The 143468-nt window shown below is 33.7% G+C and overlaps 15 protein-coding genes across 23 annotated transcripts; 5 read left to right on the top strand and 10 right to left on the bottom strand.

The window, feature by feature from the left end:
* Positions 1-1700: 1700 nt before the first annotated feature.
* On the bottom strand, positions 1701-5533 carry LOC133288492 (peptide methionine sulfoxide reductase A1-like). Of its 2 annotated transcripts, XM_061486262.1 has the most exons (4): positions 5358-5533; positions 5105-5131; positions 3532-4058; positions 1701-2152 (listed from the first exon to the last, which is right to left on the bottom strand). In XM_061486262.1, exons 2-4 carry the CDS (start codon positions 5121-5123, stop codon positions 1901-1903), a joined length of 798 nt encoding a protein of 265 aa, XP_061342246.1. In that variant the 5' UTR covers positions 5124-5131; positions 5358-5533; the 3' UTR covers positions 1701-1900. The 2 variants fall into 2 exon arrangements, with proteins under 2 accessions (XP_061342246.1, XP_061342245.1); XM_061486261.1 differs by lacking the exons at positions 5105-5131; positions 5358-5533 and having other exon boundaries at positions 3532-4080.
* Positions 5534-23795: 18262 nt separating this feature from the next.
* On the top strand, positions 23796-24255 carry LOC133288449 (uncharacterized). The gene has a single exon (XM_061486203.1). It carries the CDS (start codon positions 23835-23837, stop codon positions 24135-24137), a length of 303 nt encoding a protein of 100 aa, XP_061342187.1. The 5' UTR covers positions 23796-23834; the 3' UTR covers positions 24138-24255.
* Positions 24256-29713: 5458 nt separating this feature from the next.
* On the bottom strand, positions 29714-36974 carry LOC133288501 (OVARIAN TUMOR DOMAIN-containing deubiquitinating enzyme 2). 2 transcript variants are annotated; one of them, XM_061486276.1, is made up of 9 exons: positions 36850-36974; positions 35978-36068; positions 35830-35875; positions 33441-33549; positions 32644-32735; positions 32485-32547; positions 32159-32277; positions 30124-30199; positions 29714-30000 (listed from the first exon to the last, which is right to left on the bottom strand). In XM_061486276.1, exons 2-9 carry the CDS (start codon positions 36040-36042, stop codon positions 29944-29946), a joined length of 627 nt encoding a protein of 208 aa, XP_061342260.1. In that variant the 5' UTR covers positions 36043-36068; positions 36850-36974; the 3' UTR covers positions 29714-29943. The 2 variants fall into 2 exon arrangements, with proteins under 2 accessions (XP_061342260.1, XP_061342261.1); XM_061486277.1 differs by lacking the exon at positions 36850-36974 and adding an exon at positions 36701-36811.
* Positions 36975-38423: 1449 nt separating this feature from the next.
* LOC133288502 (reactive Intermediate Deaminase A, chloroplastic-like) lies at positions 38424-42357 on the bottom strand. Of its 2 annotated transcripts, XM_061486279.1 has the most exons (7): positions 42122-42357; positions 41900-42015; positions 41747-41791; positions 40911-40984; positions 40779-40828; positions 39767-39881; positions 38424-38576 (listed from the first exon to the last, which is right to left on the bottom strand). In XM_061486279.1, the coding sequence occupies exons 1-6, from the start codon at positions 42306-42308 to the stop codon at positions 39787-39789; spliced, it is 567 nt and encodes a 188-aa protein (XP_061342263.1). In that variant the 5' UTR covers positions 42309-42357; the 3' UTR covers positions 38424-38576; positions 39767-39786. The 2 variants fall into 2 exon arrangements, with proteins under 2 accessions (XP_061342263.1, XP_061342262.1); XM_061486278.1 differs by lacking the exon at positions 38424-38576 and having other exon boundaries at positions 39476-39881.
* Positions 42358-43046: 689 nt separating this feature from the next.
* Positions 43047-46766, bottom strand: LOC133288477 (NEP1-interacting protein 1-like). The gene is made up of 7 exons (XM_061486232.1): positions 46758-46766; positions 46612-46671; positions 45937-46195; positions 45434-45585; positions 45211-45294; positions 44934-45098; positions 43047-43187 (listed from the first exon to the last, which is right to left on the bottom strand). Exons 1-7 carry the CDS (start codon positions 46764-46766, stop codon positions 43047-43049), a joined length of 870 nt encoding a protein of 289 aa, XP_061342216.1.
* A 5711-nt stretch (positions 46767-52477) lies between these two features.
* On the top strand, positions 52478-57116 carry LOC133288489 (calcium-dependent protein kinase 2-like). 4 transcript variants are annotated; one of them, XM_061486256.1, is made up of 8 exons: positions 52478-53737; positions 53992-54135; positions 54262-54414; positions 54977-55092; positions 55346-55513; positions 55602-55729; positions 56096-56195; positions 56277-57116. In XM_061486256.1, the coding sequence occupies exons 1-8, from the start codon at positions 53032-53034 to the stop codon at positions 56349-56351; spliced, it is 1590 nt and encodes a 529-aa protein (XP_061342240.1). In that variant the 5' UTR covers positions 52478-53031; the 3' UTR covers positions 56352-57116. The 4 variants fall into 4 exon arrangements, with proteins under 4 accessions (XP_061342240.1, XP_061342241.1, XP_061342242.1 ...); XM_061486257.1 differs by having other exon boundaries at positions 53992-54148; positions 54257-54414; XM_061486258.1 differs by having other exon boundaries at positions 53992-54148; positions 54257-54414; positions 55346-55519.
* A 9027-nt stretch (positions 57117-66143) lies between these two features.
* Positions 66144-67387, bottom strand: LOC133288488 (protein translation factor SUI1 homolog). The gene is made up of 2 exons (XM_061486254.1): positions 67229-67387; positions 66144-66755 (listed from the first exon to the last, which is right to left on the bottom strand). The coding sequence occupies exon 2, from the start codon at positions 66694-66696 to the stop codon at positions 66358-66360; it is 339 nt and encodes a 112-aa protein (XP_061342238.1). The 5' UTR covers positions 66697-66755; positions 67229-67387; the 3' UTR covers positions 66144-66357.
* A 9726-nt stretch (positions 67388-77113) lies between these two features.
* Positions 77114-81144, bottom strand: LOC133288498 (syntaxin-61-like). 2 transcript variants are annotated; one of them, XM_061486273.1, is made up of 7 exons: positions 81015-81144; positions 80493-80603; positions 78995-79112; positions 78650-78843; positions 77931-78021; positions 77679-77744; positions 77114-77525 (listed from the first exon to the last, which is right to left on the bottom strand). In XM_061486273.1, the coding sequence occupies exons 2-7, from the start codon at positions 80558-80560 to the stop codon at positions 77415-77417; spliced, it is 648 nt and encodes a 215-aa protein (XP_061342257.1). In that variant the 5' UTR covers positions 80561-80603; positions 81015-81144; the 3' UTR covers positions 77114-77414. The 2 variants fall into 2 exon arrangements, with proteins under 2 accessions (XP_061342257.1, XP_061342255.1); XM_061486271.1 differs by having other exon boundaries at positions 78995-79108.
* Positions 81145-86230: 5086 nt separating this feature from the next.
* On the top strand, positions 86231-88254 carry LOC133288503 (protein S40-4-like). Of its 2 annotated transcripts, none has more exons than XM_061486281.1 (3): positions 86231-86367; positions 86493-86554; positions 86792-88254. In XM_061486281.1, the coding sequence occupies exon 3, from the start codon at positions 86802-86804 to the stop codon at positions 87411-87413; it is 612 nt and encodes a 203-aa protein (XP_061342265.1). In that variant the 5' UTR covers positions 86231-86367; positions 86493-86554; positions 86792-86801; the 3' UTR covers positions 87414-88254. The 2 variants fall into 2 exon arrangements, with proteins under 2 accessions (XP_061342265.1, XP_061342266.1); XM_061486282.1 differs by having other exon boundaries at positions 86469-86554.
* Positions 88255-94050: 5796 nt separating this feature from the next.
* LOC133288476 (heterodimeric geranylgeranyl pyrophosphate synthase small subunit, chloroplastic-like) lies at positions 94051-95000 on the bottom strand. The gene is made up of 2 exons (XM_061486231.1): positions 94903-95000; positions 94051-94800 (listed from the first exon to the last, which is right to left on the bottom strand). Exons 1-2 carry the CDS (start codon positions 94939-94941, stop codon positions 94051-94053), a joined length of 789 nt encoding a protein of 262 aa, XP_061342215.1. The 5' UTR covers positions 94942-95000.
* An 11306-nt stretch (positions 95001-106306) lies between these two features.
* Positions 106307-111012, top strand: LOC133288506 (uncharacterized). Its single transcript, XM_061486287.1, has 6 exons — positions 106307-106510; positions 107149-107276; positions 107643-107812; positions 108380-108457; positions 109699-109843; positions 110372-111012. Exons 1-6 carry the CDS (start codon positions 106393-106395, stop codon positions 110783-110785), a joined length of 1053 nt encoding a protein of 350 aa, XP_061342271.1. The 5' UTR covers positions 106307-106392; the 3' UTR covers positions 110786-111012.
* Positions 111013-112234: 1222 nt separating this feature from the next.
* LOC133288514 (mitochondrial acidic protein mam33) lies at positions 112235-114472 on the top strand. The gene is made up of 4 exons (XM_061486299.1): positions 112235-112440; positions 112526-112842; positions 113253-113425; positions 114361-114472. Exons 1-4 carry the CDS (start codon positions 112276-112278, stop codon positions 114405-114407), a joined length of 702 nt encoding a protein of 233 aa, XP_061342283.1. The 5' UTR covers positions 112235-112275; the 3' UTR covers positions 114408-114472.
* Positions 114473-120938: 6466 nt separating this feature from the next.
* LOC133288475 (nuclear transcription factor Y subunit B-1-like) lies at positions 120939-122087 on the bottom strand. Its single transcript, XM_061486230.1, has 2 exons — positions 122069-122087; positions 120939-121429 (listed from the first exon to the last, which is right to left on the bottom strand). The coding sequence occupies exons 1-2, from the start codon at positions 122085-122087 to the stop codon at positions 120939-120941; spliced, it is 510 nt and encodes a 169-aa protein (XP_061342214.1).
* An 8172-nt stretch (positions 122088-130259) lies between these two features.
* Positions 130260-131386, bottom strand: LOC133288511 (uncharacterized). The gene is made up of 3 exons (XM_061486295.1): positions 131274-131386; positions 130924-131113; positions 130260-130603 (listed from the first exon to the last, which is right to left on the bottom strand). The coding sequence occupies exons 2-3, from the start codon at positions 131089-131091 to the stop codon at positions 130406-130408; spliced, it is 366 nt and encodes a 121-aa protein (XP_061342279.1). The 5' UTR covers positions 131092-131113; positions 131274-131386; the 3' UTR covers positions 130260-130405.
* Positions 131387-132834: 1448 nt separating this feature from the next.
* On the bottom strand, positions 132835-138833 carry LOC133288497 (uncharacterized). The gene is made up of 9 exons (XM_061486270.1): positions 138214-138833; positions 137600-137645; positions 137352-137430; positions 137189-137234; positions 137004-137102; positions 135710-135778; positions 135281-135614; positions 134993-135138; positions 132835-134901 (listed from the first exon to the last, which is right to left on the bottom strand). Exons 1-9 carry the CDS (start codon positions 138679-138681, stop codon positions 133498-133500), a joined length of 2691 nt encoding a protein of 896 aa, XP_061342254.1. The 5' UTR covers positions 138682-138833; the 3' UTR covers positions 132835-133497.
* Between the last annotated feature and the right edge of the window lie 4635 nt (positions 138834-143468).

Raw genomic sequence — 143468 nt, 5'->3', positions numbered from 1 at the left:
TTGGAGACTGCATTCCCTTAATAAAATAATAATTGTTTTATTCAAAATAATTTTTTTTTTTTGAATACATTCAAAATAATTATTTTGTTCACTAATAAAAATATGGCTACACTGTGAAACAGAGTATTTGATCAAGTGTTTCGCCTTTATAAAAATTTAGTAGGTACTTGTTACTTTAATTGTATAGCAATATAGACTCCAATTTAAACTTCAATGAAATTAATTTCGTCCATTATTATATTATTATGAAAATAGCAATGTGAAAATACTAGTTGGCCTAGGATCAGTGATGGGCGTACGTTTTGTCTACACTCTACATGCTTGGAAATGACAAGAACCCACGTTAGGTGGGGACGTCACATCCATAATCAGCATTGATATGATAAGATAATACAATAAGAAGCTACAAATAAAGCAAGATAATAGAACAATAGACTTTACACATGTTAGGTACTATGCTGACGATATTCGTTTCCTAAAAGCATAATAATTACCAGGGACAATATCCATTTTATTATAATATAATATTGCTTGCTTTGATATTAATTTTATGTTAAAGGTTTGAAAATATAAACTAATAAATTGTCTTTTACATTTCTTAAAAAACATGGGATAAAATTTATGTATTAATATTTAATGGGAAGGATTACGTTTACAACTTTTTTTGTTTACAACTCTTACAACTTCAATTATATTCTCCAGGGAGTACACTACCGGAGAATGTACTACCGGAAAAATATAGTTGAGGTTGTAAGAATTGTAAACAAAAAAAAGTCCATATTTAATAAATATACATATTTCAAAAGCGATCTAATATATGAAAATACTTGCCCCAAAACCTATACTCAAAAAGCCCTTTTGCTTTCTACTCCAAAGTGTGTTTAGCCCGCCTTCCTAAAAATGTTATTTTTATGTCTTGTTTATTTAAATTTTTTTTTTTACTAAAGTTAAAATTATTTAAATTTTTTAAAAAATATTTGGTTTTTGAAAAAAAAATTGACTTTTGACTTTTGATTTTTTTAAAAGTTAAAATTTTTAGCTTTCAAAAAAATAGATTTTTAATTTTTTTTATAATTTACGCTTTTTTTTTAAATCAGACATCCAAACAGACATTTTGAGGACTACTTTTTTTTTTTAAAAAAATAACTTTTGAAGAAAAAAAGGCCATCCAAAAAGTTTTTTTTTTTTTTGGAGAAATGCTTTTTTACAGTGATTTTCTCAACTATGATTTCAATAAAGTAGGCTTTCAATCCCAACTTAATAAGTGGAAAAAAAAATTATACCCAAAAATAAGTGGGGAAAATTAACTTGCAGTTACAAACCATTTCTGAAATTCAGCCCATTTAAAAAGACCATGTGAGGGGTTCAATCAATTTAAAAGCCACAAAGATATGCAAATTCTGAAAACATATTTTCTGATTTCTTTATTGGATTGGTTAATTTTAGTATCAATGCTCTCTTTTTCCCCTATCACAGAAAAGAAGAAAGAGACACAAATTACTTTTGTGTTAAAATTTTATAAATCTTAATGACAGATCCCTCCACAATAAACTTTTCTCTTTCTTTATCACTCTTACTGTTTTATAGAAAACAAATTTTAAGACGGCAAAAAGGGTTGCGGCTTGCGACCAATCAAGAAACAAATGCGTACCAAAGAATGCATTGGAATAGAAACAATTCTTAGGAAGTTGTCAAGACAATACCTCATAACAAAACTATTTATATAAAAGACAATATACAACTCTACAACTGAGTTTATGGTTATGTCCATCTTCAACCTCCAATACAGTGTGCACAAGCTTTGTTAATATATCAACAAATACTTACTAACAAAACTATTGACATTCAACATCTAAAGAACCAGTCACAATGATCCTCCATGGTAACTCACTTTCAACAACTAACCATAGCATCGAATTGGATCATTGCATCCTTTAACAGCAGATTGCTTGAAACCAAATCGGCCACCTTTCTCAAGGTATTGTTGATGGTACTCCTCTGCCCGGTAGAACTTCTTGGCAGGAAGGATCTCAGTAACAATCTTCCTGTTCAACTGCTTCTGTTGTTCTTCCAAAGACTCTCTCGCCGCCTTCTCTTGTTCAGGCGTGTAGTAATATATTCCAGATCTGTACTGTGTTCCCACATCATTCCCCTGTCACAGAAGAACATCAATCTGTCACTAAGTGCTTAAGCCACAGGATGTATATTCTGGCCACTCAAATACCACAACTTGTCATCATATATTCGAAAGTTCATACATGAATGGATTTGGTTATTTGAATGAAAGACAGAATTACAGAAATCAAAGCAGGCATTTTGTAAGGGGGCAAAATAAGAAAGCACTGACTTCAACAGAAAAAGAAAGAAAGGACAATATAAATATGTAATTAAACGAAATAGATAATCCCATATCAAAATGGTTTTCTAGATGCTCATGAGTCATTCCGGAGACCCACAACATACTTGGAAGTCCAACATAATAATTTGTACGCTGCCCAACATATAAAAAACAATTCAAAGCTGAATTTTATTCACAAGGCAGAACCACAGTTGGAACAGAAAAAATTAAAAAAGCAAAAGAGAAGTTGGAACTAGTTCATTTCGCAATAAAAACAAAGCGAAAATTAGCATTTGCAAACTCCTAAATGCAACTGATGTATGGAGTTCCGGATGAGCCATCCAATTCAACCTTATGATAATACTTAGGTTCCGCAGGATGAACACAAGTCCCTCTCCCTATCTATAGTAATGTGGTTCTGGAGCAGGACATGATTTTAAGTCTTCTCTCCCTCTCCCTCTGTATTTCTTTCTATCTATCTATGATTTATGTATCGACAAAAAACTTGTTGATAATTGTATCATGAATTTAAATTGAACAATGGAAAACCAAAAGTTTGGACGTCTCTCCATACTTATTTCCTGTTAAGGAGTATTAGATAAACTTGAAGCAGATGAAAATGCGAAAAAGAGCAATAAAATCATTTCCCTTTTTCAAGACCAGAAGCAAAAAATCAAAAATCTCAGTGCTCAACATCCCCTCCCCCCAACAAAAAAAAACCAAAATGAAAAAGGAAAGAAAGAAAGAAAGAACAAATCATTCAACCAAATACTTTTGACTCAAAACATCGCACCATGTGCAAACAGAAGGGTCAAAACAGCCAAAACAATTATTACCAAGAGACTCCCCAGGAATTTGATTGGACCCAAATTCAGCAAAAGAACATAATTTCCAAAAGAAGACCCGACTAGATATCCAAACATAAATGCACTTTGGCAGATTAATTATGGAATAAGAAAAGCGTAACAAAATGATTAACTCTAGAAGTAATGCATCATTAAATAATTCTAAAGAAACCCAAAGTAACAAAAACCATTTACATTGGCAATCCACACGTCCAGATTATATTACTCAGATCAGCAAAGTCGACATGCCACTTTAGACAATAAAAGAACCCAGTATCAATGAGAAACCAGATTAACTCGATTTAACATGATAGGGTTTATAACACAAACCAAAACTCTATGATATACCTGTCGATTCAGTGTGGTAGGATCATGTCTAGCCCAGAACGCATCAAGCAGACTCTCATAGCCACATTGTTTTGGATCATATTGGATCCTTACAACCTCTGAGTGGCTTGATGTCCCTGAACACACATCCTCATAGCTTGGATTATGTAAAAGCCCCTGGGTGTAACCAACCTCTGTCTTGGTCACCCCAGGCACCCTCTGGAAGGCCAACTCAACACCCCAAAAGCAGCCAGCACCAAACTGGGCAAACTGCTGGCCTGGTGCTGGTATGTCATCATCTGGTCCCTGAGGAATGGACGAATCCATGTTCTCCGGTGCCCTTGTGCTACCAAACCCGAGTCTGTTCAACAAGTTCATGGAAGGCCTGTTGAAAGCAATACGGGGACGACTCTGGGAAAAGAAGCAAGAAGGCTTGACAGAAAATCTAGAAAGTGAGGGCAGGAACTTTGTCTTGGAAGGACTGGAGAAGGAAGAAGAAATGAACACTAGAAGGGAACTGGACGTGGTGGTGCAGCTGCTGCAGGTTGCTGTTAATAGTTTGAGTAACATAAGAGCCCTTTTCTAGACAAAATAATAAATTTAAAAATACAATCCTGTATAAATGAAGGAAAAATATTTTCTTATGTTGCATGAGAATTCAATTCTCATGTTGTGACCCTCTGATTTGCATGCAAAGTTTTTCTTTTCTTTTTCTCTTTTTAATAAACGTGGAGCCCACCACTAGTTGAGTCACAACATGAGAATTCAATTCTGAGAAAATCAAACCCCATAAATGAAAAAAACAAAAGTGCCACCTAATCAAGATGCCAAGAAAACTAAATGACAAATTTAAACAAATAACTGACAGCTTAAAAACAAACATTTAATTTAGACTCATTATCAATATAAAAAAAAGCTTTATATTATCAATGAACCATATGATGCTACATTTAAAAAATGGTAAAAGCCAGAAAACGCTTAGTAGTGAATTATTATAAGGATATGTCACTTGTTTATTGATAGTAGAAATTTTTTTATACTGATCAAAAATCATTTAAATTTTTAAAATAATTAATTCTCTGACAAAAGTGGAAAGCGTGCAGTCTTATATGAATGATGAATCACATACAAACATAAGTACATGTATATAATCACAAAGATAGGAAAATGAGCCTTTGTTATGAATAAATAAGTGATTGATGGTTTAACTATTAGGACTCACTTGGGGGAAGAAAAAAGATATATATATATATATATATATATATATATATATATATTATAAGCTTCTTATTTCATAGATTTTCCCGTCTAGCCAGCAAGACAACAAATGGATATCCTTAGATCCTAGTGGGTCAAAGATTGTGCTAATAAATTTATATTTTCACATGGAGACAGCTGACCTAATATGCAATCTCCTTGCTCCAGGGCTTTACATAAATTGGAATTTGCAACATAATCACTAAAAACTCATAAAATAAAACCAAATAAAAAACAAATTCATATGACCCGTAATTGTCAATGGAAGTGAGTGTAGAAACATTAAGGAAACAAATTCAGCAAAAGAAATAAAAGGAAAATTCAATATCAGCCATACCTGCTCCACAGATTCTCATCTTCAACCCTTCAACAAATTAATCGAATCAATCTCCATACAAAAATAGATAGAATAGCAATAAATACTTAAAGAAAGAAATAGAGAGAAAATCAAGAAAAAATGAAGAAAACCCACGATCTCTTTTTCCTTACAGATTAAAGGGAAAAGGGAAAGGGGAGAAATTGAATTGAGAAACAAGAAACAACATGCAATTGGACAAGGGAAAGAAGAATAGAATGAAGAACATACGTACCCAATTAAAAGTAAGAGTAAGAGTGAGAGAACGAGAGTGAGAGAACGAGAGAGAGAGAGAGAGAGAGAGAGAGAGACAGAGATGGTAAAGGCTTCAATGGTGGATGAGAAGTGAAAAAGAAGATGAGGTTTCGTTCAGTGCAAGAATGTCCTAGTTGTGAACGACGACGCTTTCTCTCTCTGCTGGAATCAACCTCAAAAGACTGAAAGCCCCATAAGGACTAACCACAACCGCCTTAAGAGTGTAGGATATAAGCGTCAATTCGTAATAATAATCACAATTAACACACTTTCTGTATCACTGTTGGCTTGTAGTGCAACACTGTAATGTCTAGAATATTACAAAAATAGTGCATCTAAGGGTGACACGTCATGAAATATCGTGCATATCCATAATCCACAAATACATTTGTTATTCACTTTTCATGGCTTTTTGACCCTTTTGCCCCTCATTAATTAATTAATAATCAATTTGTCCCTCCTCCAGAACTATCCACCATCCTGCCTTCATTTAGTCGATCAAGTTGCACTTTTAATCGACTAAATGGGCAAAATTCAGAAATCAAGAAACACGAATTTTAGTCGACTAAATATTCACCTTAATCGACTACATGTCGAGCACATTTAGTCAACTAAGGCCATTATTTAGTCGACTAAATATCGTTGAAAACCCTATATCCAGACCTCTCTCAGTCTCATTTGCAATATTTTTGAAATCAAAACCCTTCTTTCTCTTGTTTGTCAGCTGTGATCCTTCCAATCACCCTTCCATTTCATCCCACCATCTCTAAAGCATAGTAATTGTGAAATCATTGTCATTTCCCTTATTTTCTGATTTGTTTTCCCCAAATCCGAACCCAAAACCCTAAAATCCGATTCCTACCCCCAAATTCGTGTGAAAGATGAGCTCAAGTCCAAACATGTATGTTACCATGATTTACTATGATGGAAAGCATTATGAAGGCCCCAACGGTGTTCAATTTGAAGGAAAAACGAAAATGTTGAAAATCAAACGGGGCACTACGTACAATGAGCTTAAGGGGAGGATTCACCAAAATTTGGGGCTACAAGGCAGCCAGTGCGTTCAACGGATGATCGTCAGGGTAGAGTCTACAGTTGGTAAGGATGCTATATTCTACATCGGTAATGATATATGTGACGATGAAGATGTGGAATGTGTCATAGATGCAATTGTGGACCGAAAATTTCAAAATTTTATTGAGATATATGTTGAAATAAACTGTGGTCAATCTTCATCTGCACTTATGCATGAAAGAAGTCAAAGTCAAGAAGACAGAGTGGTCGGTTTATCTGCTCCTGCACCTGTCTTAAGTCAGGTAACACTGAGGGAAATAGACGAGGACGAGGATGAGCATGAGGAGGATATGGACAGTGAAGACGATGGTGAACCCGAGAGTGTTATTCCGCTGGGTGACACCTCAGATACGGACGTAGAGGGGAATTTTGACGCTGACACTAGTTCAGGAAACTTGAGTTCCCAGGTGATGCCACCACTCCGTGTTGACCCTGTTAGCCGTGGTAAGATAGTAAATTAAAGTTTTTAAATGAATATTTCCTATTTGTGTTATCAATCGTACTCACGGAAAACTCCTGGAATTTGGACGTAGGTTCCGATATTGAGCCGTTTTGGAACGAAAGCCCACATTATTCCTTTATTAATTGGGCTCACCCTAATGATGAGACGGAGATATTGTATGACAACGATGACTTCCACGGTGGCTGGCATTTAGGGGATCCATTATATTTGTACCAGGAGTTTCGAACTAAATCTGAAATGCAACATGCAGTCAAATTATATTGTATGAAGTCTCATCGTACTGCTGTGGTGGCAAAAAGTGATGACCATAGATTTGTGATGAAGTGTTGACACCATATTGATGGTTGTCCCTGGTACGTGCGAGCTATGTTGCCCAAGAATGGAAATACTTGGGTTGTTAGTAAGTGGGGTAAAGAACACACCTGTCTAAACCAAGGCCTTACCCGGGACCATAGACAGCTAGATTCTGATGTAATATGTGCAGCCATTATAAGTATGTATTACGCGATGTTTGGTTTAGGGTTTATGTTTACGTTATTTTTACGGTATATTTATTGACTGTGTTGACTTTGATTTTTGTATAGGTATGTTAAAAGAAGATCCATCTCTGAAACCAGTTCTTATTCAGGAGAGGGTACAACGTTTGTATGGATACAACATATCTTATAGGAAGCTTGGAAGGCTAAAATGAAGGCCATTGTGAAGTTGTTTGGCGACTGGGATAAATCATATGCCATCTTACCTGGTTGGCTAACCTACATGACACAGATTAATCCTGGTTCTGTGTTCAAGATTGATACGAACGAGTGTTGTGACGAACGACGTGTCTACACCGATAAGGCTGTCTTTCGCATGTTATTTTGGACTTTTCACCAGTGCATTGAGGCTTTCAAATATTGTAAACCCATAATCCAAATTGACGGCACGCACCTGTACAGGAAATACAAAGGTACCCTCTTGATTGCTACGTCACAGGATGGTGATGGATACATTCTGCCTATTGCGTTTGCCATTGTTCCACCGGGTGAGAGATTGGATGATTGGTTGTGGTTTCTTAGCCTGATGCGTTTCCATGTCACACAAAGGCATGGTATATGTCCAATATCCGATCGTCACCCCAGCATCATCAGGGCTGTGAAGGATCACACAGGTTGGCAGCCTCCATATGTGTATCACGTGTTTTGTCTTCATCACATTGGAAGAAACTTTAACACTAAGTTTAGGGACGTGGAACTGAAGAAAACGCTGATGAAACTAGGTAAGCTATTTTCATGAATGTGTACATGTTGTATGTAATGCTGTTTATGTATAACTCATTCAATTTGGGTTCATTTTTTGCAGAATACTTGTGTTCGAAGATTCACTTTGATTTAAGATTTCAAGAATTTGTCGACAGTAACCCCCAAGTAGCCACATGGATAGATCAGATTACCAAAGAGAAATGGTGCAGGTCTTATGATGAGGATGGTCGAAGGTTTGGTCATATGACGACTAACCTATCTGAGTGTATCAATAAGGTCCTACGGGGTGCACGTAATTTTCCAATAACGGCATTGGTCAAGATGACGCAAAGTAGACTTGTAGAGTATTTTGTCAAGAGGCGTGAAAAGATCCAAAAAGCAAAGACCAAAGGATGGAGAATTGCAAAAAAGGTTGAGGACTTCTTACAAAAGAATGATCAGTTAACTGTCAGTCTCCGTGTCCGTGTTTTTGATAGAGACTTGTAGTTGTTTGAAGTTGAGGATGCCTACAATCAGTCTACGCATGATGCCGGCGACATTATGAGGGTTGACTTGCTAAATCGCAAATGTCAATGTGGACGGTTCACAGCTAGACGATTTCCTTGCAGTCATGTGCTAGCAGTGTGCAAGGTTGAAAAATTGAACCACTACGGCTATGTCGATCCTGTGTTCTCAATTACACAAATTAAGAAGGTTTATGCTGCACATTGGTTTCCAATGGGTAATGAGTTGTTGATTCCAGAAATAGATGGTCCAACTATTATCCCAAATGTATCTTTGGTTCGTGCACAAGGGAGACCGAAGTCTACAAGGATACAGAATGAGATGGATTGGGTTGAGTCCCAACCCACAAGCAGTCAAAGTAGATGTAGCACCTGCAAGCAAATTGGTCACAATAAACGTACATGTCCTATGAGGATTAGACAAAGTTGAACCAATCATGTGCATGTATTTAAGGTCTTATGGTAGAGTTCACGTAATTGTGTTATGAATTTTTATGTTACTTTGTGTTACTGTATAACTCATTATGTTATTTGACTTTTCATGCCTATTCAAATTAGTAACATTGGTCCATATTGATAGATTGAAACTCATAACAATTATTAATATGACCCCTAAATGAATTCACCTAGTTTCGGGGAGCGTAAACAAATGTTTTCAATCAATACGTACCCAACAATGCATACAAATGGGGTATTGACTGTTTTGTACCTGAAATTGTGTTCCCCAAGTCATAATATGCTTGTACATTTGACTACAATCAGTTCCATACAAAAAAAATTCGAGGAAATCAGAATGGGGTGTCAAAACCACTGATTTAGTCGAGCAACCTTTACTGGTTTAGTCGACTAAATGAGTAGTCGACTGAACCAGTTCAGGTTGCTCGACTAAATCAGTGGTTTTGGCACCCCATTCTGATTTCCTCGAATTTTTTTTTGTATAGAACCGATTGTAGTCTAATGTACAAGCGTATTATGACTTGGGGAACACAATTTCAGGTACAAAACAGTCAAGGGGCGGTTATAAACCATATATGTACATGTATTGCATAAATCTTGGTTTAGGGTACCCGAAACTTGTGTTCGTCATTTAACTCTCTTATAAGTGACTGTTCTGAATTGCATTGGACATTTTAGACCCTTTGGACTGTGATTAGACCCAAATTGAAAACAAGAATGGAAAAATACCATATTCCTTCATGCGGTAAACAATAAAAATGACATAAATAAGTAAACGGTTCACAACATGATGGGAACATTAAATAGTTCAGCTCCTAAACATAAAAATACATAAACTACAAATGTCAAATAAGAAGACCGGAGTCAATTACATATCAACACACACTACAAACGTAAAGTAAAAAACATAAACCCTAAATCTAATCCTCCTCCTCCTCGGACGTCGTCTCCTCGTCATCCTGGTCGGACACATCAGCCCCCTGCCCTGCAACATCCTCAACCTGTTGTTGTCCTCATCCAAGCTCTAGACGAGCAAGCCTATCTTCAACACCCTTGAACCGTCCTTGTATATGTCTAAACCTTTCATTCCCTTTCTGGATGTGACTCTTCCTCCATTTTTTGTGTTTCAGCGCTATTTTTCCTATTTTCTTCAGCGTGGCGTTTATGCCCTTCATGACATCACGCAATGAAAACCCACCCTCAGGCTCAGCTATCTCCTGCTGGTCACCCTCATCATCATCGTCAGCATCATCCTCCACCTCGGCTCAACCATGTCTGCAAGTGGAGCAACATCAGGAACCTCAACATCAGCCGCGCCTGTGAACTGCCACACTCCTGTTTGTATGTTCTTTGTCATCTTGCACTGCTCCAGTAGACGCTTTCCAAACTTATGATTATACCTTGTGGTCTTCTTCAAGGTGACATTGCCCATGGGAACACCAAAGTGCTCCAATATCCTCTGAACAAGACAAGCAAATGGAAGTGCACCCTTGTGTTTGGCCTTATACATCATCCAACAGATGTAGTGCCTCCAGTTCACCAAAGTACCATGTCGGATAGCCCACATGATGGGAATGTCATGTTCCAACACCCTGGAATGATTGAACGCTCGCGGAAACAGAATGTGGGTGATGACATAGTGTAGTATACGAGATTCCACAGTAAGCAACCCCACCGTATAGGCAATGTGTTGCCCATAGACTCTTCTCTGCTCCTGCACGGGATCACCTCGTGTATATCCTGGAAGTGTGGAGCCGCTATCTGCGTCATATCTCCACCCCGCAGACCCTCGACCTCAGTTCACCCTGTACATAGCTGAGGTTATGGTAGAAGGCCCGTACATGCAGCTCTGAATATGAACACGACAGTTCAGCCAAAACCCTAAGATGTGCTCCCTCTAACCACCTCACAATGTTAAAACCTTCTACTTCAAAAAATGCTGTATCAAGTGAGTTGGCCCCACATATGGGTCAGTTAGCAAAGTCACGGACAAATGAATCATGAACCACGGGGTCATGCTCGAACAAGTATCCGAATGGGAGGTCGACAAGAGCGGGCTCTTCATCTTGTGGCCTTGACGAAGACGGACGGTCTTGTCGTACCTTCTTATGTCTCTCATTTCCCACGTTATCCGATCTTCTATGCCCAGCAATGGGAACAACGGTACCTACAATGCAAGTGGAAACAATATCAATGGACAATAACAATATCAAAAAAATTTAAAATTTAATATAAAAAACTAAACCCTAACCCTAAAATAAAACATAAAACAAACCCTAAATCCAATCAAAAACAGCAACCCAAACCCAAACCCTCAACCCTAACCATAACATAAAAACATGAACCCTACCCCTAAACCCAACCTAAAACAGCAACCCTGACCCTAACCCTAACCCTAACCCTAACCCATCTAACCCTAACCCTAACCTACCACATCAACCCTAGTCAATTACCCTCACATCAAACTCAACACCCTACCCCTAACCTAAAGCCACAAAACCGCAAACAACCTTCTACCATAAACAAGAAATTTAAAAAAACAGAAACCAAAGCATGGAGAAAACAAAAAAAAACCTAAACCTAAAACCAAATGCAAGTCAGAAAATGTTACCTACAATGTCAATTTCGCAAGTTGTGAACCAATGATGCTTCAATCGGACCTTCAAGGGATGAGATTCGGACTTGGTTGAAGAGAGGGGTTCTTGGAGCGAAATTAGTCGACTAGGGTTTGAAAATAACCCCCATTGCGAAATGGGGGGGTTTTAAAAAATCTGGTCCGCGATATTTAGTCGACTAAATAATGGCCTTAGTCGACTAAATGTGCTCGACACGTAGTCGATCAAGGTGAATATTTAGTCGACTAAAATTCGTGTTTCTTGATTTTTGAATTTTGCCCATTTAGTCGATTAAAAGTTCAACTTGATCGACTAAATGGGGGCAGGATGGTGGATAGTTCTGGGGGAGGAGCAAATTGATTATTAATTAATGAGGGGCAAAAGGGTCAAAAAGCCCATTTTTCATACTAACTCTGTTAAATTCAATATGAAGGACTCATCTTGCTTGCTGAATTAAATATTTGTAAGTATTTGATTTATGGGAAATCATTTTCTCATGCGATAGGAGATAGCTTTCTTATGTTGTGAGACATCGAAATTTGTGTAATCCTTTTTGTTTTTTTGTTTTTTTTAACAAGTGGTGGGCCCCACCACTTGTTGTGTCTATGGCATGAGAGATGCAACCTCATGTGACATGAGAAAAGAGAAACCCTTGATTTATTAAATAACATTTATGTTTTAAGATATATTATGTGATAAAATAAAAGTTAAGTAAATTAACAATTTTATAACATTTCATAATTTGGTAAGTTTCAACTTAATCATGAGTTGATAATATTTAATATTATAGTTTATTTGATTTAATTGTAAGTGAAAGATAAGAGAAATACAATCAGTCATTAACAAGATCAAAGATGGGGTAGAAGACACCAAATGGTGGTAGCTCAATTAGTGCATGAGAGCTAAGCAGGTGGGGATAAGAGCATGTGTTTGAATATCCTCAGTATCATATTTGGAAGAAGTTTAAAGCCTTAATCTGGACCCGCCTCGAATCGGATTAGTTGCCAAGCAATAAACCGATTAAAATATTAAAAAAAAAAAAAAAAAAGATTGGGTAGAAGACGAGGGGGTAAGAAGCTATCTATTAGGTTGTTTGATCCATTAGTGTTAAAGTAGTAAAAATTTAACAAAATAGATTGAGCGAATTTTTTTTTTTTTTTTCAGTGGGAAGTAATCAGTGTCATGACCCTTTAATGACATTAATTTTTATTTTTACATTAAATTTGAAAAGATAATAATATGAACCAATCAAATTACACCACGGTGCTATCTAGTGAGAGTCTGGTTAGCTCATGCATTTTTTCTAAAAGGAATTTTTTTAAAAATCCTCCTAGTGGTTTTCTCTTATAATCATTCACCCTTCTGTATTTTTTTAATCAGTCACCTCCCTTATAATTTATTTTTTATTTAAATCTTCCTCTAACCTAGTTAAAAATTAGAAAAGGTTATTTACTTTGCCCTAGTTAACAAAAAAATCTCTTATTATAATTGAACGAGTGTCATATCAAGACAATAGACCGAGTACATATTACATATCAGATATTAATTATAATATTTTTTAAATGGTTTTAAATTATTGTCAATTTGTCATTAAATTAAATTTTGGATTAAACCATAATCACTAAAATTAACCAAAAATGTATCTCGTGATTCTGAAAAATTGATTTTTTAATATTCTATTTTCTAGAAGGATTTTTTTAAAAGTTAAAATTACATGAAAAATATTTTTAACTAAAAAAATTTATTTGTATGTTAAAATTAATTTTTTTATACTTAATTTAAAATTGTTTTTATAAATAAAATGACTAAAAAAAGACTAATAAAAATAAACAATTGAAGCAAGATTTAGTGGTGGAGACATATTTGGATTATGAGAAAAATATTTGACTTTTGATTTTATTTTTTTAGAGGTTACAAATTTTAGCTTCAAAAAAAATAAAATAAGAATTTGATATTTTTGTGATTTTTTTTTTTGAAAGTTGACATCCAAACACTCATTTATAGTGAGATGCATTTTTTTTAAAAAAATAATGTTTTTGGAGAGAGAAAAATATGGGTTGAGTAGGACGATCCATCTCATTTTATTGCAGGTTAATAGGTCTCTTGACCCATCTCATTTTGAACGAGTAGATAAGTCAATTCGACTAATATTAAATTAATAAAATAAAATGTTTACCAAAACAAAAAAAAATAATAAAAATAAATAAATATAGATTGGATGAGATAAGTTGCCTAAATTTGAAGAAAAAAAAATATAACTGATCATTTTGTCCAACCAATCATCAAAATAATTAAAATAAAAAAATTACATAACAAGTCAATTAATCCTGCTCGCCACAACCTGTAGGTTATGTGGAACATATTGAAATAACCCGTCCAAAAAAAAAAAAAGCTAAAAAATACAATTCAACCAGTCATTCTTTGGAATCAAATATTTATCACTAGGCTCTTATACAACCACATGTTATATCAAATATTTATTATTAGGCTAAAAGATATGACTATTAATTAATGTGAAACTCCTTTTATTCAAGCTAGTAAAGGAGGATTAGAGTTCAACTTAACCCTGACCTTATATAGACCTTGCCAAAATAAGATGCTAGCCCACAATCAACAAAACATAATGCCTGTGAACCCGCACGCTCGTTTTTATGCTTTAACAATGGACCTAAGAATAAGCCCACTTTAAACTTTTGAATGAAACTTTAGCTCTTTTCATCACTTGTTATTAAAAAAAGAAAAAATAAAAAACTCTTTGCATGACTCAATATAATATTTGACTATTTTATTTTTGTTTAGTTAATAAAAATGATGGCTAAGCTTGAGAGGACACACAAATCCTAATAATAAAACATATGAATAATATGTACCAAAAAAAAAACAAAAACATATGAATAACAAAAAACCAAAATGTAGAGATTTAATTTAAAAATGACTATTCTTTCTTCATGAATTATTTTATCAAGAGTTTTTTCTTTTTTCTTTTTTTGGCCTTATCACAATATAGGTTTCTTTGTTCAGTCACCTTCTTGATTATTATTTGTTTTCTTTTGTAATTTGTTCATATCTGCTTATTGAACCGCTTTTATTACATATAGTTACATCTTGATATTTCTTCAGAAAACCTGAAACATTTTATTTCACATCCTTACAAATAATAATCGTTAGATCAAAGGTTAGAGCAATGATTCTTATACGAGGTATCAAATTTTTCTTCGACACCGATGTCAAATGATCTTGTTTCATACATACATACATACATACATATATATATATGAGATTTATATTTCTGCAGCTGCTGTACGTGCAACAATCAAATTATTGTCATATATATACTTAAAAGCATTAAATGCGAGAAATCATAACTATACAAAGGATGAAAGCATTAAATGTGAAGAATCATAACCATACACCTATCGTTGCTGTACGTAAAGCGGCTGCAGAAATGATTTTACATATATATATATATATATAGGATAAGCTCTTTTGACTCTGGTATCAAACAAAATATTTGACACTTTATCTAAAAGTCGTTAGATCAATAGTGTTCATGCTTATAAATTAGAGTCGTTAGATCAAGGCAAGATCAACAGCTCTTAGATGAGGTGTCAAACTTTTCTTGACATCGATGTCAAATGATCCTCTTAGGATTCTTTAACACCAAATCTCAACCTTAATTTTTGACAATCTAATGATTATAATTTATTAAAAATCAAAAATTAATTAATAAATGCAACTCGATAAATTATAACAATTAGATTTATGAAATCAATTATTAAGATTTGGTGTTACATTTTTTAATTTAATCTCGATTATATATGGAGTAAAGAAAATCAATTATACTCACACACAAAAAAAAAAATCAATTATGCACCCTTACGATTTTTTAGGGAAACATTTAGTCTCGATTAACAGTTTAACACAAATGCTGACTAAGAGAAGTCTTTAATTGAAACACTGACCAAAATATTACTGTTCACCAACTTTTTTACTTAAATGCCATGCGAACAGTGTTATTTATCAATATGATACGGGGCAAGTTCGCTACCCTGTATAGCGAACTCGGTTTGCTGACGTGTCATATTTTTAATGGATAACAAGTATTAATTTTAAAAAAAAAATAAAAAAAAAATGAAGGTCGCCTACCATGTAGGCGAACTTGGTTAAATTAAGTTGGTGTCCACTAGAAACGTGACACATCAGCAAACCGAGTTCGCTACACCGGGTAACGAACTTGCTCCCGTGACAGATTAGGAAATAACACTATTCGCGTGGCATTTAGGTAAAAAAGTCGATGACCAGTGACATTTTGGTCACTGTTCCTCTTTAATTACTATTCATCAGATATTTATTTTTTTGACATGATTCTCCGGCACAAATTTATTAGGTGGTGTTTGGTTAACGGTTTCTTCAAGCTTTCCTATGCAAATCTCACAAGCAATTCAGAAAGCATGTGTTTGGTTCAACAGATTTACTCCAAATCCCCAGCCATCCCATTTGCATTGCATTTCCAATTTAGTCTTGGAATGATAGCTTTCTTCACTGTTTAGAATGACTTTTGAGAGGTGATTTTATGTGAAAAGCCGGGTAAATCATTTTTGACAATTTCTTCCGGACCATTATACCCTCTTCTTTCTTCTTGTCCAACTCCCATTATATCAGAAATCAGTTTTCCTTAGCTGAGTACGTTGGTTGTGTTCCATCTTTTTTCAGAAGGAGCATTCCCTTCTGTGACGGTAAGTACTAGGTGGTTGAAATTGCTCTTATAGCAAAGTGTGTTAAAATATTTAATATTATTATTATTATTTTATTTTTCATTACTATAGTTTTGTGATACAGTGGTTAAGTGTTGGAAGATGACGGTGACACCTAAGATCTCTGTTGAGGATGGAAACCTTGTTGTCCATGGCAAGACCATATTGACTGGTGTTCCCGACAAAATTGTGTTAGTGTTCCCAACAAAATTGTGCTGAGTGAAGGTGTTGGACCGATTTGGTCTTCAAATGAGGATGGATTTTTGGGTCACCGGTGGTGGTGGCTGAGGAGGTTGGCTGGTGAGGGAGGTTGTGGACGGTGGTTTTGGGGGATGGGGCGGTGGCTGAAATAAAATAAAAACGAGGTTATTTTTGTAAAAACAACTTTTTTTTCCATCTATATTTTTCCTACATCCAAACATAGACTTTATAAAAGTTACTTAATTTTCCCATCAAAATTTTATCCAACCAAACAACTTTTTTTACATTTTCCTACCAAACTCACATTCCAACCATTTTTCTAGTAATCACATTTCCCTATTATTCATAAAAATTTCTCCTCAACCAAACGTCCCCTTAATACTTCGGGTTTTAATACGAATTCAATGTATTGAAAGGCCAAATGTAGATCACTCTGTTCTCTAACCTAAAAAGACTTCTGTTACGAGTTAATTGGGACTCCTGATCCTATTTGTACAAGTAACCGAACTAATTAAATAACAAATTAACCATCTAATAGTAACTACCTACAAACTAATAGTAACTAATTACAATTCATATTAGTCGAATTTGATATATGGAAAAAATATTTGTTCTTTTAAATGATATAAACATTATGTCATTTTAGATTTTTAACCGTTGATTTCTGTCAATTAACGGTTATAATCTATTGGGTCAAATTTAATGGACCAAACTTATTATTAATTAATTAATAATTTTGATCCAATAAATTATAATCGTTGATTGAAAAAAATCAACGATTAAGATCTAAAATGACACAAAATTATATCTTTTTAAGGGACAAATATTCCCCCGATATATTTATGATTATTTCATTAAAAAACAACAACTATGAACAAACAGATAAACCAATACATGCTTGGCAGTCCAACGTATATATCACACTTCTTGTTGATCTTTACAATGTTACTACATATAATACTTTTTTACTTTTATTTCCCAGACGTGGAAAGTTGAAAGATTCAGCTTCAACCCATTGTACCTTGTACGTTATACTTCCAAAGACCGTGTTTGAAATTGTGTACATTTGGCAGTATAATGAGTAATCAAAATCTGCTATATTGAATTTATCAAAAAAAAAACAAAAATCTGCGATATTGAAATGATTGTTCATTTAACGTATTAGAGTTGAACGGATGGATGTGATCATATGTTTGATCATCTTCAGTATTATTTTTGAGAAAAATTTAAAGTCTTAATTTTAGATCCATTTCGAATCAGACTAATCGCGAAGAGATGAATTGATTAAAATATTTTAAAAAAAGAATCTGCTACGGTGATTATTAATCAATAATTAAACAAAGTTGGTAGAAACCAAAGAGAAGAATCCTAATTGTTTTGCCATCGTTTAGTTTAATTATTAGCACAAGCCTTTAGCAAAATGATAAGTGATATGATATTCATTTAAGTTTCGACCCAAAAATTGAGTCTGCAAAAGTTTTCACATGAAGCAAGTGAAAGGAATATTATAGCTTAAGACTGCATAATTAAGACTTGGAACTTAGAAGTCAAGGGTAACATAGTGGTCAACATTCAACAAAATTAAAATATCAAACGAAAGTGTCATAGAAAAGAAGAGCCATATGCAGATGAAGATAGACATGGCGCCCAACACATTTGCATGAATTATTTCCATAAATAGCTGCACGTATCTCATGGATCCAGCATTCACAGTTGAGCAATAATGCTTCAATGTGCTGACGCCACGTGTGCATCTAGTGTCAACCCATCGGGAGACTGTATAAATTAATTAAATTTTTTATAAACCTCTCTCTGATTTTTCTTGAAAATTTTGGTTGTATAAAGTATAAACTATTGAGTTTTCAATGGGTTAGAGGATTTCAGATGGAAGTGACATGTAGCAAAATACCATCACAAGGGGTGGCAAAATGCCAATTTTTCTTTTACTTTTGTGATTTGAAGGCAGGGTATTACATGGCAGACCCAATCAATTTTATTTATGTTTGCACATTTTGAGATAGGGTTCGGAGGCAGTGCCTCCAATTTTTTTTTAAAGAAAGTTTTAAATGTATTAAAAAAATAAATAAATATAAATAAAAAAGAAAAAAAAACTTGAACTTATTACAAAAGTAAAATACATTTTAGGTCCTCAACAAAAATCACGGGACCCAATTTAATTCCTTAGAAAAAATTGACTCGTGATCCCTCTGAATTTCAAAATAGATCCATGTTAATCTTTTTGAGGGACTAATGTAGGTCTTCTTTGAATTTCAGAAGAACTACGATTTCAACTAATCAGATCTATTTTCGAATTCAGAGGGACCGAGAGTGAACTTTTTTTTTAAGATATTAAATTGGGCCTTGTAATTTTAATTTTTGTTAAGGACTAAAAATATACTCTCTCTTTTTTCTTCCAAAAATTTGTGTGTGCACTGCACACATTTGCACCGAAACAGGTTCGCCGATGTATTACATCATGATTAATTTAAATAACTAAAGAGTTCAAAATATAAAAATGATTTAAGTTTTGATCAATCTAACACCAATTGGGTTGGGCTTAACTACACGTGATTAATGATAGAAGATGTTGATGAAGAAAAGGAAATGTATTATGTTGTTGCTCAGATGCTTGGGATCCTGGCGAGATAAGATAGTGTGTTACGAGATGTTTGGACAGTAGTTTAGCTTCTCTGGGTTGAATGATAGCGACTGGGGGTACCTGCGAAGGTACTCCGACGCTCAAATCAATATTTTTCTTAAGGAGGTTCAAGTACTTAAAGAGAGATATCTTACCTGGGCCAACAACCTTTGTTTTTATAGTGCTTGAGTGCTAGGGCCAACAAAACTGGCTCGGCTCGACTTGCCAACCCGCTCCACCTGCCAAACGGAGCGGGGTAGGCTCTTTTTTGGCGGGCATAGGTAGGGCAAGACGGGTCAGTGTAAAATAGGCTCGGATTGGGCGGGCCGTATTTTTCAGCTCACTTTCAAAAGTGGGGCGAGGCGGTCTGATTCATTTTTTGGCGGGGTGGGGTGGGGCTGGGCAGGCTGCCCACTTCTCCACCTATACTAAGAACCGTGTTTATCACCGTCCTTCATAAGGTGGTTTTCATTTTGATCGGTAGAGAGGGGTGACCTCTTTCAGCTAGGGGTGTCAATATGGGTTGACACGACATGAATTCGACACGACACGAATACATCAACACGAACACGACACGAATTTTCATTCGTGTCAAAATCTTCAACACTGACACGACACGAATTTTTTGCGGGTTGACACGACACGACACGAATAACACGCAAAATATGGGACAAAATGGTAATTGACAAAAAAAAATTAAAAAAATAGATCGAAAATAAATAAAAAATTTAAAAAAAAAAAATAATAATTAAAAATAATACGGGTCGACACGAACACGAATTCATAAACACGAACACGACACGAATTTTTTGCGTGTCATTTTTTTCAACACGAACACGACACGAATTTTTTTATGGGTCAACCCGAACACGAATTTTCGTGTCGTGTCGCGGGTCGACCCGCGTGTCAAAACCCATATTGACACCCCTACTTTCAGCTATGTTCAGAGTATATTCTGCAAAGATGATGGTAAGCTGGAGTTGCCAACCTTTTACTGATTCCTGAAAGTGGCCAACTTGCCTGAGTTGCTGATCCCGATAATAATGATTCCTTTCATATTAAATTTGGTTGGCTTGGTGGCCAAGTATATAACGAGATCCATGCTTTTTTTATGTGAGATGGTCTGCCTTTGTGACCATGTCGCATAGGCCCTTTGGGTCTTATTACAATTGGACCTTTATAATAGGTTTGGATCAAGTTTTAAGAAAATAAATAAGGTTTGAGAATTGAGAAGAATAATTATTATATGAGAAAAATGTTTATCCTTTTAAATTACACAACTTATATCTTTTCACTCTTACAGAGAGGTGGGACCCACACCTTTATTTTTTTTTGTCAACTCTCTCTCCTCCTTTATCTATCTCTTTCTCTTTCTTAAAATGACACAACTTTACATCCTTTAAAATGACACACATTTTTCCCTTATTATATTTAAAAAGTTTAAGAATCGCAATAAACATTTTAAGTATAAAATGAAGATTTCAAAAAATATTTTTCAAAATAAATTTTCTTATACTGTCCAACTTTTGAAAAAATTTTATGCCCCCGAATCAAAAACTTTTTTTGAAATTATATTTTTATTGATAGAATAAAGTTGTTTAAATAATTTTTTTTAAATATATGTTTACAAATTAGCCTCATCGATGATAATGTTGTTCTTCTCAATAATGTATTTATATGAGATAAGGGATGTTATATTTATAAATTTTTTGTTTACAAACTCTTATAAACTACACTATGTACTTCCGAAAGAACACTAGGTTACACTATGTTTTCCCTGGAGTACATAGTATAATTTACAAAAATTTTAAAAAAAAATTTGTAAACGGATCATTCCCCATGAGATAAAACTTGTCAGTTATAGTTAGGGGTGTCAATATGGGTTTTGACACGCGGGTCAACCCGCGACACGACACGAAAATTCGTGTTCGGGTTGACCTGTAAAAAAATTCGTGTCGTGTTCGTGTTTAAAAAAATGACACGCAAAAAATTCGTGTCGTGTTCGTGTTTATGAATTCGTGTTCGTGTCGACCCGTATTATTTTTAATTATTATTATTTTATTTTTTTATTATTATTTTTTAATTTTTTATTTATTTTCGATCTATTTTTTTAAATTTTTTTGTCAATTACCGTTTTGTCCCCTATTTTGCGTGTTATTCGTGTCGTGTCGTGTCAACCCGCAAAAAATTCGTGTCGTGTCAGTGTTGAAGATTTTGACACGAATGAAAATTCGTGTCGTGTTCGTGTTGATGTATTCGTGTCGTGTCGAATTCGTGTCGTGTCGAATTCGTGTCGTGTCAACCCATATTGACACCCCTAGTTATAGTTTACCAAAAAGAAAAACTTGTCAGTTATAAATATCCATTAATCACTTATACTTATTTAGGGTTAATAAATGAATGAAATAAGTTGGGGAAAAATATTTTTGCTTTTGTTATAGATTTTTTTTCTTTATCACATTCACTTAAAAATGAGTGGTCTCAATATGAAGAGAAGATACAGAAAAAAATTAGTGAGATTTACTCATTCTTATTTAAGTGTGGCAAAGTAAAAATTTATACAGTAACAACATAAATGTTAAATTTAGAAGTTAATAGCTAATAATGATAGAATGTTATTTTAATAATAAGAAAAAAATATGCATTATTTTAAAGTATGATCCTTTTAAGAGAAAGATAGAGATAAATTATATAGGAAAGAGAGAAAAAAAATCTCATTCTCTTCTCTATAATTTATCTTTTTCTCTTTTTTAAAAGAATATAATTTTATATCCTTTAAAGGGATAAACACTTTTTCTAATAATAATTATCATTTAAAATTATATATTTTGACACACTTTAGACATAGCCCATAGTTTTCATGAACGAGATTTTACATTCAATTTGAAAATTGATATGAAACTAGGTAGCTTATATTAAAAGATTCCTTTCGCTGTCCTTTTCAACATGCTATTCATATTTTTTATTTTTTATTTGGAAATACAACATGCTATTCATTTACGTTATAAAATATGGATAAAATGGAATGTTAGCATGATACGAATTAACTCGGTGCTTTTTAGATAGTCAAATTTAAAGCAAAGTTGCAAACCACGATTGCAAATAGCAATTGGTCATTTTGTTGATTATATGAAGGGTTTATCATCTATTATTTAACATGACCACAAAAAATTTCTTACACACACAACATTTTGTGGGGTCCGCAGCAAAAAAAAAAAAAAAAAACTTCGGCACGCAAAACGAATCTTTATAACATAACATAATCACTTTTCCTACAACATAACTCTTATAAAACCCTTATACGAAACATTCCAAAGGCGTTGAGTTACTTATTTTAATTTTTTTTTTTTCATTTTTCTACGTTGGACCGAAAAAGTAACGACGAGCGAGTCCAATAGTATATTAAAAAAGGGTTTTCATTTTATCCTTTAACATAACACAACAAACTTTCTTACACTCACAACATTTTGTGGGGCCCACACTTTTTAAAACAAAACAATAAATAAAAAATTAAGGCACGCAAAACGAATCTCTATAACATTACACAATCACTTTTCCTACAACATAACTCTTATAAAACCCATTAAAAAATGGGAAACGATGACAAGCCTCATGGATGGAGCATATATAAGCTGCATACATAATTGGGGTTATGAACTTTTGATGATGAAAAAAGTGTGTTTGGGTCTGCCAAACGAGGAAATGCACGTGAAAGCACGATGGCCAAAGAGCACCTTCACTCAAAGATTCCTTTCCCTAATTTGTTTTCACACCTGACATAGCTATTTTGATTTGAAAGAAGTCCTAAGATTCCAGGGATAACCCTTTTCACACCTAAAATCCGCCAACAGATTTCAGCTTTTGTGATCCCACTGTTTTTTGATAAATTTTAGAAAAAAAAATATATGTTTTAAATAAAGATATTAAATTTGAAATTTGACTTCTTATCTGAATTTTATTAAAAAAATACAGATAAAATGAACAAATAAATATGTGGGTCTAACCACTATATATTTATTTCTCTTAAAAGAATTTAAGTTTTTATCCTTTAAAATAACACATATTTTTTCTCTAAATTTTATTGTGAACACAGTATGCCAAAATATGAGATGCAATGTAAAAATTTACTCCGCACCGTTAAATTAATTTATAATATTTTATGATAATTTTTTTCTCTGATATGTAATATATAAAGAAGAAGAAAAAAAAGAAAATCTTTTGCAAAGATTCTGGTTCTTAGAAATGCTGAAGAAGTAACTAAGAACGATGAGAAAAGTATAGATTATTCATTTAAAATGTTTAAAGGTAGATTCCAACCATAGCCCCGTTCACACCTTAACTTCAGGGGCCCACACCTGCCACGTATGAAATCCTACCTGTCATAAATTAGGTTTGACCTTTTCGCATTTTTATATTTCAAGCGTTTTCATTTCCCATCTATATTTCCCACCTCCCTCTCTTTCTTTCTCTCTCTCTTGTTCTGAATCACAAAGCATTCCAAAACCAGAGAGAATGGGCAATTGCATAAGGCACGAATCATCGACCGGACACGCCACCGACGGCGACTACTGGGAGGATTTCCCGGCGGCGGAGGAAGGTGATTCTTTTGGAGCATCGAACAATGTTAAGAAAACAACAACTGAGGTGAAGATAAAGATCTCAAAGAAGCAGTTGGAGGAGATGCTTGGTAAAGTGGAGATGAAGGAGTTGAGGGTAGATCAGGTTTTGGCCCAATTGATGAACCATAGTCATCACTATCACTCACTCCACCGTCCATGGAGGCCTGCTCTTCAGAGCATTCCAGAGATCAATTAAGATCATCTTATCTTAGCTACCTAGATTGATCAAATTGGATGTCTCAGAGAGAGAAGGATGTCTAATTGTATTCTGTAGGAAAATTTAACCAGGGTGGGTGCTTACTTACCGTTTTTGATTTCTTGTACATAAAAAAAAATATGGAGTACCCTTTTGTGTTAGATAACACGAGGCTGGTTATAATTTATCTGTATAAACAACTTTTTAATGAATCTCAGCGCTCAATCCACCACTCGTACGTAGAATTAAGTTATACATTATTTTAATGTATAAAGAAATTCTGTTATATAAATTTATATTATACGATGGTCATACTAAACAATTGAAAATGTCATAACGTATAGTATTAATTTATACTATCAGACCTTATGCATTATACATCACAACAATCGAGGACCGTCTTTACAAATAGTATTATTTTTTTATATTTGTACATAAATCTTTTTAATTTTTTTTGTTTGAAAATTGTTCCAAAGGTATCCCAGCCAAAAGGCAAGTATTAATTCACTCGAATCAGTGAGATCACGCGATTGTGGATAAAGTAAACTTTTTCTATACACACGACCCAAAGATCGAATTCCTGTCACCATATTTAAAGACCTATTTTATATATATTTTCTAAGTTCGAATATGAAGCAAGAATAAAATTACTTTTTTATAACTAAAAAATCACGAATTTAAATCCGCAAAATAATTACAAATAGGCAGGGTAATACAAGATTATTATCATCATCTCCTACGCTCGTCAGAGAGACGTGGTTATAATTTATCTTTTTTCTTTTTTTTTTTAATTTACTTGCTTCTCACTCTCTCGAATTTCAATTTGTTTACCTGATTTCATCATTTTATTGGGTTTCAAATTTTGTAACGAAAGAGGACTTGCAAGTTGGTTACTTGATGATTTTCTGCCACACACAAGCACTACTTTACTGCTCCACCTTCTTGTGGCCAGGTTATCCTTCAAGTTGAATGGCATGAGTGCTTTTGGGATTCTCGCTTTCACAATTTGGGGACTTCAACTGCTTAAAATATTTGCCATTAATAATTTGTAGTTATTAGTCTCTCTAACAGCAGCATTGAAGTTGACATGTTGAATCACCGATATCGATAAGATCGATATATCTTATAGACCAATTTCACTTGGTTACTTTTATAAAAAGGAAACAACTACCGATGTGCATTCGATTTTCTTGTCCAATCGAATTGGAAGAAATAATTATAAAAACTGAATTAATTTATTAGTAAAAATAAGTATCATGTTGTAGGACAATTCTCTTACCATGTTATAGAGATAATAAGTGTAGGGTCCACCATGTTTAAAATAAAAAGAAAAAGAAAAAGAAAAAAATATAACACGATGTATGTGTAGGAAACTTTGCATTTGTCATGCAACATGACAAATGCAAAACCCTAATTTATTAGTTCAGTTTAGAACTGTTAGTTTAGTTCTTCGTAATCATTTTTGAACTTGTTTTAAATTAGTTCATAATTGATTTTATAAATCAATTATGAATCTAAACAAAAATTATAAAAAGATAACGAAAAAAATAGATATAAATGATATTGAAAATTAAAAAAGTAATAAATAATTAAAAATAAAAATACTTAAAAAATACATAAGAGAAAAAACAACAAAACAATAATAAATAAAAAAGATGAGAGTAAATAAATAAATAAGAGAAAAGAAATAGAGAAAAATAAAGAAAATAACTGAAAAAAGAAAAAAAACTAGTTCGGTTCATGAACTGATTTTCAATTCAAGAACTAGTTTTTAAAAACAATTCAGTTTAAGAACTGATTTTTAAAAATTAGTTTTTTAAGTGTAGTGTTTTTTGTGATTCTTTTGCATATCTCTAAAAGTGATTTTTGAACCAGTTCTGAATCCAAATGAAAAGTAAAAACATATTGAGAAAAAATAAAAACATAAATAATACCATAAATTTAAAAAAGAAGAAGCAATAAACAATTAAAAAAATAAAATAAAGTAAAAATAAGAAAATGAAAGAACTAAAGAAAAAAAAGATAAAAGAAGAAATAAAATAAATAAGGAAGAAAATAGAGAGAAAAAATAAAAAAATAAGAGAAAAGGATAAAAAAAAAACAATTCAGTTCATGATTTTTAAACTAGTTTGGTGCTTAAATTGATTTTCAAAATGAGTTCGGTTCATAAACTAGTTCAATTCATGAACTGATTTTTTCAAAAATAATTCAGTTCAAGAACTGGTTTTTAAAAAACAATTCAGTTCAAAAACTAGTTTTTGAAAATCAATTTTTTTTAAATGCAATTAAATTTAAATTTTTTGGTTCTTTTGCATTTCTCTAAAAAAAAAAAAATCATTTTTTTTTATTTCTGACAATTAACTTCGAGCATGTTTCCCAATAGCTCCAAAAAAGCTAACTTTTTTTTTTTAAAAGAAATATTGTAGGAAGAAACATTAATCAGTGTATAAGTGATCAAATGAATCGGTTAATTATATATTATGAAGAAAAAAAAAAAGCGAAGGCCATTGTTTGTTTTGTCAATGGCCTTGTAGCCATCCAATTTCTTTATGAAACACATGATGCGGGGTTGAATGCTAATAAACCTTATTCTTCACAATTTCTAAAAATCTGATATGATTTCAACAAATAATTTAACATATATTGCCTAGTGCCTAGCCTATGTTCCCCACATATGGTTCATATTTGAACAAGCAAACCATTCTTACAATCAATGCTGTGAATATTAGATAGATATGTGCGGAAGACATTCATGCTATAATTGATTGGGTGACAACAGCAGTTCATTGTCAATTTTGAAATTAATTACATTATTAAGTATGCCCAACAATTTGGAAAAAGCTTGTTTTGGAAATTGGAATGCAATTAAGTTTTTTTTTTTTTTTTTTTTTTTTTTTAACTTTTCCATTAATTCATGGATTATTCAACTAATTTGGTCGATTCAGCAAAGCCACAAGGACAATAAAATTTACTTAACACACTATCAATTAAGTTAAAATAACTCCATATTAATTATCAACGTGCTTGATAATGAAATTAAATTATTTTCTCGATTCAAAGCAAAGATAAGAACCATATATTATAAGCATGGGCCCAACTTCATAGCACTGCCACTCACCAGTGCAAGTGCTCTAGCCTACGAATAAATTTTTGGTATTACTGCTGTATCTAGATTCAGTGCATCTCATCAATGAGAACATTACACATCAGAGGAGAGAGAAAAAATCTGACAGAAAAAACAAAATTTTAACTAACATGTAATATTTTTATTGGTGAGCTAGCCTACCAAACATTTGTATTGGTGTCGTTATACTTGTTCTACCTTGATATGGGGTAGGTAAGGATATATACCTATTCAACATCATAAAATTTCCTATATATAAAAAGAATAGTATAAAACATTCCAAATATTACGTGGCAACTAAATCTTTCCATCGTCACTATCGAAATTTGTTTGTTGATCAATCATGAATTAACAATGTGGATAGGCATAACATATCAAATTTATTTTATTCAATGACTTCACAGCACAAAATTCTGCTCCAACCATAAATGTGTGTCTCCTAATCTGCCGGTCGTACTTTGAACTCAATATCTTGCTATTAGCAAAACCAAAATAAAAGCTCCAAATGTCATAATTTTAGATTAAGTTTTAAAATGATCCACTAACACGAGACTTTTAAATTCAAATCTAAACTATACATTTACATAGGTGGAGAATTACTAGACGAGCCAACTCTTCTTAACATCATAATATTTTTATAATATAAAATATGCTTTTGCATATAGTAAATATTTTTAATAGATGAAGGATCTTTTAATTCCGGTATAAAATTTAGAAATCTTACTGCTCATCTCAAATCTCAAGCTATTTATTTTTGTCCCACCACACGGTTATAATTTTTTGAGTTATATCAATTAGTTAATTATTAATTTTAAATAAATTATAGCCGTTAGATGAATGAAAATCAATATTTAAGATATGAGGAGTAAAATCATTTAGTTTTACACTGAAGTCAAAAGATCCATTTGTTAGATAAACGAAAATTAACGATTGAAATGGAAAATAAGACTTAGTCTTACACCAGTCAAAACATCTCTCCTCTTTTTATTTAAGTTTATTTTGACTTATATAATAAAAATGTATGTGAATTAATTTTAATATTTTTTAATTTTATAATAAAATTTTACCTAGATCTTTTTTCCATGAGTATTGCTAAATAATTAAAAATTTAAAACCTATGCAAAACTACTTATTTGGCAGTATTCTAATAATGCTTTTCTTTACTGGCTCATATGATTTTCATGTACTATATTGGCTCATCGGCTTAAAAAAACACACTAAAGCTCACGTACACAATACATCACCCTCTCAATCTCAATATAAGATGACAATATTTCTATTAGTAACAACAACTAAAATTAGACTAGTGAGTGACTAGTGTTTAGTTGATATGATAGCTTACCATCTCGTAATTGCTTTTTAAAATAAAGATGATCAATCGTCATTGTCATCCGTAATGTTTAAATATGTTGCATTTGTCTTCTTGTATCTGCTATAATTATAAATCGACAGATAGGAATCTGTTCAATGGATTCTATTATTGTTTTAGAAAAATGTTTACAAATATGCGTATATAATTAAAAATTCTCAAAAATGAAAAAGGGATAAAAAAAAAATTAAAAGAAATGACAGTATGAGATAAAACTGGTAGAAAGTCATGATAACCTTGTTTCAGTTGTTGTGGTTGTGGCCTTATGGGTCTTTTCTTTCTCTTTTTCTTTTTCGGTACATGGCATTGTGGGTCTTTTAAACAAAATTTAAATAAAAGATATTTACTAAAAATATATATATTTTTCTTATTCTTCTTCAAACTCCTCCATTCAAATATGATGGAATGGGTTCATGTTTTTAAATTAGATCGTGCTGCCATGACCTGGGTTCGGGTGAAAGAACTTGGCTAGTTCCTGTTGATCTCCTTTACTTTTTTCTTCTTGTTAGAAATGAAATGAAATGAAAACGCTCCTATTAAAATTTCTTATAAATCTTTTTTAATATCATATCTTTATTAATAGGATTTGGCTTGATGAAGTACTTGTACGTAATAATCAGTGGTGACAAAATTAGGTGGTTAATTTTTACGAACCAAAAAATTGTTATCGGTCACTTGTACAATCTTATTTTTTTTTTAAACCCATAAATCGTTGCACTTTTACCTTTTAAAAAAAATAATAAATAAAAAAAATTACAATGAATTCAAAACTTTTTTATTGTTTTATCATCAAACAGCCCTAGAAATTTCCTCACAATTTGAAAATCATGATTAACAATCAAGCTTTTCGGCTTGATCAAGCCCTAGTAAATTAGTTTGTGAGGCATTATATAATATCATTAAAAGAAGGGTACGCTTTTATATATAAAATCCAGAACATTAACAATTTGGGTTAAAAATAGCGGCATTAGGTTGCTGCTATTGTACCAAAAATTGAATACAGAAAAACAGTGAAATTAAGTTGACAACAAATCTTTACAGGGAAAATAATATAGATGTTACCCCCCCCCCCCCCCCCCCCCAATAAAATAAAATATATATATAGAAGATTTCTTATTACAACAAATTATTACAAGTTACAACACAACTTGCCACAACAATTCCCAGGCAGATATTATCCACTTTGATCCCCTTGAATAAAAAAAAGAAGAAGAAGTTGACTGTCTGCAACAAAGCAACTATCTTTTACTAGAGATGCTCATTCAAATCAACCGAGACTAACACATGTAAATTTGTATCTCGCAGTGTATCTATCATCTATATTCTTGGAAGTTAACATGACCAGTTGCTTGCGCGTGCTCCATTGCCTCCTGAATATATTCACAGAAAAATCATTACTCAATCATAAGTACTATAAGAGATTAGGCTAATTAAGGTGGGTAAGTAGCACATATAACATTAAGCAAAGCATCAGTTACTGAGTGAGGAGTGACCTTCTGACCAATTACTCCAATTTGGCATACCCCACAGCGCAGAGTGAATCTGGCAGTGTCAGTGTAGCTCCGTTTCCTGAGAAAGTGCAGCCATAATATTAGCATGGGCGTAACATAAGTTACAGGGATCTGGAAGCAGAAATAATTTGAAGAGACCACTAGAAATGATATGCAAATTAAATCAACATCAACAACACCTTTATCCTAAATTAATTGGGGTCGGGGTAGATGAACCTAAATAAAAGATATGAAAGGATTGAAAAAAGATAATATATATATATATATATATATATATATATATATATATATATATATATATATAAAGAAGGGGAAAAGAAGAAAAGGAAACGGACTAAAAAGGGACCATCTGGAACATAGGAAATAACAACGGGTCTAACCCTCCACCATGCTTATAGTTTTTCTCCATTCCGTTCTAAGGTACGCCGTCCGCCAATCTATATCCCACTCCATTAAGTCTTGTTTTACTACCTTCCACCAAGTAAGTTTCGGTCTACCTCTACCTTTCTTTGTGTTGAGCTCTTGGTAACAAACTTTTGCTCTGACTGGAGCATCCAGGGGCCTTCTCATTACGTGCCCAAACCACCTCAATCTATGCTCTCTTATCTTTTTAGCCACTGATAGTACTCTTACTTTTCGTCGAATATCTTCATTTCTTATCTTATCCATCCTCGTATAACCACACATCCACCTTAACATCCTCATCTCTGCTACTCCCATTTTATGCTCATATTGCCTATGTGCTGGCCAACATTCAGCTCCATATAGCATTGCAGGCCTTACTGCTATTCTATAGAATTTTTCTTTTAACTTAAGGGTGATTTGTGGTCACACAAAAACCCAGATTCACTACGCCATTTCATCCACCCTGCTCTAATTCTATGATTTACATCCTCATCAATCTCTTCACCTTTTTGCAAAATGGATCCCAGGTATTTAAAAGCATCTTTATTGGATATCTCTTCACCAAGTAGATGAACGGGATCTTGGTCTACATCTCTTGCTAGAGAAAACTCACACTTCAAATATTCAGTCTTGCTTTGACTTAACGTGAATCCTTTACGGGTGTGTTTAGTATAGGTTTTCATTTGAGTTTGATGGGGAAATGTGGGTGGGTATTGAAAAAGACCATGTTTGGTTCAAGTTTTGGAATAAAAAGACTAGCTAAATAGGAAGCCTAGGCAATTAGATTTGTGTTGTTTTTTTGCTCAAACTAACTATTCACAAATACCACTTTGGGTGTGGTATCTTAGGATAGGTGGGGAAATGATATTTAAGGAAACCAAGTTATTGATGTTGGACTCTCATTTTTAGGTAGTGGTTTGTTTAAAAAATATTGATAATGGGGGTGTTTTGGCCAATTCAACCAATTTTCCCATCACTATTTTACATTCAACCAAACATAGACTTTGCAAATTTACATAAATTTTCCCGGTAATATTTCGGTGAACCAAACATCTTTTTTTAAACTTTTCCATCAAACTCACTTTCTTACTATTTCCCCATTAATTATGTTTCCCTAGTAAAAAAAAATATCTCCTCTACCAAATGCCCCCTACATTCCATCGTGCTTCACCACAATTCAAGTTTTCTATTAACAAGTCTTTGTTCTCAAAGCATAGGTAGACAGTGCACTTTCACTTCAAAAATGTGAATAATTTCACCTGTATGGTTTGACAAAAAAAAGTGAGAAAATGTAAAGGTTTGGCAAATTTTAAGTCTTCAGCTTATCACAGTATAGGTATATAGTCCAACTGCTTAGCATCACATTCCCTGCTTCGTTCTGGTGCTAAATTGTGAAAATAAGTCCGCTGAATGAAACCTTAAATATGCATGCCAAAAAAAAAAAAGAAGAGAAAATAAACCTTATATATGGAAATTCACAACAAAACTGCTCTAAAGAAACCAAAAAATGAAGATTGATGTAATTCAACCATCTAAACATGCTAATCTTCATCTCTTTCCACATATTCAAGCTTCCTTTTAAGATAAAGGTTCAATAAGAATTGAAGGCTACCTCTGTTGATCTCTAACAAAATTAAGAGCAAGCCCCTCAACAGGTCCAATGCTTCTGTTTTTCTGTACAGCAAATATGGTCTGATCAAACTCCTCAGGAGCTCCCTCGGAGGGAGACATCTGACCCGTACAAGGTGTAATCATCAGGCACCATAAAAATGAAAAAAATACATATGAACCTTAATTTTGTATTTGTTTCATGTGTGGGAGATAAATATAAATACCATATACTAGCAATCTCACAATTCACTTCTCAAGCCACAATAAAAATGCATGAAAGAAAACGAATGGGATGATTAGTAATTTCTGGTATATGAAGTTACATACAGCTAATGCATCATAGTGGAGACCATCATAAATCAGCATCACCCTTTCAGAATATTTACTTTCCTGTCAAAAGTATTCACCAAAATAGAGAATGGAAAAAGTCAGTTATAAGAGGTTGACAAAACTTGAAAGCATATAAACTACATCGAAATGGCTAACCTGACCATACAAATCACATCGTGTTGTCTGGATATCATATGCTGCAATTTCACGTCCATAGTAATCTGCTAATATTGAAAGTTCAATTGCACCTTCACAAAGGAATATAGCTTAATTAGCACATGAAACTAAGGAAAAACTAGTAGTGCTTTATTGCTAAATTAGCTACAAGAAAAGTTTGAAATACCTTTTGAAAATGATGCTAAACTCATCAACTACAAAATCTAGACCCATAAAATTTATATCAGAAGGCTAATGTTAGAAACAAAACAACTGAAGTTCTAAGAACTTCCAATTGTGAATGTCTGGATATCCAGATGTTTACATAAAATTTTCTTGATCTTAATTTAATCTTTATGCCTCTTAAAGTTTCAGGAAAATAATCTATTATCATATATACTTTGTTTTATATTTGTGACTGAAAGATTATGGGTTTAAATCTGGGAGAAAACTTCTGTGCAGATATGCAAGGGTAAGGATACGTATAAGAATTACTCACACCCCCACCGTCGCTAGTCGAGGATTAATGGGGAGTGGTTTCACTCATATATACTTTATATTTATGTTAGCAAAATTTATTAAAAGCCAGCAAGTTAAAATTATAGATGCTAAATCAACCTAAATTTTAGCCAGCAAGTTAAATTTTATTAATGAGTTATCTGCACTTGATGTTATACATTCATACACTGACCACAATAGAATACCAAAAGTAGCAGTTCCAACTTGCAAAGCAAAAATTGATAACCATATTTTTATAATTAAAACAGCAATGATTAGGAAGACGTAGGTCAACTAACCTCCCCACTTCTCAGAGTCAAGAATCCAGTTACAATACTCTGCATTTGGCTTCCCAAGAAATGCTTCACAATATTTATCAGGATCACTTGCTACTGTTGCAGCAATAACCTTTAGCATGTCATATTGCAAAACGTTAACTCAAATTATGTAAACAAATGATGTTGATAACATACTCAAAGTGCAAAAATATTAGGCAATACAAAGGGTATAAAAGATCCACTTCACTGATAATTTCATATATGAAAAAAACCAGAAATACATGATTTCATGATGACACGCTTTTAGTTGCAAGTAATTTCATGGACAGCATTGCGTGGTATTAGGGGTGTGCACAGAACCATTTTAAACCAAACTAAATCACACCTAAAAAAACCAAACCATTTAAATTAATTCTTACTGAACTGATTTCTTTCATATATAAAAGTTTGGTTAACTGAACCTTAATCAATTCAGTTCACCAGAATTAACCAAACCATATCTGCCAACCTCAAATTCCAGATTTCACAACTCACGAACCCTAACCCCCTTTCTACTTCCATTTGATGTTGGATTGAAACACAATTTTTAAATCGCAAACCCAGTCTTCGTTCGCAATTTTGGTTTCCCCCTCTATGTTCCAGTGAGTCGAAGAGTTTGCAATCCTATGCGACAAAGCTTACATGCTCTTCTAATTGATTACCATTGGAGAGTTTGGCGAATTCCAGTGAAGATTCCATATCCTAGACTCCTAGTACGAGTTTGATGTGTTCCATTGAAGAGCTTGACAAGTTCCACACACAACAGCATATTCCATGAAGAAGCACATTTCACAGACTCTAACCCCCTTTTGTAATGGTCTTCTTGATTAGGCTTTGATTAATAATTTACAGATTTTTTATAATGAATATGTGTAGTTATCTTTTTCTTCCATACGATCAGGTGCAGTATCCGTTAAAAGATGGATTTGTTGCTGACTGGGATATTGTTGACAGCATATGGGATCATGCATTCAGGTCAATACTGATTATCTAATCTGTCTGTGATCTGTGTTTTGGGATTACTTTATTTTTTTCGTTTGTTTTATTTTATGGTATATGTGGTTAGCATTTCTTAGGTTCTTAGGCAGCTCGTATGATTCCTTTTTTGATTAAAATCCCCTGATGATTCATTTCTAAAGCAATGGTCAAAGAGTAGTTGATCTGTTAGCTGTATCTAATGTACAATAAGACATTAGAAATTCAGGTAGAAGTGGTAGATAATTAATATTTGATAGTAATTAAGATTCTTTTCAAAACACCGATGATCCATAGCATAATGATTCATCAAAGTTTTACTTTTGCATTGGCTGTTGAAGGCCTGACTCAATCCTCCTCTTTTAAGTAAAGATTGGCAATAAAGCATGACAAAAGGACAATTAGCATGCGTAGAGTAGTGATGTTTTGGAGGTGAATATTGAGGATTACCTCATACCATAAGGTGCACATTTTAGGTATTTTGGATATGTCTTACAAAATGAAGGGAAGATTGATGACAAAATATGGACCAGAGTATATCATGGGGCTTTGTGGACTATGGGGGACTTCTGATGGATTGATGACAAAATATGGAGTTTTGCCTGATAAGTTACTTAAGTCCTACATCAGGAATTGAGAACAACCAGAGAAGGTGGAAAACATGCATGCAGAGCCTTATATAAAACATCAATGATCGCCTACTAAAAAAACATCAATGATCATTTATCATTTACAGATGCATCTGAAAAATTCTCCATGTGCTACATGAATAAAAAACAACTAAAAGTCATTGGTTTAGAGTCCAGCAAAACATTTATATCTACACAATTCACTCATCCTTCGCATTTGTAGAAACCATTGAATGATTGAAAATCCAATTGTCAATTTTCCAAAAAAAAAAAATTCCTGAATTTTGATAATATATGTCTACAAGGAATATTTGTCTCACAAATGACAATTACAAAATATCTATAGTTATATTTTGGTTGAAGAAGCTAATTCAAATTGAAACAAAGTAAATTCAATTAAGTTGGATATAACATTTGAATTGCATAGCATAGCACAGTAGCACTACATATGATTAATAGAATAAAAAAATCATCAGAGACAAAATTTCACTGGCCAGAAATGAAGGTTCGGTGGGAGCACAATGAACTCCCCTTATCTGGTTTTCTATTCTAGAACCAAATTGACCCAACACGCAAGGAAATGAAACAGTTGGATGATAGCAAGCACTTAGCATATTTATAGCAAATAAAATATAATACAAGTTAAGCCACTAAGATTGGTCTAGTGGTGAGGGATTTAGGTAGTTTGCATGAGATTATCGGTTCAAACCTCAGTGCTCCCATTATATATAAAAAATAACAACAACAAAAATAATAATACAAGTTACCTGTCTCAACTCAGCAGCTTTGTTTTGGTCATGATCCATAACATATCTGAATTGAGAAAACATAATAAAATGGAGAAAAAACATTACAAGTGGAATCATTAGTAGCAACAATATCGCATGAAAAAAGGGTCTGTAATCCATTGCTTACCCAACTGCATTAAAGAGGCAGCTATTATCCGAGGGAATGACTCTTCTCACAACAATACCTTCCATGATTTAGATTGCAGATAACTAAGAACCTGAAAAAAATCACAATACTTGTTCAAAATAATTTATTTTTCTCAAATCTTTATCCGATATGCAGTAACCACACGATTAACTGAGAAAGAACAAAACCCAGAATTTATTAATACAATTGTTATGGACCCATATCTCATTAATTGACAAGCCCAACAAGAGGCAATCCTATTACGACATCATGACATATGGGCTTGGACCATCATCAGAGGCACTAAAGGTCCAGAATCCATTATCCACGAGTAAAAACTCTATAAATAAGAGGTAAAATACGGTATGCGCTCTCTCTGACTATTTGGCAAAGCCGTTTATTTTCGCACGCACAGATCAACTCTATAAATAAGAGGTAAAATACGGTATGCGCTCTCTCTGACTATTTGGCAAAGCCGTTTATTTTCGCACAGTGATACTCAATATATCTCTTCTATAGATACATTGGAGACGGTACCTAGATCCAATAGCAATATACTAATCCAATGGGCTATACATCTCAACAACAATTAAGTTTGAAATTTTGCTGGAACCCAGCTTCAAAAATGAAAAGAACATCCTGAATTTTCAACCACATGTAGCAAACATTTTAAAAATAAAAAAGAAACGCAAAAACCATGATAAAAAAAGATGAAGGGTTTACAAATAGGAAGAAGGTGGAGCGAGTACAAATGAAGAAGAAAAAGATGCAGAGAATCAGCTGCAGAGCAGAAAGACACAAACAAGAATTTTCAATGAGATATCTAGATCTATGGGTATTGCTTTGAAAGCAAGAATACCAACCAAAGTTACCTTTTTTACACGTTCGAATGCTTCTGTAAGCGGTTGCTTCGACTTGTGCTCGTGCTCTTTATGGGATTTGTTCCTTTGACAAAGCAGATAACATCTTTACATATGTCGTTTTAAAATGTTCTGAGTGATCTTGGATTGATGTCATCATGTCATCACGTAGTTTTCATATAATATATTTTTGGATTTTATTTTAAATATTACAATTTAAATAATAAATGAGATAAGTTATTCTACTTACTTCTTTGCGGTCTACCTTTGTTTACCACTCTCTAATATCGGTAGATCAAATCTAAAGAGGAGAGAGAAAGATAAATGTTAATTAAGGGGTGTATGGATTGAGATTTTAAAGGATTTTAATTAATTTTTTTTGGATAAAAAAAATCTATTGGTATTCGATTAGGATTTTAAAGAACTGAAAAAAAGTCACGTGGTATTCGATTATGATTTTAAAATATTATTTTAGAGTTCGTCCAAATCCGTTGGTATTCAATCAGAATTTTAAACAAAGGAAAAAAAATCTTGTGGTATTCAAAAATCTTATGATTTTAATGGATTTTCTATTGGTGTGGATTTTGTGAGACTTTTTAGTGAGAAATATAAATAGGATGCATCTCTCACAATCTTACCCTAACCCCTATAATTTCTTAAGATTTCTGTATTGCAGTATTTTCTTCTTCGTTTGGTGGGTTGACCCGCTCAAAATCGCTATGGGAAGAGGCTCAAATTACGGAGTGTTCATGGCGAAAAAAGCCAGCCTAAAATAAGTCATCGTAAATGAAACGAGGCTCAAATTAAAAAGCCTCGGCAAGAGAAGTCGGACTTAAAATTAAAGAAGAAAACACCGTCTCGCCAAACTCAAGTCTTCAGGCGTAGGAAGCCATTCCAAAATCAAAGTCACGACAATAAAGTTAGGCTAATTTTAAGAATCCAACTCTGTAAACATGAAAAAGAAAGGGGAATTCAAACTACCAGGTAAAAAAAGGACCAGGAACAAACTCAACAATATACTTCACAACACAAAAAAGGGCTCAAGCCCCCACAAAAGGAAGGCATGTAGAGCGACTTAAGAATGCCAAGAAGATGTCAATTAAGGATGGATCTAGAAGCATCTGAAATGCAAGAAAGCTATTACAGCCCACCAGCATGAACACTCCGTAATATTCTACATGTGTTAACAATCTGTAATATTTTAGTGATTTTATTTTATTTCCCCCCAGTCGCTAGTTTTGTTTTCGATCCACAACTTAGCTGGATCACTACCTGACTATTTGGGGTGAAAGTGGGCTGGGTTGGGTTGAGCTTTATCCCGTAAAGCCCAAGCCTATGCCCAAAAATTTCAATTTGATCTGGCTCGATAGCATAGTATGAGTATAACTGTTAGCCTGGCTTGACACATTTATAAAAAAACAAATGGCCTTGCCTGAGCCATTAGCCTGTTAATTTTTAACTTTCAAGCAGAACATGAATCAACTTCACAAAATTCTCAAATTTTATTATTAAAACAAAAATCACAATTTCAACGTTCAAACAAAATCATGAATTACAACAACTTATCACAATCTGCATTTAAGTCACTTTCAGAAGCAAGATGTCCAAACTAAATAATATATATTTCATCAGATTCAACAAATCAATCCATACTATGTAAATTAAAATAATTGCACGAATCCAACAAATGCATCATGATGCTTGTAGTAAGCCAAAAACTTTTCATTATCTTCTCTCCCCTGCAAATACAATTCCAAGGTTATATAAGTTGGCAAACAATTTGTAAATGTAGAAAAAAAAAAATAAGATTAAAGAACAGAAAGAAAAAAAAAAAAAAAAACCTTTTTACACATTTTGTTTTTTTCTTTAAGCCACACTTTTTACGTAGCCAATCTCTACCATTTTTTAAAGTTTGAAAGGTATTTTCAGCCAATCTAGAATGATATATATCAATAACTCTTCCTCCAGTACTAAATATTAATTCTGATGCTATTATGGAGATTGATACAGATTTTATGTCACTCCCAAAGGTAGAATTGATGGGGGATCGAACCTAAGTCCTTCACCACCTACTCAGCTCACATGCACTAAGTGAACTGTCACCATTTGGTACTACTATGAATAATATTATTTTATTTAATTTAAAATAAATAATATAATATAAACCGGCTTCAGGCTTATAGACCTGACATGTAAAAAAAAACTATAACCTGCTTTCTAAATAGGCTTTTATAAAAATCCGAGCATGTTCTATTTGACTATATGTAATAGACTGAGTCTAGCCTGATATATGCTAGGACGTAGATCAACTCAACCCCACTTTCACCCGTACTGACTATAATATAAGGGAAAACATTTTCTCTAAAGAATTATTTTCTCCAACTACTGATTCTTCAATTTTCATATAATATTTTCTTTTATTTTTTTAATAGATGTAAATCCCATACAAGGTCTCTATAATATGAAAAAAAATTCTCCCACAATATGAAAACATTAAAAACCATAATATAAAAATTCCCAAGACTAGATACGCGGAAACTCAATCTTTGGCGGTGAGGAATTAAAATTAAAGTTACAATTTGGTAGCCAATTAATCTATGGACCGGTAGAGAAATTAAAAAAACAAAATAAAATAAAAATGAAAAACATCTCCCACTTAAACTGATTTAATTTATTTACCAAAAAAAAAAACTGATTTAATTTAAAACAAGCAGAGTTGACTTCACCCATAATTCTTCTTATGCGACAATATTACAAAAGCTACACCCAAGAACATTTTCAATGACCAAGTTTCTTTCACTTTTAAAGGGCATATAATATTGAGTGTCCGAGGAATAGAGTAAATGCAATGACAAGATCAACAGCATCCAAGTGAACAAGCCAAAGTAAAACTCCAATACTAAGACATGTTCCCTCCTGCATTATTAACCTGGCTTTTCTGATGTATGCTTACAGTGCCGCAATGCACTCGATTTCAATCTTGGCATCCAATGGTAAGGCAGCTACTTGATAAGTTGAACGAGCTGGGAAAGGTGAAGCGAAGTCTGAAACCATTTGAACCACGGGTAAATGAAGATTATTCAAATTACTGAAGGCGTTAGTGAAAAATAAAGAATACCAACTAAGGTGGAAAGACTTATCATACAGCATTCACCCTTGGCATATATTTAAGGTAAAACTTAAAAAAAAAAAAAAACCTATAAATTTCCTCCGGAATCACTTAATGACAAGCTAACAGATGAATCTTTATTCTTCCGGACTTAAACTACGGAAAAAGCATAAAGATATTTGTAAAGAATTAATTCGACCCAAGCTTTTGGGGAGGTTACAATAATGATTTTAGATCTCTCTAACACATTCCCTCATGCAAGAGCTTTTTGAACTTGAAGCGAGGACATTGCACAGGCCCATTTTTTTGGTTTACCTTGTACTTACCTAATTCCACTATAAAATGGGACAACTGTGAAAATCGAACTCGTGATCACTTAGTCATTCCAGCTCTGATACCATGTAAAACAACCATCTACCCAATAGCTTAAGCTTTTGGGTGAAGTTACATTAATAATTTTATATCTATAAGAGTTTTCAATCTAAAAGCTGGTCAGTGGTCAGTCATGCTACATGCATGTTACATAACAGGCTAACATGTTCTCAGCCCACATATTAAGCAGGATAAATTTTTACAGCACGATATAAATTATTGTGAAAAGTGAAATTCGTTTGTAATTAGCACAATTTAGCAGTTTGTCAATACGGGGCTTTCATAATCTGCAATATGAAATGGATGGCTAACTATTTTTATTAAAAGATAATAATGAAAAATGTGTAAAAGTTTAGGACACTGCTCAGTTTTCCACCTAAACTAGCTAGTGCAGACTTCGCCTTCTGCGAGAATGTAAACTGTGTCAAGGAAACATTCAAATCACTACTAAAGAACTCACATTTGGCATAGATCTCATTGACTTTCTTGAAGTCCTTCATGTCAGCCAATCTGCAGGAAATAAATGTTCAAAAACTAGTAATCTTGTCAGAATTCAATGATACCCAACTATGGATGAGCGAGGAATTCATACAGAATTGTTGTCTTAACAACTGATGAGTAGCTGGCACCACCAGCTTTAAGGATTTCCCCAATATTTTTTAGAAGCTGCAACGTGTAATTATCTCATATGTAAGAAACAAAATCAAGAAGTGCAGTGCAACATCAAGAACACGTTACTAGCATATGTTAATGGTTTACATGCGTACAACAATGACATTCAAATATTGGTTTTCGGCTTCTGCAGGAAAGAAAAAAAGACGTGCATAAAAATTTATCGGACTAAGCACCACTATTTTATTGGAAATTGCCAAAGTTAACTCCTCTGGCAGCTAAAGTTCAAGCTCCCATCCAAAGGGCAAAATGTTGTTTTCGCTTCTATCACGCTGAGACAGATCGATAATGTTCTCCAGTTAGGTTCACTAGCATCTCTTGATCATTGAAAAGTTATTTTTCTTTTTCCTTGAAGTTTTGGAAGTTAGATACTTTTCTTGAAATAATATACAAGTGCTGGTCCATTTTCACAAATGTTTAGGCGGTGAGCTTTCTAATTCTTAGCAATTATTTTGAATCATTAATAAGAACCTTCATATAAGGGTAGAGGGAAAATTTCCCACTTCAAGATCGTGAAAACTTAAACTTCACAAAAACCACTGAGCATCAGGTGTTAGCCTTTTGTAGAAAGCATAAGCAAATCAAGACCAAGTAAACCAAAACTGAAAACCAAGATTTTAGAACCAAGCAAAGCAACAACTATTGAGTCCTGATTGTTGATATACCAAGATAAAATCAGCATCATCCACGAGTACAGGAAGCAAGAGAAAATAAAGCAATAAATAGCAATCAAAGTTCAAAGTTCTCATTTGGTACCTGTTCTGTTTGATCTTCAACATTATCAGAGATGAACTTCCCCGTCTGCATTAGAGAGCAAAAAACACGTATTAACATTATAAGGGCACGAAATGGAAGAAACAAACACTATAAATGCACATGTATACAAAAATATTGAACTTGTTGGCAAACCTCGGGAACAAGGCCAAGAACACCTGACAGATAAAGAGCGTTGTTGGCTTTGATTGCTTGAGAATATGGCCCCAAAGCCGCAGGGGCTCTTTCTGTTTGAACAGCTTCCTTAATATCTACGAATCAAGGGAGCAGAAAATGATTGACAGCATAGGATTTCGAAAATTCCATGGTTAGAAATTAACAGAAAAACCGTTCCCATAACGAACTCCCTGCACTTACGGGCATCAGAAGAAATGCTCAAGCAAGTGAATGGCAAAGCGCGCTTCGATGATGAAGAGGAACGCCACAAAGAGGTGCCGGCCACCGATAAAAACCCTACTCCGGCGGCCAATGAAGCCCGGTTGCACATTGCACCGCCGTCCATCGCCGGAATTTGAAAGCACCTCGCAGCACACCACGACGCCATCACACTGCCACTCTTACTCTCACTCTGAACACATTACACAACCTCAGTCTTTGTCTTTTGGATTCTGAAATGGTGTTTACTTTTCCAGAATTACCCTTATCCGAGGTACTCATTTACGATTTTGGGCTAATTGGCTCGGACATCTTCGTCATCGTGGGCCAGGCCCAAATAACAGTTTGGGTTTATCGTTTTCTTGATTGATTGAAAATGATGAAAAGAACATAAAGTGATACTGTTGATTAATGTTTACATTCACTGTATTCTAAAACAAAACAAAAATGAATAAAATTGTTTCAAAAAGGTCTTTATTATAAAATGTTGATGAAAAAGAAGAAGTAAAAAATCTGGTGTGCCAACCTATTCTGATAGGCTAGCTGTTTGCGACAAAATTTGTTGTTGAAATATGTGGTAAATGTTGTTAGAAAAAAATGTCCAACCACCTGTTTCCACTGGCTCATGAAAAATAAATACATGATCATGTGCCTCTTTCAAGGGAAATATCATTACAACATATTGAATCTCATTGGTCGAATCAAAATTAAAGCTTTATTTCCTTTCACTGTCAACTTCATACCCTTTTAATTTCATTTACTAGTATCAGCATTTTTTTTTTTTTTTTTTTGTATTCACAATAACTTCATAACTTCGGCATCACGAGGTTAATGCATGGCAATAACTCAACCTACTTTTTTTTTTTTTGTAAACAACTCAACCTACTTTGCAACCACAAAAACGCTACTATTCACGAATGTGGTCTGGAACATAAGTTCTACACATTGGGCATGATCCTTGTTGGATTAACCACTTGTCTATACATTCTAAATGAAAAACGTGGCCACATTTTGGAAGTATCCTGACCAACTCTCCATCCTCAAAATCCTGTAAATCAAAATATAAAGATTTAATATGCGTGTTAAGATATATATATATATATATATATATATATATATATATATATATATATATATATATATACTATATAAGGGTTTCTTGTAAAAAATGATTTAATCAATATGATTATTAAATTATAATAAGTATTGATACTGCACAAAAATTTTATTTGTGTATAAGTTTAGGTCAAATAATGAGTATTTTCACTTGGTTCAATGTCATATGCATGTTAAAATAATGATGGAGCAGGAAAGAATATTATTAGGTTAAAATAAATTTCGATGAGCATAAAATGCATTCATCCTATGAAAATATTATGAGTAAAATACCACTTCGGTTTTAAGAAAATAATAGTCTCAAATTTTTTAAAGCTTATTACCACCATGTTCCTAAAATATTAGTTTTGGTTCGCGAGAAATCATACTAATTTTTTAGTAGTAATTAAATTCTTGAAACCTACGCACCCAGTGTGTGACATATTTGTTTTAGTTTTAGGTTACCAATTTAACATGTTGCGTTGAACCAGCTTAATTAGATCATTTATGAATTGATACTATTAGTTTCATATTAGTCTGTCAGATTGAAATTAATATACGCAGATTCTTAGCCCCCACCAATCAAGCCAATTTATGTTTGATGTGAACTAGTTTGATGCTGTTTGAAGCGTAGATAGAATTAAAGAACCTTTAAGTTAGGATCAAAAACGTGTTTCAAGCTAGTAAAAGAGAATTTTTCTAATCCAAGCTGGAATCATTATCATCTGATGGCCACGTCAACAACTTAACGTGTCACAATTATACTTGTGAACAAAAATGGCCTTAACTTACAGACTAACTAACTTATGAAACTAACATTTTAAGATTTGTTTTGGGTTTTAAGTATGGAAAATATTATTGTTATGCCACCTAAGATAATATCTCTTTCTTACATACCCATTGATTTTCATGTAGTTTAATTTTTAATTTTTAATTTTTTTTAAGTGAGTGAGCCCCACCTATGATTATTTCTATGGTAGGAGACAACATGAGATTAATAAAGCCCTTTAAGTATTCAGGAACTAATAAGGGTTTATTTTTTCTGCAGTTACCGCAGATAAGTTATTTGCAGTAAGTCCAATACGACGTCGTTTGGGGCGAAAATCATAGTGTTTTTGTAATTTTAATTTATTTTAAGGTTATTATAGTCTTTATAATTATAATTTTTTAATATTTTAATATCAAAACGACGTCGTCTTGGAAGTAAATACAGATAACTTATCTGCATTAACTCCAGAAATATCTTTTTTTGAATGTAAAATGAGTGAAATATTTTGAAGACTTAGTATGAAGTTTTAAGAATTCATGTTTCAATATGAAATAAATGAAATTTTGCTGGAACAAGTGATGTTTTACTTATTGAAGCAATAACCCAGGGAAGAAAGTATATACATCCTAGTCACGTCATAGGTTATACATTAAATTTTGGGAAATGTTATATTCACAAATTTTTTATTTATAAATTTTTACAAATTCAACTATGTATTGCTAAAAATAGACCGAGTTAAGAATACATTCCCGAGAATACATAATGTAATTTATAAATAAAAAGTTTTAAAATATAATATACCTCTTAAATTTAACTCTAATTCTATTTAATTCGGAAATGCGTCTATTCATTTATTGGTTACCTAAAACCAACTTTTGTTTACATTCTTTGAACCATGGAAATTTCACAGGGCTCTGAGATATTTCTCACCTGGAAGCAAATTGAGCAGCACGACTTATTGTATAATTTCAACATTTTGCTGGAGTTGAATTGCTGAAAAGGAAGCTTAAGAATGATATTCTGGGGCATCCCTGCGACTCCCTTGATATCAAAAATATCTGATACTTCTCTGTAAATAGTTTCTGGCGTGTTGATCTGAAACAAATGAGTTTCACCAAATGTGATTAGAATTTTGATTCCAATAACTCAAAACATAGTCTACAGAAGATTAATTTTACATTTAGTTAGCTTTTATATTAATACTTACATGCAACTCATAGGCTTGTGCAACAGCTGGACATATCCATTCCATTAAGACTTGTCCATTGAATAAACTGCTCAACAGGGCAACCTGTAATTCAAAACCAAATATTAAACATGCACAATTGGTCTAGCTACTAGCTACTAGGTAGTAGTTACTGGTGAGAAAATGGGTCATTGGAAAAGAAATACAACATTGTATTGCCAAAGTAAGGAACTAGCAGTATTACCTTGGACAATGGCTCATCAACAGCAGAAAAACTCACCAATTCTATGCCTGCAATGGCTCCTATAATTGCTCCTTTGACAGCTCCATCAAGAAAACCAGCTTCGGTGGTCTGGCCTTTGATGGCTCCGGCAATTGTTCCTATTACTGACCCTCCTGTGCCAAGATCAAACATTGCTCATGGCACCATACACAAATTATTTCCAATTACCTTCACAATTAAAGAGGCTAATGCAGTAATGCCAACCACTATTTAATTTTATTCCCTCACTCTTTCTTCACTTTCCTGCTTTCAGTGTTTACCCAGAGCCAACTACTATATAGAGCTTAATCTGACTTGAATGAGTTACAATAACTTTGAGATATAAAGCCAAATGTTTGACATAGACCTTAATTTACATGCCTAAATTATGAGATATACAACGTTATATAGCAATGTTTTTAAAAGCCAATGCAAGAGCCATGTGAATGCTACTAACAAATAGAGAGGGGAGAAATGCGTCATACCTAATGCCAGAATGCAAGTAAATACAGAAAAGAGAACTATCTCCATAGCTTTCATGAATAGCTCAACTACATAACCGCCAATGCTAGCCAAAACCCACAAAGAAAAAACTTCCTTACACCTTGTTACTGCTTCTATCTTTCCAGAAAACCACTTGCTCATAGTTGGAGAAGTGTTGGTAATAGGAATTTCAAATTGAGAGGATAAGAATGCACTAAATGTATTGCTTAGAAATGATGCAGATAGACTACCATTTATAGGCTGAGGGAAGCCATGTTATTTAGTTTTTAAAAAGCTTATCTTTCCAGCAATAGAATCTAAGTAGGCCAGCAAAACTAATATCACTCTCACGCTGCTTACTTTTTTTAGATAATAAAACAATAAAGTGGTACAAGTGTAAAAGTGATACAAGAATTTTGATATGTAAATGTACTGTTTAGAATTTAATGGTTAATAAAAGAATGTTACTGCTTAGATCACTGAAATTTTGAAAGACATAAACTATTCCCCTAGCTCCAAAATCTCATACATTGTAGCATTTTGGGGTCTGCATGATTAGAATAGGTAAAATAAATGGGAACTGCTCTGTATTATGGACATGAAAATAAAACTCTGGACAGGTTTATAACACACAGAAAATGCCAGAAACAAAAGACGCCACAGGGTGATTTAATTACCACCATTTTTTTCTTGTTTTTGTTTTTCAATTTGGCTGCTGGAGTCAATTTGTTGGTTACCTAAAAGGGTATATAAACAATAATTAGTTTTCACTAATGTCATGAAATATAGTCATGTAGATAAATCATGGTGATGCTTAATTCACCGGGTTCATCTAGTTCTCATTGGTCAAATGGGGCCTGAAACCATTGAGTGGATTGATTTTGGTATTCTTCTGTTATTGTCAGTTAAACCAATATAAGAACTTAAAAATTTCATATCACACAAAACTTAACTGAGGTGGTGGTAGGATTGACCATCCTTAGTGCTTGTAGTTCATATTTCTCGCCTTTCCTTGCTATAAAGGAAAGTTTAGATATTAAGGTTCGTGATGGGCTGTTTCAAGAGCTAGGGAAAACAGGAAACTAACTAAAACAAGGTGCTGGAAAGGTGGTTCCTGGTTAGATTGCTTCTGTGGGCTGAGATACAGAGAGTTAGTAGTACATAAATAACAAGTGACTTAATTGCATTAATTGTTGGGTAGATATGCCTTTGATATTTAGTCTCATGGAGCACGTCATGCATCTTGACCTGTAATTATCTTCTTCGTTTTTCTAAATAAATACTCAAAATGGCCGACAACTTAATATATTTGATTTGCAAAATATCTATACAAACAAAAATTTGGTGAGATATGAATAAAACATGATCCTTTGTTTGTTAATATAATAAAGGAATTTAAAAAAAGTAAAAAACTTTTTTTTGGACTTTTTTCTCATTTGTTCACCACAAGTTAAGCTATAAATGGGTTTTTGTCCCTTATTTTTTAAGCTGTGCAACGTGAACTGCACTATATAGTTAGGCACAATAACATGGACTGCAAAAAATTGATGATAAGACAATGTTAATGTGTTTCAAAATCAAAAGGTAGAGAACGGTATTTTTTCCATGCCATTTTTATGAGATGAGTCAGAGTGTGTGCAGAGCTAGTTGTAGCAGTAAGGTGATAGAGTAAATTGTGGTCCCGTTCTACTTTTCTTAGTAATGTCCCTGACGTATATATGTGGTTGTGAAACACAGATGTTTAATTCATCACGCTATTTTAGGATATGGTTTTCGTTTTCCTTTTTTGTGTATGTGTGTGTGTGTGTGGAGGAATTGAGAAGCCGCAACTGCACTCTTCAAAGACATTATCAGAAACAAACGAAAACATTTTCAGCTTGGCGCATCAAATCTAAGAACATGGTTACTTTGCTTCCCAAAATGAGATAAGAAAAATGTTCATATCAATTTTGATTACTTCAAGGTGTTAAAAATGACAGTAAAATTGTGAACAGTTGAATGCAATATGTTTTTGTTACTTATATTATGTAGGAATTAATTTGAGAATCTTAAGAGTTAAAGAATTTCAATATAATATGCATTCTGCTTGTTGATGAAGAATCAATCTTCACTGTATTGTTCGTAAGGAACAAAACCTCAAAATTACAGTCCCAAAAGTTTTTTATAACTATATGATTTCTTGTCACCTTATTTTGCACATATTGTGGGATTACTGAAGCCAAACTTTGCATCACATGAGTCATGTTGAGGCTTCCCTTCAGGTACTCTTATGAACAAGGTATCTTGTCGTATGCCCTAAATGCGCGATCAACTTTGCCTGCTAAAGCTATATTGAAATTATATATGTTACTTATTAATATGTTTTGGGCCTTTTGGCTGAATATTAATATTAATGCATCTGTTTTGGGCCTTTTGGCTGTTTCAATTAGAGATGGAGAATGCATAATTGAAATATCAATTTGTCTTCTTAAGTACTGGTAGACCAGTGATATTTTTGCATGGCCTATCAACTAATTATCAATCTACTTAACGATTATGAATATTTTGACTTAAGATGAAGTCATAAGCCCAATATTATATCAGAGCATCACAGCCACAGGCAATCAGACACCCCCATCTTTAATACGTGGTCCTACTATGCACAACAATATGTCCTTGTGTCACGTTTTTGGTGTGTTAACATGTTTTCACTTGTAATAGCTTAGCACTTCGACTGAAAAGAAATTTTGGAGCGAAGTGAAAGATTCGAAACAAAAAGACATGTATGTGATTAACATGGCTAGCTGATTATGATTTCGTTACATTAGACTGTTCCCCAAATAAAATTAATTAATTGCTTTTGGTGGGGGGTACAATAATATTTTGGATGATGAGCCCTGCTGAACCTTAATCATTAATTGCTGTTATTTTAAGAACCTAACCAGAGCACTCGCTTGGGATATAATATAGTAACAGAAGAGCATCATATCACGTGGTAGATGGGTTGGACTATAAGTTGAAAAACAATGATCCCTTCGATTATCACATGGGGTAATATGTACTGTTAATTGGCAACATCAATCTACTTTCACAACATCTTTTTTTACACCTATCAAGATTAATTTGTTAGTAATGTTATGGCAACTTTATAAAAGTTATTAAAATAAAGTAGCTAGCCCTTTAATTGGTGACTATGTTTACGCCTACCAAACATATCCATTTGGGTTTATATCATGGATAAATTCTGATATCATACGATCTCTTTTATAAAGAGATTTACCTCATAATAAATAAAACCCATAATTTCTCGATTACGTGGAGGCCCACATATGTGAAGCCCATTATGTGGGCCTAGAACACCTGGTTATACTAGTTGTATAAAGACATTGCAGCCTAGGCCACGCTACTCGCCCTCACCAACATAAACACTCTTTTGTTAATTCACTGTTTTAATCACTCATCCAACCAAACCCAGAACAGAACAAAACAAAACAAAAAATGACATCTCGACAAAAATAAAGGTTGCTTTAGCAACTCAACTAGCTAAGCGGACTCAAGAAGGTTAGTATAACTTGAAAGCTATGTTCTTTTATAGCTTCCAAAACTTAAGCAATTGCTTTCATTGTGACAGGAGAGTTAAACAAAGCAAGACCACCCCTGTATTACCCCAAAAACCAGGAAAAAAACATGCCCTTCACCTCATACTATATGTGAAGTTAGTTTCGGTAATTGTTTTTTCGAGAAATGTGTTCCCCGTTTGAGGGCTTTATGTGAAGCGCATATAAAGTAATGGATTTCTCTCTTGTCTTAACCAGAGAAAATTATTTGTAATATCATTATTTACATATTTAATTTAGCGGATTATTTTTTAAAATTATCATTCGATACCATTTGTAATAAAATAACTATCATAATAGTATTTGAAAAATATTATATTTACAAAATTTTTTGTTTATAAACTCTTACAAACTCAATTATGTACTCTCAAAAATAGATTTCGCAAGAAATGTATTACAGGAATGCATAATGTAGTTTGTAAATACAAAATTTGTATATATAACTTACACCATATTATTTTGCTAAGAATTTGAGTAGCGAAACCATAACATAATAGGTGAAAAATATTTCTCCAATGACTAGAGATAAAATTATCTTCAATAAATTCAAAGGGATAGGTTATTCTACCTATCATTTTTTCTGCCTACCTTTGCCTATCATTCTTCAATATCGTTAGATCAGAATCTAAAGAGGAGAGAGAAAGATAAATATTAATTGAGATTCTAATCTAATCATCTTTTAAAGTGGTAGGCAAAGGTAGGCAGAAAAAATTGTAGGTAGAATAACCTATCCCAAATTCAAAATGATATCGTTTTGGGGTTAGAAAATTAAAATGGTAACGATTAATAAAATTATGAAATACATTAGAATTATAAAAATATATTTTTCTCAACTCAAAATAACATCATTTTTGGCTCACTGAAGATAAATTATTAATTATCTACATTGGCTAGAGATCCACGAAACCCAACATAATAATGCTTTTCTATAATATAATAAGGAAAAATGATTTTTCATGTTAAAGGAGGCAACTTTTCTTTCCTACACAAATAAAAAGACGAGTCCCTTGAATATCTTCTTTTTTTGTAAAAGAAAAACACTTCACTACAAAAAGAAAAAGAAAAAGAAAATGAAAAAAGTGATGAGTCAGGGGTTCAAAAATTCTGAATAAATTGAGTAAATTGTGGTTTGTGGTTTAGTTTTAGTTTGTTTGAATATATAAGTCTTTGGTCTAATAGTTTATACATGTATATTTCACATAAAACATTAAAATTGTTAAATTATTATTTTGCTGTTATTTATTTATTCATTATTGCTAAAATATAATGAATTTGATTGGACAATATCTTTGAAATGTATTAAGTTAAATCATAATTATCAGTATCTTAAGATACACGATACGATTTGTATGATAAGATACAATTCATAAGCGCAACAATACATATCATGAGGAGTATCGAAAAAGGATTTATATCGGACGAAATGATAATGCATCATACGATACGATATATACGATACTTAAATTAAGATTTGTAATTTTTAATATATAAATAATAATAATAATTTGATTTATTATTTAAATTAAAAATCTAAAAAATTATTATTAATACAAAAAGAAAATAAAGATTTGATTTGTGATTTAAACTTAAAAATTAATTTAAAAAATCTATATTAATATAGAAAATAATTAAATAAATATTTATTTTAATTATATATTTTTAAATTATTTTTTATTATATTTCAATATCTTATTATTTATACTAATCACGATATAAACAATCGGTCAAACAATACAATCCAAATAAAATATTATTTAAAGTTGTGATTTAGTTTGATATTTAAGAACCTAAGTCATTTTGATCTAATTTACTAAGCAATATGGTATTGTAACAATCAATTAGTATTATTATCAATGTTATTATCAATCAATTTCACCGTTAGATCGATTATATTGATCAAACAGTTATATTTATTTTTATCTTTGTATGATTATGATTCCCCATATTTAATGTGAAAACATTAAATATGAAAAATCATAATCATACGAAGATGAAAATAAATATAAAGTATTAAATATGAAGAATTATAATCATACAAAGATGAAAATAAATATAATTATTAGATCAACATAATTAATCTAATGGTGAAATTGATTGATAGTAACATTAATAATAACACTAATTAATTATTTCAATATCTTCCCCATTTACTAATTATAAAACAATTTGATTTGAAGTGGTCCCTTAAGCAAATGAATTATGCAGATACAGCGAATCCGTGTTATGAAGGAAATTTATTTGAAACACCGGATTTGGGAATTTGACAGAAAATGTATGATTCACTCTCAGAAAAGAAGAAAAATGAAATCAAAACCGTGTGCTAGCCAATGATCGTTAAGGTGCACTTCCTCGTGTACACGTTTTCTACTTTTCTTGTTTGTTTCAGCCCTAATTACTCTCAAAATCGACTTAATACCACGTGTCCACGTTTATTTCTTACGTGTCAGTGGGTCCCACTTTACCGATTGTCATGACATCACCATGATCAATCACAACGTATTTGTTTTTTTCTTAACAAGTTTATCATGATTTCATTTGTGATTAAATGAGTCTTTCACTTGTAGTTTACGCAAATATAAGATAATGATTCAATTTCATGATTCATTTGTAGAATTAAGAATCACCATTACTTTTTAGAAAATTAGAATTTTTGATTAACGAAATCAAGCTCAAGTTTATTTTATATTACCCTTACTTATTTTATAAAGTAATAAGTATTATATTTATTTAAATATAGCCTTAAATATGGATAAGTTCTAAATAACTTCTATTAGTGTTTTTTTTTTTTTTTTTTTTTCTAGTTGTATACGAACAGACAAAATAATAAGAGATGTTACAAGAGAAACATATGCCAAACATGAGCATCTTAGAGTAAATAAAATTTTTACGAACATTAATTAGCTATTTAGGTGGCACCATGTTTCATGAGTGAAGCAATAGAATAATGTCTTGTGATACTAGAAGACGCATCTCTGATTCGGACCTAGAGTCACGAACATAGCAGGTGTCCCTTTAAGAAGGAAGCTTCTCTTTATATTCTTTTCTCTGGATTATTGGTGGCTTTCCTTTATCTTGTTTTCATCGTAAATAACTTCAGAATTTTTAGGTAACGTTGCTTAAATCCAAATCCCATAGTTGACTCGGTTCCTGATTGCTGATTCTGATTGCTGATTCTCACCCACTTTATGGTTTTATCCTTTCCGTTTCAGAATTCAGACTCTTTCTAGTCTCTATTTTTATAAAACCTGATACTTTGATCCATTTCCCCACATACCCTTCTGAATCAAAGTTTCAAACTTTGGCTTTTTCACACTATGTATATTCTTCCCCCTGGCCTCATCTGAATATACAAAGCTTTATACTTTAGTCATCAATCTGCTTAGTCTTCTTGAATTCTCATCTGGGTTCAATCCTTTTTCATATTTTGACTGAATCACTTTCAGGCAGTGTTGTGTTACCTGATAAAAATCTTTTCTTTCCTTCTGTTTTTGTGTCATAATCATGGGTTGTTGTCTGAGTAAAAAAGGATCAGAACCAGAAGACCTTGTTTACAGACATGTTGGGGCTGGTGGTATGCGTAATCATAAGACTCATGAACCTTTTGTCAACCAATCAAAAGCCCCTGATGCAGCAGCACCACCTCAGGCACCATGGAAGCCCACTGTTTTTGCCATGAGCCCAAAACATGTTCAATGGTCAGATACAATTCTTGGGAAACCATTTGAGGATGTTAGGCAGTTCTATACATTGGGGAAAGAATTGGGGAGAGGCCAATTTGGGGTGACTTATTTGTGCACTGAGAATTCAACTGGCTTGCGATATGCTTGCAAGTCCATTTCAAAGAGGAAGCTTGTTAGCAAATCTGATAAGGAGGATATAAAGAGGGAGATTCAAATTATGCAGCATTTGAGTGGACAACCCAACATTGTTGAGTTCAAAGGTGCTTATGAGGATAAGCATTCGGTTCATGTTGTTATGGAGCTATGTGCAGGTGGTGAACTTTTTGATAGGATTATTGCCAAGGGGCACTACAGTGAAAGAGCTGCAGCTTCAATATGTAGACAAATTGTTAATGTTGTTCATATCTGCCATTTTATGGGTGTGATGCATAGGGATCTGAAGCCTGAGAATTTCTTATTGTCCAGTAAGGATGAAAATGCAATTCTCAAGGCCACAGATTTTGGCTTGTCGGTATTCATTGAGGAAGGTAAATTTCTTATTCATTCATGGTCTTTTGTTTTAATATTTAAATTTTTTAATATTTGTGAATTCAAGAATGAAAAGTATGTGAAATGTAGCATAATCTTGAAATTTTAGCGTTGAATAAGCTGCTAAAGTTTTTAGGGAAAAATTGTGTAGTTTTCTTTCCAAAACTAATCAAATTTTGTATAGTTAGTTAGGCAATGTCTTGTCTCTTGATCAGTGAATACTAAACTTTTTATTATTTATTTATTTTTCCAGGAAAGGTGTATCGTGATATAGTTGGCAGTGCCTATTATGTTGCTCCAGAAGTTCTACGTCGTAGATATGGGAAGGAAATAGATATATGGAGTGCAGGAGTTATATTTTATATCTTACTTAGTGGCGTACCTCCATTTTGGGCAGGTAAACTGTCACTTTGATATTTTCATAATAGGATAATCACCTTGTATTGGAGGCTAGCTTCTTCTTTTTTCCCCTCTATTACGTTTTAGGCTTGACTAATTTTTTTTTCATAAAATGTGTCTATAGAGACGGAAAAGGGAATATTTGATGCCATACAGAAAGGTCATATTGATTTTGAAAGTCATCCATGGCCAAGCATATCAAATAGTGCTAAGGACCTTGTTCGTAAGATGCTTATACAGGATCCAAAGAAACGCATTACTTCTGCTCAGGTTCTTGGTAGGTAACTTTTATTGTAATTTCTCCTCATTATACGTGAAATTTATTTAACTTCATCTGAATTGTGTCTGATAGATTGACTTTCCTTCCCACTTGGTCCTTTTATGTGTGTACTTTTATGTGTGTACTTGGGGGAGATTGAGAAGATAAGATATTGGAGGGGTATAGTTTTTTTCCACGCCCAATATATACCAGTTGTTATAGTTAATAGTTCTGCACATAAAACATGAATTCATGGCTTAAAAACTTATAGGTGTGACAACACATACCAATGTTGCATGTGAACATGTTAGTTATTGAGACTTGAGACTTTACAGAGATGATATATTCACAAATCTATTAAGCATGTCAATTGTTTCTTACAGGATATTCTGTATCTGATAGAAAAAGAAATACTATTGAACATGAAGGAAGATAGTAACTAAGTTTCGATGTTTCGATGCAGTGACATGTACCTGTTTCCCATTACTTTTAGGATGATTGTGGCATCCTTAAGAATTTTCTTGGTGAATTTATTGTAATTTCTGTACTAATTGAAACCATGTACTGTATGAATAATCAGAGCACCCATGGATTAAAGAAGATGGAAATGCTTCCGACAAGCCAATAGACAGTGCAGTCCTTTCCAGAATGAAGCAATTCAGAGCAATGAATAAACTAAAGAAACTTGCCCTCAAGGTTAGTCCAGCCACAAGCTGCATGAAGAGACCACAGTGCTTTTTTAAGCTTATTCTGTTAGATGGCATACTTGGTACCTCTGTGCCTATGGATCAACTGCTAAAAATAGAAAAAGCTAATTTTTAAGCCAATGCATGTTTCAGTCAATAACTACACATTGAGAGACATGAAATATTTTCTAGTGTTCTCATTCTAACTCGAATTTATGTAACTTCATTCAAAAGAACTGAGTGGATTTTGAATAATCTTTTAGGTCATTGCTGAAAATCTCTCTGAAGAAGAGATCCAAGGTTTGAAGGCAATGTTTACAAATATTGACACTGACAATAGTGGTACAATCACCTATGAGGAACTGAGGGCAGGATTGCAAAGACTTGGCTCAAAGCTTACTGAAGCTGAAGTGCAGCAGCTTCTGGAAGCTGTAAGCTATTATTGATTTACAAGATTCAACCTCTATTTTTTTTTTCCCTTTTATTCTTCCAAACTTACATTCTTTTGCTTAAATTTAGGCTGATGTTGATGGAGATGGCACAATTGACTACATAGAATTCATCACTGCTACAATGCATAGACACAGATTAGAAAGAGATGAGCATCTTTACAAGGCCTTCCAATATTTTGATAAAGACAACAGTGGGTAAGTCCTATTGGGAATTAGTATTTCTTTTCCAATCTATCACATTATGGAATTAGCTAATATTTTTCCCTGAGTATGCATTCTCAACCTCAGTTGCTTTTAACTTTGAAGTTTCACTATGTTCCTTGTGAATCTTTTGCCTATTGGGTACAACGTCTGAAGTTTGTGTCATGTCTGTCAACCAAGTTTCATGCATATGTTTAAGGTTTTAATAATAAACAAGGATCAATTACCAGAAATCCCATTTCTTCCTACATCAAGAAGCACATTCATTACAAAATCATTAATTGATGAATAGCTCTAACTTGTTTGGATTTCAAGAGTAATGACAAAATCTACCTTGATTTTTGTTTGATTCCATCACAGGTTTATTACAAGAGATGAACTGGAAACAGCCATGAAGGAATATGGTATGGGTGACGAAGATACAATCAAGGAAATTATATCTGAAGTTGATACAGATAATGTAAGCCTATATGTTGTATTGACTTGCTACAAGTTTCATATTCTAGTTCCATAATTAACACTCGTTTTTGTGGTTTCTCAGGATGGTAGAATAAACTATGAAGAATTTTGTGCAATGATGAGGAGTGGAACCCAACAACAAGGCAAGCTATTCTAAATCACACAATGTCACTAGAATGAGTGTCCTGCAGCTAAGACACCCTATTGAAAAGGCGTATACTTGAGTTCTGAGAAGGGCTTCCGAAAGTAAATATACATCATATAGGCATGTAAAGCTTTTAATTTAGATTTGCTTGAGTTAAAATGCTCCACGTGACTTGTTGTCAACTCTCTTACTTCTCTTTTTGGTTTCTTTTTCACTTTAAAGTCTATTTTTGAGTTCTTTTGGACACGAATGAAATATAGACTCACCTAGGAAAGGTGATTTTCGAAGTAGATTATGCAATTTATTAAACTCGAAATCTTCATCTACTATTGTTGATTAAGGTTTGCACTTCTACCGATGAAATGTTTATTGGCTACTGTTAAGGGAAATTTTTGTCGCTTGTTATGAGAACTGAAGTGGATTAGAGGTCAATCATAAAGAAAAGGTTTTGTAGGCTTTCATTTTCTGTTTGCAGCAAACTTGGTGGGACATTCTGTGACAACTAGCATATAACCTTTGGTAGATCTTTCCATATCTGCCTGATGACAAGCACATCAAGTCAAACCAAGTGTTGGATTTATGAACAGTGACAATGCTTCAATGTATGATGGTACTTGTAAAAACTTTGAATTTAAAATTGTGTGTTTGGATACGACATTTTAGCTACATTAAACAGGTTGAAATAAACAAATTCAGTAGCTATCTAATAAATTAAAAAGAAAACTAACTGGTTGAACACTTACGCTAGTCAATTTAGATAATTCTGCCTTTTATCTTAATTATTTTTAATGAAGTATAATTTTTGGTAACGTTAACAGAAAAATTCAAATGGAAACGGTCAATATTGTGGAAAGAGTCGTCATGAATTCATTGAATTGCTCATGCAATGAAGTACTGTTCTCTCTTTGGACCAATTTTTTTACATACATTGAAGAGTAGTAGACTATAGCATTTTGGCTGGTTGCTCGTATAAATATAGGCAAACATTTTCTTATGTTTCAGTTTATATATATCTTCTGCCATAGAGACATTTACATAGTGGGATCCATCACCATTAAAAAAAAAAAAAAAAAAAAAAAAAAAACTTAAAAAAAAAAAAAATTAGTATGGCAACAGGAGATGATTTCTTAGCAAGTGACATGAGAAAATCATCTCCCATAAATACATTTATCTATATTATTTTGGATCTAGCTTAAAACATATACAGTGTAAAAGTGTTAATATGTTTGATCTTCTGCTTGTAAATTTGAAATTTAAATGATAACGATGGCTTGCTCAAGTAGATAATAATAATAATAAAATGAATTTTTTTTTCATGAAAACCGGTTAAATCTATAAATTTGATTCTTTAAAACAATGGCAAAAAAAATTAATTTAATGCTTTTTAATAAAATAATTACGCATTTATTACAGTTTTGAGAATAATTACAGATCTATTACACAATGTGACGCCTCTTTTAGGCGTCACATGAGACGCCCCATTGAGGCGTCTCACCCTAAGGGGAGGAATAAATCTTTGGTACTACTGTTGTACCAAAGATTTAGTGCATCCCACCAATGAAAATATTACATATCAGCTAAAATATTTTTTTTTTCTGTCAAATTTTTTTTCTCTCATCTGATATGTAAGGCTCTCATTCATGGGATGCACTGAATCTAGGTACAGAAGTAGTACCAAAGATTTATTCCAAGGGGAGACGCCCCAATGGGGCGTCATTCATCAGGTGTTGACACGTGTCATTTTTTTTTTCCATAACTTTTGAAAGCCATAACTTTTGACTCGGGTATCCAAATCAGGTAATTCTTTTTTGATTCCACATAACTTTACGAGACCTACGCAATGACATCTCATTTGATATATTTTATTTCTCACAAACATAATTTTAATTTGCAAGAATAGTATTATAAGAGCGGTTAAACCCAGAAGCCTCTGAGTTCTGGGTTTGTGATTTAATATAAAATAAATAAATAAAATTTTGATTTGTGATTTAAATTTTTTCTATAATTTTTTTTTATTATAACAAAAATTTGGTTTGTGATTTAAATTAAAAATAAAAATAAAAATTATTATTAATAAGAAAAACAAAATAAAGATTTGATTTGTGATTTAAACTACAAAATAAATTTGAAAAATCTGTAGAAATAAAGGAAATAATTAAATAAACATTCTAAATCTCTAAGGAAGAAGGATATTATTTTTGAAATTAATGATTAATGCTATAAGCTTCTGGGCTATTATTCGTGGTCTGAAATTAATGATGGCTTATAAATGTTTTTCAAAAATAAAATTACCTAAATTAGGCGTGATTGTCTCTTGATTGAAAACCAATTTAGAGGTGATTGGTGATGTGTCAGGTGTTGACACGTGTTGACAGTGTCACATTTTTAAATTCAGAAGCCTCAGAGTTCTGCGTTTGTGATTTAATATAAAAAATAAATCAAGATTTGATGTGTGATTTAAATTAAAAAAATAATTTTATTTTTATTTTTATTATAAAAAATTGGATTTGTGATTTAAATTAAAAGTAACAATTATTATTAATAAGGAAAACAAAATAAAAATTTGATTTGTTATTTAAACTCAAAAATCAATTTGAAAAATCTGTATTAATAAAGGAAATAATTAAATAAATATTCTAAATCTCTAAGGAAGAAGGATTACCTGATTTAAATTTAAATTATGTTTGTGAGAAATAAAATATATCAAATGAGATGTCATTGCGTAGATCTCGAAAAGTTATGTGGAATCAAAAAAAGAATTACCTGATTTGAATACCCGAGTCAAAAGTTATGGCCTTCAAAAGTTTTATGATTAAATAATTTTTTTTCTTGGAAAAAAAAATAATACGTGTCAACACCTGATAAGTGACGTCCCATTGGGGCGTCTCCGCTTAGGATGAGACGCCTCAATGGGGTGTCACACTCACATGTGACGCCCAAAAAGTGTGTCACATTGTGCAATAGTTCTGTAATTATTTCCAAAGCTGTAATAAATGCGTAATTATTTTATTAAAAAACATTAAACTAATTTTTTTGCCTTAAAACAATAGGAAAAATTACAACTTATTACCCTGTTCTTGGAATTTCAAGTAATCTAGTTACATTGTAGGCTAGTTTTAAGACAAAAATATATCTATATTCCTCGAACTATCATTGACTAGAAAAATATTCATTATTCAACTATTTATGTTGTTTTGGCCATCCCTTTAATGCCTAATAAGCTGGATCCAATATTAGTAGCTCACATCTATGGCATCCCATGATGAGCCATAAAGGTTTAACACAAAGAATTTCTCCTTTTATTTTTTCCTGTACTGATGCCCATTGTACACTAACAATTGGTGCCGCATGCCTAATCTCAAAGATTAGGCATGACTAAGTTAATAACTTTTCCCATTCTCTCTCCCACGTTTGAGAGAGATATCTCCTCTCTAAATACCTCTTTGTCTCATGGAAGTTGTCTCATGGAAGGGGCATCTATCATCCTATGTTCTTATGAGTTTTTACTTTGCAACAGTGTAGAGCCACCATAATCATTTTACACATATTCTCCCCTTTGATATATAGTACATGAGAAGCTTAAACAATATCTTGGTTTCAACCATTCTTATTATGAACATCCCTACATTGATATATTTTACCCTCCATGGAATACATCTATAACATGTAACATTGACGATTTAATACATCAGTTTAACTTAGAAGGAACAAATAAGTCACTTAATTTTATTTATTTTACCCACATTTTATAAATAATGTCACACGAATCCTATATTTTACTACGTTTAAAAAGAAATGCGTATTTCCGCTGCCGGCGCTGCGCTCCATTTAACTATCTCACCACCACTGTTCACCACCCTACCACCATGCGATTCTACTGCTAACCCCAGCCACCACTGCCAAATATTTTTTTTTTTTATTCGTCGTAAACCAATAACATAATTTAAGAGACATAATGTTGAGATATATAGTCCCACATTGGTTGTATGTGTAACTAATGTGAAGTTTATAAGGCCTTGGGCACTCTCACCCTTTGAGCTAGCTTTTGGGGTGGTGTATCCCAAGGTTCTTAACATGGTATCAGAGCCTCGCCGCCCCCCACTTTCTCTTGTGGCGCTTCTTAGCACAGGTAGGCTGGGCCTGTTGCATTGTCCACTCTTCAAGCCCAATGGGCTCTTGTGTGAGGGGGCGTGTTGAGATATATAGTCTCACATTGGTTGTATGTGCAACTAATGTGAAGTTTATAAGGCCTTGGGCACTCTCACCTAGCTTTTGGGGTGGTGTATCCCAAGGTTCTTTACACACAGTGAAACATGTATGTAAAATTAAATTGTAAATTTTTAACGAATCCATGGATAGTAGTATACTGCATGAACGAGTAATGCAGCCAGCCTAATTATATAATATATGAAAATTACATCTCAAGGGGAAAATAAGCTTTGACAACTCGACAAGGTTTATTCAATCAATAGGACAAAAAAACAAAAACAATAATTGAAACAAATAACAGGGAAACAAGCTATTGAAGTGAGCTACAACATTGTTGAAAAAAAAAAAAAAAAAAAAAAAAAAAAAAAAAACCCGACATAGAAATCAAAGGTTGGGTGTGCATGTGGCTTGGTTTTGTATGTGATGTTGGCCAAACGGAATGATTCTTTTTCCAGAGCACATAATAACAGCAAGTACGACCAACATAGTAATGAAGATGAGAACTACAAAGCCGAGACCAACCCACCAGTAGTACTCATCATGTGATGCATCGTTATAGGATTGCTGTACTGTGGTTTCTTGTAGTCTAAGAAGCATTGCTCTTGACATTATAACTTCAAACCTCACTCCAATTTTCGTATGGCGGCGTCTCCTCCTGTTTTTCGCTACATCTCTTTGCTACTATTTTATAAGAAAATATCCTTAATCCTATTGACTATTAGAAGAAAATCCGAAAAATAATAAACATTTCAATCAAATAAAATTTAAAGAGAAGATTTAGCTAATGCTACTCTTTGCCTGGAATTGTAATTTAAAGAGAAGATTTAGCTATTGTTTCCTTTTTCCGTTTATTTTAATTGATATTGATTGATTAAATTGATACTTAAATGGTTGACTGAATGTTCACGTGATACGTGCGACACCAATTTAATTTCTTAATAAAAAAAATGGGAAAAGTATTTCTTTTTTTTTTTAGAAATATTACAATCGATTCATTGATTCGCAATTAATCCGATTCGAGGCGGGTCCAAGATTAAGGCTTTAAACCCCTCCCAAAGGTGGTATTGAGGAGATTCAAACACATGCTCTCACCCCCACCTGCTTAGCTCCCATGCCCTAACTGAGTTACCACCATTTGGTGGAAAAGTATTTTTCATGTAATCCCAAAATAATATTATTTTGGTATTCAGGATCATAGTTATTTGTATTTTGAGATACACGATATGATACGATTTATAAGCCCTACGATACGTATCGTGATGTGTATCAGAAAGGGGTTCATATCAAACGATACGATACGAATACGATACAAAAATTAAATAAAAATCCGTAACTTTTAATATAAAATAAAGAAATAAAGATGTGATTTGCGATTTAAATTAAAAAAAACCTAAAAAAAATATTTTTTGGAAGAGGATGATAGATTAGTTGTCACTAATATATGCTAATAATAATAATAGTGATAATATTAGTCTTAATGACTGATGAGTAAGAGAATAACTGGTTGCACTTTAATTACTTATCTATTTTGCTTATGGGATCTTTCCTGGAATTTGGATTTATATGATATTAATTATATTATATATTTGTAAATTATTTTTTATTATATTTTTATATCTTACTATTCAATACGATTCAGTGTACATGATACAAAAAATAGGCCAAACGATACACGATCGATTCAACAACATTGTTTAGGATTAAAAATAAAGGGTAGCTTACCAAAAAAATAAAAGAAATAAATGGTATTTCAGACCATCATTGAGAGGGGTTTAAAGTCTTAATCCTGGATCCGCTCAAATAGGATTGCTTCTCATAAAGATAACTATGGTTTATCCAAAAATAAATAAATAAAGGGTATTTTATTTATTTTTCTCTTGTATTATGAATTTTACTAAAATATCCTTATTTTTATCTTAAACCCTAAAACGAAGTCGTTCTGGAAATGCAGGAGATAAAATTATCTCCCATGATAAGGAAAAATGTTAATCCCTACAAAAATATCGTAAAAATCAATCATTTTTAAAATTAATTAATATAACACTTTCTTTGGTTAACCAGATTAAAAAAAAGAAAATAACATTTTCAATAATCCCAAAAATGTACTCTTTTTAAATTATTTAATAAATCATGTTTAAAATTAACCAAATTAGCAAGACATAAAAGAATATTTAATTGTAGAGAAAATTAATGGTAAGGACGAGTAAAGATGAATATTTAATTTTATGAAACACAAAAGTTTAAATTATTAGAAAGCATCACACAAAATTCATTTAAAGACGGGGAACATAATATTTCACTTAATAGACAAAAATATTCTGAATAAAAGTAGGAGTCGCCAATATGAATAAATAGCAACTCATTAATAAGTAATATTCATTTGTAAATTTTCCATAATTTCATTTTTTTGAAAGAACTTTATTTGACATTTGTTGGCTTGTTGCTGCTAGTCAATCAATGAAACAAATGACTACTCAATAATAATTAATAACTATTCGCAGTTTTCTTAACTTTACTTGATTCGTTTACATAGGTAACTATTTTTTTTAACGAGACGTAAATTTATTTTGATCTTTTGGAATACAAATAATTATTCTTAACGAGTAATGTAATATATAGGGAAGTTGGTCCTTCCGTGTTAAAAAAGACATGACATGACCATACTAAAGTGTATTAATGATGATAAAAGAGTAGAGAAAAAATATATTAAAATTGATAGTTATTAAACCATAATCATTGATTTACCTATGATTATGATTATCCTACATAACCATTTTGAGAAAAAAATTGATAGTCAATTAGATCGAGTAAAAGTGATTCTTAGATAAACTATAGTAATGGAAACTATCGATTTATTTAAAAGTTAATAATAATGTAAATTTATTTGAATTTAAATTTTGACTGTCTAATATTTTTCAATTCTTAAAAGTTATCGTTAATAACCATAGAGTTGGCCAAATGATGTTAGTTCAGTTGGTAGCAACACGGAGCTGAGTAAGTGGAAAAGAAATGCCTCGGTTCGATCTCCACATGTCACCTTTGGAGGAATTTAAATATTTTCACATCTGACTCGTCCCACACTCCGGATTAGTCCAATAGTCGACTTAAAGAGTCAAAACATATGAGGAGGGAACCAACCCTCCTCAAAGAGGTAATTAGAGTTGAGTTAACTTCAAAAAAAAAATAACCATAGAGATGCATGATGGTTTTTTTGACCCTCTTGCCTTTTTTACAATGAAAATTATCATTATGTCATCGTTTCAAAATATTTCACTCATAAACCCACTAGGGCTAGCCTAGTGGTGGTGGGGTGTGTGTGTTGCAGTTCAATTCCCATGTACTTCAAAAAAAAAAAAAATTCACTCATATGCCCCCCGTTGACCAAGTCATATTCTTGAATATATGACTTTATACTAGAGTATTTTGCGAAAAAATATACATACTCGAGCATATTAAAGAATATTCGAATATTATTTATAATATGAGTTTTGGGAAGCATTATTTACTTGAGTATCCGGGTGGCATACTCGAGTATATGTGACGGTGTTGAGATATATAGTCTCACATTGGTTGTATGTGCAACTAATGTGGAGTTTATAAGGCCTTGGACACTCCCACCCTTTGAGCTAGCTTTTAGGGTGGTGACCTCAAGGTTCTTTACATGGTATCAGAGCCTCGCCGCCCCCCACTTTCTCTTGTGGCGTTTCTTAGCACAGGTAGGTTGGGCCTGTTGCATTGTCCACTCTTTAAGCCCAATGGGCTCTCGTGTGAGGGGGCGTGTTGAGATATATAGTCCCACATTGGTTGTATGTGCAACTAATGTGGAGTTTATAATGCCTTGGACACTCCCACCCTTTGAGCTAGCTTTTAGGGTGGTGACCTCAAGGTTCTTTACAGACGGATTAGGTTTTTTTAAAACCCTCCTTTCAATTCTTCGTGCCCCTTCCTTTTTATCCTTTTCTACAACATTATAATGATCTGGAGAAGAGAGGAGGGAGAAAAGAAGCATTAAATAAGCCTTCATTTCATGTTATTCAGTGAAAAACGAGTGCCAAATTGCTGGGAGTGGACACAATTGAGATTGGAGATGCCAAATTCTTGTGAAAGAAATGAAAGAAGACATAATAATGCCGTTGAGGAGATAGGAAAATAGAAAAGTCCAGGAGTTTTAAGAAAGGGTAGATGCATTACTTGGATGGAGTTGTTAAATTTATTTTTATGTTTTTTCATTTTAACAAGTTGACATCATATATCAAAGTTTTAATTGCTCACATGCGGGAATTTTTTAATATGCTCTAGGATTATCATGGTCCTTCTACTTAAAATTTGACATTTGGACAATTTTTTTTCTCTCTTCTCTCACTTCTCTCCTCAACTTTTTCTTTCTTTTTTTTACTTCAGCTCCACCAAATCTTTTTTGCTCCCGGACCACATAAATATCGCTCGGAGATGCTAAACGTCACGCGTGTAACTCCATATTTCAAAATCTAATTAATGCATCTACCATTTTTGGAGGGTTTATATAATTGATCGAGGGTTTAAATAATGAAAACAATTATTTTGAGCTATATCGATGTGAACTATAATTAAAGATAGAATGATCGATCAACCATTTTTGGTTTGGTTAGTCGATGAGGAATAAACGTTTCATTTGTAGTGAAGTATTTTTTTTTTCAAAGTTGTTTTCTAAGATAAATTGCGTTAGTTTTATATTAGACTTTAATGTTAGACATGAATTTTATTTTTTAATAAATCAATGGCAAACCATAGTTCAAGTTTTACAATTTTTTATTGGTTAAAATTATATTATTTTATATAAATTAAAATATTATTTTTTTATATATTACAAAACATGTTTCTAATATAATTAAATTTAACTCACAAAAAGTATAATGTTTTAAATTAAAAATTTAATATGAAACTATTATTATTATAGTTTTTGTTTAAAAAATAAAAACTACAAGTCAGTTTAAAAAACATTCAATGGCTTATTTGTAACGCTACATTGTACTGGAGTATTTAATGTAATACTCGAGTAAAAACTTCAATCCATTAAATATACTCGAGTATATGAATTTATATATAAGTATGGAGTTTAGTCGGTGATTAAGTGCCTATTTGGATATATTTTTTAAGTTAGAAGTTACTTATAAATATAAGTTAAGCCAAACAGATTTTGAGAAAAAAATTTATAATAAAAAGTTTTTTTTTTATAATGAAGAAAAAAGCTAAAAGTTAAAAGCTCTTAAAAAGAGCTTTTTTTAAGCTTTTATATATTTTTCTTGAATTGTGTGCTTTAAAAAAAATAAAAACTATAAAGATAGAGAGATATAATTTTCTTGAAGTATGAGCTTTTAAGTTACTTTAAGCTAAATTTTTTATGTAATTAACAAACAGCTTATAGTTTGTTTTTGTAAGCTCTTTTTTTCAACTTCGGCTTATAAGTACTTTCTACCTTAAAAAAAATTATCCAAACAAGCTCTAAATTGGAAAGATTGATGTAATATTTAGGGAAAAAATCAAATTTTTTAAATAATTTAAAAACAAGGACATAGTGATAATTTTTATGTTAAAAAACGGCATAAAGCCGTTGAATGATAGTAACAAAATAATACACACAACATGACAACAAGAAACTTATAACATAAAAAACTATATATATGGTGTCTTGCATCCATTCAACCATAACATCCATTGTATTTCAATCATATAAAACGAAAATCACTAAATATTCCAAACTCTTACTTATTTCATAAACACTGTCATCAAACTTTAATTAACACAAGCATATAAAGAACATCAGAGTTGGTCAGAAACCATGAATCTTGACCTGGTCCTTTCTGACAAGGCCAGCTTGAACGAGGAACTGAGAAACGTTCTTGCGCTGATCACCTTGGAGTTGGATAATCTTGCCAAGTTCCTTGTCATGCACAACATTGCCGTTGCAGCAGAACACTTTCTTAAGGTCCTTGAGGATCTTCTCGTAGCTGAACTCTTTCTTCAGCCCTTGCACTGTGGTAAGACTCTTCTTCCCATTCCTCTGTTGTATGCGAACATGCACATACTCTTTGGCCCCAGGAGCATCTGATTCTTTAGCCTCAGCAAATGGGTCGAAAGTGCTGGGAATCTGAACATGCGTATCAACCATGTACTTTGCTTTGTCGAATACTTATAACCAAAACCCAACGCACAAGTTATAATGCAACACTACAACAAAACAACACCAAAAGTCATGCCAATATCAGACTACAAGAAATAAAAAAGCTTCTTGGTTTTAATGAATAATTGTCAAACACCAAACACACCTTTAATTTCCGTCACATCATATAATTCATTTATGAAAAATACTAGTCTCGTGTTGTAAAAGACTAGTATCTTATGTCATAGGCACAAAGTATGTGGAGCCCGCTCTTTTAAAATAAATAAATAAACGAACGGAATCCACATGCTTTGTGTCTATAACATGAGATATTAGTCTTCTACAATACGAGACTAGTATTCCCCTTCATTTATATAAAAAAGCTAGAAAATTTTATTAAAAACATCTATCTTGTGTATGAGACATCAAACTTGGAACATAATCTTTCACTGAACACAAATAAAAGTTTTAAACAAGAATTTTTCAGACAAAGTATGAAACATGAGGTAAGAGAAGATCTCACGTTGGAGGAGAGACAAACCTGAAAGAGAAGAAGGCTTGTAAACAAAGTAGAAGCGATCGAATTGGGAAGAATATGGAAAGTGGGGTGGGGTATATATAGCGGGTGAGGCGGGGTGTGTGTGTGTTTGCGTGAGCAAATTGCATGAAATTTATTTCCTTCCTTACTCATGCAAAACAACTTTTGATACTAATTTAGGCCATGTTACATATATATGTCGAATATTAATTTACATGGATAAAATAAAAAGTTCTTATATAATATATTTTCACAAATTGCAAATGGGTCTAAAACGGTGGTTAATTGAGATATTGATGACGTGCTGAATATAAGGTGCTTTTGGGTGAATGGAGTATCGTATTCTTGAAAGGATTGACAACTTGTGGTAAGGCACCCAAACACCAGATAATTTGTGAGGCGGTAGTGGTAGAGAATGAGGGTAAGAATAATCTTGACTCAAAGTGCTTTTGAGATTATGTTCCTTTTTTTCTCCTATATATCCTTTGCTGACGGCTATAGATAAGAATTTTTTTTTTTATAATTAGTATTCCCAATTTGTATTATTTTATACTTTTTATCTGTAGAATATCAAAAGAGAGGTCAGGACAAAAAGTATTTCTTATCTGATAAGGAAATTTATAAGTTGATTTTTGTTATTTGTGGTTAAAATAGAAAAAGGAGGATCGAAAATGAATAGTTTATGGCTTTTTTGGTGACGTTCTTGCTTTTTATTTTTAAATTTTACTTTATAAAATTATTTTACAGAATAAAAATATAAAAAACTTATTTAATGAGATTTGTTTTGAGAGTTTTTAATGAGATTTGTTTTGAGAGTTTAATGGCGGTGGATTGAAGTGGAAGTAGAGAATTTATGAAGAAAAAAACAAGAAAACAAATTCACCAAAAAAAAAAAAAAAACAAGAAAACTAAAACATGTTATTGATTTTCTATTCCGAAAATAAATTTTCAAAATAATAAGATAAAAATTAGCTAACCTAATAAGTTTTGTTAGCAAGAACAGAAATGAAACAAACCAATTATGCTAGAGAGAGAGAAAGAAATTATGCAAGAAATTTTCCATAGCAAACACCCAATTGGCACTGTTTTGTTTTCTTTTGTTTTTCTCTATCTGATTCTGTTGGGAGTTGTTAGGCAGCCGGCGGCAATCCACTTGCGCCATGCCGTTATCATCGGCCAAAATAGCACGTTTAAGTTGGGTGGCAACTCCCAACACGATTAACAAGTTTGACTTCTATAAAACACTCATAAGAACATTTTAAGTTTTAAATATTATATGCGTAAGTTAAATACAATTATGTCTAACTTACAACTCTCTACATAATATTCTAATTCTAAGTTGTTTTGAATATAAAATGAACTAATCCCAAACACACAAATACAATTAGACCTTGGTACTCACGCAGGCGAGTAACCTGGTAAAAAGGTCGAAATATAACTAATACAAACATGCATGATGAACAACTACTACAACAAAGAAGTAGGGGCGTGCAAAATAACTAAAAAATTGGGTCGAATTATGAACCGAACTGTTTCATAAAATAATCGATTTTTAAAAATTAGTTCACGAACCAAACCGGTTCTTAGAACCGGTTTAAGAACCGAACCGGTTTAATAACCAAACCGTTTCTGAACCGAATCGGTTTTTAGAACCGGTTTAATAACCAAACTGTTTCTGAACCGAATCGAACCATTTTCAAACCGAACCAAATTAATTTTTCATAACTTTATTTTTTAATTTTTTAATTTTTTAACTTTTTTTCTTTTCAAAAGAGGGTTGACCCGAACCGGTTTCAAACCGGATCCGAACGACTTCTTAACTGAACCGAACCAATTTTGAACCGAACTGAACCATTTAAACCAATTCGGTTCGGTTTTTCAAAAAATCCAGTTCGGTTCGACCCATGCACGCCCCTAATTAGGGTTACTATCAATGTTATTACCAATCAATTTCACCGTTAGATTGATTATGTTGATCCAACGATTATATTTATTTTCATCCCAATCAATTTCACCGTTAGATTGATTATGTTGATCCAACGGTTATATTTATTTTCATCTTTGTATGGTTATGATTCCCCATATTTAATACTTTATATTTATTTCGACTTTTGTATGGTTATGATTTTTCATATTTAATACTTTTACATTAAATATGGGGATCATAACCATACAAAGATAGAAAATAAATATAACCGTTAGATCAACATAATCGATCTAACGGTGAAATTGATTGGTAGTAACCCTAATTGGTTGTTATGAGCTTTAATTTTCCTCATTCTATTTTATTTTTCCGTGAGTATTTTTTTCTCCTCCATCTTCATTATCCAAACCTAACCGCAGAGAGCTTTATTCGACACCCATTGTTTGTATCTACATATTGATTCATCTCCTCTTAAACCCTATTAGTTGAGAGAAAAGGTACTGAAAAAATATAACTGAATATTCATCTTCATTCAAGTGAGTAAAAAGTACAAGGGAACGTTCTACTTATAACAAGGAAAAATAACAGAATGCTAAAAAGGTGCTCAGCACATGCATGAGCCAGCCTGGTACCAAAGAGCGCCAGATTAGTTACAACAGCAAAGTTAAAAATAAGAAAATAACAAATAAAGGAAAATACAATATTAATAGCCCCCCTCAAGATGGAGAGTATATGTTTAAAACTCCCATCTTGGACAACAGAGTAGAAAACTTAGAAGGAAGAAGAGGCTTAGTGAATAAATCAGCAAGTTGCTTGGAGGAAGAAACTGGGAAAGTCTTCAAATGACCCTTAAGGATGTGCTCTCGAACGAGGTGACAATCAATTTCAATATGCTTCGTGCGTTCATGGAAAACCGGATTGGCAGCCAGATGAAGAGCAGAAAGATTGTCACAAAAAAGATGAGCAGGTCCATGATGAAGAATACAAAAATCCCGAAGCAGAGAAAACAGCCATAGCAACTCACAGGTGACATGTGCCATTGAACGATACTCGGCCTCTGTAGAAGAACGAGATACAGTTGACTGCTTTTTAGACTTCCAAGAAACAAGGGAATCACCAATGAAGACACAGTAGCCGGAAATGGACCGACGGCTATCCGGGCAAGAAGCCCAATCAGAATCACAAAAAGCATTGAGCTGTATAGAAGAGGTTGAAGAAAAGAACAGGCCTTGTCCAACAGTGAGCTTAATGTAACCAAGTAACCGGTGTGCAGCTTGAAGATGAGGCACACGTGGAGAGGCCATGAACTGACTTAGATGAGTCACGGCATAAGAAAGGTCAGGTCTTGTAATTGTGAGGTAAATCAGTCTTCCAATCAGCCTTCGATAGATGGAAGGATCTGAAAGAAGCTCACCAGTATTGATGGAAAGTTTGAGACCAGCATCCATTGGAGTAGTCCTTGGCTTGCATCCCAGTTGGCCAGAATCCTTAAGAATTTGCAAGGCATAATGACGTTGGCAAACAGAAATGCCTGTTGTATTGCGAGCCACTTCAAGACCCAAAAAATATTTCAAACAACCAAGATTTTTTAATTGGAACCTGCTGTTAAGAAGCTCAGTAACCTGTTGCACTTCATTAGAATTGTTAGAGGCAACTATTATGTCATCTACATAAACTAAAATAGCAGTAAATGAAGTTGATGTAGAATGAACAAATAGAGAGTGATCAGATTGAGACTGAATAAAACCAAGGTCCAGTAAAGTAGAAGAAAACTTCGCAAACCATTGGCGGGAAGCTTGGCGAAGACCATATAAAGATTTATGGAGCCTGCAAACAGCATTGGGAGGCATAGAAGTGAGCTTCGAAGAATAACCAGGAGGAATGGTCATGTAAACCTCCTCAAGCAAATCCCCGTGGAGGAATGCATTATTTACATCAAGCTGAACAAGAGTCCAATTATGGACAGCAGCAAGAGCAAGTAAAACCCGCACAGTCGTCAGTTTTGCAACTGGAGAAAAAGTATCCAAAAAATCCACACCTTCCTGTTGGGTATACCCCTTAGCTACTAAACGAGCCTTATACCTTTCCAAAGAGCCATCCGAATTATATTTCACTTTGTAAACCCAGCGGCAGCCAACAGCATTCATGCCAGGAGGAAGAGAAACTACTGTCCAAGTGTGGTTATGCTCAAGGGCTGATAATTCAGAATTCATAGCAAGCTGCCATTCTGGTAATTGAGAAGCCTCAGAATAAGAAGAGGGTTCAAAGTGACCAGAAATGGAGTTAACAAAAGCTGTATGAGAGGGAGACAGCCGATTGTAAGAAACAGAACCAGAAATGGGATGATTGGTAGAGCAAACATAATCATTAAGATGAGAGGGGGCAGTGTGGGTGCGTTGAGGCCGCAAGGGGGCAGGAGCAGCCTCGGTTGGGGACACTGCAGTAATAGGATGAGGTAAAGCTGGCCAAAAATTGTCAGGGGAAGAAGGCAAAGAAGAATTAATTTTAAAGGGGAAAATGGTCTCAAAAAAGGTAACATCACGAGAGATAAAAACAGTATTGGACTGAAGGTCAAGGAGTTTATAGCCTTTGTAGCCAGGTGGGTAGCCAAGGAAAACAGCGGGTAAGGCACGGGGAGAGAATTTGTGTCTATTTTTGGGAAGTGTAGAGCTGTAACAAAGACAGCCAAATACCCGGAGATGAGTATAGGAAGGGGGTTTATGGCAAAGGAGTTCAAAAGGGGTTTTGAAAGCCAGCAAGGGGGATGGAGTTCTGTTGATAAGATATGCAGCAGTAAGAACGCAATCCTGCCAAAAAGGTAGAGGAACATTGGATTGAAAATGTAAGGAGCGAGCAACATTAAGCAAATGTTGATGCTTTCGCTCAACCACAGAGTTCTGCTGTGGGCGATCCACACATGAGTGGAAAACCTGAATGCCCTTTGAAGAGTAAAAAGAGGGTAAATTGAGCTCAGGGGCATTATCACACCGTATGGACTGAATGGAAAGACCATACTGAGTGTGGATAAGATTGTAGAAGGAAGGAAAAATAGAAGAAAAATCAGATTTTCTTCGAAGAAAATAAATCCAGGTAAACCTAGTTGAATCATCAACTAAGGTTAAAAAATACCTAGAACCTTCAACCGAGTGAGTGGAGAAGGGACCCCAAATATCACAATGCACAAGCATAAACGGAGAAGCAGAGAGTTTGGGGTCTAATAAAAAAGGGAGACGTTTCTGCTTAGCAAGGGGACAAACAGCACAATGATGTGAAACAGGCAAATAATCAGAAAAACCCAAAGCATTTTTCATTGAATTTAAAACAGAAACAGATAAGTGACCCATTCTGGAATGCCATAGAACAGGATCCTTTACAGTAATAGAAGAACATAGGGGAGGGGGAAAAGTAGAAACAGAAGAACACTGGGGATGGGGAACATCAGTTTTGGGAAGAGAGGTACAATCTAAAATATAGAGATCACCGCATCTCTTAGCTATCCCAATCAGCTTGGCCGTAACACGGTCCTGAAGCAAACAAGAAGAAGCACAAAAATTAGCCACAACAGAAGAATCACGAGTTAAAGAAGGAATAGAGAGGAGATTAAACAAAAAAGAGGGTACAAAAAGAACATGCAAAAGAGAAAGAGATGCAGTGAGGGAAATATCCCCAACAGCAGAGACAACAGCAGAAGAGCCATTAGGAAAAGTGACCAGAGAATTAGATGGAGAAGAAGAGACAAAAAAATCTTTGGAGACACAAACGTGATGGGTAGCTCCAGTGTCGAGGACCCAGCACGAAGAAGGAAAAGGAAAAAGGGGCTTACCGCTGAAGCTCGCGACCGATGGAGCGACGGAAGGAGCGACGGAGGACTCAACGGTGGAAGAGGAAGCAGAACTCTGTTGGATGAGGGAGATCAACTGGTTATACTGTGTAGGGGTGAAAGCCAGAGGTGTGTCGGTGGATGAGGGATTAGGGGATTTGGGCTGAGATAGGTGGGGTGCAACAGAATGGGCAAAATGGGCCTGAGGAGAATGGGCCATATGAGGAAAATTGGGCTTCGGGTTCCTGGGCTTGTAGCCAGGAGGGAACCCATGAAGCTTAAAGCACTTCTCCCTTGTGTGTCCAGAGAGATGACAGTAGGTGCAAACGGGCCGTGGACGCCGCTGAGTAGTGATGGCCATGGACGCCGGAGCTTGATCGGCGGTGGTGACAGAACCCATAAAGGGAGTTTCCGGAGCAGCAATAACCGGTAAGGAAACAGAGATCTGGCGTTGACGTTCCTCCTGAATCACCATGGAAAAGACCTTGGCAAGAGATGGCAAAGGATCGATCAACAGGATCTGAGCACGGGCAGCGGAGAAGGAATCATTGAGGCCAATTAGAAATTGAATGACATGATCCTGATCCCTGCGATTGTTCATATCACGAAGAGCGCCACAGGAGCAATGAGGCAGGGGAAGATACTCTTGAAGCTCATCCCAGAAGACCTTCAACTTGCCATAGTAACTATTGATATCAAGAGAACCTTGACATAGAGAAGCAATTTGTTGTTTAAGCTGGAAAATCCGAGGACCATTGGCCTGAGAGTAACGAGTCTTCAGGTCAGCCCACACTTCAAAAGCATTAGAGAAATACAATAGGCTGTCGGAAATATCCTTTGAAACAGAATTCAATATCCAGGAAATCACCATTGAATTACAACGGTTCCAACAAGAAAAAAGGAGATCCGAAGAAGGAGGGCGAGAAAGGGAACCATCAACGAAAATAAGCTTGTTCTTGGCAGTAAGAGCCAGAAGCATGGCACGATTCCAAGAATTATAATTGGAACCGGAAAGAGGGGTGGCGACAAGAATCAAACCAGGATGGTCACCCCCGTGTAAAAAGTAAGGGCTGGAAGAATCCTCCATGGCAGGAGAACTTCCAGAGGAAGAATCCACGGGAGGAGGACGTGCAGCGGTGTTCGAGCCACGAGCCATAGAAAAGGCAAGGGCTAAACAAATTCATCTGATACCATATTAGTTGAGAGAAAAGGTACTGAAAAAATATAACTGAATATTCATCTTCATTCAAGTGAGTAAAAAGTACAAGGGAACGTTCTACTTATAACAAGGAAAAATAACAGAATGCTAAAAAGGTGCTCAGCACATGCATGAGCCAGCCTGGTACCAAAGAGCGCCAGATTAGTTACAACAGCAAAGTTAAAAATAAGAAAATAACAAATAAAGGAAAATACAATATTAATAAACCCCAATCTCCATTATTGGAAGTTGGAACATTTGCTTCTTCCTCCATCATCGGTTCAGTTGAGTCGCAATCCATACATATCTAGATCTAGACCAGACGCAGCCAGCCGACAGCTGCTCGCAAGTCGCATTTTCAACCAGACCTTATTGAGTGCCCACTCTTCATTAATTTCCTGGATCCGCCACTGATGTCTTCGGTATTGGATAAGATACAAACTCTGTCGACCATTGTCACAGACTCTATATATAATTCAAACAATTATGAAGGATTGATTAGGCTACATGAATTAGCTCATGACTTCAAGGTAGCGTAGTCTTTCCCTGCACATTTTTTCTTCCCCTGCGTTCAAAGTTAAATAGAAGGTTGTGGTGGGAAATGTGAGAAAGAGATAAGAATGAAATTTACGAGTTGGAGGTCTTTGTTGTACAAAAGGATTGGACATGACAGATCCATCGGGGGCCAAGCCAAGCAAAGCAATGCCGCTAGCTCCACCTCATCATTCAATTTATCACCTTACTTGAAATCACCATTTTCAACTAATTAACGCTGTCGTTTGCTTTCTTCCAACATTCCGCAATTTCTCCCTCTCACTCCCGCTTCAAATCAAAATTTCAATATATGCCTGCTTTTCTCATTTTCTCAAAAAAGATAGGGAGACCTGCTACACCTCCCTTCGTAAACTTCAATGGTTATTATGGTGCTAGGTGGGAGTCGATCCTTTCACCCTATATTATTTTCTATATTTTCGTTTATTCTTTGGGATTATTGTTTGTTCCCAATGTTATTAAACTCTAACTGTAACAAAATGTTACAAATATACTCGAAAGTAAGAAGTGTTTATCCTTTTAAATAACACAACTTATATCCTTTCATTCTCACAAAGAGAGGTGAGACTCACACCTATATTTTTTTTTGTCAACTCTCTCTCCTCCTTTATCTATCTCTTTCTCTCCATAACATAATTTTACATCCTTTAAAATGACACACATTTTTTCCATACTCAAATATCTGTAACAAAATGATACAAATTTCAAATATTTTAATATAAAAAATAATAAATTACATATCATTGTTTAATAAAAGATCAATCAAACATATAATACTTGTGACACTCGTGCTTCAGGTTTAGTAGACGACATCTCTAACTATAAATCAAATCAAAATTTTCTACATATTGTATAACCAAAATAATATTAGTATTGTCGGTACATGACCTATGTAAGTCAATAAACAACATATCACTCAAATATTTCAAACCACTTGTGTGTGTGTGTGTGAGTAAAAAAAAGAAAACAACAATTGATAAGAATAAACCATTTTTTTTATGAATCAGGCCGAGTTATCGATTTTTACAAAAATTAGACAGGTCACACTAGTTCCATTACATGGCTGATCCAATATGAAAATCGGACTGGTTATATGATCGATTCATCGATTTTCGGATCGATTTGATTTTTATAACATTACTTTGTCCTTTTAAAAGATATAAAGTTGTGTCATTTTAAGTAAGAGAAAGAGATAGACAGTGAAAATTATGGGAGGAGAGAGTGAGAAGTTTTTCTTTTCAATTTAAATTTTAAATAAAAAAGACTAGTTTTAATTAAAATGACAATCCTTCAAAAGGACGAATATTTTTTCCTTATTTTTTCTCACATTTATTTTAATATACTTTCTCATTATTATTAATTTGTACATAAATAATTTAATTTTCTCTTGTATAATTTAATATTACAGGAGAGAATTAATTCCAAGTATAACCTATATAATTCTTTAAGAAACAATTTTCACTTTTTTTTATTCTATACTTTTTTAAAAAAAAAAATTGTTAGGGTAATACAACAGCTATCATGCTATAACAAAATAATATCGAGTTACATTTATCTCAAATATATTCGGATATGAGCGCAATTACAAACTACAAGAAAATAAAAAAATAAAAATAAAAATTTTAAAAATTACGATTTTAAGACAGAATAATTATGATATCATTAGACAGAAAGAAGAATTTAGCCGAGTTCTTTTTATCCAAAAAAAAAAAAAAAACTACTTCAATAGTTTTTTTATTGATAAAAAAATAATTCTTAAATAAATAATTAAAATATACTTATTTATCATTTTAGTCAATGGTTCTAATTTTCTGTTTTACCCCCTAAAATATTCCCTAGCTGCTGAAAAAGACCCACCACATCCTTAGGAGTAATTAAAAACCAAAGTAGTTCGAAACTGATAACAACAAAAACAGTCTTCAATCAATAAACAATATCCGTTTCGAACAACTATATACTCTCCCCAATCGGATATTATGGTGCCGATACCGGGCTTTGCAATATTTGATTAATTACAATTCTGGATATTCCATTTACTATAAAAGTTCTCCAGAAATTTATTAGAAGAATGTTTCCAATAAAAATAGTTTGTTATATACGTGCCAAACTATTCCTCAACTGTCAACGGATTGTTATTAAAACCAATTCAATAATGTATGAACATATTAATCAATAAATTTAATACCTTTTCAAATTATCAAAATTAAGTGATATGATTACACATTATTAAATGAATATATAAAATTCTTTTATACTTATAATACATTAAAATTAAACTCAAAAAAATCTCGTCAAATTAGAAAACACTTCAAAACTATAAATAATAAACTCCCTCATTATTCCAGAATGTGCCAATATTTTAAAAGCAATAAATGACAATAATATCATGGCGCCGTCGTTCTAGAAAGAAAAAAACATCAAACATTACATTACATGCAGGAGAAAATTATTTTGAAAATAATTGAAATCATATTTGCCATCCAACTTGTTCAGAATCAAAATCCTTTTGTGATACTTTTAAGCACATTGCTTCCCTTTTCATCACAATTAGAATTTTCCAATGCCTTCGAGAAACCAAAAAAGGCTTCCATTTGATTAGTAGACATCTCCAATGTCCCATTAATCTAGTATCTTCACAAAAACTTATATCTGTTTTCATGTACAAACAGGGAATCGACAGAGTCCATCTTAATGACTAGGTGAAGAACACCAAGATAAAGAGGAAAATGAACAAGGCCAGCAAACCCAATATCATCATGATCTGGCCCTTTGCGCTAGCCTTCTTCATGACCATTGCTACTTTTTTCTGAAATCATAAACAAAGAGACACGTTTCCACTTTCATAAACCATTATTCAAAGTTTTTTCATATTATATTATTTATTAATGACAGCAATCTTAAAGTCAGATACGTCATGAACTTTTAAATGACAGAATGAAAACTACAAGCAGAAACATACTTGGACAAAATCTAGACGATTAGATGTACTGTCCATCTCAGCACCCAGATCATCTATAATCCTTTCCTGAAGCATCAAGATTTTGACATTTTTAGAATGAGAGATTTCTCAAAGAAACAAAATCAGGCATGAGAACAAAACTTCTATTGAATACATTTCAAGGAAACACATAGCTACACAAATGCTACCTAGTCTCCTACTTTTGGAAGCAAAATAGCAAAAATCATAGAACAAAAAACCTCCCAGATCTACCTGCGCATTTAGCTCTTCATGTATCGTAAGTCCAACACCTCCAATTCTCTGCACGCTTAAACTAAGCTCATCCAACTCCTCATCCTGTTTCCTATCAGCACAAATATATATAATATAAAATCAAAAGTAAAATAGCAACTGGAGCTAGATTGTTTAACAAGAAAGGATATGCATTCCCATAAGGTTCTCTAAACTCTTGAGCACTGTATTTCATGCCTTTACCCGCGGTAAGGCTACCTGCCACTGTCTTTATTCTATTTTTTTCCCAATTTTATTTTTCTTCCACGAGAAAGAAATAGGGAATCCTTCATTTTAGTTCTGATTTCTTATTTAGTAGTAATAGTATATCCAAACAACACTCAAAAAATTAGCAAGGATGATAACATGAAACAAAATCCTTCCACGGACAGCAATTTACTAGTAGAGCAGAACAAGAAATATATGTGCATGTCTCATTCCAGTACAAAGGCGCTCACTTCTGTCTCAGAAAGCAAAGGGGAGGAGGGGACAATATAATTCTATCCACTTAAGAGATAAAACTAACAACAAAGACAATATTTTCCACCTCATATACAGAAAAGTGACCATGTTTGGAGTTCAATCTCATGAAGATGTGCACAACATCAATTAAAAAGAATGAGGATGTGCCTGCGTAGGACAAAAGACAAATACTTAATACAATGCCACATGTAAGAGACAGAAAGGGAGGAAAGAAGTACTTTATAAGAAGCATCTGTCTATCTGATTCTGATTCTATGAAATCATCATTATCGTGGGCACCATAATGGTTGGATGTGTTAGTTTGATGAGAATCAGGAAGCCTCATTAATTCTCTGTGCATCCCATTTACACTAGCATGGTTTGCTGTATTTGAGCCCTTTCCAGCTTCCACTGCTTTCTTAACTGAGCGCACCTAATAATGTACTACAATCATTCAGGAGTACTCTAATATGTGTGATACTAATAAGAAAATAATACTAAAAGAACAACTGTACACTTGGTTGAGAAGAAATTTAACTGTATTCTCCTCAATCTTACTAAAGTTTGGCATACGTTACAGATACCTGGGTGCGAGCACTGCTGGTCCAACTCCTCCTGTTTTCAATCTCCACTGCATCAATGCCATACCAAGAAGGATCTCTAGATGCTACAGCAATTGCTTTGTCCAATTCATCCACCTTTCTATCAAAAAATACATATTCAGCAATATGAATGGGTAATATTGCAGAAGAAAAAACCACAGGCAACAAAGAGAGGATCCACTCAAACAATAGCCTTGCCTTAAGATGTGTGATGAAGAGAGGCTACAGATTCTGAATAGACTAAAAGGAGGCGTTTGGTAGAGGAGATATTTTTTTACTGGGGAAACATAATTAATGGGAAAATGGTAGGAAAGTGAGTTTGATGGAAAAGTTTAAAAAATGATGTTTGGTTCACCAAAATATTACCGGGAAAATTTATGTAAATTTGCAAAGTCTATGTTTGGTTGAAGGTAAAATAGTGATGAGGAAATAGGTTGAATTGACCAAAATACCCCCGTTGTACAAAACAACTGAAGTCCCTCACTTTACAGGCATGCAGGGTCATTTCGGTCATGAAGTTGGCATCCCTTTTTCCACTTCCCCACCTATCCTAAAATACCATATCTGAAGTGGTATTTTAGAATAGTTAATTTCATCCAAAAAACAACTATGAAGTCGTTGCCCAGGCTTCCTATTTGCATGGTCAAATGTGGTCAAATTCATCCAAAACTTATACCAAACGTGATCAAATTCAATTGCCACCCACACTTCCCCATCAAACCCAAACAAAAACCTATACCAAACACATCCTAAGGGTTTACTTGTTGAGTTGAAAGTGACTTTATATCTGATTTCCAATCTCTATCAAAACATTTCCACCTGACTCCATTTTTACTCCCCTCCTTATTTTTCACCTTTCCTAGCACACCCAAATGGAAGGGAGCGAAATCTTTGAAAGATTGAAAAAGAAAAAAAGAAGGAAGGAACCATGCCTAGGGTGGTGTTGTGGTGGTAAATGATGATTTTCCTCACCCTTGGACGTTTAAAAAAAAAAGCATGCGGAAGGAAATGGAGTGATGAATAAAAATAAACGAATATAATACATTTTACATATTTACTATTTATTAATAAGCTATTATACTAACATTATAATTCAACAATGATAATTAGGTGAAAATTACAAATATTTTGTATCTGCTCAATGTTCACTGAGTGAACTATTCTTTTGCTTTTATTACTAAAGAATACCTTGTACTTGGCGTAAATAGAAGCATACTTTGGAGATTATTGGAGGGTTAAAGGCAAAACCCTCATTTTCCTTCCTACCACAAAAAAGTTCCCCAAGGAGGGAAGGTAACTCCCTCCCTCTGACCTAGATTATACTCTAATCCAAAAATACCTTAAGTGTGTCACTAATAATTCCCAGATCCCATTTCATGCAAATGACAGTAACACCATGACTGAAAGAATGAATAAGATTCATTTAAAACAAAAATTTATAGGGCAATTGTCACCGGTTCAGCAAATGCAATGGGTGTACCTGCCATTCAATACTTTCACAAGTAGCAAGGACTTCCTTTGAAAGATGAGATCGCTCGCCAGCATCATGAGCGTTTTCCCAGTGGCGAAAAGTAGATTGCAACTTATCAATCTTATCAGAAAAGGAAAAATAATCAGACAACGAAAGAAATGATGACAACAGTTACGGATCGGAACTCTATTTTCTTCAAAACCAGAATTTGCATTAAAAACATAGCATGATCAGATCTATTGCGTAAGAGATTAAAAGAAGGAGGAGAAATATCCCAATTACTAATAAATACTTAGAAATAAACACACACACACTCACAATAATAATCCTACACTCAAATACTTCGTTTCCAATCTCAGCGATCAGATTCGAGATGGTGAATCACATAAAGTCCCGGATCCACCCATAGAGAAATCACGCGGCAGTTTTAAGTGCAACCCATGATTGTTGAAGAAAAATTACAAATTTTATTTTCCCAATCGGACCGAATAGGAAAACTATGTAATTTGAGGGAAAAAACAAACAACTTACAGATTGTTGAATATCCTCCTTCACAACGTAGAACGGATCTTGAGCTGAGGGCATCTTATTCTTTTCGAATGCTACACACTAAACAGAGGAAATTGGGAAACAGTTACACACACTAGTATCTCTCCTCCCTCTAATTTTCCAACTTAGTTCTTGCCAACAATATATACAGGGTTATTCTTATCATTTCGTGCTTGTTATTCTTATTATCACCTGATTAATTACTGCTATATCAATTTGAAATTAACTGTTAAAATGTACTAAACAAAAATTTAACTGTTAAAAAATTTAAAAAAATTAATTATAGTTGATTTTAAATTAATCTAACAATAATAATAATCAATCATATAATAAAAGTAGTAAAAATAAAATGATAATAAATATAACCTTCTATATATAAGTCGAAGGAAAATAAAAAAGAAGAAAAATCCAAATTAGTTTTTACTCTTATTTAGTAAAAAGGAAAATTGTGTATCATTTTAAATGATATAAAGTTATGTCATTTTAAGTGAGAGAAAAAGATAGATAAAAGAAGAGGGAGAGTGGACAAAAAAATATAAAGGTGTGGGTCCCACCTCTTTCTGAGAATAAAAGAATATAAGTTATGTCATTTAAAAGGATAAACATTTTTTCCTTAATAAAAATGCAAACAAATTAGTTTTTTTATTTAATATTTATATGGTTCGCTTTTTCTACGGTCAATATAGATAAGTTATCTACATTGAGCCCAAAACGACGTCGTTTTGGAATGGGATGAAAATTAAGATATTTTTATAATTATAATTTATTTAAGAGTTATAATAGTATTTCTTATTATAATTTTTTAATCTTTCAATCCAAAACGACGTTATGTTAGGAGTGAATGTAAATAACTTATCTAATTCACTGTGCAGAGACATTAAAGCCATACTTCTAATATTGATTTCAAGAATGAGTTTCGTGTTTTGGAGAGAAATTGAATAAAAACCTATGCCTGAATATTTCATTTTAAGGAAAAACTGAATTAATTTTCAAAATCAAAATTGTTTCTTTACATTGAATTGTTAATAAAAATATTTGAACATTTTTTTACATTTTCAAATTGATTCTAGGATACATAATAACGAAAGGTAACAAGATTGCTTGTTTCTGCTGACAAAGAGCACCTAAAAATTTCCTATGTAGTTGGCTTCTAAATTAGGGAAAGCAAATTTCCTAGCACAATCCATGTCTAACGCCCATGTTAAAGCCACCGAGACAGGGCTGTAAAGAAACACATGCATCTGAGCGAGCAATTTTATTTCCTTGAAAACACTGCTAACAAGAATGTGTCCCTTCTGATAATCATTAGTGAGTATTATACATACAATATTAACCATGATGGGAAAAACAAAATCACGGATAATTAAACTTGAACTTTCTCATGATTCAACTTCTAAAACATATCTGAGGAACATGATGAGTTGTGGATGACATAAGGAAGAATACCACCCTGATTAAAATATTCAATCTTTACCAAACGATAAGTTAACTCTAGAAAATTGAGTAGACGGAATGTGTTCGATCATTTCTAATACCATCTTCAAGAGGGGTTTTAAAGCTTTAATTTCAGAACTCGTTCAGAATCAGACTAGTCGCGAAACGATAAACAGATTAGAATATCTTAAAATATATATATATATATATATATATATATATATATATATATATATATATATATATATATGCAAGATCTACCTGCAAATAAAAGTATCTGACAAAAAAAAAAACACCAACGATATTCAATGACATAAACCTATTAAAATCGACCTCCATAACCCACCAGTCCTCTTCCTCGCAACCACATTCCAATCAATGCAGGTTTTGGTCGCTTCGTCCTTCCACCGTCATCCGGTTCAATTCATTGTTGGACCGGACACGATCCCTCGGCTCAATGCTAAAACCATCTAACTGCCCTACTGCAAACCATTCCCAGCCTTCTAGTTTCTATCAAAGCGCATTATTATGTTTCATACATTTTTTCATTTTACGTGATTGGTTTTGTAATTGAAATGTAATTTTTATTTTTTGTGGTACTAGGCCCCACAGGCTTATGATTGTTTATGCATTTTCTTAGCTAAATGATTGTTTTTGTTTATGTATTAGGACCAGCATTTGCACTGCTGAAATAGTTGTCTTGTCTCGGGAATTTAACTTTAAAATTGAAAATTGTGGATTAAAATAATTGCTTCATTATTCTATTTTTCAATGTGCTCATTTTTATCGTTTTACCTTATTCTTCGTTATTAAAATTTCCGATTTGATGGAACCAAAGAAAAATCCTGATTTAATAATCCTTTGATGTTTTTCTTAAACTGTACACGATCTGAGAAAATAAAATAATTTTCTTTTATGATAAATCACCGAAGCAAAATTTGGTTTTAAAATTACCAGGCATCGAACAATAAAACGAACACGGTACAGTTCGTTTTAGAACTTCAGAGAGGATTCCTGTCCATGACAAATGAGATAATCAATTCAGAATTGATAAATGCTTTGTTCATGCATGTAGTGAAAGAATCTTAACTTTTCTTCGTGCTTTCTATATCCCACACTTGTTCGTTGTTCCATACATAAAATGAAATACATGTCTCAGTCTCACCAATAACAAAAATAAATAAAAAATCCTATAAGTGCTATAAAAAATGATAGTGACTAGTTCAGTTCACCGTGTGTAGATGATTACCGTCCCAGCCAAAATTGACTGCGTTGAAAACAATACACCTGAAACAAATCTAGCCTCCTCGATTCGTATGATTTGACCTATATCTCCATCGTTAATTATGTGAACTTTTGGCCGGTTAATTAATGCGCATGGCAGTTACCTTGCCATCTCCATAAACTTCATTTGTAATGACCTCTCCAGGGGAATTGCATTTATTCTAATTTTGAATACATATGCAATTCTTCATGAATGTATACTTAGAGAAGAATGTTGCCGACACTTTTAACATACATTTTTAATATGAAATTAATCTAATAATTACTAAGCACATGAATCAATTAATAAGGTACTATTTCAACTTAATCAATGATGAAACAGTAAAGAACAACCTGTGATGAAGAAGCAGGAAACACAATCCGAGTATAATTGCTACCTTACTGTGGTCCCAGACCAAGTATAATTGCGAGTATTTAACTGTATAGTGCAAAATTGCACATCTTTCAATAGTATCTACACATTCTGCGATGCACATTAGACAAAAACAATGCACGAAAGAAGGGCTACATGGGTCGAAGTTATTGATCCTTTTTCCTGATTAGGTGACACTGCTGTCAGTTTCAATCATATTACTGTTACATATTTAAAGCTTATGATCATAAAAGAAAAACTTTCCACTTCTAATTACACAAATATAAAATGAAAATCATTCTATACACGACTATTTAATTATGCTTACACATGCACTAATATCAGTTCACTGTACTTTTAAAGTGTTAACCTTGTTTTCCTGGTCCCATGCTACTCACTTTATAGCCGCCGCTCCAATGCTATGCATGACTTAGTTGGAGATTTCAGCTTTTTAGAGAGAAAATTCTGCTCCAAGGGTGGAAATTTTTGCAGATTCCTTACTTAAAAATCACACTAAATAAATCTGAAGAGTAATAAAAGTGTTGATTGGGCTAAGACACCGCAAATTTTCTGACAAAATTCTGTCTTGGTGGCTTGGCATTTGGTGCATGTATTTGCTCAACCTTAGAAACTTCCAGGAAGCATTTCCTTTGATTTTAATTAACACAAGTTTATTTTATTTTTAAGGGGAATATATATGTTATGTAACAGGAAAATAATTTATTTTCCTGCACAAACAGATTTTAGTGGACCCTACAATAAAAGAAAAATAAAAAAACAAAAGAAATATCTACACATTTATCAATGAGTGAGCAGGAAATTTGTTCTATATCATGTTACATAACTTACGTATTTCCCTATTTTTAATAATCGCAGAGCCGTTCTATGGCAGAGCATAGAGTTTTTCATGTGATAATTTTCTTTCTCTTTATTTGATGGTATAATTTATGGGGGTGGGGGGAAGATCTGTTTATACAGTGACAAAGTCACTTAAGGGTAGGGTGGGACTTTGATCCGGGCTAAAATTCAAAAATTAGCCACGTTTTTTAATGATTAAATAACTGTGATTAAGTTTCTAAATAAAATTTAGTGTTATGCTCTCCCTAAAATTTTGTTGGCTTTAACTCAATGAATGGGCTAGTTTTATCATTGCGTTTACAATTTTTTTTTACAAATTATACTAAATATGACTGGTCATACACTCTTGATTAAAGTATGATCAGTCAGACATAATGTAATTTGTAAGAGTTTGTAAATAAAAAATTTATAAAATTATTTTATTAGGTAGTAGTGGTATATCTTCCTTTGATATGCCATTACCATGAAAAGAAAAATTAAAGAACAAAAAGAGAGATGGAGAAAAAACAAAAATGGTTGTGTAACTTGTGTCATGTGTGCATTAATTTTTTACAAAAATTCCTAGCTTTTGTATTCTTATGTTGAAAACTTGGACTCTTTGTCTGTTTCCTTGACAATAGCCAGTCTCTCTCTGTTAGCCGTCCATTCACGAGGGAATGGGCCGAATGGCTGTACCATCATCTCCGCACTCCTCATTTAGAATTTTTAAGCGTATATTGTTATATTTTTCTCTGTTTTGTATATTCATTTTTTATTTTTTTTATCTAGAATTTTGAAATTTTTTACTATTGCAAGGTAAAATAATGGTTATTTACTCATCCATGGTTTGAGATAGTAATCCAATCAATTCTAAATGTTGATATTATATTTTATTAACATCTAATTCTTTTTACATTTTTATGATGACAAAGTTGGACATTATACATAATCAAATACACTTGATAATGATTTTGGAATCAGGTAAGGCTTTTAGTATGAATGAGAAGAAAAAATGAATTAAATATCCAAATTAATTTAATTAATTCAGTTAATCTAATGTGACGAACACCTTAACAAAAGATACTTTTGTTATCCCAAAAAAAATGAAAAACACTAAGCATCCACTATGTCACATGAAACTCAACATTCTCAGTATTCTGCATTAAATATTCCTATGTACTTATCAGGTAAAGTTAATGAAAGTCAGTAAGTCAGAAGTAATTATTCTCACTCACCAAGAGTTATTAAGTACATGGGGACCCATCATTTAGGGGATCGCTAAGGACAAGTTTCAGGGCTGTCTTATTCTTACCCTTTGAGGACTTGCTGCTGCCGTTCAGTTTCTCTGTATGTGTGTGTGTGTGTGTGTGCTGTTTCTTTATACAAACTATCATCAGACATCATCCAAATCTCTGCAAACGTATTGAGGTAAGGAAAACTTTTGGACTCAGAAAATAGCAGGATCGTAGTCATATTCAAATTCTAGTATCATAATTGAAATTTGAAACTGACTTTGCTCTAATTTCTAGTCAATTTTGCTTGGCATATTCCAGAAAACCACTTTAGAATCAGTATAAAGTTGGGTTGTTTGAGGCTTCTGATTCCAGTAAAAAAGGTAGTTCCTTTCCTTTTTATCCTTTATGAAATATTCAATATCCTATTGTGTAATCAGCTCATGTACTTTCTTTTATTTGTTTTTACTTCTAATTCTTCTCCATTTTTTTTATTTTTTTTAGTTTGTATTTAAATTGTAGAAAAATTAATCTGAGTTTGGAGAAAAGAAAAATTCTAACTCAATCACTTGTGAAAAGTTTACCCTGATCTATCTGGGTTATGTGGGCTATATATGTAGGAAGTGATTGATGGAAGATAAATATAGTCTAGTTAGGCAGCACAGTGAGATATGGAAATCCTTGAGAGATGGAGACTTTGAAGAAGAAGAAATTTGGGATGTTCTCAAAAACAGACCTGATTATAGTTCTGGAATTCACAAACCCAAAGACAAGGAGTTCTCTCCTCTTCCTGCCCCTAGGCCACTTCCAACTTCAGCAAGAATGATCCTAAGGGATAGCAGTAGCAATAGTAGTGCTAGTTCCTCTCATGAAGCCAAGGTTCTTCAGCAATCTGCGCCTGTCAACATTCCTGATTGGTCAAAGATTTATAGGAATAACCAAAATAAGCCTCCCAAGAATGTGTCAAGGTTTGATGATTATGATTTCCATCATTCTTTTGATGATGAAGATGATGGTGATGGTGTTGTCAATTATGGTGGTTATAGTGATGACAATGAAGAGGAAGGTGATGAGTATGATTCCAAGCTTCCTCCACATGAATTTATTGCTAGAAGACTTGCAAGGAGTCAGATATCCTCATTTTCTGTTTTAGAAGGTGTTGGGAGAACCCTCAAAGGTAGGGATCTTAACAAAGTGAGGACTGCTGTACTCACTAAAACTGGTTTTCTTGAATCACGATGAAGGGGGTCTCTTTCAATAGTAATATACTAGTAGTAGTTCTTTCACATTTGTGATATATAATGGATTTGTAGTTAGTGGTTACTTAATAATGGAGGTTGTGTTCATGCTTGGGGTATAAAAGATTCGTTTAGCCATTTAGCATGAAAAACAGTGAATCAAATTGGTTGTGACAAACTCAACAAATTTCAATCTCCTCCTATTATGTCAAAATTCATGGGATCTAATATGTTGTTTAGAGCATCCATACAAACACAATGATGGATGTGAATCATAAAGCCATAAATTATTTACAAGGACAACCTTGTTTTACTTCCAATTCTTCAGTGTGTGATGTTTCCTGTTTGAGTTTTGGCTTCTTCTTTTTCTGTTTTTTATTTTTCCCCTTTCAACAAATCAATCTCTTCCATCCCTGGCCTACTTCCCCCTTCCTTTCTTGCCTTTTTTTTTTTTTCCTGCTTGAGAAAGTTTGAGACAATTCTTAAGAAATGGCCCAAGTTTTTACTCCCTAAATCTTTAAGCGTGCATGAATTTCCCCCCTTTTTTAATGCTATTGTTGTTCCCATTCTTCCTATTATTCTTGGTGGTGGAAGACATAATTGAATTAAAACCATATAATGAGTTGTTAATTCCCATTGGATCTAATCACACATTGTTGAGTTGATCATCAAGTGGGATGGTATCTTGAGTTGGTGATGTATCCCAACAAAATAATCTGACTGGAATTGAAGGGGGAGGGTACCTATCTACCTGCAAGACACTCGGATGCTTAAATCTATGTTTGAGTGATTAAGTATTGAATATATGAGAAAGATGAATATATTTAGGTCGTTATCTCTATTTTTATAGTGTGTGAAATGACTTGCTTGTAAATTCATGTAATCTCCTTTGTATGGTGGTTCTGTTGATAAATCTTCTGATTGGTTTATTGATGAGGTTCTCACACTTGAGAGAGGTGATGGACTATCAAGTTGAGGCTTAATTTCACTTATTTGCTAAGAAAGATGGTGGTCACCTTTGAGTTCCTGATAAATTCATACAGTATGACGTATGCATATCTTACACATTTTTTATTATTTGGGATTTTGGGTTGAATATCATAATGGATCTTTAACTTGGTCATACAGACTTATATAATAATCTTTGGGCCAGTATTATAATTCTAGATCAAATTGACTTTTTCCTATTTTAGGAGAGGCGTGAGAAAATTAAGGGAAAGTCAATAGAAATATTGAATAACCGTTGCAGCAGCTGGAAATCAGTATTACTGATATAACTTTTACAAATATGTTATGTTAATATGTGTCAGCCCTATAAAAGTTTACTTGTAGTTTAGATGAATAATTACTTGTTTGTCTATCTAAAGTCTAAAGCTATATGATTTTAAAATTTTAAATAAACGAAGTATAAACTTGATTAAACTCAAATACTACTTAGTGGCAGTCCAATTTAGAAGAGACAGGCAATTGTAAATACTAAAATAACGTAACTCTATTACCATACCTCTGAATGAACGCTTTAAAGAATTTTGAAATACGTCACTCCAAAAATTAGTTCAAAAAATAGGAGTGTCCAAGATCTTATAAACTTTACATTAGTTACACATACAATCATTGTGGAACTATATATCTCAATACGCCTCCTCACACGAGAGCCCATTGAACTTGAAGAATGAACAATGCAACAGGTCCAATCTACCTGTGTTAAATTATTAAATCATGACGTGGGAAATTGACAGAGACATTCCACCAACTTCATGTCTTTAATAATTATAAAAAAGAAAAATGTATAGCATCTAATGAGGGGTGATCGTGTGAGAAAGGAGAGGGAAACACCCAGTAGTAGTCTAGTCTCTATGATCTCCGTAAAACGAAGGATTGATTTCATAGAAGCATCGTGGAGAGTATGCTCTATTTAACTTTCCCAATCATTTTCATTACCATTCTTGCCCTTTAAAAGTCAAATTTAGCACATTGCTTCAATGCCTAATAATTATTAAATGCAAAGACACTGATTAAGACCTTTTTTTATTATAATCCCAAAAAAAAAAAACTTTTTTAAAAAACGTAAGGTGCATTCATTCAAGGAAGAAAACAATTGGGAGAGAAAAAGTTATCTCTTGTGCACAATAATAGGCTCAACAATCCTAGAGTTATTGATCCAGGACTCTGTTAGATTTCGTGATTTGATGGAAAAAGTGTGTATCATTTTAAAAAGATGTAAAGTTATGTTATTTTAAGTGAGAGGAAGAAATAAATAAAAAAGTAAGAATAGACAAAAAAAAATATAAAAGTGTGAGTCTCACATCTTCATGAGAGAGAAATGATATAAGTTATTTTATTAAAAAGATAAATATTTTTTCCTGATTTTTGATTTGTGTAAAGAATAATGACTTTAAACCACGAGAGTCGCAATTTTTAGAAAATAATGAAGAGGTACGAACTCAAAATTTGATTAATCGAGTTTATTACGACTATAAATATTAATTGATATTTAAAATAATAATAATTGACTCTAAAAAAAAATTTAGCCCATTAAAATTGAGAAAGTAATATCGTAGTATGATAGTATCGAACGTATAAAACTTCTTGGCCACTAGGTTCAATGTTTAAATGGTTCTCGAAATAAACTACATGTTATAGACGGATAACCATTGTTTCGAGTAATAAGGAGTTAACACGCAAAGATAGATTAGTTGACAACTAAACTTTCAGGGAGTATTTGGTTGAGGAAAAAAAATTTGAATACTAGAGAAATGTAATTACTAGGGAAATGGTTGGAAAATGAGTTTGGTAGGAAAATGTAAAAAAAATTGTTTGATTGACCGAAATATTACCAGAGAAATTTATTTAAATTTGCAAAATCTATGTTCGGGAGAAACTTCACATCTGTTTTTTCACTTCTCTAGTTATCTCAAAATACCACATCTCAAGTGGTATTCTGTAACAGTGAATTTCATCCAAAAATCAACACAAAAGTCATTTCCCCATCTATCCTATTTGCCTAGTATTTTTTTCAAAAACCTGAACCAAACGTGATATTTTTTAATATCCACTTACATTTTTCCATCAATCCCAAAATAAATTTTCTACCAAACATTACCCCAAGGATTTGCTTGAGTCAGGGGTTCAAACCATGCCCTCAAGCAAATTCTTAAAAAATTGAGTGTGTTTTCCTTAATCAAATATCTTGAGTTTGAGTTTTATTTTCCAAAAAAAAAATCTCAAGTTTGAACCCTAATAATGGAAAAAATAATCTTAGAAGAGTCCCCCTTTATAACGAGTCCAACAATACTTAAATCAAACTAATTGAATAATTATATAAAAAAAAAAAAAAAAACTAATTGAATAATCAATGAACTGATATATTTCAAACTACATCTTTGAGAAAATTGTGGCAAAACATTCCAGCACGTAAACGTTGAAGACTGGTGTCCTTTGGATTAATGCAACCTCTTGAAGACTCGCCCCTTGTTTTTTATTTATTCTAAACATTAAATTGGTTTTTCAAAAATAATTAAATTTTCAATAGCTTTATCACTTTAAAATTATTTTAATGTATTTATAAATAAATAATCAATTTTTTTTTGTATCCTAATAAATATTCAATTTAATGACATGTGTACTTTCAAGAGACTCAGTTCCTCCCGTCAATTTCAATTAATCAACTAATTCGATCTAAGTTACAAACAATCATTTTGTATAAGATGTAACATTATCATTTCTATCAAAGTTGTTTGAAATTTCACTTAAATTTAGATGAATTAATTGTTTGTATAAAGTCTAAACTAAATGAGTTAAAAAATTAATTAAACGTAATATAATGTTAGTGTTCAAACAAACATTTGTAAATATTATAATAACGTATCTCCATTACTTTTTTTTTAGACGTGATATTTACAAATTCATTTCTCCAAACTTACAGACTCAGCACAGTTAGTAGATAGTTGGGTTCCTCAAGCATGCTGATAGAGGTTCGATTCCTGACCGTGTGTATGGAGAAGGCTTTGTTGGGAGAGGTTTACCCACTTAATGTTGTGATCTCCCGCCTCGAAAAGATTAGTCTTCGGCTGTCGGCTGGAGTATACCTTGGGAAACCAAAAAAAAAATTATCTGCCTAAACTCTAGTTGCCCTGTCTTTGAAAATTCTCTTTTTTAATAATAGGGGTAGGTAAGCAAAGATGTAGAAGTGAAAATAGATCACATCATATTAAGTTTTGCATTAATGGTGTTGATCTAGATAAACTACAATAGGTCCACAAAGGGTTAAAGCCCATAATAGACCCAAAAACATATAGGTCCTGTGAAATGCGCAATGTATCCATCATGCATAAAAGCTCATACGGCGCAATATTATTGACAGAATATTTTTTTCGTCAAAATTTTTTACTGAAATATTTTCTGTCAAATTTTTTTGAAAGAAACGTGTTCCGTTGAAAATTTTCAAAGGAAATATGTTTCCTTAAAAATTTCGACGAAAATATTTTTTGTCAAAAAATTTAACGAATAACCTTAACCTTTCCCATTTATTAAATGTAAAAATAATTATGAAATGATTTACTAAATAATATCTAATATTAAACTTTTTGGGTGAAAATTAAAAGAAAAAAAATTCAATTACCAAATCAGTTATATTGATAATAAATTTAATATTTTTAAATTTGGAAAGATTTCGAAAATCATATCAAAATAATGTAAAATTGATAAAAGATTTAGAAAGATTTTGATGAGATTGGCAAAAAAAAAAAATTGAAATTAGGATTAAAGGGGTAGTTTTGGCAAGGAAATCAAGATATCTACTTGAACAGCTAGCAACTGTAAATTAGGAAAGGAGTAGAAAAGCTCTAATTAAACGGTTGAAAAAGAGAAAGAAATTAAAGAAGAGGTTCTTGCGTTTATTGATTCTTTTGTGGGAAGATGAAGGCTTCGATTGAGGAAGAGAGTTGGAGGGTGGAAACACAACAAAACATAAACACATAGAAGAAGAAGAAGAGAAAAGTGAAGGAGGACAGACTGAGTAACTTGCCAGATGAAATTATCATTCACATACTTTCTTTTTAGGACGCAAAAACAACAGTTCAAACGAGTGTTCCGAGCAAGCGATGGAAGTCCCTTTGGACTTCCCTCCCCATCCTTAATTTCCTCAACTCGTCCTTCGATGATCCTGTCCTCTTCCAATATTTCGTGCAACATGTGTTGTAAAGCAGAGACGCTTCCACCAATCTCAACATGCTTAAACTTGTGTTCGACGATCTTCTTGATGTTCTTGATGACGTGCACATCGTAGATTCCATCATTGACTACGTTAAACCAACGGACATTCAGGAACTGAGCATCACTACTAAATGCTTTATTTGGAATCTACCTCAACTCTCTGTTTGTCGTTACCTCACTACCCTCCACCTGGCCGGCATAGTAACTAACAGCGCAATGTTTGATTATGTTTCCCTACAACACTTGTATCTTTTTCAATGCAAGTTCGAGTATAAGGTCGGAGAGAATGATCCTTTCAGCGGTTGTCCCAATTTGAGGTGTCTGTCCCTACTTGATTGTTCTTACGTTGGCAATATTCACAAGTTTCAAATCCATGCTCCCCAACTGACGGACTTGACCATATCCAATATGCGAAAGGAATCAGGCTTTGCGATTGAGCTTTTTACTCCAAAGATTCAATCTTTTAACTATAGTGACAACTATTATCTTTGTGATTTTTCCATTAAGGGAAAACTTTCCTTTGTAGAGAGAGAGAATATTGATTTAGGCGATTTTCGGCCCAACGAAGAATTCACCAAGGCCACTAATTTGTCTCTTAAGATGAGTAAATTGTTTGAAGCGATAGGGAGTGCAAAGTTTGTATCCTTATCACCTCGTATCATTCATGTAAGTATATTACTTTGTCGATCCAATGACCAAGGCCATTGAATTAATTAATAGTTGATTGCTTACTGTTCTTTGAACTAACTCTTTGGTCTGTCTTTGATTTTTCCTAGGTTCTCTCTGTGGTTCATCCTCTACGGTATGGTCAGTCTTCTCCTTTCACTAGCTTGAAGAATTTTGAGTTAATAACGGATACACATATCCCTCTTGCCATACCAACCAATGTGATGGCCTACTTATTTGGTGGATCTCTTGGATTTGATTGTGGAAGGTATACAAAGGGTATTATATTATATGAGGATTTGGATCCTCTCTTGTTCATAACTGGGTAGAGGAAGACTCGGAAAACTTTACAAAAAATCATAAAAAAAAACATTGCTTTAAATGGTTTTGTTGTTAGTTTTATTTTTGATAGAATTCAATGGAATGGATTATAATTCATGTAGTCAACGCCCCCTCCTGGGATAAGACATCGTTGTTATTGTTGTATTAAGGCTTAATTTGATTTGTTAGGAAGTATGTTTCATGATCCATCTTCATTGTTAAAACTATATCAATTCGGTCAAAGTTTCCAAATAAATATTATTTATTAGAGCATGACAAAAATATATATTTTAAATTCACTCTAATCAAAGTTTTTTCCACTGATTGGGGGCGAGCAAAACATTACTCCCTGCATATGAGCAATAATTGAATAACTATATACTAGGTTTGAGTTGGGTTGGGATAATCTTAATTTGCTTTTCTTATTAATCAATCAAGATTTAGACATTAATGAAACTAGAAATTGCATCAATGTCTCTATCCTTGAAAAATTGCAATTCTATGAGTGCCAGATTTCTGGCCTCTTCAACTTCTTCCCTTAATCCATTTAGCAGCATTCCTTGTATCATCCCCACATAAAACCCATATTTCCTCAATCTCTCAATGTCCTCCTCACTACCACTTCCTAACACAGCTCCACATGCAGCCCCACACGCGTGCAACCCACCTTCGTTTTTTTCCACAACCCGCTTGATGCTTTCCACGTGCCGACACTCCCTGCCGTCCGATTGGGTTTTCCGGTACTGCGCGTCTATCACACCAACGGAACCCACCGAACGTGAGATCTCAATGATCACGCGCAAGATCCGCTCCGAATTACCTTGGGCCGGGTCATCGGATCTTGCTAAGAGCTCAAATCCAAACGGAACAATACCATCGCCGGTCATAAGATGAATGTCGGGACTGAACGCACGAGGGATCATGGGCTCGGGCTCGGGCTCTAACATGGGCCTGGGCTTGTCTGTTAGTGGAAGGTGCTCATGGGTGTAAGTAGCTGCTTGCAAGAGTAACAAGGCTGAAGCCGCGGCCATGGCTTGGTGGCGCTGGCCGCCGACAAACTCACAGGCGGCGAGGCATAGAGCCGGCACGGTGGTTCTGGGAGAGGCGAAAACCAGGTGGTTCATGGGCTCGAAAACCACGAGTGGTTCTTTCATGGGAATGGTCTGCTTGAGATGGGCTTCAATGTCAGCCTGCAAGGAATCCCGATAGGAATTACGATTGGTTATTTTGACCACAGTGGGCTTAAGAGGTAAGTGAGAATGGGTTTTATTTGATATGCATGAAAGACGAACCGTTGACTTGCCACCATTTATAAGAACAGCTCCAACCATGGTGAAAAACTTGAACTTAAAAGTCAAGAATAAGAAGAAGAAGAAGAAAAAGAAGAGAGCAGAGTCAAAGTTGGGAAGAAGGTACAGGTGGTGTGGTATGAAATGAATGAATTATATAGGCGAGAGAGAGAGAGTTGAGAACTGTAGCTTCAATGATAGAGGCTTCAATGATAGAGGGCTGGTTATATTAAACTATTATTTTAGAATTTAGATGGAGAAATTAGGTTACTTGAGAAAGCAATGGAGGCTCGTGAATCATGATTGATATTTTTTACTTAGAACTTGCAATACTTACTTGAATTATATAATCAATTTGTGTTATGTTAATACTTCGTAACGACTTAATATTAGATATTAGGGTTTTATAAGAGTTATCTCGTAGGAAAATTTGATTATGTAATGTTATAGATATTCATTTTGTGTGTCATAATTTTTTTTTTTCTTCAAAAAATATAAGTTCCACAAAATGTTGTGTATGTCATATTGAATGACAGATACAAATCCCTAAATATTACGATGACAACAAATAGTGGGAATAGATTTGAAAACGATTGTACATAAAGGAAAATTAACCCCGCGCACATTTTGAATTTTAAAAAACATTTTGAATTCATTTCAACGTGTACATATCACGTGTTAAAAGCTGTTGAACTGTTAGTTGTGCACTGATAAATCAACGGATGGGACAACTCGTGGATCATATGCTTTTTTACTTTTAATGCAAATGAGAATTGAACACATAGTTTAATATAACCTATTCAAAATTTTCACGAGTAGAACAATACTAATCACTTGTTATAGGATAAAAAATTAAAATATTATAATTTAAGTAAATAATTACAAATATATAATTATTCTCATATTATTTCTGAATATATTACAAGATCTTACACCTTGATTGGGTATTATCAGGCACGCCTCACTCAAGCGTGAATGCCACTTAGGTCATATCCAATTTAGGCATGACCAATCTGGATGTGAAACATTACAATATATTCATAAATAATATAAAAATAGCTATAAATTTATAATTATTTATTTAAATTACAATATTTTAATTTTTTTTCCCCTTGTCATACGTACCAAACTTCTATTTGTTCACATCCGCATGAAATGTTAGTGTCTGAATTTATTTATTTTTTTGTTTAAATTATTATTAAAGATATTGATGTTAAGCAGGTAATTAAAGATCAGGTCAATAAATTAAAATTAAGTCTATAAATTTGGATAGTAATTTTATTACTTTGAGTTTAAGCTTCTGATTAGAATATTCTCTTTGCGTTGCTCATCCAAATTCTTAGGAAAACTGTTGTCATCTTTGCTAGGTCTGAGATACTTGGTAATATCGTCCACTACTTTGTTTTTTTTTTTTTTTTGGATAGAAAGGAAAGCAAACAACAAAACATCGTCCACTACTTTGTTAGATACACCAGGCTGGTCATTCGTACATTGCAAAGCCATCCCCGCTTTGGGAAAGATTGTATGAGATGAGGAGCTTTTATCCCAGCGTTGCCCACTTGTTGATTATTTCAAACTAAACATGGATGGACCTGTCTGAAACTAGTTAGGCCAAGATTCCTACGGTGGCCCCTTCCCTGCAACGTTGCTGGTGTTTTCATTACGGGGTTCCACATCAACATCATTTTTAGTCTATGTCAAATGCAATTATTGCTGAGGCCATTGAGTTACTATACTTAGCTTCTTTTTTAAAAAAGAAAGACTACTTACAATTTTTTTTTTATCACTTCTTACAACTATATATTAATACTATTGATTTCCATCAATCAACGACTATAATTTTCGCAAATTAAACTCATTAATTAATTATTAATTCACGATAAATGATAACCGTTGATTGACGAAAATCAACGATATTAAGATATGATTCTAAAAAATTGTAATATAATCTTCCTCTGTTTTTATTACATTTACTTTTTACTTTTGTCTTTTTCTGTACAAGAAGGTAATTTCCCTCCCTCAGTGTATCCCTCTTGCATGTTCGGTGGCAATAACATCAAATCAAATTGAGTCTATAAAACTTATATGATCAAAATATTATGTTGAACTCGGGCTAATTTAAATATATTTCATCCAGGTTTTTAGATCCACTTAACATGTTAGCTCACCACATTCACCAAATCTTATTCCCGCATCACACACACCTCATGCATCACATAAGGGGTGTTTGTCTCATATTTTAGAGGCGTTTGGTATAGGAGATTTTTTTTTCTTCTAAAAATATGATGGTAAACATTTTTACCCAGATAAGTTATGAATAAATGTTTGGTATGCCAAAATTATACTAGAAAAGTTGGGTTAATTTTATTGATGTTGTGTTTGTTTGATGATAAAATATTGATGGGATTTTGAAGTAAAATGACTAAATTATGCTTCTCTGTTGTATCTATTTACGTCTGCATATATATCACGAGGGTATTATGGTCTTAATTTGTTTGAATCACAATCAAAGTACAAGGGCTAAAAAAAATACCACAAGTTAATGAGCATTCTTTTTTTCTGGTGCTAGGTGTAAATATGGATTGACTGGAGAATTTTTTTGCATGGAATAAATCAGGATACCTTATACCAAACATAGATAAAAAAACATTCCCCACCTCACTTCCCCATCATTCTAAACAAAAGCTTGATACCAAACACCCCCTTAGTGTTGTGGGACTCGTGGGCAAATCGATTATGGTTATTTATTTTTCATCATTAGGGAATTTTTTCACCTATGAATATCTCTTATTACCATTGAATATCGGTATAAATGGATTGGATCAAACTAGACTTTAACCTAAATAGATTAAATTTACATAAAATATTTTGAGTCTAACTTGGCTTATTAGCATGATATAAGTTAATTGGAAAAACGTTTTCTCATATTGTAGGAGAGTTGTTCTCTCCTATCAGTGACACTTCGATTTTCATATAATAATCTTTTTTTTAATAGATGTGGGCCCCACATAATATGTGTCTATAGCATAAGATACCTATCTCCTATTGTATGAAAAAATTTAAACCCAAATTAATTATAAGCCTAACCTGATTTATATTTAAAAATTAAAAATCTGGGCCTAGGCATATTAATCTATTTAAACCGATCATGCTCTTAATACTTATAAGAATTAGATAAAATAAATAAAGTAATATAATATTTTTAATTATGATTGTTTTTATTAAATATTTTATTTCATTTTAATTCAAATAAATAATATAATATATGTGGACATATAAACTTAACTTATATAAAAGTAAGCCTATAATTTATTTTCAAAATGAGCTTTTTTAAAGCTCATGCTTGTTCTATTTTATTAAATATATCAGGTTAGATCTGACTAGATGAAAGTCAGATTATAAGCTCTTGATAGACTGTGTGGTTCATTTACACGTCTATCATAAAGGAGGTATTTCTTGCATATTCAATCAATCACCCACTGTTACTATGCCAGAATATAACCACAACAGTCACCTTGCCCTATACCCTCCCTCTTGCCATACACCTTCTCATTAATTCTCAGCTTTTGCCTGAAATCCACTTACAGTGACTCATCTATTAGTTTAGCTCTATACTTACTGGTATAGTGACATAATTCACCCCTTTAAAAAACTGACTTAATTCTAGCACACAAACAGGCTTTTTGACCACTGTAGCCCTTTATTAATAATTAATTACCAAATTTCCCTTGATCAGAAACTATTTCGAAAAATTAACCCCTACAAAAAATATAACACCAATCTGCCCTTGTTTGACCGTTGACCATCAAGCCTACCCGGGTATTTTTTTGAAAATTCAACCATACCCGGGTAGGGAGGGTGATACCCAGGTATAGTTCTTAAATTTGGGAATTTGCTTGAATTATTTACCCGGGTAGGGAGGGTGATACCCGGGTAAATGTCGGCCAGAAATCCCAATATCAATGGGTTTTGGCCATTGTTGCGAGTTAAAGTTTTTTTTTTCTCAAATCTCTCCCCCTTGACATCCCTATTCTGCAACATCACACATTTTTCATCTCATCATCTCAAAAAGCTTAATCTTGGTAGGACATTGGCATTACACCTCCACGTTCCCATTTTGTGCTAAAAAATCCGAACCAAGATCCAATCCTAAATCCTAGACCCAAAATTTCGTGTGAAAGATGAGTTCAAGTCTAAACATGGTTCCTATAGTTATTTACTACAATGGGAGGCATTTTGAAGGTCTGAACGGTGTCCGATTTGAAGGAATGAACTGAAGGAGAGAATTCTCCAAAAAATGGGGTTAGAAGGCACCCAATCCATCCACCGCATGATAGTCAGGTTAGAGACTGTAGTGGATATGGATACAATATACTACATTGGTAATGATATCAATGATGATGAAGATGTGGAGTTCGTCACAGATGCGCTTGTTGGAAGGAAAGTATTAAAAATGATTGAGATATATGTTGAAGTTGATGCTGGTCAGTCTTCATCGTTACCGGTGCATACAACCACTGCGCACTGGACTGGTCAAGAAGATACAATTGTACGATCATATGCACCTGCTCAGGTAAAATTGGATGAGGATGAAGAGGATGAAGATGAGGAGTATGTGGACAGCGAAGATAAGGGAGAATCTGAAAGTGCTATTCCACAAGGTGATTCGTCGGACACTGACGTGGATGGAAATTTTGACGCTGACACGAGCGTTGTACGCCTGGGTACCCCAGCCATGTCACCACTTCATGTTGACCCAGTCAGTAGTGGTAAGGCACTAAATTTGGACTTTTGCTTTAAACAATTATTATTTGCGGTGGTATTCATTTAGACAATAATGATGAAGCTTTAGATGCAGGGACTGCGGTAGAGTCATTTTGGAATGAAAGGCAATATTATTCATTCATTAATTGGGCGCACCCTAATGACAGTTGGAGATCCTCTATGGTGATGCTTACTTTCATGGAGGTTGGAAGTTAGGAGATCTGTTATTTGTGCAACAAGAATTTGGCTCCAAACCTGAAATGCAACCTGCTGTGAAGATACATTGTATGAAGGGGCGCATAACAGCCATAGTCGAAAAAAGCGACGAGTCAAGATTTGTTATGAAATGTAGAAACCATGCTGACTATTGTCCCTGGTATATGAGGGCAATCAAGCCCAAGAAGGGAACTAATTGGGTGGTCCGTAAATGAGGCCAAGATCACACATGCCTGAATCAGGGCCTATCACAGGATCATAGACAGTTGGATTCAAATGTCATCTGTGCGGCTATTATGAGTATGTATTCTACCGTGTACTTAATGAAGTACATTACTGAGAATATGGTAAAGTTGTGTGTTTTTTTTACAGATATGTTAAAGGAAGATCCAGCTACAAAACCAGTTCTGATATAAGAGAGGATACAAGGAATATATGGATACAACATAACATACAAGAAGGCTTGGAAGGCAAAAATGAAGGCCATTGTTAAGTTGTATGGTGACTAGGAGAAATTGTATGGATTCTTGCCCAATTGGCTAACGTATATGACGCAGGTGAATGTGGGTTCCGTGTTCAAGCTTGATACAAATCAATGTTTTGACGAACGTCGGGTTTATACAGACGGGGCTATATTTCATGGTTTTTTTTTGGAAATTTCACCCATGCATTGAAGCATTCAAATACTGCAAACCTATAATTCAAATTGATGGCACTCATCTCTATGGGAAGTACAGAGGAACACTCTTGATTGCAACATCACAAGACGGAGATGGATATCTGCTCCCTGTTGCCTTTGCTGTTGTTCCTCCATGTGAGAAGTTGGAAGATTGGTCTTGATTTCTTAGCCTTTTACGTTTTCATGTTACACATAGGCAAGGTATTTGCTTAATATCCGATCGTCATCGAAGCATCATAAGGGCGGTCAAAGATCACGCTGGTTGGCAGCCTCCATATGCTTATCATGTATTTTGTCTACGTCACATCGGAAGCAACTTTAATACCAGATTTAGGAATGTAGAATTGAAGAAAATGTTGATTAAATTAGGTACATTTTTTATATACTTATTCACAAGATTTATTTTTTCATCGTAACTTACTAATTGTATATGCAATTAATGATTTGCAGGGTACACATGTTCAAAGATAAATTTTGACATCCGATACAAGGAATTCATCGACAACAATCCAGAAGTTGCTTCATGGTTGGATGCGATTCCGAAAGAGCAGTGGTGCAGGTCGTATGATGACACAGGATGTAGGTTTGGTCATATGACAACTAAGCTATTTGAGTGTGTGAATAAGGTGCTTCGGGGAGCACGTAATCTTCTGATAACTGCATTGGTGAAGATGACATTCAGTAGACTCGTTGAGTATTTCGTCAGGAGACGTGAGGAGATTGAAAAAGACATCTCACAAGGTTGGATAATTTCAAAGAAGGTTGAGGAAGCTTTGCAAAAAAAATGATGATTTGGCCGGCACTTATCATGTGAGGATTTATGATAGTGAGCTATTATTGTTTGAGGTTGAGGATGCCTATAATCAATCTGCACACGAGGTTGGTGACACCATGAGAGTGGACTTAATCAATCATAAATGTCAGTGTGGAAGGTTCACAGCAAGGAGGTATCCCTGCAGCCATGTGTTAGCAGTTTGCAAGGCAGCAAAGTTGAACCATTATGATTATGTGGATCCTGTTTTCAAAATCCCAACCATTGCTAAAGTATATGCTGCACATTGGTATCCTATTGACAATGAACTGTTGATTCCATCCGTTGTTGGGCCTACTGTAATTTTGGATGCAAGGTTGGTACGCGCAAAAGGAAGACCAAAGTCTTCAAGGATTCAGAATGAGATGGATTGAGTTGAGTCCCAACCTTCGAGCAGTCAGAGCAGATGTAAGCATTGCAAGCAAGTTGAACATAACATTCGTACATGTCCATTGAGGCTAAGACAAGCATGATTATATATTTTGGAGTATTTCGTTATGTAATGTAATGTGTTGAATTTGTGGACAACCACTTGTATTGTTGTGTAATGGTTTAGGTATCCTAAACCGTAACTTTTATCATGTATTGTGTTGGACATATATGGTATTAAACGATCCCAGGAATGTATTTCTTATCCAATTACCCCTTCTCCGAGTCAGATAAGGTTATGGTATTAGACAACAAGCACAAAAATTGTTAAAAAAAGGCTGGAATAGCTGCTGATGTTGCAGAAGCATCTGGTCTACCCGGGTAACTCGAAATTGTTTACCCGGGTACTCTCTACCCGGGTACACCAGTACAAGTTACTCAGGTAGACCAATTTCTTCTGCAACATCAGCACCTACTCATCCCATTTTTTGGAAATTTTTGTGCTTGTTGGCTAAAGACAATATACAATATGAATTGGGGATGGATTAATTGGGTAGCTAGGGATCCGAGCTAAACGATGTGCGCTTATGATATTCCGAATTACACATACAATACGAAGGACTTAACAAACCCATTAAAATGCAATTTAGATATTGTTATGAATGCGCGAAACAGACAAACAAGTTTTCATTCAAACATTTAATACCAAGTACAAGTTTTTTTTCAGTATCGCCTCCAAAGTAGACCCAATACATCCAAAATACATTTGAAGTAGACCCAATATACCCTACTAAACCAAAATACATCCACCCTACCCAACTAAACCCTCCTATAAAACCCTATGGACTGGAATCCAATTGCGTCTCCTCATCATCCTCCACATCATCGTCGTCCTCAACAACAGCATCAGCCTCCTCACGAGTGTATGTACCCTGTCTGTAGCCACCCTCCAGGCTTCTAACCCTGGTGTCAATCTGGGTCCGCCAGCTGCTTGTGGTTTTTCTATATCCTTTAAACTCAGTGGTCAAGAAGTCAAGGCCAGCAGTCAGGCTATACATGGATGCCTTGACATGATCTAGTCTCCATCCACCCTGAGGAGCTGTCCATCCACCCTCAAGAGATAGAGGAGCTGGTGGTCGACGGATGCGAGTGGGACGTGTCGATGCGTCATCAACAGCAGCAGCCTATGTAGCACCGATACGACACGTGACACGACACGACACGAAACTCCGACACGTCAATCTTAAAAAATTATGGATTTCGACACGTTGGGACACGTTTTAATATTAAATAATATTTTTAATATATATAGTGTATATTTCATTTAATATTTAATAATTTAACAAAAAAATGAAACTAAATTAATAATACCCATTAACACGTTATAAAGATGGAAGCTTTAATAAAAAAAATAAGAACTGAGATGAGAGAGAGATATAATATCAGATAGAGAGATCAAATCATATTAGAGAGAAGAAGATATAACAAGAGCGTAATAGGAATTGACAACAATGATGCTGAGATGATCCCTTATCTACTTAAGGGGAAAAAATAAAAAAAATAAATTTGATATGATCAGGTGGAAGCTTTATTAATATATTTTAACTTTAAAAAAAAAATTAAAATAAATAAATAAATTACGAAAATGCCATTTGACCGTGTCGGACACGGTCAAATTCGCGTGTCGGAATGGTCAACGTGTCGAAAAAAGTCAACCGCGTGTCTGACACCGTGTCGGAGCGTGTCGCCGTGTCGGAGCGTGTCGGACCCGACTCTTCCTGTTTTTACAAGTGTCCGTGCTTCCTTGGCAGCAGCGCCATCATCATCGTCATCGTCACCAAGGCCTGCATCATAAGACATGAAATCACATATTATAATTAAGAACCACAAAAAAGTAACCATAATGAAACCCTAAACCCAAAATACATCACCTGCAGGTGCATCCTCCATCTCAGCATCGTTGTGGAGTGGGATCTCAGGTGGTTCTGGTGCCCTCTTCCAGTACCATGTATCCGCTCGGCTCTGCAAGATCCCACACTGCTTCAGGAGCTGCTCACCAAATATAGCATTCCAGTCTGTGGCTGTCTTCATGGTCTCTGTTGCCATAGGCACACCAAATCTATGCAAAATCTTCTGCACTGGGAATGCAAAAGGCAATTCATCCTTCTTTGACTTGGCAGCCTTCCACATCAGTATACATATATAGTGCCTCCAGTTCACCGGCTGATGGTGAAGGAGGGCCCACAAGATCACAAAGTCTCCTTCCAGTACCTTCGAGTGATTATGCGGGCACTGAAAATAATGTGTGTGACCACATAATGAAGAATGCGAGCAGACACCGACAAGTTGCTCAAGATAATGAGCAAATTGTCCGGCCTCAGCATTTGCCCTCCTGGTCTCTGTAACAATGGCCTCTCGGTCATAATCACCAAATATATGATGGCTGTCTCCATTATATAGTTTAGCACCTGTGACACCATCAAAGTCGAACCCTAGTAGCTCTGTCCAGATAGGAGCAGTCATGATGATATCAATCCCGCAGACACGGGAAGTCAGCTCGCCATTCACATTGCCAAGGTTCTGGTAGAATGCTCTCACCATAACCTCCGAGTATGGGCACCGCATCTCCGCAAGCACAATCAAATGTGTCTCCTCAAGAAGCGGCACAATGTCGAAACGCTCCAAGTTGAAGAAGGCCGAATTCAGTGATTTCGACTCGCAAATCTTTCGGCTCATAAATGACTTCACAAACCTCTTATGTGCAACACAGTCATCATCAAACAAATATCCGAACGGCAAGTCCGGAGCCTGATGCATAGCAACCTAGGGCTGAGAGGATGGTGACCCATCGTGTCGACGCTTGGTCCTCCTCTCGGTATCCCCCACGACCATCTTTGAAACGCGTCTAGAAGCCATCGCGTCACACTATTAAACTGAAAAAAAAGCCAGAATCAGAAATCAGAAACAAAAAGGTTCGGGTTAGGGTTAATAATTTAAAAAATTAATCGGTCATAATCAAATGTTTAACATGCAAACTACAAAAACGCAACAATGAAGGGGCAACAAATCACAAACATATCAGAATCGGAACCCAATGGATAAAAAGAAAAAAAGATAAACCTTCAATGGATTTCAATCGGTAGAAGGAGGCAAACAAGGTTGCGCGAACTGATGATCACAATGAGGAAGAATTTCAGCAAGATTTGGGAGTGCAATCGCGTTATTGAACAACTCCAGCAGCTCTACCCGGATATCCCTTTGTGGGTTTTCCAAATGGGGGCTGTTGGGTTATATAAAAACCCTACCCGCGAAATTTACCCAGGTATTACCCTCCGTACCCGGGTAAATAATTCAACCAAATTTCCAGATTTAAGAACTATACCTAGGTATCACCCTCTCTACCCAGGTAAGGTTGAATTTTCAAAAAATACCCGGGTAGGGAGGGTGATACTCAGGTAGGCTTGATGGTCAACGGTCAAACAAGGGTAGATTGATGTTATATTTTTTGGAGGGGTTAATTTTTCGAAATAGTTTCTAATCAAGGGCAATTTGGTAATTAATTATTAATAAAGGGCTACAGTGGTCAAAAAGTCCACACAAACAATTCAAATTCCTAATGTTCATCTACATGTGCATGAACGGTAATAATCATAGTATACTCAGGTCATACCAAGTGAGTTATAATTTTGTTAGTAACTGGTAAGTGATGATAAGGCCAGTCATAGTTTATGGGCTATATGTTCTGGCCGAATATATCGAACCTAAATTTTTCAGGTTTGAAAAGAAGATGTCGGCGGAGAGCCCAAACCCTATATATATTCATATAAATTATAATATAACATTCTATTTTCCTTTAACTTACTTTGAATAAATGAAGGAAAAAGTGTGTATCATTCTATTCTAAAGAATGTAAAGTTGTGTCAGTTTAAGAGAAAGAGATAGATAAAGAAGGAAAGAGAGTGAACAAAAAAATATAAAGGTGTGAGTCTCACCTCTTTGTGAGAGTGAAATGATATAAGTTGTGTCATTTAAAAGGACAAACATTTTTCCCATAAATAAATAGTTAAAATTTTAAGGGAACAATATACTTATCACCAAAAAATTTATAAGTTTTACAACTAACTTAATCACCATTGATTTTCGTTAATCTAATGATTATAATTTATTGAAAATTCTTGGGTCACATTTATTAATTAATTATTAATTCTCAATAAATTATAACCGTTAAATTGACGGAAATCAACGATAATTTAGTTGTTTGTAAATGTAATAAACTTTTTTGGTGATAAGTATATCCTGTCCCAAAATTTTATAAAAATTGGAATTATACTTTTCAATAAAGAATTTAATTTTGTTTCAATTTACATTATTATTTTTACTATTTACAGTTTTAACAAATGTACTTAGGTGTAATATAAAAAGATTAATTTGAAAATAATAATATTATTTTCAAATTAAGAGTAAGTAAAGTCGGCTTCGTTTATTTCAGAGCATGAGAGAGAGAGAGAGAGAGAAATGATTAGAATAAATTCACATCGTCTATTGTGGCTCGTGTGAATTCTGGGTCTTTCGTCTTTCTCTTTGTGTCTGTTATCTTTTTTTTTTTTTTTTTTTTTTGGTACAAATTATCTTTTGTTTTTCATTGTGATCTTTGATGGACAAAGATAAACGTGACGAGGCATTAGTGACCCCTTTGCAAAACCTCAACTTGAATCCTGGATCCAACATCAAGTCCAAATCCTCCATTAGAATCACCCACCCTCAATTTCCCGGTAATTTGTTTTGGACCTCTTCTCCCCTTCTTTCTTTCAATTTGTTTTTGTATTTGTATTAAGCAGAGCTTCTATTCTCCTCTTTTTTTTTTTTTTTGAGGTGGGGTTAGGTATTATGTTTTTGTTTGGTTTTTGGTAAAGCTTTAAACTTTCGAAGCTCTATGATCAATTGTACTTTCTGTGTTTTGGGGCTCAATGGAAATTGAAAGACCGTTGACAAAACTAAACAACTCTGAGATGCAGCGGTTCTTTGTTTTTTCTGACAATTTCAAGTAGAAAATTTTGGGGAAAAAATAAAAATAAATAAATAAAAACACTCATTTGGGGCCTTTGTTGTGATTGATCTCATATCTTTAATTCTGTGACAACAGGACATTGTTTAGTTAGGTTTTGACCTTAGACTCATATCAAAATGAGGAAGCTCATTTTGAGTTTGCAACGTGAGTTGAATGATTTAAATTTGTTTTCCTTTGAAGGAGCCACTAGGTGTATTTTAGTTGGGAGAGGTTTTGGTAGTTTACAATTTACGGGAGGTCATAGGTTTAAACCTTGGTGGCACCTTGCACTAATTGCTTTTTCTGAAGCATACGCCACACAAAAAAGGCATTAACTAAGATTCTTTGAGAAATTTTGTGCAGGGTTACTACCTAAGAAGACAAAGCCTCCAAGTTTAGTCAACCTCTGCATTGGAGTTATCGGAAGACATTTGGAGGATATTATTTTAGATTTGGGTGAGATTGCTGTGAACTTGCCACCTGATATAAAGGTAGCTTGCTAGAGAATGATTCTATTTCTTCAAATCTTTTGATCGATCATTTATCAAAATGCACATATACTTGTCTAAAAGTGAAATTTTAGAGTTATAGCATGCTAAATGCAAATGTCTTGGAAACAAATGTTTCTTCGGGATAGCCGGTTTTCTTTGCCGAAAAAATTATCCGTTGTTGAGACACTGGCTTGGTGAACAAGGATATTCTTAAGTGGTTGACAGTTGTTCTTCTTTCCTTCCTGAACACTTCTTGTATATCCCTTGTTAGTAATCATTCATTATGTTGTGTCCAGAAAAAATAAAAAAATAAAAAAATCCTTCATTGTGACTACTCACAGTTAAAGAAGTAACACTTAATGACAGATAGCAGTGGCAGCTATTGCTAGACGAAGAAAGTTGCTGAATGATGATGTCCTGATCGCATTGGCTGATACTTCCTGGGAAATCCTTGATGTATCTGGCTCAGATGTTTCCGATTTTGGTTTGATCAAAGCAGCTCAAGTATGTAGATTCATTAAAGCTCTAGATATAAGGTATAGAATTATGACTCCTTTTTCTTTTTAAATTAACAAAGCAGTTACTATAAGTTCATTGTAATGCCAAAGATCCTTGATATATGAGAATAAAATATGTCGGAAAAAAAAGTTGTCCTATTTTTGTAGGCTTTTGATGTATATTCAGATTTTATAAGGCATTCATATGATATGCTATAGCTTGTTGTCTTAAGTTTATGTGATACTATAAGAATATGTGGTATGGCCCGTGCAATGGACCAGCTAACAGATGCATGTCCAGGAAATATTTGGGTGTATGAACTATTTTATGAGTTTATTGAAAGTGGGTGATCAATGTAGATTGAAGTTTCAGTTTAAGTTTTCCATTGTAAATGTACTTGTATTTCATGGTTTTACTTCTATTGTGATGATTATTAATTTTCTTCACTTCCATTCTGGTCCATCAACATCTTGCCTAGAGGTTAGCATATTGATATTCATGTCTAGCATGCTAACAAGCATTTGTAGTTTCCAGTATGTTTTTATATTATAATTTTCTCTCTTTCAGAATCTCTTGAATACTTGATATATTGAGACTATTTGCAGCCGATGCACCAAAATTACTGCTGCTGGTATATCTGAACTTGTGAAGCACTGCCATTCATTGGAGACATTGAGATGCGGGTACATATCTTGCATTATCCATTTTAAGTTATATTTCATCATTAATAAAGTTTTCCCATTGAGATGCTTTAGAGTGCATTTCGTTTGTCAGTCAATTCATTACTTAAAACTTGACAACTTGAAATTTTGCTTCAATGGGCCGTTTTAATACCATGTTCACTGATGGCACCAAAATTGTATAACAGTAATTTTTGTATTAATATGGGAACTTAGCCCTTGCAGTAATATTCACAGACTCACAAATTGATGAAAAAGAGACAATTCAACAACAGACTCCATGACTCTAATCCAAATGACATCAACACAGATTCACCAAATTGACTACAACATAGACTCCTGGTAATTATACTCGTAAATGACACTAATAACCAACAAAGATAAAGACAATTCAAGACACTCCTCTCTACAAGGAACAACCCACCTTGCAGAGCTACCCAAATCCCCTTTTCCTGTTTACACAAATTCCATACCCTCCACCATTCCCCACCTTTCCAATATAACTAACTCCCCTTACTTCCCTTGCATCCCTCCCACTACTGATTCTCCATTTAGATCTTGCCATGTGTCCATTTCTCTAACCAACTTCCCTTCTCTCTCTTTGATCACCATCATTCTGTTATTTTCCAGCTCATCCGCCCCTTCATCAGGCTCTTGTGCAGCCAGCTCATCATCCATTTCATCTCTTCCCTCCACCTCATCATTTACTTGCACAGCCGACTCCTCAGCCACTTCATCACCTATTTTTGCTGCTTGTTGGTTGCTCTTTCTTCCCTTTTTCCTCTTGTACACATAGTTTAATGGTACAGGTACATCATTCACATTACTGCTTCATCTGTTAACTTTTGTAGTTAGGATATGTAAATCGAGATCACTTATAAAGATGATCAAATCTTATTTACCTACTCATTTATTTATATGCCAAAATTTGGCTTTGGTATTTGGTTTCTTCTCACAATGGAAACGTAATCTGAAACTTGGGAAGTTATATTTACTGGGAAAGTTATTCTACTTTTATTTTTAGTTTTATTTTATAAAGAAAGTAAATTGACATGGAGGAAATTTATGTACTTATTTAAAATTTAAAACTCATTTATGTTTTTTCTTTCTTTCATGATGTAGTTTCCTACTATATCACATAATGTTTTTCTTTTCATCCACTGCAATCACACTGGCCACAAGATTGTGTGTTAACTAGGATTACAAACCTCATAACAGGCAATGAACCATAGTTAATATTGCAGAGGGTGTCCCAGGAGTGACAACACTGCTCGGAGATGCTTGAGTATATTTAAACCAAGGCTGGATTTTGTAGAGGAGGATTCTTGGGAGGAGCTTTATACGAAAGAAATTGCTAGTGGTGCACAATCACTCAGGTGGCTAGTATGGGTATGAACTTAAAAACTTTCTGTCTGGGTAGTTGTAGTTTGTAATTGACTGCAGATTTTAGTCCTTTCTGAAATGCAAAATTGTATGCTCTCTTGCATATGTGTATGTCTTTGTTTTAAGGTAGGATGGGTTGACAGAGAGAGACATACACTGCACTCCCACCAGCCCAGAGAGGGATGGAGTTAGGGAGTTGGAAAAAATAAGGGATAAAGGATGGTTAGGGATGGTGTTTTTTCAGCTGTAGATGAATAATGGTCAACAACACTGATTACTTGACACTAGTATGGTCCACTGTCTGTCTGGAATAATTCCAATTAATGTTACTTCTCTGACAAGTTCATTAGGGGAAAACTGAGGATCACGTTAACAATTGAAAGCCAAGTAAAAATGAAAAGCCCCTTGTGGGATAGATAAAGCTTTTTGGTTGATTGGTGTAGCATGTATAAAATAGGAGTTGCTAATATCTTTTCTTGACTGACAATTGTTCAAGAATTTATGCTAATTTAATCTTACATTTTCTTTTTGCAGCCAAACATTGATAATAATTCTTTAGAGGATTTTTCCACTGAGTGCCCGCGTATTGTAGTAAATCCCAAGTCATCTCCCTCTGGGTTCAAGGGAACTCAGGTTCCTTGGGAAGCATTACAAAGTATCATATTGGATGATGCAGTTGTGAAGGATATTGATCCCAGAACATGGACAGTGCATGGGTTTGCAATGAAGCCCATCTATCCATCTTCTTCAAGTTCAACTGAATTATCAGTGGCTGAAAAATTCAGACTTGCATTTGTGGAAAGGGACAACCGATTAGCTCCAAAGCGAGCAAAAAATGCTCGGCAACATCAGCGCCGTGCAGTGCGAGATTTGATGTTGATGAGCACAAGAGCCAAGGCAATGGTCTTAGCCTCACAAGCAAGCAAGTCTCTTCAGAGCCGAAGCTAATAGAATTCTGAAATCACATGTATTTTTTCAGTTACCCTACAATGTACTATTAACTTCTTCTGTATATATGTAAGAAGTTTTTCGTTGGACAGGTTTTGAATCTAAAATAACTCCTTTAACAAGTTGGAGAGATCAGAGCTTTGAATTTGGGTATTGTTTGAGGTTTTGACCAAGTGAAAATTTCTTTTCAGTTGTCGATGGTATGGAAGCTAATGTAATAGAACATTGATGACACAGGTGACCATTGGATTTTTTAATATGGAATTCCTTCTGCATGATGTTTGGCTGAAAGTCATTCACATGATGCTATCTAACGATGATGCTGCTAAGAGGGAGAAGCATATATACGTGTCAAAAATGAATAATAGATGAGAACAGGGACAATGTTTGGCAATTAATCTGCAAGCAGAAATAATATTACCCACCTTGTCAAATTTATTTACTATTTGAGCCATCTCTTATGGTACTTTGTCAAATAATTTTGGGCATTTTATTTGGGTACTTTTTCTTAACTATTGATTCATCTGAGTCTCAAAATCTAGTAGTCCTAATAATTGTCCTCAAAACATTTTCCTCAGCACCGCTCTTTTCCCTTTCAAACAACTCTTTAGGTTCACGATTCTTTAAAATATTACAGTCTCAATTCCATCAAAAGAATAATTAATTTGTCTTGAGTGTGATTACTGTATATTGTCGTTATCTGAAGTTGTTTTAACGATTCTTATAATTAAAAAAAAGAAAAGAATTATTTTAGCGAAACAACCGCACTTTTCAACAAAATCATTATAATTTTAAATGTGATTAATCTTTTTGTTAAAAGTAATAATTTAAAAAGTAGTTTAAAAATTAATAATGGCGACACTTAAAATATGTTCTAAATATCAGTTAATACGTGTTTTAAACTTTAATTTTTTTTAGGGGTAGACAATTATAACAATCAATTAAGATATTAATAAATATTTTATATTTATTTTCTATGGTTATGATTCTCCATATTTAATGTGAAATCATAACCATACAAAGATGAAACTCTTGGATCAACATAACCGATCTAATGAAAAAATTATTCAACAGTAAAGTAATCCTAATTGATTGTTAGAATATTCTATTTTTTTTTTGTAAAGCGTGTAAGTTATAGGGATTTATTACTCTTGCATAAAATATAATCTATCTCCTACACACAAACTTAAAATGGGTCTCACTTTACTTTTTCTTTCTCTTCTTCTAAGAATGGACCCCACCTGCACCAATGAGTGTGTAGGAGATAATACATATCTTCTGCAACATAAGAAAACTATTACCCTAAGTTATAACATACGTATATATTTTTTTTCTTAAACATAAAATGAGTTTTTTGTAATCTTATTATTAACTACTAATCTATGTTTTTCTTATTATTAACTACTAATCTATGTTTTTCATTTCAGTTTACTCAGTTGAGGGGTTAAATTGGCTACTGACGGCTGCAACACACACAGCTAGAAGCACAAATGTGGAAGAGAGCCTTCGTCGTCGCCGCCGCCGCCGCAGCACTCCGCCGTCCATATACGTCGGGAGTTCGCAGCGCAACCACCATATCCTCCGCCGTGGATTCCATGCTTCTCCGCTCGCTCAAGGATCACTATCTGGAAGTCGCCAAAATGAACATGCCCCCTGTACTCTCTCCCCCCCTCTCCTCTCTCTCTCCTAGGGTTTAGGGTTTTAGATACTAACAATGACATTTTTTGATTTTCATCGCAGAAAGTGAGTCCTCCATCTCCATTCACGATCGTGAAGGGAGCGCTGGATTCACACGGTCCCGTTCTCAAGCGCAGCTACGGCGACGAAGAGGTGAGCATCTACGTCATGCGATTGTCGAGCGGTGAGGAAGAAGACGGTGCGATTGAGCAGCTTTTCATTCACGTTGACGTGTCCAAACCTGCGCAGAACGAATCCTTGATTTTCCTATGTGGTTTGTACGAGGATGCTTTGGGGATTCACTCTGTTTCCATGAGACCTAAGCTTCAAGACTCTGGCTACCTCCTTATTCCTTCACAATACACTGGTCCTGTTTTTGCGTAAGTCTAACATTTTTCTCAACCTCTGTTTTCTTGTGTCTAAACTTGTGCCAATTTTCAATTCATAGAAACAATTTTACTCTAATATCTATGTTTTAGTTGTCAAATATTTATTGCTTGCTGAATATATTTAATTAAGTTCTCAAACATTTTAAGTAAAACTAATTACCAACTAATATATTGGGGAGAATGCTTTTGAGTACATTTGATTGCAAGAGAAGATTATCTTCATATGAGTACCTTCATAGGCAGGGTTTACTAAGGAGAAGCTGCTGAATTGTAATTAGTTCTTGGGTTGGTGGAAAATATGAACATGCATGCTGTTTTAGAAAGCTAAAAGTTTTATACCATATACCTTGTAATCTCGCTTGTTAATTCTAATGTTTGTTAGTGGGAAACTGGATTGACAGAGAACTAGATGAAAGGATGAGAGATGCATTTCATAGTTACGTAGAGGAGCGAGGAGTAAATGAGAGCCTCTTTAAATTTCTTCAGGCATGGCTATATGTGAAGGAACATCGAAATCTACTGCGTTGGTTCAAAACGATGGGCTTGTTCGTTGACGGAAAGAAGCCAGCTACAGGTGATTAATCCTCTCTGAAAAGGCTTGTATTTTGCAAAAGGGTTCATACAGTGACCAAATTATGAATTCAGAACTTGTTGAATTTTAATTATCTTCTTTTATTTTAATATTCTTTTAAAAGTTCCTAAAGTTTTATAGTTGACTGCTGTGTCATTTATTTTGGAAAACCAACAGACACATAAAGTTAATCCGTTCGAATTTAGGAAACAACCTCTTTGTAAGTATGCAAGGGTAAAGTTATGTACAAGGATTACCTCTACCCCACACTCGCTAGGTTTAACGGGAGTAGTTTTAAAGTATAGAATGCAATATAACTTAATTTTTTTACTACCTTTTATTACCAAATCTTAACTGTTGATTTCCACCAATCTAACGGTTATAATTTATTGAAAATTAATAATTAATTAATAAATATGACTCCATAAATTATAACCGTTAAATTGACGAAAATCAACGGTTAAGATTTAGTAGTAGAGGTCGTAAGTATAACTTTTCTATAGTTAATATTACTTATATTTTAAAATATATGTATGTATTTACAAAAATAAAAATAAAAATATATGTATGTAACATCAACTAGTTATCAAATAGTACGCCAAACCAAACTAAAAATAGAAAACGATACCAGTTCACTGTAATTAATATATTCGAAGACCCCCAGTAGCAGTATTAGTATATCTGTATTCGATGATATTCATGCGTTAGTTAAACGGGATTGAGAGAGACTTATTCAGCACTGTATGTGTTGATTTTCTGGCTGAACAAGGATCTGTGGTTCTTTATGCAACCATTGGAAGAGGCTGCTGTAGATTTTGTTTTTTGTTTTTTCCTTGTTGTACGTTGTTATTGATTTTACAATTAATTCAGAATAAAGCTATTTTTTCTCCATTTAATAAGAATTTGATTCATCTCTAAAAGCTTCTTAATAATTTCAGTTGAAGTTTGCGGAAAAAAATCATCTAAACCAAAAGGAAATCGTTGAGTAAGTCTATTTTATTTAGTTACATAATTCAGTTACATCTGTCTTTTATAAATTTATCGTAAGTAATTATCTCTATAAAGCTAGAGTGAATATGTGTTTACTAAACATTTTAAAATTTAAAGATGTGACGCAACTTGTATATCGATTATTTTAAAATTCAGAGTTGAGTACTTTTGATTCTAACCATTTGGAATTAGTTGATTGGTGGTGTACGAAAAGTTCGAATTATATATACCACAAACTCTCTACTGTTAAAATTTTGGTTTTAGATTTTCATTTACTATATTCTTTCTTCAATGCATGCAACTTTGTTATTTTTTAAGTTATATAGCTGAAACTTTTTTTTTTCTTGGAGCTAAGGGCCTTAAAACGGCAATGCCTGACATTTAGATTGTGAAAAGAGTATGTAGCAAGCAACAAATTAATCGTCACATTATTCAGTACTATAACTGCGGATAGTTGAAATCTTTCAAGCATTCTTAAATGAAAAAAGAGATAGATAACGGGGGAGAGAATGAACAAAAAAAAAAATAAAGGTGTGAGTCTCACCACCTTTTTGTAAGAGTAAAATAAAACAAGTTGTGTCATTTAAAATGACAAATACTTTTTTCTTCTTAAATTGGCAAAAAACAAAAACAAAAACTTATGTGATATGATTGTTTTGGAAAAATAACTCTAAAAACAATGTCATCTACTTATAGTTTTTAAAATCGAATTAAGAGAATATGTTTGAGGGTTATGATCATTTTATATCGGTGTAAGTTATATTTAATCTTGATTGTTGATTTTATTTATATCCAACGGTTCTGATTTGTAAGATATTTGATGTAAGACTTATTATTTTTATACTGGTGTAAGGGTGTGCATGATAACTTACAAAGCACGGATACATTATTTTTTTTAAAATGTACGTGTCGGACACGACACGTTCCGACACGTTATGACACGCGGTCAATATTTTAGTACACGTTGACTATCTCGACACTCGATTTTGACCGTATCCGACACGATCAAAGGGTATAAATGTAAAATCTTCAAAAAAAAATTAAAAAAAAAAAATAGACAGTAGACACAAAGCACCGTGTTGGAAATCGACAATCACACAGAATCGAGAAAACAGAAAAAGAGATAAGAGTAGAGAGATTGACACGATGATTTACCCTGGTTCACCCAATATAGGCTACGTCCAGCTTGTCTGTACTATATTCACCTCACCGCCACTCGTTACAAGTCTCTCGGTTTACAAGGCAAATATAAATAGGATAGGGGTACGTATAAATTAGTCATGTCAAACCAAACTTTAGCTTGAATGAGTTAGATTTGTATAAAATATTTTAAGTTGGTGTTGACTTATTAGCTTAATATAAATCAAATTATAAATTTGACCTGACTTGTTTTTAAAAAATATAAGATTTGGTATAATCTATCAAATCTACAGAGTCTTCAAAAATGACATATTGTATTTTATAAATTATAATTTATGATACTTCATTTCTTTTGTTTTTTAAGTTGATTGAAAGTCAAAATAATAGAATAACTGAAGCCACGTCACAATCCGAAACATTGATAATTTAACTGTTTTGCAAAAATATCATAAGATATTATTTATTAAAAAATCACATGTTGGACCTAGAGGTATATAGGTAAGGTCTTTTAAAATGAAGTTGAAGCCTGATTTCTAAATATACAGTTTAATGAATCTGCAGCTTGTACCATTTTTAAAACATATCATGCTATGATAGATCAAGTTGTAGGCCCTTGACATGCCGTCTGACCCGACTACACTCCTAAATGTGCATAATGTATTTTTCCAATGTTTAGAAACCATCATCATTTATTGCTGCACATTCATAATCGACTTTACGAAGGGAAGAGCTTATAAAAGGGGCATACACTCATGAATTTTTTTTTTCTCTAAACTCATTCTTACCCAGATTGAAATACACCACATAGGCCGTAAAAGAAATGATTTAAAGCATATTTGACACATTTTTTATGCTAAAACTATTTTTTAAGTTAAAGTTAAAAATAAAAACTTTTAAAAAATTAAAAGTTATTTGGTGGTTATACAAACTATTTTATTTTCTCAAGCTAAAAACAAATTATTTGGTAAAATAATATATAACTTTTTCTAAAAAATTGGTATACATCTTCAAAAAAAAAAGTTTCTCTTAAGAGATTTTAGATTTTTTTTAATATTATATAAAAAAAAAATTATAGTAAGAGCTTTTATAAAAATACTACTTATAATAGTCGAAACCAAATACTACTTAATTATAACCTTGAATGAACAATAATGGTAGGAGGCACAATTCAATCCTTTTATTTTCATTCCGCAATGATCTTATTGCTATTTGGATATGTAGGCATGATCGATTACATCATTTAAGAATATTTATCATTTGGTATCAGATAAATTTAATACCTGAATTTGTTAAGGGAAAAGAAGGGTGATATATTCCTAGTAAATCAATGTAACAGTAACAAAAAAAACAATAGTATTGAAATATATCTTAATAGAGTTCACCATGCGTAGAGGTCCCAAGCAAGTTATGAATCAAGGGGAGGTGTAAAGGCACTGTTATGGCAATGAACAGTGCTCTCTGTAGGCTAATGGTAATGGTGAAAGAGATGATCTCTCTCATGGAGGAGAGAGGGTATTTATAGTGTGAAGAAAAACTCCTTAAGCATGAGAATGATATGAGCTTCATCACGTTCATTGTGTGATGTATTGATTATTGTTCATTATACAGGTAATATTAATATTGAGATGGATTATATAAGTACATTAATGTAAAATTTTACGTTAATATGGCCTTGTAGTTTATTTCAATGATATGGGCTCGAAATCAATTCATGTTTTACAAAATTCAGACTCTATGGATGTTTTCTCCTTCTTCTTCACAAACTATGACAACCATGCACCAATCCACCATTACCGGTCTCTGTCGCCAGGTTGCTTCTCGACAATCTGTAAGATCCTTCAAATTATGCCTTTTTTTTACTTAGCTTGATTTCTGAGTTTTTTTTTTTCAAATTAATTTCTTGTTGCTCGTGCTTTCTGATCTGCCTTCTTCTTGACATGCTTTGTTTTACACATTTTGCTTGGTTACCTAAATTTTCTGGATGATTCAATTTTCTATATATACTCAAGATATATAAGAGATGTCCCGTTTGATTATAAGGGTCATTAAGTCTTAAAGAACCAATTCAACCCAAAAGTTTAAGCTGTTGGGTGAAGCTATATTATTGGTTTTATATATCTCAACAAAGTCAATGATCATGGCTTGTATAGTGGAAATCACTAATTTTCACGTGTCATTGTAGTATTGTACACCCAGCAAGTCTTAAACAGAAAATGGTTCATAGATGTTGCATTGAATGATGAAAGATGAATATAGAATTGGGGTAGGAAAACTTTGAGTACTTATAACGAAAGACAGACATGGGGAAAAAAATTAGACCTGACTATATAAAGAAAGTAAAATGAAGATTATTATAACCTTACAGCTGTATATAGGTGTGTTATATATGGAATTTGGCAGGTTTACACAGACCTCAGATTAACCAAGAGATCTTCAGCAGCCACTGAAAGAAACTTTCTTCTTCAACCATGGTCTCCATGTGGGGCAGCACAAAGGGCAAAGGAGTCAGCCAAGGACATTGTTGCATCTGAGGGGAGTATATATCTTCTGTATGACCTTAACAATTCCGTCATTGCAAATTAAGCCTAAGGGCCAGAATCATTCACTCAAGGAACTTAATGGCAAGCTCTTCCAGGATATCAGCAATGTTAGTTGAAAAAAAGATTGGGGAAACGAGATAACCCCATGGTGCTTTATCAATTTAATTAGGGTTGTGAAAGTTTAGACTAATTGAAGTTCTTAATTTTCTTTTCTTTTTTGTTTAGCAGCTGGATTATGCAGCAAAAGTTAAGAGCACACCACAAGCAGATCAAGTACTAAGTTGAGACTCTATCTACTCTGAAATATCCTTGCCAAACATGGTTAATATGATTAATTTCTTCTAATTTCTTTTCTGAGCTTAATTTGTCTATGTTTTTCTAATACACTTTGTTTGACCGCTATTTGAAGAAAATCAAATTAAATGATGAGGGAAAATTTGCCACCAATTAATAAACAGATATTATCATCAATCATCACAATTATTATTGTCGTCGTCTTAGTTTAACTCGCACATGCAGTCAACTTTGATTCCACACGACAAAATCGATATATAGTTTAAAGGTTTAACATATATTTATGTTGGGGTTTATCATCTATCATTTAACATGACCACAAAAATTTTCCTACACACACAACATTTTGTGGGGCCCACAGCAAAAAAAAAAAAAAAAAACTTCGGCACGCAAAACGAATCTCTATAACATAACACAATCACTTTTCCTACAACATAACTCTTATAAAACCCATTTATGTTTTACTGCAGAAATATTTTCACTGTCACACTTACAAAAAAGTGAATGAATCTTACTAATTTCTTCTGTTTTTTCTTTTCAAAATGAGACTTACTCATTTTTATGTGTGTGTGACAGAGAAAATATTTATGCAACAAAAACAGAAATATTTTTTCCTAGTTTAAAACATAACAATGCTAAAAATCCTTTTTACTTATGTTTTTAACCTTATTTTTCATAAAAGATTCTAAATTATAACATTGAAATAATTTTTTTTTTACTAAATACTTATATACGTAACATAGCAAAAATCAAAAACGAAAAATGAAATGTTCTAGTATCAAATGATAGATATTTTTAAACAATCTAATCATGATCACATAAATTAGATCAATGTGGATTGAAAATAAAAGGATTAAATCACATAAAGTTTGTGAGAAGTGTTTGATTTCAACCCTTATAAATCCTTTCTCTCCCTAATTAGATGGCGTACGTATAGAACTGACAGTAAGCGTGGGTTTTGGAACCAAAACCATGAATACACAGCCCTCTTCTTCTTTTTTTTTGGAAAACAGTGCACAACCCTCTTTCCCTCTCACAAAGTCGGTTATGGATGACCGTCTCTGAATATTGGATGTTATCCACGTTTTTATTATGAATATTTCTATTTTTATTTTTATTTTGTTATATAATAGTTTTATGAATGATAAAATGCAATATTATTTATTTAATTAATTTTAAGGGAGGAGAGGCAAAGAGGAGCTAGTATGCAAGCTGAATAAATCTCTGTATGGCCTAAAGTAGTTCTCTCGAGATGTGGTACCTGAAGTTCGACACTTATATGGTAAAGCTTGCCTTTGATCATTGTGATGTTGATCGTTGTATTTATGTGAAAAGATTATAGAATGTGACTTTGTTATTCTAACTTTGTATGTTTATGACGTGTTACTCATTGGAAATAATTTAAAGATGATCATCGCTGTGAAAGGACTCCTGGCAAAGCAATTTGAAATAAAAGATCTAGGAGCAAACAATGTGATTTTTGGGTATGCAAATTAAGAAGGGGCGTGACAAAGGAAGATTGTGGTTGAGTCAGCGGAAATACATTGAGGGAGCGTTTGGTAGAGGAGAAATTTTTATTTATCTGGGAAACAATTATAACTGGGGAATATATATGTTCTGGAATATTATTAAAAGGTGTTTGGTATGATAAAAATTTTCCTGGATTTTATGGTTAATTTTACTGAATGTGTGTTTGGTTAGTTATGAAATATTAATGGGAAAGTGTGAGTATTTTACGAAAATAACCTCAGATTTATGTTTTATTTGAAATATTATATTGTGGTTTTGAAAACGAAAAGGGTTTGCTGTGAGATACCAAAGGAAAAGGCTGGTCGACATCTCTGCTTTGGCATCGAATGTGTGGTTTCCCTGAGGAAGCGTTTGAGAGAGTCATTGGCCCCTCTTCGTCGTCGGACAAGCGAAGCGGCTAAAGCAACTCAAATACAAGGCAAACCCAAAATAAGGGTTATTTTAGTCAATAGTTTCGCGCCTCAAATGCTATTTGCCTGGGACTGAAACACTTCCACGTTTTCTATGGACTTTAACAATTGGATTTGGCACTGTACATAACACACAATACAAATTCACGGCATTTCTTTGTACTCTGGAAACCTTCGCTTTTTTGCTTACCAAACGCGGGTTTAATTTATGTCAAAGCTGGCTTGCCCGGGCATCTCAAAATAAGTCGGCTACCAAACAGCCCCCGAGGATATTCTGAAAAAATTCAAGATGATAATTTTATGGCATCTTGCTATCAAAAGCACATTTAACAAAGGTGTGAATTAGCTCACTTTTAAGTATATTCAAATTGATTCACATATTAGCCTCTATTTTGCCAAATCGAAAATAATAATTGATTGCATTGCAGAGACCATAAAAATAATCAGAAAATTCCAACATAAATTTCACTAAATAAAACAGGTTCGTTCTTTATTTTATTTTATTTATTTATTGATAAAGCAAACATAACATTTTATTTGTCTTGGATCACCACGCTACAAATGCATTGCTTCGTTCTTCGGCCATCTCAGTCATCGAAGAATTCGTCAGGATTAAGGTAAGCGGTAAACTTTGGCACCACTTGAGCTGGTACCAGCTCCTGACTCATCTTTTTCCGTTGGGGCATCAGAAGCTGTTGATAATGGTGGTGGCACACTATCATTTGCAATCACAGCTGGTTGTGCAGCTGGAACAGGTCCGCCACGATATGCAGAGTAAAGAGTGCAAAAGGCAGCATAATTATGTAAACCTAACCTCCTCATTGCCCATAACAAATCTTCTTCGGTAACAGATGATCGTTGCTCGCTTTCGCACCGTCTTTTAGCCTCGCTAGTGATGAGGCTAATGAAATTAGTCGCACACTGTACCATTGTTATCTTTGTTTCATCACTGATTTCTGCATTCGGTGGAAGAGCTTGGCGCACGATTCTTAGCACATTGGGCATTTGCAGGTTTTGATTTTCTTGATGGGGAGCTGCACCTTCCACCACCACCTGCTTGTTTTTTGAAGAAGAATCCCCTTCCTCCTGCAATTGCTTTGAACCTAAAAACACATGCACCCCAAGTTTTGTGATCGTTTATCTTCATACAAATAATTATACATTAAGAAGAAAAGGATGTTGGAAATCGACAATCACACATAATCGAGAAAACAGAAAAAGAGATAAGAGTAGAGAGATTGACACGATGATTTACCCTGGTTCACCTAATATAGGCTACGTCCAGCTTGTCTGTACTATATTCACCTCACCGCCACTCGTTACAAGTCTCTCGGTTTACAAGGCAAATATAAATAGGATTACAAGAAACCCTAACAGCAGCTATTCATGGGTCAAACCCAAACTGCTAAGAAAATTACAATAAAAACAGAGGTTGCCTTTCTGCTCACCCCGACAATTAGGGCCAACATCATCATGTGAAGTATGAGCCATACCCAACACACCGTATGGCGTGAGGATGCAAGAGGTGAAGGAGTGGTCGAAGAGCCTGGCGAAGAAGAAGATGACTAGCACGATGAGCAAGGATCTGATCTGTTGTGTGTGAGTACACCAAGACTAGTAGTGGTGAGCATGAGGTGGCGTCGGCGGTGGAGGCTTGGGGAAGAGGGATAGGGAAACAGAGACGAGGATATGGGAGTGGAGGTTAGAGATCTCGGAGGTGGAGTGGAGGTTGAGTTACTTGCCGTTTCGTACAACTGCCATTGAAGATTAGGATGTGAGTAGAAGCGATGAATAGGACGACTGTGAAAATGGGTAAGAAATGAGGGAGAATATGCTTTCACAAAAAGGTTTCAGAATAGAAATGGGTTCAACTTTTAATATTTTATTATTTTGTTACTATTGAGATATATAGTCCCCACATTAGTTGTATGTGCAACTAATGTGGAGTTTATAAGATATTAGGCACTCTCATTCTTTGAGCTAACTTTTGGGGTGATGTATCCAAGGTTCTTTACCCTCTACATTAAGTGCCGCCGGAGAAACAACATGTGGTTTAATTAGCGGCTACTTCCTCATAATGGATTGCTGCTGTAATGCACGTACACTGTAGTATAGTTTTGGACTCGTTCCATGTTATGATGATATCAATTTCTAGATATACTTGCTCGTGTCATGCATTATTTTTTTAATGTCTTAATGTAATGTATGATTATCTTTTTACAGTTACTTTACACGTGAAGGTTGTTCTGAAGAAAAAGAAAGTGGTTTGTCCAAAAAAAAAAAGAAAAAAGAAGAAGAAATGATTCCGGAATAGAAATATGCACCGTTTTACTAAATAAGTGAAATTTTAAAGATTGAATCAAAAATCAAAAGAATAAAAATTATAAAAATATTTAATTGATTATATGATGTTTTATTATTTTTCTTTATATTTAAGTTATGAAATTTTTTGATTGCGTATATAACTTATTATGGATTATATGTATTAGATGTAAACTATATTTTATATATTAAAAATATTATTTAATATCAAAACGTGTCTTAATGTGTCGAAATATGACATTTTTTAAAATTTACGTGTCGACGTGTCGTGTCGTGTCTCGTGTCAATGTCGGTGCATCATTGATGTTAACCATCCGACAATTAATTTTTTTTTTTTAATTTCTGTTCCGAAAATAGAAATAGATAGATAATCATCTACAATTAATTATTATTATTTTAATTTCTGTCCCAGAAACAGAAATGGATAGAAAAAGCATTTGCTAAAATCAATTTTTTTTTTGTTTCGGGGATGAATCAATTTAATTTATATTGATGAATAAAAATAAAGAAATAATTTTTTTTGCTTTCTCAGGACACAAAAAAGAGAATCACTTTTCTGTTTTTCTTTTTCTTTTTCTTTTTCATTCTCTCTATCTACTTCTTACTTATTCACCTACACAATTATCGAACCAAACCCATCAATTACCAACAAAATGGGTATCTGGAAATCTGATTGTAAACCAAAAAAGCATCGAATTTCGCTGGATCAAATTCAAGATTGCAGATTGATAAAACGAAATATGCAAAAAGCACGAAGAACGAAAATGATCGAACCTGTAAACGTTGTTTCTTACAAGCAGAATCAGAGTTGTTTGCTGTGTGAATTGGGATTGTGAGAAGGAAACCCAAATTCCGATTGATGAAGGAATTTTCAATTTTTATTCTGAATCTCGGGATAAAAAAAAAATATGTTAAACAAAAATAATTCTAATTCTCATAATAAAAATAAAATGGGTTAACAAACAAAATTTTTATTGTTAGAACTCTTCCAAAGCACAAAATTAGAAAAAAATGTTTCATATCGAAAATATAAACAGTGGTAGGAAATAAAATGATTGTTATGCACACCCTAAATTGATCCATATGATATAAGTTGATCTTATTCCTATATTTAGGGTCGGGATCATTTTACACCGGAAAGTTACATTTTCAATCTTGATAGTTGAACATTAATATGATTACTGTCCCTACATGTAATGTATGATTACTCTCACTCTCAAAAGAATTAAGAATTAAGCTCCTTGTTACCTAAACTAATTTGTATGATTACATTTTAAACATTAATATGTTAAACTGTCCCTACATGTATAATTCATTTAAGGGTTTATGTTTTCTTATGTTACATAAGAGAACAATTTTTCCTACACAGACATAAATAGTTCCAAATCAGTTTTTTACTTTTTTTTCTTTAATTACAAGTGGATCCCACATTGAAAATTGTGTTTATAGTTGAAGATATATTCTCTTATGTAACGTAAGAAAACATAAACCCTTCATTTAAAGATATTATATTTTTTAGTATTTGTTATAAAAACATTATGGTACATTTATTTTGTCTGTAAATGCGTTTTAAGTTGGAGAAATATTACTCTCCCTTCACATGAGATAATTTCTCTTATGCTGTTATTCAAAAAAAAAAAAAAGTTATTCAAAAAAAAAATTCTCTTATGCTCTCTCACTTCAATTTTCGCACTCTTCCTTTTTTTTTTTCTTTTTTTTTTTTTTTGTAATGATGAGATTCACTCATTTTTTCTCTATAACATAAGGTAAGATGACTATATTATGTAAGATGATACTAATAAAACCCTTTAAGTTGCAATAGCAAAACTTGTTAGGCTGGTGATCCATGATGGATCAAACTCAATTACAATGCTGTCCTAGTCTCTTATTTAAAAGAGACATTTTCCTGCTATTGCATATATAAGTAAGAAGGAAGACACAAAAGAGAGAGACACCGAGAGAAGAAAACCTCCGAAGAAAATCAAGTGTCATCACTGAAGAAAAAGAGAGAAAGAGAGCGTGTGAGAAGGAATTATATTTCCTTAGAGAGAGATATCCTCCTTTGTGGGAGAAATTTATTTGTAAGCCATGTTAGTTGAGGGTAAGTTGATCGTAATACATCCCTATAGAATTTTAAACCCGAAAGACAAGCTTGTCATCTTATTTTGATAGTGAAAATCTTCTGAACTAGATTTCATGATTTTTAACCCTTTACATTGAAGAGATTTTCATGTTAGAATTTAGAATTGAGGTATATTTTATGTTGTTTGTTCTTTTTAAGTTTATATATGTAGTTAAGCTGGACTCAAGGTTCTCCGCTCTTTTTATTATTATTATTATTTCTTCCTATGATAATTTTATAGATTTTTTATGGACTAATCTGGAATTCGAGGCGAGTTCAAGATTAAAGCTTTAAAATTCTTCCAAAAATAATGTTGAAGAAGATCGAACACATATTCTCACCCCTACTTGCTCAGTTTTCATAACTACTCGACTCTTTTACACAACAAAATTTTGTGTCATCATACGAGGGATAGTCCTTACTCCAATAATTTCAACCAGATGATGATGAAAACTTAATTGAAAAATATTTCTAGAAAGCAATATCGGAGATGTGAACACACAGAAAAAATAAGCAACCCAACTAGCTAGTTCAACACGTTTATATATGATATTAATTAATAAACCATTTGGCCAATGTGAACTTTCTCCAAGGGAAAAGGCAACGCGTGGCCATGAATTGATAAACAAAGAAAATAGAATTTTCATAGGTTTTGAGCCTGCCAACATTGACCAATCTTTTATTTAATGCCCTGTGCCCGCCGCAACCACCGCTCTTATGTATATATACAAAAGTATGACACGACATTCGTTTTAGAATTGCATTTTGTATATCATTTCCAATGTATTTGTATCTGTCAAACATCTTTGGGTGCTTCTCTGAGTCCTCACAAGAATCTAAAAGATACAAATGCGATGGTAATAGTTGTGTTCTGAGAAACCCGAAGGAAAACCTTGGGAAAAAAGCATCCACCAACAATAAGCCAAAACAAAGCCTTCGGATTTCATTTTCCCGTCTTTCAGCGAAATGTTTTTAAGAGATCTTTCTTGTGACTTGAGAGGCTTATGATTCTGCCATCAACAGGTTATTATTCGCCGTAATTGGTGCATGTTATTGGTTCATCACTGTAATTCTCTTTGTTCCATTTACAATTGTATTACTTGTTATTATTAGTTTAGTGTTGTGATCGTTAAAGATGAAAGTTATTCGTGGAAGCTGCAACAACAGTTGTAGCTATTTCCATTCTCATTAAATTATTCTTAAAGAGGTTCGAATTCTCAGTCTCCAAGCTAGATTACATGATTTTGCTAACCCATGAAAATGTCCACGGGAAAACATGCACACGGTAAACAATCATTCTTAAACTTTCAGTTATTAACAACTTCAATTCACTTGTCAGATAAAATTTGGCAAATATTGATATAATTTGAGAGGGAGATAATATTTATAATTTTTTTTTATAATCATTTTCTTTATTTTTGAATTAAAATTAAATCAACGATTATAAAATAACATTAAATGATATTGATTAATTTGATTTTGATTTAACGATAACAAAATTGTAGTAAAAATTTATAAAGAAAAAATTGTAGTAAATATATCTTTAACTTTAATTGTAATCTTTGCTACCTTGTTTATCCTCCAAGCGCAGAAAATTTATTTACCCGAAGGATGTGTTAAAGAGCTGTGTCAATTTTATAGCTTTACTTGAAAACTCTCTACTCCAATAGAATCAAAACAAGAGTTTTGATAAAAAAAAAAAAAAACAAGAGTTTTGATAAAGAGTTTAAGTAATTTGCAAGAAATTATATATTTATACTCTTCCTCTCTCGTCTTGGTAAATAGTAATAATAAGCTAAAGTGTTTCAAAACCTAACTAGAACTTGTCCATTGTACCAAAAAAAAAAAAAAAAAAAACTTTAAGAACTTGTCCACCTATAATGAATAACTTAAGCCATAACCAAATTTAAGTTTACCAGTTAAGTTACTTTTGTAATTTTAGGGGTTAATTAGTACTATTAGAAATCGACACACATAAATCGAAAAATGAAAAGAGAAAGGGGAGAGAAAGATCAACACAAAGATTTACCTTGCTTCACTCAACATAGACTACGTCCAGCGTATCTGTACTATATTCACCTCACCGCTATTCGTTATAAGTCACTCGGTTTACAAGGGAATATAAATAGGATTTAGAAAATTCTAACATCAACTATTCATGGGCCCAAACTCAAATTACCAAGTAAAAGAAAATTACAACATGTCATAGGTCCACAACAGTACCCGATCTCTTCGGGGCCGGGGGCGCTACCCCCTAAACCCCTGCTAGGGTGGCTCCCCCGGACCCCCGCCCGCTCACTCAGTTGTTTTTCTGCTGATCCCGCCAATAAAGATCCTCGTCAGCATGTGAAATATAAATCATACCCAACATGTACTTGTAGAGAGGAATAGTTTCGGTACCTCAAATAAGATTAATCTCACATTCAAATGGTATACATGGGGAGATACATGAACAAGGAAAAATAATAATTTTTCAATTCAAATGGTCTAAGAGATGATAAAATATTTGTTGCAGATTAGCAGTTGGTACTTGTATAACAATGCATGTAGTTAGAAAAACTGAAAGACGCCTCAGACTATAATACGATTTCCTTGTTTAAGAAAATTAAAAGCTTATTAATCTAAATATTAACTCAATGCCAATTCTTTAATATATATTTAAAGGAAAATATTACTCTCCTGAGATAACTATCTTATGTTGTAGAGAGAAGATGAACGCGTCCCATCATTACAAAGAAAGAAAAAATAGGGTGAAAAATCAAAGTAAAAGAGCATAAGAGAAGTTATCTCCTAAGAGAGTAATAAAGCCTATATTTAAAGGGATAGGATATTGTGACATCCAAGTTATGTTACACCCATGTGACACCCAGTCAATCTCACCGTTAGATCGCTTATGTTGATCTAACGGTTATATTTATTTCCATCTTTGAATGGTCATGATTTCCCAAATTTAAAGTGAAAGCATTAAATATGGGAAATCATAACCATACAAAGGTAGAAATAAATATAAAATATTAAATTTGGGAAATCATGACCATACAAAGATGGAAATAAATATAACCGTTGGATCAACATAAGCGATCTAACGGTGAGATTGACTGGGTGTCACATGGGTGTCACAATATCCTATCCCATATTTAAATTCTAAAATCACATGAACTCCACAAGCATATTCTAAATTTTGCAAGAAACTTAATACAATCATTGTATACTATTGTAAGATACTGTATACATTTTTTTTTAGAGGTTACAAGGAATTGAACACAACACCCTACACTACACACAGATACTGTATACATTTATATAATATGAAGAAGTGTAATGCATTTTTTTAAAGTAAATGCTCAAATTGATTCTCGAAAGATACACGAGACATTAAGTTAATTCTTTTATATATATAAATACCTTGATTTTTGTATCAAAACGACGTTGTTTTGTGCTCAATGTAAATAAGTTATCTATATTGATGGTAGAAAAAGACTATATATATATGCATATATATATATGGTTTAAATTGTCTCTTTTTATAGAAGACAATTATCTTATGCTAGTGATGTATAGAAAATTGTGCCATTCTTTTATTATTATTTTTATTTTTTAAAAATGGTGGGATCCTCATAATTTATTTTTATGCATGAGACAAACTATCTTCTATTAAGCAATCAAGGAATCAAATTTATGTCCAAAATCTTTAGAGGAATAAATTGATGTGTCATGTATCTTTGAAGGATTAATTTTCTGTACTGGATCTAAAAGATTATACCTCTCACGAAATGAGACTGTCCCTCCCTATGTGAGCGCTTTCTTATACAGGCTCCTCAACGATTAAACTCAAACTTGCTTGAATAACTACTTGTATATATACATCATATTTAATATAATTATAATAATAGTCTCTGACTCTGAAACCTAATTTATGTTTTTCGGAATTTAATTTCTTTAACATTTTTAAAATTTAGTGAATGAGTCGCTATTTATAAAAAAGGGAAAAATGTTTCTGCAGTTACTGCAAATTAGTTATCTGCATTTATTCCCAAAACGACGTCGTTTTGGTATTGAAAACTTAAAAAATTATAAATATAAAGACTATTATAACCCTGAAATAAATTAAAATTACAAAAATACCATGATTTCTGCCACAAAACGACGTCGTATTGGGCTTACTGCAAATAATTTATCTACAGTAACTACATAGAAAGCGAACCCTTATAAAAATGATACATTACACCGTAACCCCTCGCTAGAAAACGCTATTGAATATATCACCGAGGAGTTTTATTATTTACGCTGCACACACATACACACACACTTTTTATAGAGAGTTCCCCATTTAAATTGATGTTCATTTAAATCCCTTTTTATAGAGAGTTCCTCATTTATGAACTCGAGCAATGCTGATGGAAGAAAAGGTTTTGCCAATTGAAAGCCTTTTTAAAGTTTGAAGAATCATGTCCATTGGCTGCTGCATGAATATTCGTAAATAACGATGAAATATTTGAGGTCAATCACAATTGTCGGCTCTATGTAGCCCATTTGAGCGCAACCACATTGTTGCTAAAAATCCCTCGTAAGGATTTTTCTTGTTTATTGCTCTTCTTTAAACAGCCAAATTTATGGTTTTGGGGGCTACTATATAATTTGTTTTCTCAAATTTTATGTAGCTTACTGCTTAGCACAAATTTAATGGGAAATTTTCACTTAGCTTGGTTAACCTCTTGTTCTTTGCTGATAGAAACAAATAGAAACAACGAGCTGGTCTGTTCATTTCCTAAAAAACACAAGTATAATGTAGTAATTTGGCTAAGTTTAACAGTTTAACTCTCACAATTAGTAAGACGCATTGTATGCTTACAACGACGAACGACCTGTATGCACAAATCTTTGTCATACAAAAACATCAACAGTTATGAGTAACTTGAATTGCAGGTTTTAATTTTTGCCTCTTAGATTCCAATAATTCCAAGATTATTTGTCAAGTAAGGCTAAATTTTACCATTCTTCAATATCCTTGTATATAACCTGACAAAGCATATATGATATATTGGTCAAACATAGAATCAAACATCACTCGGTCTTTGTTTTTAGGAGTAAGGTCCGTAAGGAAGAGGATGCTATCAAAGGGAATCAAACAGGCAATTACAAGAAGTTATGTTCACTTGGTCCAAATGGAACAGTAATTATGCAAAATGCCTTAACCTAACTGAGCCACAACAGTTCTAAATTATTTCACAATGTTGTTGTTTGAACTTCTCAAACAAGACACAATGAATGCTAATTAGTTCTCTAAATTAAAGGGATATTATAATGCTTACCTTAATCATCTGTTGCTTAAGAACCTGAGAACAGGTTCCTTCAAGTGTATCACTGGAGGCAAGGCCTGAAGGAGCTAATGTTAGTTCACATGGAAACACTCAAGGCAAGGACTGTTGTTTCTGCTTTAATAGTAACAAGCTGGCATAAATGAAGAAATAGGAACAGAAGCAACACAGTCAGGAAGAACAAATGTAATTCAACCCACCAAAATTTAGATTCTCCATCAGTGGTACTAAAATTATATTATAGTCTACATTATTCTTCCCATTGTACAAAACATCTTATCCATCCACCTGGCTACTGATCATAAACATAAAAACTTTCAAGAGAGCTTCTGCTTTGAAGGAATGGTTCCTACTGTTGCCTGAGGGGTACTGGGCTTGGTAAACCAAGTGGTATAGAGGAACTGCTTATGAGCCCCTACATGGTTGCAAACAAGTCGAAGCTTCTGTCTCTCTCTCATCCATCTCAACACTATTTTCATATGATTCTTGCTCGTCAAATCTTTCAATCCAACCTCCTAAAAACATTGAAAACAATGACCACTCAATAATTCAATACAAATCCAAGACATGTACAATTGTATAAGATTCATACGTATTCCAATAATCTCCATGATTAAGCAAGCCAGAGGATCAATTATATAGGGAGAAAATTTGGGTTCCTTTGAATTTTCTTACATTCATCTTCTCCTCAGCCTAAAGAGTTGAAAGATTTAATTTTGATCATTGACACTATCGATATGCCATATGGGGTTTCCACCATTTTCAAAAATAAAACAAATTCACTGAAAGTGAACAAACCTTAATTACTGCTATGATACGATAATTGATAATGTACCTTAACACGTTCCCAGACATTAGGAACAGTGATGGGACCATGTTCCTTCACGACATCAAAGAGGACCCTAGTGATTGTGTTCCTCTGCTCCGGCGGTGTTTTGAGGACTGTGGGTCCCATCTTCGGCTTCGATTTCTTCGCTAAACATCTAATCACTGTCCCGAACATTTCTCTCCTATCCTCACCTCAACTGAAACAAAACCCAAATTCATTATAACTCTCTTCTACAAACATATCATATAACTTAATATCTATGAATGAATATGAATCAGCACATATTCTAAAGATTATATAACTTAGAAATGAATGAACAAACAGATTTCGAAATGATACTAAGGCCAACAAATTACCTTCGCTTTCCTCTTCTTCACACTGATATGATAGCTGTTTAGATTCAGTTTAGGGTGGACATATTCCGAGTTTAATAGTGGGCCGGATGGGCTGGGCTGGGATGGGATGGGCTGGGATGGGCTACCTATGGAGGAAGGATGAGGTTATTTGGCCCAAAAAATATTTTTCATATAGTGTTTTAAATAACACTACCACAATTTTCATGAATAAATAAAAGGTTGGCTTTTTTGCAGTCAATGCAGATGCAGATAAGTTATCTCCAGTAAGCCCAATACGACGTTGTTTTGTGACGGAAATCATGATATTTTTATAATTTTAATTTATTTCAGAATTATTATAATCTTTATAATTATTTTTTAATCTTTCAATCACAAAATGACATCGTTTTGGGAATAAATGCAGATAACTTATATGTAACTATAGAAATATTTTTTTGATAAATAAATAATGAATGATGAAAAATATATAAATAACCATAATGACGTGATAGTATACTAAAATAGTAAAATAAACGGATGAAATTCAAATCAAAATACTCTCTAGTCAAGAAGCTTCTTGAAAATAGGCCTTGAAGCAAAAACTATCGAGAGTTAATTTTAGAAGAAAAGCATGTTAGATTTTTTTTTTTTTTTTGGTGATTGAAGCATGTTAGATTTTTGTCAGATGACATTGTCTCAGTTTTTGGAAATACATATTACAGGTGCAAGTGCAACCAATAATTTCATGGTGCTGCGGCCCTAGTTTGTTGCATTGGAGTCAAAAAATTTCACGGCTTTGTCATTCTCAAATATCTTCTGCCGCTTCAATGAATCCTCTTTCTATTTTTAAGATATAATTTTTAACACATTTTTTAAAAGTTATTCTATTTTATTAAAAAAATGAAATTGTGCCTTTAAAATCATTAAAAATATTTTTAAAATTGAAATCTATTAACTTAATTATTAACATTAAATCATGCAAAAGTTTCACCACCAACATCAGCAACACATTTATCTAGGTGGTAGATAACCCAAATGAAAAGTACAGAAAAATGGATAGAGAAAAAATCATGCAAAAGTTTGAAAATAAGAAAAAAATAATTAAATACTTTTATTTTCATTAATTTCAAAAATATATATTATATTGACCTTAACATGTATTAATTAAATTTTGAATAATTTTAAAATAATATTAAATTTTATAAATAAAATTTATATGATAAAAAATTTCCATTTAACAATAAATCTTATGACATAATTATTTAATAAAAATTATTTAACAGTATAAAACAATTTTAACTTGAGAAAGTAATAACTTTAAATTTTTTAAAGCGGGAAGCCAAAAGTTCCATTTTAGGGATCTGAGTGTCCGACAATAAGGAAAGAAATTAATATCAGACTACAGTAATACTGTACAATTAGCCTGTTTCCAAAAAAAAAAAAAAAAACCAACATATAACCTCACAAAAATCAGTAACATTTTTATTTAATTCAGAGATAAAATGTACTTTTCAATTTACGTAACGGTACTGCATCTCATTATTATCTATTTAATGAGAAACGGAAAATTGGTGGACGGTACCTGAAGCAGCAGGCTAATCGGGTAAAACAAGGAAAAGCAAGTTGTGGTTTTGCATTCGTGACATGTAAATCTCATGTACAGAATAGTTGGCAGCATTAAGAACTAGAAGTGATGCATCACCACCAATTCAGAGAAACAAGTAATCATCTAATGAAATCAATATCGGCAACTGAATTTCATCCATTTGTAAAGAATGTACAAGGCATCAACAGGAATTTTCTCCGGCTAATAGAAAAATCTAAGCAACGCTTGATCATAATCAATTGACCCGTAGATATTTTCTATGGTTTCAACTCCAGGATAGAACACAGACATGCTGCAGTAACAAAGAAAACCTCATCTGGAAAAGATTGGAAGTTGTGGGGTTATTTTCTGCCAAATCCACCTAAGTCTTCTGAACATAAGCAAACTCATGTTGACTTACCTTGTGCCAAATCCTACTCAACCATAAGATACCCATCATAAGCATCCAAGGGATAACAATCTTCCCCAGCAAATGGTAGTCATTTCATCTCTCCCAATAGTAACAAAATGGTAGCCTTTTCTTCATTTATGCAAGTTAAGGCTTTTTGGATCAAAATCAACATCCGATGACAGGAGCCGAACATTCCATAGTAAGTCAAATTCTTGTGGAAAAAACCACACCAGAATTGCAAGGCCACATCATAGTTGCAAAGCCAGGTCTGGTTGCTGTGAGTCAACCAGCACACCAGAAGATTGTTTTGCAGGTGACCCAGGAGATTGAAAACCAATATTCAAGTCAGGAGGAAGTGTTTCCTGTTTCTGTCTTGGTTGACTATAAGGACGGATAGCTCGCCAAGGCGGCTGCATTTGAAATCTTGATAGGTCAGAAGCTGCCACTTGAGGGAAAACCATAGGTCGGTTTGGAAACTGTGAAACACCAACTGGGTGAATAAGCTGAGGTGCAAGTGCCTGAAATGGAAAATTGTTCTTCTCGGCCTGGAAAGGCATTCCACCAGAGGGAAACTCCCCCCTAATTCGAGAAATATGCTGATGGAACTCTCGTGCTGGGTTGTACAATGAATCTGCAGAAATTTGATTTTTGGGTGAACTAGAACTGTCAGGTCCTTGTTTAAACCCTGCTGCCCCTACAGACATCCATGCACGGGCAGCTGCTGCTGCTGCGTTGCTCGAGTCTTCTCTCCGTCCAGATGGAACTGATGGTGTCACTGGTGGGGTATCAACAGGGGAATGATTAGATGAACTAGAAGTCTGTTGCTTTTGAGCCTTTTCAGCTAACATCCTCATCAACTGAACTGGGTCACTAAGACTCTGCTCTTGCCCATGGGCAACAAAGGGAGCTGCTCTGCCTGTTTGATTTGACGTACTTTCAGATGATGGACCAGTCATCCGTCTATTTAAATTAGTATTCCTGACTTTTCCATTTGGCAACTCTCCACTAACAACTCCATTATTATCTAGCTGCTTGAAAGGTATAGACGGTAAAATATTCATGTTACTTGGTACCATCTCTCTGGGCTTAGACACTACTGCAGAAGCATTACTTGGAAGCTTTGCACCTAGACTGGCATTATTCTGATCACTCGAGGGTAAAGAGTTCAACTCCACTTGTTTCAAACCCTTATTCTCAGACTTGCCGTGGTTCTTGGTTTGGACATGGGTTTGGTGATAAAGGAGATTGACAGGAGCATTGGGTCTTATTCCAGCAGAACCAAACAAAGATGGTTTTCCTTCTGATGTAGGCCCACTACCAGGACGAACTGAAGGATGTCTTCCCTCAAACTTTGCTCCATTAACAGGATGTTCCATGGTGGATTCCACATTCTTACAATTGTCAACTTTTATCAATTCAGTAGTAGACTGCAACTTTGTTACGAAACTAGGCTCTTTTTGGACACGATTATCAAGCATTAATACTGGCGTTGGCAGGGGTTCATACTCTCCAACCCAACCACGACCAAATTTACAGCCAGATGGCAGTGCCTGCTGAATCCTCTGGGAAGCAATTTTCCAAGCAGTAGGTCCAAGAGTAGCAGCAAAACGAGCCAAACTCCTGGCATAGGAATATTCAGCTTGAAGTCCAACCTGTTGCCAAAAAATACAACATTAAATGCTTTAAACAAGATAAGAAAGCCAAACTATTCAAGGACTAGAATTCACTCCTTTTGATACATACAGTAACCAGCTGCTTAATTTCACTCTCAAATGTCGTAAATATTGAATCAGATCTAGTAATAGGTAGATTAGACATATTATAAGTTGCACGACGTTCATAATCTTGCACAGATGATTTCCTTCCCAACTTGGAGAGCACACCCTTCCCTGAAACAATAATGTAATACAGTCAAAAGAGAACAGCTAGATGTTGACATCACTATCCTACTTTGACAGTTTGCAAAAAATTCAATAATCAAGGCACAATGTAACAAAACAGAAGGAGGAAGCTTGATCTCTTCTGTGATACCTGATAAAAAATCTTCTGCTTTCTCTTGATTTGCATCAATCAAGAAAGCATTCCCCTCCACAAGGCCATCAACATTGCCAGGCCTTTCGCAGATGATACCTTGCATTGGATGGGAAGTTGGCTGTACATCTCCAATAGTAGCAAGAGTTGCACCTGAGGAGAAATCAGAGCCAACAGGCTCCTGCAAAGCATGACCAAGTGGCTTCTTTGCTAGTTTCTTAATCAAGGAATTAGATCTTGATTTTTGTTCAGACTTCAAATCACTCTGAGAGCGTTCCAAGTCAATCCTTAACTTCTCAAACTTTCTCCGTGCTAATTCTTGTATTGATCGTGCCTGCAACAAATATAGGGATCACAAAGCAAGCATAACAACATGGTTAGTTGCCATATTTTTTCAAGAGAAACAAGGGAAAGCAGCCAGCTTTATACCTGTTTGTGGTATATAGTGTCTGCTGAATTGTATTGCATTGCATTTGAGCAAATCAAAAATACATCACTCTGCATTCAACAATTGTATTCAAAAGTCAATGTAATAACAGTACAATCATTTATTTGCCTTTCAATATTACACCCAATCAGGAAGCAATATCTATGTACAGTTTAAAATTGGTTCGGACGATAGAGCAAACAAAATTCAGGATTCTTATGTAATAAAAGGATTCTTAGTAAAGAAACAAATTCAATTATTGCATTTCTTGATGATAATCACAGATTTTCTACGAAGAAAATCCACAAAAGTCGGAGAGAGAAACAAATTACAAATATCATTTTCTTCTCCCACACCCCTTTTTCATGTAAAAGATGGGCCACCTGTGAGTCACAAACAGCAAAAGACTAGAACCATGACATATTCCCCCAATACCTATTAACATCAGTATAAATTATAATCCTACATGGCCTAATGGGGCATAAATTGTTTTTTCAGGGTAAACTTCAACTTGTAAATCTAACTGAAAGATTAGAGATTTGAGGTCAGGCAGTGCACGATATGGTATATAATGCAGGCATTCCCATTGCTTTCCTAGTAAATCAAGACGGGAATATACAAAGAAGATAATAAATAAATGAAGGTATTATTGGTGAAGTTATACACAATTTTTTGTATGCAAATGTCTTGGGTGCTCATGAGTTAATTTAACCGTGATCATACCATGACAATAAAGTTTTAGGGCTCTATGTCCCCAAGAGCTAAACTGCAATAAAACATACTCCTTCAGGGGAAATAAAAACCACAGCTATAACTTACACTAAATTTCATAAGATCCCATTAACATTATATTCCTATAGATGTTCCTTGCGAATATCTCTCAAAAACACACAAATTACTACTTCCTGTAGCATGCCATCATCATAAGTCAGCAAAACCTTGACAGACTCCATTGTACTGACAAGTTAGCCATCCTAAATACTTCGTCTCATTCCAACAGCATGTAGCAGCCTCTTGCTCACAACCCACATTTTTTACTGATATGTTAGTATGTTACTAACAACAGCAGACCTTGCTGAATTCAGCAAAGCAAAGAAAAGACAAGTGATGCCTTAACACTGAGTCTCATGTCTAAGAAAAGTATGACCCACTTTCTAACATTTAAAAAAGTGAGCAGAGGTTCAGAACAACATCGAAATCCAGTACAATCATGTTGCAAAAACAATCAAAATTTCAGAGAAGAAAAGAAACCTCCCCCCAACTTCAATCATGAACAGTTGATACATGTTTACTCACCTCAAATTGTTCCAAGGTTGGATAAAATCCATTTGCCAACTTCTTCCTCACTGTGGCAAAGTCCATCGGATGCTCAATCACATCGTGATAATCAGGAAGCTGCATTTAAACATATTTTGAACTCTCAACTCAGATTGCATTCCAAAAGCAAGACTAACAATTTCCAGGTAGAAAAGTCCACACACCTCTTCTGGATCAACTGGCTCTGCATACACACCATAAGTGTCCTTCCTGCAATCATTCAGACCCAAGTCAAGAAAAAAGCACCAAAAAAACATGGCATCACCATACATGCCTAAACAAAGAAAAGGCTGCATGAAGAAGAAAACGGGAAACGAAACCCCTTACTTCTGAAGCTTGTCAAGGATCAATTCAAGGGTCCTCTTATCAGGCAACGGAATCCCAGATGAAAGCTTTGATGGAGTTCCTAACAGTAGGACAAAAAAAAAAAAAAAGGCTAGTTGAGAAACTCACATAGGACGACGCAGTAACAGAAACACCCTTTCAGTATCCAATACGTTTTATTAAAAACAAAAAGGTGGAGAATTAAGAATTACAGCCGAAACAACAAATCACTCAATCACACACACACAAACCTGAAACAGAGTGGAGCCCTTTAGAATCCACTTTTCTGCCCTTTACCTGTCACAAGAAACCACACACCCCAAGAAGCACACACAATTAATAACATAATCCAAAACCATAAAAAAGGCAAAAACTGCGCTTATATAAGAAAGAGTGCGATGGAGACAGGGACAGAGACAGACAAGCCAGACAGACACCAATGCGTAGGTTTTAGTTGTAGACATAGAGAGAGAGAGAGAGAGAGAGAAGAGGGTTGATAAAATGGAAGCGTAAACACACAGAGTCTGCATGTGTGGTGTGTTAGTTTTTTTGACAGTTGACCCGTTAGTTATCTCTCCCAAAATCCCGACACAGACAGAGAGAGAAAGAGAGAGAGAGAAAGGGAGAGACCTAGAGATAGAAACAAAAACACACACACATACAGAGAGAGAGAGAGAGAGAGAGAGAAAGTGCGAAGATTATTGAATTATGGACCAATTGGTATCACTCCCAACAAAAATCTCAGTGATTTCAGCTGAGCTGGACACACTCTTGTTTGTCTACCACACACACTCACACTCTCCTTCATAGTACAATCCAATTCATTTTCCACAATTTTTTTTTTTTTCAATTTTCGGAACATTACCTCAACCCCTTCTTCACCTTCGTCTTCGTGCTCCTCCGCATCCTCATTCACTTCTTCTTCTTCTTCTTCCTCCTCTTCTCCCTCTTCCTCCTCCTCATCCTCTTCCCCTTCTTCATTCTTCCTCACCATCTTCTCCTCCTCCTCATCCTGCGCGTGCACCTCACGCGACCCCACGCGAGTGCGGCTCGGAGCGGACTCGTCTTCGTCTTCGTCTTCCTCTTCATCCGCGCCCTGGTTCAGCTTCACCACCAGCTTCAGCTTCTTCTTCTCGCGCCTCCTCTCGTCCTCGTCTTCATCCTCGTCCTCCTCGTCGAGGTAGTCGTCGTAATCTATGTTGTACCTCACATTCCTCCGCCGCCGGCTTCGTCTAAGGTCGGGATGTGTCGTCGCCGGAGATTCGCCGGAGCGTCGAGCTAGATCTGCCTTGGAGGGACGTCCCTTCTTCTTCCTCCTCACGATCTGACCCATCAATGGTTGTTTTCTCTCTCTATCTCTTTTTCTCACTCTAAAACCCCTGTTTCACTTTGGTTCCATTATTTTCGAGGGTACCTTGGCTTTTTTCGAGAGGCTCAGTGTGGTCCGAACCTGGTTGTCCAGACACGGAGCTGAGGTTCGGATGAGGTTGGGTGTGTGTGAAATGAAGTGTCGTTTGTTCTATATATTTTTTGCTCTTGTGAGTGTGCGCGTGAAACGGTGTCACTGGCTGGGAATGACGGCATCTTCTGCTGCCCGTTGCCCGTTGCCCCAAACCTTCCTTGCGTGTCCCTTTGCCTGCTGCCCGTATCTTTCATTTTCCCCCTTTTTTTTTTCTTTCTAATAACGTTATTTTCACCAACTCACACTTGTGCCGCGTAGATCCCACCTCCTCCTAGATACATTGGCTTAGTAAACTATATAATATAATAGGTTACATCATTGAGGGAATAAAATAAATTGTAGATTTTGAGCTATTGCAACGGAGAACTTTATGGAATTCTCACTTTTATCTTGTGATAATAGAGTTAAACATAATTTGAGTTTTAATTACTTATTCATTGAAATTTTGCTTCTATTAAATGACTTTACTAATAATGCCTTGCCTTTAATAAAGGATTTTTTTATAATATGATCTTAATGAATGTCTTATATTCTCTTCAATCCATTGAAAAGACTTTTAAGTCATTTTAATTGATTCCTTTGATTAAAGACAATTTTAAAATTACTCGTGTGAGTTGCAAGCTTTGGAGGCGGTGCTTGTATCGAGTTCTTGATTCGAAATGCTCTTTGTTCAATAGAACACATTCTTTTGGTTGTAGGGGTTTTCTTTTTTTTTCAGTTCTTGTTGTCTCAAAACTTTCTTTTGATACGTACAATTTTTTAAATTTAAACTTCACATGCAATACAAAAATTCAGCCGCGAAAATACGCATTATTAGTGAGTTTGATTAATGCCCAAAACGAATTAGTCAAGCTAATTAATGCACTTGGGAATGTAATGACGAGGAACCAAAAAGAGCGGAAAAAAAAGTTTGAAATAGTGAAGTCGTGGCAGAGAGTGTTCTGGACGCGCATCTGGATCGTGTGGTTGTTGTAAATCCACAAAATTTGAAAGGGACGGCCGTGATCCAATGTTGATAGTCCAGCCCAGCCCAGCCAGCGCTTTTGACTAAACAGCCACTGAAAACATGAACGTTTCACACGCTTTATATGAGCAAGATGAAGGAGACACTGGTCATTTCACATTTTTGTGATTGGAGCCCACAGTTTGAGACACTTGTGATCAGAGGCGTCAAAATCAAACTCGTGAAAGAGATGATGAGGCAACCTGAAGCGATGAACGGCAGTGATTAATGCTGGCTCATGGGACCCGCAAAGTTGGACGATAGTGATGGGAAGGTGATGAGGTGGGGCCAGGTTAGGTCGGCCACAGAGCCAAATTTAATTGGGGTTGGGATCCCCGGCGCAATAAAGGAAGCTCTGGCAGCTGCTACCCAACAATTTAACATTCTGAATTTCAGGTCTCATCGGGTCCCACATTGTAGTGGGTCCCTCGTCGTAGTGATTCCTTAATAAGCACGAATACTACACAGCAAAAAGTTTATAACGGATGCAATATTAATTTGCAAAACTACGTAGTATTTTACTTTTGTGGAATTAGTAATTTAAATTTAAGTAGTAATAATATAATGTACATTTTTATTCCAAAGTAGTAATAATCATGATAATATAATCTTTTAATTCACTATAGATATGGATAGATTGGAGGTTAAATTGGAATGCAAATTTTCTTCAAATTTCTTTTTTTCCTTCCAATATTTGTATTTATTATACATTTGAAAATGATACTTATCCAGATTAAAAACTCACAATCTTTAAGTGTGGGTAATGGATAGGTGTGGATAAGACACCGTCGGATTCATATGAGGGAGGGGGATTTTGGATAGGTGTGGATAATTTAGCAAATGGAATTTACGAGTTACGTTAATTTTTCTTTGTATAAGTATCGTAATTATAATATAAAGTTATTGTCATTTTAATTTCACCATCCTCAGACGAAATCAAGTCAGCATATGTAATTTGTCTATGCCTCGTATTTTTTCGCGTATATTCATTTTTTTTAGTTACCCAACCCTAATTATTTCTTTGAGGGCGAGTTGGCTCCTTCCGGTATCTCCACAAGCTTCGACTCTTTGAGCCGGCTATGGGACTAATCCGGAGTGCGGGGTCAGTGATGGCTAAAGGTTCAGCTCCCTCCCCAAAAATACATTCAGCGGAAATCAAACACATATCTAACCCCACTAACTCAGCACCAAAGAATCAAATGAGCTGCACCCATTGGGTACCTTTTTTAAATTCGGGAGAATGGGGGAAGGGGATAACTGCACTCCTCTTTTTAAGGGAAATGGAAGAATGTTTGTGTATCAAAATTAAGTTAATATAATTAAAAAATTGAAAAAAAATATCTAATGTTATTTTAAATAATTTTGTGTAATGTTCACTGAAATAATATCGTTTTGGATTGAAAAATTAAAAAAATAGAATAATAGAGACTATCATATAACTCTGAAGTAAATTAAAATACAAGTATATCATGTTTTCTACCGCAAAATGATATCGATATTGTGAATATTAGACAAAATTATCTAATGTAATTTTAGAAAAAAATGAATCCTTAAAAAAGTATTAAACTAATCCAAATTATAATTATCCGGTTCTGCAACCTCAAGTTGCTATTTTTTACTTATTCCATATAATGTAAAAAAAAAAAAAAAAAAATCAGCAAAAAGTGTTATAAGATATTTGTTATCGAAAATTTTATTTATCAATTATCAATAAATAATTAATAATTTTATAATATTTTATATAAATTCATTTATAGATGAAAAATTTGTGTAAATTCAGTAATCGATTATAACTGATTTACATAAAAGTTTCATTCACTAATTGATCATAAGAATACACATTCAAAGATCATATATAATTAATTAATTAATAAATTTACAAAAAAAAATTCCATTAACGATTATCCAGTATTAATATTGATTGACAATTGATAGTATAATAATAAATAAATATTTTTATTGTTGGGGGCCACTTTCATATTATGTCATGTAGTATAATCTAATTGGTCGTTTCTCTTTTTTATATAATAAAATGAAAAAAAAAATTATTGCCACATGGGGGTTGAGGACATTGACCACCCCAATTGCTAAAAAAATTTAGCATCACCCCAAAGTGAGGTTTTTTAAGGTGAAACGATCAATGGTCAAACGGTCTCTTGTTAAAAAATAATACTACATGCATCCAAAGAATTTTATCTAAGTTTTGTCTTATAATTAAAATATCATTTGGTTTTAGTTTTTATTTTTTAAATCTAATGACTTAGTTATGTATAATATTTACATTTATACGTTTTGTGTAAATTTCAGGTTAGTCCAATCTCAATTTTATCATTAATGGAGTCATAACTTTGATGTTGATGTGATCAATATATTGCTGATAACAATCATATTAAACGCGAACACCTCGGTACACGTGTACCCAACTTATTTTAAGAGCAAAAATATAAATATACAAAAAAAAATTGCTTTTATATGTGATGTTTGATTTTTAATGAAATCATATAAAATCATGTTTGATTTTTAACAATTTCAAACACAACCAAAATGTTTATTATTTTTAGGTTTTAATGTTTCTACGGTGAATGTAAATAAGTTATCTATATTTACTCCCAAAATGACGTTATTTTATGTTAAAAAATTAAAAATTTATAATGAAAGAGACTATTACAATCCTGAAATAAATTATAATTATAAAAGTATCTTGATTTTCGTCATAAAACGACATCGTTTTGAGCTCAATGTAAATAACTTATACACATTAACTGCAGAAAAAATGAACCCTCATTTTTATCCACCAAAAAAAGTGTTTGTAACTTTTAACATTTTAAAATTTTCAAAAGTATTTTTTTTAAGATAATTTAAAAGTATCCCGATAATAACCTTCTTAAAGGAATTCTAATAATTTGCTTTGGTCAAGGTTTGAACACTTGATCAAAGTAAAACCTTAAACACTCAGTTTACCAACTGAATTATCTCGCGGGTTGAATTGTCTATTTCAAATAGCTGATTTTATACTCTACTAACAAAATGTTAAATTTCTCTTTTATCAATTTCAATTTTTTATAAACAAATTAATACAAAATAATTAGAATCAAATGTACTAAAAGAACATGGGTCAGGTAATTGAAAATGGATAAAATAAAATAAAAAAGCAAAGTTGCAAAGCCCAATAACAGAATCAAATAATAAGAAGTACCTACACGGGATATCAAGCGATTCAAACCCACGATATGATCAGTCTAATTTGTTATGAAGGTGTGTTTGAATTAATTATTTCCAAAAATATGTTTTTTTTATAGCTTTATAAGAAAATTTAAGCGTAAAACAATTATTTTCTATAAGTTAGACGTTCTTGCCTCGCTGTAAGACAACACTCCGTTATTTGCTTAACCACCGGCAGAACAAATAAACCATCCGATTAATAAGGTAATCCACTACTGTGCTGTTACCAGAGAGGAGAAATCACTCTCAAGTCTCAACAACTATTACCCTGAAGCATTTTTCTTTTAAAGATTATGTTTTAAGGGGGCGTTTGGTCGAGGATAAATTTTTTGAATACTGAGAAAATGTAATTTATAGGGAAATGGTTGAAAAGTGAGTTAGGTAGGAAAATGTAAAAAAAGTTGTTTGGTTTGAACAAATTTTAGTGGGCAAA

This window comes from Gastrolobium bilobum, unplaced genomic scaffold (genome assembly GCF_033153095.1).
Source record: "Gastrolobium bilobum isolate Gb01-03AN ecotype WA unplaced genomic scaffold, APGP_CSIRO_Gbil_v1 utg2184, whole genome shotgun sequence".
Taxonomy (NCBI): Eukaryota; Viridiplantae; Streptophyta; class Magnoliopsida; order Fabales; family Fabaceae; genus Gastrolobium; species Gastrolobium bilobum.
This window is presented reverse-complemented; position numbering and strand designations above follow the sequence as displayed.

Coding starts and splice junctions, on each gene's coding strand:
- LOC133288492 (XM_061486261.1), bottom strand. CDS start 4,080: ATGTTACTCAAACTATTAACAGCAACCTGCAGCAGCTGCACCACCACG. Junction 2,153..3,531: donor CTACCACACTGAATCGACAG/GTATATCATAGA, acceptor CTTCTGTGACAG/GGGAATGATGTGGGAACACA.
- LOC133288449 (XM_061486203.1), top strand. CDS start 23,835: ATGGGCAATTGCATAAGGCACGAATCATCGACCGGACACGCCACCGAC.
- LOC133288501 (XM_061486276.1), bottom strand. CDS start 36,042: ATGGAAGGTATTGTTGTGAGAAGAGTCATTCCCTCGGATAATAGCTGC. Junction 32,278..32,484: donor TCCACTATGATGCATTAGCT/GTATGTAACTTC, acceptor TGTACGGGTCAG/ATGTCTCCCTCCGAGGGAGC. Junction 30,200..32,158: donor TTTGTTAGAGATCAACAGAG/GTAGCCTTCAAT, acceptor GCACTTTCTCAG/GAAACGGAGCTACACTGACA.
- LOC133288502 (XM_061486279.1), bottom strand. CDS start 42,308: ATGGCGTCGTGGTGTGCTGCGAGGTGCTTTCAAATTCCGGCGATGGAC. Junction 42,016..42,121: donor GAGCATTTCTTCTGATGCCC/GTAAGTGCAGGG, acceptor CTTGATTCGTAG/ATATTAAGGAAGCTGTTCAA. Junction 41,792..41,899: donor TTCTTGGCCTTGTTCCCGAG/GTTTGCCAACAA, acceptor TCTCTAATGCAG/ACGGGGAAGTTCATCTCTGA.
- LOC133288477 (XM_061486232.1), bottom strand. Junction 46,196..46,611: donor AAAACAAGAAAAAAATGGTG/GTAATTAAATCA, acceptor GGCTTCCCTCAG/CCTATAAATGGTAGTCTATC. Junction 45,099..45,210: donor CACAAGCCTATGAGTTGCAT/GTAAGTATTAAT, acceptor CATTTGTTTCAG/ATCAACACGCCAGAAACTAT.
- LOC133288489 (XM_061486255.1), top strand. CDS start 53,032: ATGGGTTGTTGTCTGAGTAAAAAAGGATCAGAACCAGAAGACCTTGTT. Junction 55,093..55,345: donor TAAAGAAACTTGCCCTCAAG/GTTAGTCCAGCC, acceptor ATAATCTTTTAG/GTCATTGCTGAAAATCTCTC. Junction 55,514..55,601: donor TGCAGCAGCTTCTGGAAGCT/GTAAGCTATTAT, acceptor GCTTAAATTTAG/GCTGATGTTGATGGAGATGG.
- LOC133288488 (XM_061486254.1), bottom strand. CDS start 66,696: ATGGTTGATACGCATGTTCAGATTCCCAGCACTTTCGACCCATTTGCT.
- LOC133288498 (XM_061486271.1), bottom strand. CDS start 81,068: ATGCCCTCAGCTCAAGATCCGTTCTACGTTGTGAAGGAGGATATTCAA. Junction 79,109..80,492: donor GTGAAAGTATTGAATGGCAG/GTACACCCATTG, acceptor TTTGATAGAAAG/GTGGATGAATTGGACAAAGC. Junction 77,745..77,930: donor ATGAAGAGCTAAATGCGCAG/GTAGATCTGGGA, acceptor TTGATGCTTCAG/GAAAGGATTATAGATGATCT.
- LOC133288503 (XM_061486281.1), top strand. CDS start 86,802: ATGGAAGATAAATATAGTCTAGTTAGGCAGCACAGTGAGATATGGAAA.
- LOC133288476 (XM_061486231.1), bottom strand. CDS start 94,941: ATGGTTGGAGCTGTTCTTATAAATGGTGGCAAGTCAACG. Junction 94,801..94,902: donor TAAATGGTGGCAAGTCAACG/GTTCGTCTTTCA, acceptor GATTCCTTGCAG/GCTGACATTGAAGCCCATCT.
- LOC133288506 (XM_061486287.1), top strand. CDS start 106,393: ATGGACAAAGATAAACGTGACGAGGCATTAGTGACCCCTTTGCAAAAC. Junction 107,277..107,642: donor ACTTGCCACCTGATATAAAG/GTAGCTTGCTAG, acceptor ACTTAATGACAG/ATAGCAGTGGCAGCTATTGC. Junction 109,844..110,371: donor CACTCAGGTGGCTAGTATGG/GTATGAACTTAA, acceptor TTCTTTTTGCAG/CCAAACATTGATAATAATTC.
- LOC133288514 (XM_061486299.1), top strand. CDS start 112,276: ATGTGGAAGAGAGCCTTCGTCGTCGCCGCCGCCGCCGCAGCACTCCGC. Junction 112,441..112,525: donor CCAAAATGAACATGCCCCCT/GTACTCTCTCCC, acceptor TTTTCATCGCAG/AAAGTGAGTCCTCCATCTCC. Junction 112,843..113,252: donor TACACTGGTCCTGTTTTTGC/GTAAGTCTAACA, acceptor CTGGATTGACAG/AGAACTAGATGAAAGGATGA.
- LOC133288511 (XM_061486295.1), bottom strand. CDS start 131,091: ATGTTCGGGACAGTGATTAGATGTTTAGCGAAGAAATCGAAGCCGAAG. Junction 130,604..130,923: donor ATGTCTGGGAACGTGTTAAG/GTACATTATCAA, acceptor CAATGTTTTTAG/GAGGTTGGATTGAAAGATTT.
- LOC133288497 (XM_061486270.1), bottom strand. CDS start 138,681: ATGGGTCAGATCGTGAGGAGGAAGAAGAAGGGACGTCCCTCCAAGGCA. Junction 137,235..137,351: donor ATCCTTGACAAGCTTCAGAA/GTAAGGGGTTTC, acceptor GAATGATTGCAG/GAAGGACACTTATGGTGTGT. Junction 134,902..134,992: donor AAATTAAGCAGCTGGTTACT/GTATGTATCAAA, acceptor TTTTGGCAACAG/GTTGGACTTCAAGCTGAATA.